At 41.1% G+C, this 144,179-nt stretch overlaps 1 protein-coding gene across 7 annotated transcripts; it reads left to right on the forward strand.

Annotated features, from left to right (window-relative positions):
* The first annotated feature begins 205 nt into the window (after positions 1 to 205).
* Positions 206 to 99,416, forward strand: sox6 (SRY-box transcription factor 6). 7 transcript variants are annotated; one of them, XM_079555676.1, is made up of 18 exons: positions 206 to 507; positions 4,231 to 4,341; positions 15,482 to 15,552; positions 21,006 to 21,056; positions 33,444 to 33,684; positions 35,606 to 35,816; positions 48,588 to 48,677; positions 58,085 to 58,257; positions 60,243 to 60,311; positions 69,374 to 69,497; positions 72,445 to 72,524; positions 78,178 to 78,327; positions 79,320 to 79,497; positions 79,622 to 79,806; positions 87,548 to 87,653; positions 92,875 to 93,108; positions 93,611 to 93,827; positions 94,622 to 99,416. In XM_079555676.1, the coding sequence occupies exons 4-18, from the start codon at positions 21,022 to 21,024 to the stop codon at positions 94,932 to 94,934; spliced, it is 2,406 nt and encodes an 801-aa protein (XP_079411802.1). In that variant the 5' UTR covers positions 206 to 507; positions 4,231 to 4,341; positions 15,482 to 15,552; positions 21,006 to 21,021; the 3' UTR covers positions 94,935 to 99,416. The 7 variants fall into 7 exon arrangements, with proteins under 7 accessions (XP_079411802.1, XP_079411801.1, XP_079411804.1 ...); XM_079555675.1 differs by lacking the exon at positions 206 to 507 and adding an exon at positions 1,808 to 2,156; XM_079555678.1 differs by lacking the exon at positions 206 to 507 and adding an exon at positions 1,808 to 2,156 and having other exon boundaries at positions 69,377 to 69,497.
* The last annotated feature ends 44,763 nt before the right edge of the window (positions 99,417 to 144,179 follow it).

A 144,179-nucleotide genomic window follows, 5' to 3' on the forward strand; every position in this document is an offset into this window, starting at 1 on the left:
TACGACATGCCGACAGAAGAGAAAAAAAAGTATCATTAGCGGAGAGAGATCCAACATGAATCATTACTGCATATGTAGGACGATATAAAGACTGGCCGAGTAAAGAGTTCAGGTAAAGTTTAATTTCTGTTCTATCTTTCTCCATTTTTGTTTCACTTCAGAATGCTTTATCTTTTTTCTTTTTCTTTTACAACAGAAGCACGAGAAGTTGAAGAGGACCAACATTAAGCGATTGGCACTCTCCCTGAATATTTTTTGATGCTCGCTTGTGCGCTGTGGCCCACTTCACCTTGAGTAGAGAGAGAAAAGCCAAAAGAGCGGGGCGCACGGGAAAGCGTGTTGTATGGGCATATTGTAGGTGCTCTCTCTCCCTGTCCCTCCACCCTTTCTCCCCATCTCTCTCCACCCTTCCTCTCTGCCTCTTTCTCCTTGCTTCTCCTCCCTCTTTTAGCTTTATGTGTATCTGCAGTTAACAATCACAATTCCCTTCAGCTGTCTCCTCTTTTTGTAAGTAACTTTCTTCTCTTTATTATCTGATGTGAAAGTTTGTTGAGTGTTGACTTGTTTATCTCCCTGCCTGGTTACCTCTCTGTTACTGAAGGCTCCAGATTTATTGGTGACAACTTTCCCTTCTGTTGTGTGGCTTGTGTCTGTATCTGCTCAGGACACCAGGCACGCGGCTCAATGTACTTATTGTTGGTTAGACGCGCGCCGGGCCTCTTCCAGGTTTCAGCTGTTAATTTAAAGCACATGTTCATTCAGCGCACAGAATTGTTTCATTGTGAAGCCTTCTGTTTTGGCAAGTGCTCTCCACCGGTGGCTCGTCTGGGTCAACCGTTGGACCTTTGATTTAATATCAGATACAGGCGCTTTTCTAATATAAGGGCAAATATTGAAATAGTATCGAATTACTTTGAACATTGTATGAATAAATCTTCACGAGGGAGATTCATATCACCCTGCAAAGCCGTGCGTAAAACTGTATTTTTCTTTCTTTTTAAAAAAAAGACATCCAAAAACTAAAAAAAAAAAAAAAAAAAGTTGGACATAGCCTAAAAATGTTGTTTAGGGAGAACAATGTGAAACACTTGCTTTGATATATTAACACATTTAAACAAAAAGAATTATAACGCATAATTAAATGAATGTGTTCTGCATTATCCATATCTTAACGAATTTGCATCTCTCGCGTTTCATCAAAAATATGTGGGCTATTTAACATGAAAAATTTCTTAGGTAAGTCAATGTAAAAATAAACTAGCCTACTTATTATTATTATTATTTTTTACAAGTCTTTAAATTTATTGACTCAAAAAAGTTCTTCATTTTAGGTTGTAAAAAATATGTGGATCAATCGGTTGTGTTAAAAAGTCACATAACCCGCGCGCACTTTTATAATCTCGCACCCTGGTTTGGTTTAATTGATGCGCATCCAGAGTTCACAGTCGCACAAGTTCATACAGGTTTCAAACTCTTTAGGCTCTTGCTGCGCGTCTCTCACCTGCTCTTATTATCTCCTCGAGCAGCAGCAGCAGCTGAGTATTTACTGTTTGAAACACTTTCATTGAAGTTTGAGCAGGTCAGTAACGGGAGATCGTCGTCGTCGAGAGATTATTGCAATTGTCACCTTATATAGAAGAAGTCTTCTCCTGAACTTTCGCGATGAGTAAGTGGCATTTCTAAAGTAAAGAGACGTATCTTTTCTCTATCCTCTCGCTCTCTTGTCTTGGGGGTGAGGAGAGGGTGGGCAGAGGGGGAGGAGGAGGGGAGTCCTGCCTCTTTGCCTTCCTCAGATCAATGCTCTCTGGCCACTCACTTTCTGATGTTGCACGACGGGAAATGCTTTGAATACTTGCGACATGGCTGCGCGCATTGATTGTCAAGATTGACAGCGGCTCTACGCACCATCTTTTAGTTGTCTAGTGAGATAGCGAGAGGCGATACAACAAAAGGTAGTTGTAGTTTGGACAGTTCTCATGCACGCAGTTTACATAGGCAAGTCAGTCAGTGAGCCAACGGGATCCCCTCTTATGGCCCCGTAAGTTTTTTTTTTCCTTTTTCGCTCAATAGAAACAATCAAGTGATTGCTTTTACAAAGTCTTCGTAGTCTTTACGCGCGGAGGGAAGGACGCACACCCACGACTGAGACCAACAAGGTAAACAACCACGTTTTCCCCAATACTTTACGCTGATAGCCTACTTCTCCACCTCTTTACACTGATTAACCCGCTGTCAATGGGAGTTCCGAGCATTACGCGCTTTCGCTCATGACGGCAAAAGTCAACGGCATGCAAACTTTTCCACGTCCAGTTTATTCAAAAGTAACATTTGCAACTTTCATTTCTGACTTTCTGTCCGCGCGCGCTTCAAACATATAACAGGCTCGCACGAGAAGCGAGAGTGGTGCGAGCTGTCCCCGAAGCGGACTCTCTGAAAAACATCACTCGCGCTAAATTTAGACCAAAGCTCGCGGATGCGGAGATAATAGGTTTAGTATTCGCTTTACAAACTGTTTCCAATGATTTTATTTTTATTTTAAAACGTTTATCCAGCATTGCGTCGCTAAACAGTTCAGGTAACGGACACCGGACAAGGATAGCGTAAACTTTTGTTGTCGGTCCGAACAGCTGTCAGTGGGGTTCACTCCGCAGCGCGTGTTAAAATAGACTCTCTTATATAGCGTCGTTAATTGCAGTTTCAACTTGTACTGTGCGATAAGTGAAAATGTTTACTCGTCCGGTTATGTTGTGGTAGCAGTTTCACTCGTGTCCACAAAGGGGTACCATTCATTGACAGTGACGCACGCGGATCTGTTATTGGGCTTCTATCGCTGCCTATGAAGTGGGCAACTTTATCTCCTCGTCTCATCACTCTTTTTTTTCTCCTTCCACATAACAACAACAACTTCTTTTCTAGTCTTCCTCCAAAACGAGAGAAGCAGTTGGCCCCTGCGCAGCCTGGGAATTTTCTCTTCCCTTAACTTTCTCCCGGGGGTCAGGGGAATTGACCTTTAAAGAATGCATAAGCCATAAATTAAATTCAACAATCGCAACAAAAAGCTTGTCCATTTAGAGGAGAAGATGCACTTGAACAGTTTCCCCGTTTAAGCCCGTTGCAGTGCGCTCTGCTCGGCTTGCCACAAGTTTCCCTCTGTGTGCCAAGTGCAAATGAGCTCAATACGGGCTCATTATTTTACTGCCTTTGCGCATTGTTTTTGGGCAATTACCTAAAAATAATAATTGCCCTTCAAATAGTACAATTAATACTTTTTAATTATGTTTACGCAGTAGCCTATATAGGCGACAAATAAATGTAAGGTCGGTTTCAATCAAAATGGCTAAAACAAATTCCCCCCCTTCATATTAATTTATTACAATTGCGTAATTGCGTAAAAGAAAGTTTTTTTCTCCCACATTTTTGAGCAAACCACATTATACTAAACAACGCTAAAGCCTAATTATCGCGAGAGTTAATATACAGGTAGACTAACGTTTTAACAGTTTTTTTTGGACGTTTGTCACGCTGATCTCAAGCCATTGTGAAGGAATTTAGCCTGTGATTAATTAAATAGGGCAATTTCACATTCGTCCCTTTCCGTGATCCAGATATTGCCATCCCCAAAAAAAGGGAGGGGGGGTATGTTTTGCACTCTAACTTGTCCAAACATTGAAATGAAAAAGCAGCGGTGGAGTGTCGTGCCGCGTCGGGGCGTTTATTTCATGTGGTATGTAGTTGAGTAGTACAGTTGCTCTTTGCTGAAGCCGTGAACGCAGGTCTCCTGATAAGGTAAGACCAAATGTACCCATGACTAAATAGCACACTTATAATTAGACTGCCCATTCAGCACATTGTCCGGGGCAGCTACACACGGCTCTGTCTCTCACTGGAGTTTGTCTCTGACCTGACGCTGTGTGTTTGTTGCTCAACCAGAAATAAAGAGGAAAGCAGAGAGCAGAAAGTGAAAAGCGGCATTACCCCAGTGCCCTCTGATTCTGAGTTTAACCTAAATTCAACATATTATTCTGCGCGGTCTCTCAATCAACTTCTTATTGTTGTTCTATTGTCCTCATCCTTTTACTTGATAAGGTCTTGTTTTCCATTTTCCCTTCACATTTGACAAAGTGTGTTTTATAGACAGTAACACAATGTGAAGGTAGGCCTCTTATTCCACACAATGGCACAATAAACAAAATAAATAATGCACATTTTCTTATTCTCTGTGTCTTCAAGGACTGGATCTGTGGAAGTGGCTTGAACATTTTTCTCGCAAGATTTGAGAAAGACAGCATTTCCCACCTGGTCCCCAGTACAAGATACCGACTCTGTGACGCTCATGAACCAGTAAGTTCAAAAAGATTTGAGCACTTTTTTATTTCATTTTGGCATGTGTGGAGAAGCCACCTGGCTCGCTTGTCTAAACACATCCTGCTTCTGTCCAAGAACACTGTTTACTGCGCTGTAAAAAAGCAACTCTGCTACTCAGTGTGTATACATTAAGGCTTGAATTATAATTATTATTTGTTAAAAAGCTATCTATTCAGTGGAAGAAAAATGTGCATGATAGAGGCACTTTAAATTGTTTAGACTAGGTGTCACACAGTAAATTTACTTCTGTGCAACCTTTAACTGTCCTCATCTCTGCAGGTAGGATTTGTTTAAACTAAGCTCATGTGCCAGCAATTAGTGGGATCAAAGCGGCTGTAGGGGAAAAGAAAGAGGGGGATAAGAGCAATGAGAGGAAGGCATAAAAAGCGTGTGCGCCACAAAATGATGAACAAATACTTTGAAAACTTTTGTCTTTGTTTATCCATAAAGTTGTATTGGTATAGCAAAAACACCGTCTTAATAACTCATTACGCCTCATCTGTCTCATGACAGCCCCAGTGGTCCATTATCTAATATCTCATCTTTGCATAGAGTGTGCTTGTCAGCCACATCCAAACACAACCTGTTTTAATCTTTAATCTTTATTAAGGCAATGCGTCAACACAAAGTCCAGAGCACAGTCAAGGATTTCAATAATGTAAAGCAATGTCAGAAACAGTCTAACTAAAACACTTAAAACGTGTATAATAGGCAAAGATGAGTGAAAGAGTATCTGTGTGTGGGACAACAATAAGTTCATTGTGTGTTTTAGTCTTTTCCAGAAGCATTGAGTATAGCTGCACACAGTGGTTCACATACAGCCGGTGACCAAAAGACGGTCTTAAAAATGTACTGTCGAGTGTTTTCATAAGACATCATCGCATTCATACGTGCAATGGGGAACAGATATTGATTTCGCGAAGTGTAAAAAATCCTCCTAACATTTCAAAGAGGTATGCTTTTAATTGTTTTATTGTAAGATCGTTTTCTTGATATGCTGTGTTACGATCACAGGGTGTTCATTTTAGCCCAGAAGCAAGAGATTTCTGTATTTCTATGTGTCTTGTTTGGTTGAAGTGGCGTCGCTGTAGGCTGAAGCAGAATCAGAACCAGGGTACTACTAGTGAGCTGCTCTTCATGTTGTTGAGGAGTGTCTAAGACCTGATGATAAACAAGATGTGAGGAGTAAACAACAGCCGGCCGTATAAAGGTAGAGGAGGGGGGCGGCAGACGGGCAACATAATCAATGTGGCGGCACATGTTGTGACATCTGTCTGTCTAAGTGTTATCTAATTTGCTGTGGAATATTTCAACAATGATCGAAACTGATGGACACATGCCAACATACATTTCTCTGTCATACCAAAAGAGTTGGTGGTGACACAGTTTGTGACATATCGCTTAGTGCTCATCAGTTATGATTTGATGTAAATGACAACATGTGCGGGACATGTAATGCTGGTGTGTGAGAGAAACATCTGGTTATATTGTTTTGTTGGGTCAGCATTGAATCTGACAAAACGTTACCTTTTGAAATGCACTTCTGTCATAATTGTGGTCAGTTTTTCTCGGTGAAATGTATTTGCGATTGTAACAGTGATCGCTTTTGACAGTGATTAGGAGAGAACAGCCTTGTTTTTTATTTTTAGCATTTTAGTTTCTCTGCCCCTAACGTCACTGACTAAACTTGAACTGAGTACAGATTGCCAGTAACAAATAGCACCACTGTGTGTGAACACTTCCTGAGCAGCGACAGGGCAGGGCCTGATTGCTGTTGGTGAAACAGTATAGCTTTAAGGGCTCGCTAATGAAAAAAAGAAAATATAGATATATAAATTCATGTCTTCACAGAGAGTCAGTAATTGCCCAAGTAACCTTAGTGGCTCATTTATCTGTATCAGTCAGTCTAATACCACATTTTTTTTTTTTTTTTTTAGAAAATAATTGGACATTTTCTATACTGCATTGAATAGTGCATAATTAACACTGACTTCAAAATGCAACAGTGTCGGTGTGGTAAGCAGTAACCTCTGTTGATTTTTAAAGCCTCATTTTAATATGTCAAAATAATTGGGAGTGCCTTGGTGGCCATGTGCTTCTGACACAGGTCCCGGAGTGTAATCAGGTGCGGGAATTAGTCTGCCTCATTGTTTTTTATGAATCTTATGAATGAAGATTTGTACAGTGGCTGTGTGAAGATGGTTGGCATTATTACCATATCAAAGGCACACAGAGCGCTGTCGGGCAGTAATTAATATGTGTTGGATTGTGGAGTCCCCACACGCGCACACACACACACACACACACACACACACACACACACACATAGGCTCACACACACACAGGCACACTAACACGCTGCACATGGACTAAGATTGAGGAAAGAGGGCAGGTGTCACAGACCGGATTTAAAGGAAATAAATATGTATATCGGTATTTGGTCATTAGACTCTAAACTATTTAAAAATCAATCAGTATTTTCCCTTTTTTTCAAATCATTATTACTACTTACTATCACTTTTAACAAAAGTACAAATTAGGTCAGAGAGAAGTAGATTACCACGTACTTATGAGTAAAAATCGACCCTGCCCTCTTTGGTGCTATTGTTGGACACTTGAGTTTTCCCGAAGCTCGCTCTGTTCATTGACAGTGTGTCTTGTGAATGAACAAGGGAGAAGAGATTAGTGCTTCGCTCTGGGCTTTTCACTGCTCATCCACAATCATCGTAACTATTCTCTTGTGATCTGTCCATTGTGTCTAGATCAGGCCTCCCTATGGACCTGCTACTGCCATGGTGTAAGCCTATCATTGGTTTAAAAAAAAAAAAAAAATCCCTTGAACCAATATAAAGTTAAATAGACTTGAACAGTGGTGTGTGTGTCCAGTGTAGAACTAGATATATTTAGCTGTTAATGCTTAAATTTACATCAGAAATCTCACAGCCTTAGATGGTGCTCCCGACCCACGTCTTTATTCATTTAATAAAAGATGGATTACTGTGGATGAGATTAATTAAAGACTGATGCCTATATTTTATTTCTCTTCGAACTGGTTATGCTGAGAAATACAGTATGTCCCATCTGATCACTTGTATTTTATTGCATTTCTCGAGTTCTGGATACTAGTACAGCTTTCCCAAAACATCTATTTCAATAAATTATTGTTATTTTGCAATAAAAATGATAAAAGAAGAACCAATTGTTGAATGAAGTGGAGAACACTTTGCCGTCTAAAATTACACTTTGTAACTTGCACAGCTGCACTTTTAAGTGGCGCAGTATTGAGGGAAGCCCATAGCGCCCGACCCAGAGCTTGAAGCATAAAAGCAAAAAGTGAAGTGACTGTGATAATCACTTTCTTGAATGGAATAAAAAAGAGAAATCTACTGAAATGATAGAGAACGCCTTGTGGGTTTGGCCCGTGCTGTGAATTTCCCATGAGCCTCCAATGACAATCTGGGGGGGGATATTGCTGGCACACGCCGCATGCCCACATACAATAAACACACGCGCACTCCCACTTCCACAGGCAGGACACTGAGCGTGGTGCAGTTTAGAGCCTGGCACTTTGATTGACAGGAGGCACCAGAGGAGGAGGGGCTATCCTGCCACTACTCATCTCTCGAGACAGTGGAAAGAAATAGTAATAGTAATAGTATTATTTTATATTAAAAAAAGAAAAAAACGACAATCTGTCAAAGAAGATGTTTTCACGAGAGCCTTTTAGAGAATCTGGGTAATGTCTTCTTTTATGTTTATGAGGTTTATGCTCCTCTTTTTTCACCATTGTGTTTGTGATTTTCATCCTTAGCTATAGTTTGACCACCCAAGCCATATCATTCTTATGTGGCCATCCTGTTACTAAATCAAGTTCAGATAATTATTCTTTGCACCCAGAGATATAAACTAAAACACAACATCCGTAGCCTTTTTTTTTCTTTCCTCAGAAGTGTAGTTGTTTCTTTAAAACACATGTTTCTGTGTGGGGTTGTTGGTGGAGGCTCCATGATGTATATAAACGTAGGCTGTGGTGCTGCAGCCTATGTTTTGTTAGAGAGCAGAGAAAAGCTCTCCGTCCTTGGTTTGGGGAGTAGGACTGAGGGTAAACTGGGAGGTACAGTGTTCCTCCTCATACTCAGCAAAGCTAAATTTATTGGTTACCATCTGCAGGGTGGAGGAGTTTGGGCTGTGGCCAGGCCAAAGAAAGGCTTCTAATTAAACAGTCATCATTATCAACTTGTGGTCAGTGATCACCATACCACCGTGGTTCTCCAAGATGAACATGGAATCATTGAGGCTTTTGTGAAGCTCATGTTGGACTGAATTAGAATGGAAGAAACAGAGGAGAAAAGTGCGAGTGCGAGTGTTTTTTTCTCTCCGTCTTGGCAGAGCAGGCAGCATGAGGCCCAGTGCCATATCCACTCAGGTTTAAACAATTACCCAACATCAGAGAAAACCAGTAGAGCCTCAGCCCTGGCGCAGCCCCTGTGCTTTTGACTGCTGTTCTTCTGGCCATGCTTTAGACATGGCCAAGTGTCACATGTAAGCGAGGCTTTCGATAATTTCAATTAGTGTAAGAGGGTGTGCCTGCAGTATCTGTATCAGCGCTGATGGAGGAGCTTTTCTTTGAGCTTGACAGGCCCTTAATATAGTATTTCATGGTTTGATGTCTGAGTGACACAGTGGCGCTCCAAGAGGATGGCAAAATAGTTTATTAGAACCTAATTAGAAGCCAGTGATTAAACGGGAAGTGTGTGTGATTAGGAGACCTGTAGATGATGTGGAAATATGGATGAATATTCAGATAGAGAAGCGAGAAAGTGTTGGGACTGTTTGTGATCTCTAAGCATCATTTTACAACACTCTCAGTCAATTGATCATGAAATCTGGAGGAATGTTGTGCAAAGTTAGGTCTGCTTTAGCGGCTTATGGCCGGAGTGAAGAATCACACATTTTTGTGAGGCAAGTCGCTGTATGATCACAGAGAAAAATGGACTTGCTATTATTACTCTCCTTCAATGGAGAGATTAGCATTAGATTTTCTTTTTTGCCTCTCAAACTTTTAAACTTTCTTTGATACAGCTTTGAGATAGCCGCTGCCATTAGAAATCATTTATGGGAGTGTTCTGAAGGCAGGAGATTGTCAGCAGAGCCTTGTGATTTTACAATTTCACAACTGACTTCCTCCTTAAAATGACACTGGCTTACCTGCCTATTACCCTCTTTGATTTCTACAGTACATGCCTCCGCGCTCGGAGAGGTATTCATAATAAGCTTAAACTCCACTGGCTTCATTGCTATGGGGTGCTTATCTCCTGGCCATTCAACAGAAAGAAGGCCAATATTTTTTCCAATTTCAACATTTTACTGTTGGGCTGGTGTCTGCCCAAACCATGTTTAAGGTGCTGTTGTGGAGCCAGGCCTGCACATGCACTGCACACATGTTCACACAAAATACTATTTCTCTTTTTTAGAATTGAACAGCTGCAGCATTTTTGTAGTGCACTAAATGTCACATCATTTTTGTCTATGCTTCTTCTTTGTGTATCTTATCTTAGATTTTTAAATATCTGAACCGTCTTCTAGAGCTTGTTTATGTAAGAGTTTTCATTTCTTTACTTGATCAATGTTACATTCCAGTCATCATTTTTTAATGTGTTTATATTCAGTTTGTCCCAATGAAGTGCTAAAAGTTCCTTTGTATATTTTAAAGCAATCCAACATATACCTATGTGCTTTGTGTTGATTAGTGTTCATGAATGGAGCGCTCTTTTTCTTGGTTCAAGTCTTTGTTTACTTGATCAGAATCATAGAAGAACGTTTTTTCAAACAACTAATAACACATGTCTTACAAGCTTGCACACAGGAGGAGCTAAATAATCACTGTCATGCTATAATCTGGCCTAATGCTAAAGTCAGAAATGTGTCTTTGTGTGGTGCCTCAAACTTTAGTGCTCCTTGTGCCATGCTGTAATGGGCTCCCATGGCATGATGGGAACAGAGAATAACGATGTTTTTCTTACCCCCCTTATCCTTAGCTTAATGTAAAAATTAGGCTGAAACCCGGGATATAGTGTAGTTCAGGTTGTGATGTCACTTGTTATTGCTGGATATCCATAGCAGTAAATTTTAGACTATTTTCCACGATTTGTGGCGCAGTGAGCATTATGTCACAAAGGGCACATTGTAGGAGCCCGGCTTTACGGCACTGTTGTCTTATACTTTGCTCAGTCACCTTCTTCTGTTCCAGTCCAGACCAAGGCCCATTTCCTCTTCTTGTACTGCCCCCAGTTCACAACTTCACAATGGCTCTATGGATACACTACATAATGGAAAAACTCGACGATTCAATACACCTGTCCAGACTAATTGCTTGTGAACACTAGGTCTGAAACTTTGAGACAAATGCTTGTTTAACTGCCTTGTATTTATATAAAAGAAGTAATTAAATGTATGTGTTAAACATATGAATGCATAAAAGGTATCAATACGTGGAAACTGAATAGCTTCTATGGATCTTTGTCGTTGAGAATCCCACACTGCTTTGTAAAGATCAGGAGAGTGTCTTATAAAGAGCCTTCTGTTTCCCTACTAATTAAATTTGCCACTAACATATGCTTGGCAGGAACCTCTTACCTTGTTTGACTTACTGTATTTATTGCCTGACGGTAGAGGTAATTTGACCTTTCATTTCAAAGGCTCTTTTTTAATCCAGATAAGGAGTGTTAAACTCAATTAGAGCAGTGATCAGTGGCTCAAACACTACATTTGTTTCCTGTGAGGGTCCAGGCGGACTGAAGTCAGGCTCTGTGTTCAGTCTGAGCGCTCCACGGCCGGTCAAAGCGAGGGGAGAGGTGAACGAGGCGCTGAAGGAGGAGGGGGCAGTGAGATGAGAGAGGGAGGGGCCAGAGACGCAAACGGTGCAGAGTTCCTGCCATGTCACTGGAGATTTGTGTCCTCCGTTTAAATCATTTCCCTCTTTAGAAAATTAAGAAGGCAGAAATATTCTCAAACTGATCATTTTCCCTCCCTCTAAATGGACTCATTTGCATTTGCAAAAGCTACTGTTAATTGTAGGTTTCAAAAAAGACAAATGACCTGCACAACAGTAAATAAAAGGAAAATCAGAGGTTAGAATGTTAATTGTTACAATGGCTCAACACTCGTGTGGTTCGTAGGTACGGCAGGTGGTGACATCACATTTGCACCTGAGACAACAGCATGGCCCTTGTCTGCTACTCATCAGTTATCAGTTATCTGGCTAAAATTAATAATATGTTTATCTTGTAATTAGTAGATCCATCAACTGTTAAATATTCTTCATTGGCAGCTTTGTGTTGTATCAAACTAGAATAGTCTTTTGCTGAGCCAATGCTGCCATGCTCTGCCTCCTCACAAACAGGAAAAACACAGAATAATTTGTGGGCACCAATGCCTTGTTGTAACCTGATCATTTATGGATCAGTTATTTTCTTTCTCGTTTAATTCACCATGTGATTGATTTGCAGAGCAGTGCTGTAGGAATATACCCACCGTAAACTGGTCTGAAATAGGCAGTGATTTGAATACAGATGCTCACAGCTCTGGCCTTGTCATTGAAGCACTTGGAGTCTGGAGACAATTGCAGGTTGATTATGTTGCCTCTGTCAGAAGTTGCATGTTCTTTGTACAAGGCTATATTTGCATCTAAATGCTTATTGTAGACATCTAAACAGCATAAAGGCTGATTGTAAATGCCAGCTGTTTGGCTGTCCTCAGAAATAAAACAAGAATTTCAATGAGGAAAATTGGGATGGAAATGAGGAAATTATTTTCAAACAGTGGAAGTGAAATCAATAACAAGGAAACGGTTGTATTTGTCTTGTCTATCCAGGCTGCGTTACTCTCATATGAATCTATTTACAGTGGGCTACTGCATGCTGTATTTAACTGTGGAAATGCACACTTTATATTCAAATGGCTTCTTATTTGTTTTTTATTATGGTTTGTTTTATATGGGCTGTTGTTGCAGACAACTTTATTTTTCATCTTTAGCTGCTGTGTTGCGCAAAAAGAGATGAAACAAATGAGAAGTCAAGTTAGCTTGTTTATTCTATTATTAAAGACCCAACAATATCCTTTGATGGTTTGACAGACATATGTTGCAGGTCTAACCTGAGTACTGTTGTTGTGTTGCATGTGCAGCTATAGGTGTCTGTGGATGAGAGTGAGAGAGAGTGATGCCCCTGCTGATTCGCTCCTCCAGCTCTTTGTCCGGCTGCACTCAGTGTGTCTGGCTCCTTGGGAGACTGCAGCCTGTGCTAGTGTGGCTCCACAATGGCCCAGCTCCTTTGAGGTGTTAAAAACTTCCATTTATGCATCTCCCTGGACAAAAAGCACCAAGCCCATTTGAGTCCAGTGGCAACACAGCAGACATTGTGGCCATGCTTCTCTAGCACTCATTTCACAGATTCTAAAACCAGTATGTGGTGAACAGGATTTGAGGGGCTAAAGTGCCCCACGAGGACCAGGCGATAAGAGGGAGAAACGCCACCGCACAGTAAACTAGAAGATGGACCGGCCAATATAAACACATTACCTTGTTTTCAAACTCTTTTCTCAATGCATACACTCACTGACACGGAAAAGGAAACGGACTGAAAGAATGATGGTAAAAACTGGTGAATGATGACTGGTAAAAACTGGTCTTGTCATCTTATGCTGTCTATTCAGTCTATTTAGGGATGATTTATTTTATGATTCGTTTTTGCAAATGAATTTTCGAAAAGTACAAAAGTAGAAAAATAATATCTTGAAGCAACAATGTGTAGTTATATATTTTTTGAAGCAGTTTATGTGACTATTGATATGAGCTGTCACGCACTTTATTTTGGCTTGGAGCTTGGGGCAGACCATGGAAGATTTTTGTGTTGACTGTACTGCAGTTGAAAGCATTCATATTTTGTTGGAGCTGAGATTTATATAAAACGTCTAACGCCATAATTTATATGTCTTTAATATGAAAATAAATAAATAAATAGAATCAAAAATTCAATGGAGATCATCAATATTTTTTGGCACATTGCCCAGCCCTAGTTTCATATTTCATACGAGCTGCCTTCAGCATTACCTTCAGATCAAAAGGCATTTAACATACAATCACAAGTGATGAGTGACTTCCCCAAGTTTTTCCGCGGTTCACACGTCAGACCAAATCAGCCCTCAGCCCATTTCTCCTATTTCCTGTGGGACTGCTCTGACAGTCTGCCTGCTGCATCCCGGACAGCTCAGACCAGGCTGCTGCTGCAGAGATAACCACTCAGCATCCAGGTACAAGCGGCGGCTGATGGCATAGATTACTTCTATTGTCCAAATAACCAACTCTGCAGAATTCCTACTTTAGCATGTTTGATCGCAAAGGGAGAGAGGATTTGGGACAGAATAGAGGAATGGAAGGAGATTTTTTACATGTTGCAGATCTGGACAAATTCCAAACTGAAGTGCAAGTTTGGACTTGCATCGCGTCTTTCGGGCTCTACACAAGCGCTTCTGACTAGAGCCATGATTCACGTCGCTCCCAGTATGAATGTTGCATTGAAATAATAGAGAGTATGTAAGTGTCTGTGTGCTGATTTATTTGATTGCATGATACAGAATGGCTGCCACATGTTTCCTGAAAGACAACTCTCTCAGAAATAGAGGGAAACTGAAACAGGAAATAAAGCAGCGCTCCCATCATATTGTAGACCATTCTCGGAAATGAGGCTGGTTTCAAAATAGCCTTCATGGTGCGGGAGACCTGGACCAGTAAATATTTTTCAACTGACTAAATAACAACATCTAAAGCTTTTGTCACGAGCCTATTTTGTGCATACTTTACATCACGTGCATGCGTTTGTGTGTGTGTGCGTGTGTGATTGTGTAGTGGGATGATCCTCAAATAAGGGCTCTCTTTGACAGAGCTGCCACAGGTGGTCATGACCTCTCTGACCTCGCTCTTTGATTGCACTCTCTCTGGATTCTTGTGTCTATAAGATACAACATCTCCAGTTATGCTGCCACTGAAATGGTGTTTTTGTGTTCTATGTTCCCTTGATATTTTGCATAATTTTTGTTCAATTGTTTTTAATGTTCTCCTATGTGTGATGGGAATAAGCTTTTGCCAGTCATTTAGTCATTGCCTCATTGTCTCTTTCATTTTTGTCAAACTTAAACTGCACAAATATGCTTGATGTTTACAAGCTCCACAAATAGTATCAGGCAAAGATTCAACCTTTTGGAAAATATATGTGTTGAGCCAGAAGAAATACAAAGAAATATTTAGTTTGTATCATTGAATATTGTAGTAGTACTAGTCAGTAATGTATAGGCGTTTTGGGGAATAATTGTGCATTCAGTGTAAGAGCCTTCCTTTGCCTTGAGTCTCTGGGGTCCTATTTGCCCATTGTCACCCCCCCCCCCTCCAGACGACCACGAACCCCACTGGCCTTTCCATGACTTGTTCACTCAGTCCTCTCCACTCTGGTGTCTGGACTACAATACAGTTGTGCATGTCTTTGTAGCTTGGTGGTGGCACTTTGGCTTTACACAGACGGAGGCGCTGCAAATTAGTTACAGATCAGTTAAGCGTGACCCTAAAAAACCCCTGGCCCTGTTTAATTGACAGTGCTGAGGTGGACTAATTGCATAAATCATCTTGTAATGAGATCCAAGCGTATTGTGGAAAAACAATGTGCGAAAATGAGCGTGGATGAAGCCCACCGTATATTTAGTCACTGTGTTGTTTCATTATATTGAATGCAATGCCAGTTTCCACATTGTGCATTATAATGACATTTTGAGTGTACATTCCATTCCATAATAAGCCAAAAGAAAGCCTGCTGGGTGATAATCGATGGCACATAGTAATGGTAATGCGATTTTAAACATTTCTATTGGGGACAGCTGTGTGGACTTTGCTGTGAGTTGGTTTACTATAACCCTTGATCATCAGTCACTGTCAGACCTGCTTTGCTTTTATATTTTCAGTCTGGTAATTTTGCCCAATTGCCTTTAACAGTGTGAACGGCTCCTGAATATATTTTGCATCAATAAACTGGCTCTTATTACTCTTTTTTGTGTGTGTGTCTGTGCTTAGGTCACTTTCATGAATTCACACTCGACCGACCAGTGATCGCTGGAAGCTGGGGATTGAGTCTTTCAGTTTTTGTAAGTATCAATTTGCTCCTTCAGCTGTTTCTGTCTTGCCACATGTGTTGCACACCCCTGCTGTCCTCACCCACTCTGAACACCTGCACCAATTCAAGTGGACAAATGCTTAGGCTCACATTGTATGCACAATTAGACCATTACATAGGCTTAGAGTTAGACGCACCTTTTCAACACCGCACTTTAAAATGCCATTTTGTTGCTGTGATTTGCATTTATGAATATGATAGTCATACACGTTTTTTCTTAAAGTATAGGGGGAGAAGTAAAACATATAAGAAGTGTATTATAAAAGGTATAAAATGTGTGTTGCTTAATCAATCAGGTGCAACTTCAACAATCTTAGCTCTGCCTTTTAAAGTTGTGTGATATTTGACAAATAGAGAAAAATATCAGGGTATATACTTTATTTTTGTAAATGTCAGTGGAACTATCTTCAGAGATACAGTATATTAATGTGGTTAAAAAGAGATGAATATTGTGTGTACCCAAAGTTGATGGCCGTTTGCCATTGTGTAATTATGACCTTTCATATAAAACTGCTCATCAGGCACCTGTCCACAGCATGCAGCCTCACAGGTCACAGCCAGGCAACTCCTCATGAATCCTCCAGACACACATAAAGTAAAATAATCAGGATGATAATAGATTTGTTACAATTTGAGCTTTTCTTGAGCTGATGCTGGAAGCTGTCCATGAGTTGTTTTTGCCAACATTGAATTTACTGTTGTCTGACAATAATGAATTTACTGTTGTCTGACAATAATGAACAACCACAAGGTTTAATATAAATATATAATTTAAAACCATGCAGTGATGATGATTTAAAAAACATTACGCTGTTGATTTCAAAATATAAAGAAGAAGAAGAACTTTATTTACATAGTTCACAGACATAGTCACAAAGCGCTTTACATGAGACAATTTGTACATTCACTCCATACTCGGTGGTGTTCAGTTTCCCCTGGGGGAGACTGACAGAAACGCCGTCGCGACTGCACACATCTCCCTCTGACGACCACCATGCATTCACACACACACATCATTCATCCTGGCCTATTGTACATGTTTTTAGTGGTAGGGGAAACCGGAGTTCCCGGAGGAATCCTACACAGACACGAGGAGAACATGCAAACTCCGCACAGAAAGACCCTGTCCAGGTGGGAATCCAACCCGGACCTTTTGGCTGTGAAGCACGAGCACTAACTGCTGCGCTACTATAAATACAATATATTTTTTTTTAGATTTGATTTCATTTATGCATTCTTCTTGAAGAAAAAAGATATGTGTTCAACATTAACAGTGATGTTTAAAGTGTTTGATTGATTGATTTTATAATCTAATAACTAATACAGATAACTAATATAGATACGGCTTGTGTTAAAGGGCAGCGTTTCACCAAATTGCTTAAAAGACTGAAAACAGGACTGAAGAACATGCCATTAATTTCCCTGCTACCCCAGCTGTATAAAGTAATGCATAACTAAAGTCCAGCAAAATGAATTAATGATTTCAACCATGAACTTTTCTCCCAAAACGCCATGAATCGTCTCACACGGATAATGCACCACGACCCTGGAGTGTGAAATCCCTGTTGCGTTGAGAGTAGCCAGTTAATTGATTCGCAAATTATTTAAAGTTTGTAGTGCCCAGGGGAGTGCTAGCTCTAATGACAGCCCATTTTGAAAGGGTTTAAAAACTCTTAACAGCAAGCCCTTATTAAACTGTAACAGTAAGGTAACAAGTCTAAATTGGTGAAGCGGAGCAATGGTGGCCATTTTGTACTTCAGCTAAGATTGTTTTACGTGTTATTATTGCTCAGATGAAGACTAAAAGTGTCCAATACAACTGTGCTCTTCACATGCAATAATTCAATTTCATCTTCAACTTCAGCACCATTCTGTATTTGTTAATGCCATATGCACACTAAATGTTTGACTGGCTTCGACTCCGAGTCAGTGGGTCTCTGTGTTAATCTTGACCCATTAGCAACTGCTGTCATTCAGACACACGGCGTCGGCCCGATTTAAATAAAACGAAATGAAAAGGATAGTTGTTTCTGGTCCCTTGGCTTCACTCATTGCCGTAAACATATGCTCTGTGCCTTGCTTCCTTCCATCTTATTTATGACTTTAATTTGTTGTGTGGGCTGCGCAAGAAATCAAATTTAATCCAATCCTCCCAGGGACCCTGTCATATAATAACATGGTAATTTCTGTGTATCCTTTTGAAAAATGAGGAAATTAATTCTTCCTGACATGTTCTAATTATTCCAGTGTGAGCGGCGGATGGGCTCCCCACCCCCAGCCTCTAAGTGTCAGCTGCTGACGGGTGGCGAGGTGCTAATGCTGACCAGCAGCGCGTTTAATTTGAAACATGAGCAGACACCTTTCAACACACCTTCCTAATGTTGGAGTGGCTCACACAAATTAATTCACTACTCCTCTGGCAGCTTTGACGTGAGCACGCCGTGTGCGCATCCACTATGTGTGTTTTTATGCTTTGAAGATAAGAGGCGGGGTCAGTAGGGCACTAAGGTAACTCAGGGAGAACCATCTCTGTGCAGTTATACCGCACAGGACCAGGTGGGATCGAATGTGGACATAATGTGTCATTGGCATTACAGAATATTAAAGCAACATGACATTTTCACACACACGGCTGTCGTGGAAAACACGCTGTCATTAGGCACTCATCATAACTTATTATAACTATCTGTAGAGGATCACCATGTCAAAACTTGTATGAAGTTTGCATTGCACTGGGGATCAAAATGAAGGGGAAAAATGTGTTAAGTATGTACTTTGAAAAATCAACAATATAAAAAAGAAAATTAGTTATTGAAAGACCACAAAGAGAGCCGTTTGCTCTGTATATTTGAATGGATAAATAGCTGAGAAAAAAATCAGCATCTAGGAAATGAAGTTTGTTTATTTGTTTTGTGCGTCTGTTGTCTCTGAGTTTTACTACGGAAAGCACATAGTTGTGGTTCCATGGTTGAGGAGATGAGAACATAGTTTTGTGAGCGGTGGGTGGGTCCCCATGACTCAGAGAAAGGAGAGGCGTCAACATGGCCGCGGTGCTCACAGGGATTAAAGTGTCCCCCATCACACCCTGCAGGGTTAATCACTGCCATTTTGGATCCACACAGAGGAGAAAACTAACTCTCCATCACTCTGGAAGAACTGAGACTGACTTTGGCAAACCCAGCTTCATAAACCTCGTTTCCATTCTGGCTGAAGAATTTGTCGTCTTGGTTTTCTTTTACATTAGTGTTTTTCATTGGCTCTGTACAAACCAGCTTTCTTACTTCCGCCTTTCTTACTATGAATTTGTGGGAATAATTAAAGATTGGTCAGAGCGTCTGTCTGTGCATTGTGGCGTTCTCCTACCTAGAGCATGTAAATGACTGAAGGCCGAGAGTGCTGTCCTGTGCCAAGACCCACACGGCTGCTGGCGGTGCATTAAATCAGCAGTCAATTTGACTGTAAGTTTGAAATCTGGGCTAGGTTAAGGGGATGTGCTGAAGCCGTGTTAATAGCTAGCTTGTTGTCCATATGGTACTGCTTTAATAGAGCACATTTGTTGCAGATGGTGGGAGACTTGGTTAGGCAGAGGCACATTTTGGCAGAGACTCATTCTTCGAAAGGGCTGCTGTGCTGCTCACCCTGGATCAGGCCAAACTGATGTGATGTCTGTCCTCTGCCTTTCCTTCATCACTGCCCTTGAATATAATTTAAACCTGATCATGCTTTTTGTCTCTGTGCACAAAGGATATAGCTTAGTCACTTTTTCCAAAATGTAGCTACCAGCTTTCCAAACCGCACCTTTGCTTCGATGGACTAAGTTGAGTTTTTCTAACCACAATGGGATTGTAGACAGCAGGCACAGCTGAGGAAACACAAGCAGAGCGAAGGAGAGGGAACAAGGGTTTGGAGTCAAACCAAAGATAAAGATAGGGCTGAGTGCTGCCGTATCCCATAAACAATTGGCTTTGAAAGCCCATGAGGTCATGCACGTATTTACCTCGCATTTCATCTATTCACTATTATTTTCTTTTGTAATACTTTTTCTCACTTTCTATTTTTTTATTTTAATTGAATTGTAAAACTATTGTGCACTTAAATGCATTCACACCTGTTTGTGTAGTCTTTGTGCGCTGACTTGAATGATATGTGCTTTTTGCACTCACAGAAGTGAGGAGACACGCTTGATGTGCTCTGCTCTGTTTGACGGTTGTTTTCTCACGTTGTCACTGGCCTAGTGTGTCCTGGTTTGTGATGGTATTATGTGTGCTGGCCCAGCTGAGTGGAGAAAAGAGCAGAGCAGTGCCCCTGGCTATGCCACTCCTGCCTCCCCAGACACCTTATTGTGAGAAAAGTCTCGCTGAGCCCTCTGGGCCTGTGGATCCACTGCAGCGCTAAGTGCACGACCAACTGAAAGGCACAGTGTCCTTGGCTTCACTCATTCTTTCCATTCTCTCAGAGGCTTTGTCTTAGGAGCCAAGAGAGCAGGACGAGAAATGCCAAATTATACTCAAATGCCTAAAACCTTAGGTGCTCAGGACTGGCATGCTTTTTTATAAATAATACCACAAAATACTATTTTTTTTTATAAAATTGTTGTTAACACACTCAAACAATTTATTTTATTATTCTATAATTATTTAAGTGGCTGTAACTGCCCATAACAGATGTCTCGGAGGTGTTGACAGCCAGATTAGAGGCTTGAAACATAAGCTATCTTTAAGAGTTTAAGATTTAGGACAAAAATACCAGCTCAAAAGTCTGTAAATTTATATTTTATTACACACAGAAGCTCTAATAATCAATACTGAACCAATACCAGAACAGTGAAAGTTTTTGACGGCCCAATAGCAGGAGAAAACTGAAAGCTGTAGTGCAGTAAGTAATGATTATCCATGTGTGTCCATTATTTTGTGGGCTCGGCTTCTGAGCGACCCCTGCGAGTGCTGACATCATGACCACATCCTCCTGCATCACTGGTGCTGTGCAGCGCACTCCGCAAAGCCACACATGTGCAGCAGCTGGACCACCGCTGCCTACTCTGAAGTGACTGGGCCCGCTGCGGTCAGCCCGCTGCATGTACATGTATACATCTGCACACAGCCGTGGAAAAGGCCTGTATAGACATCAGTAGGCAAGGTTTATTTGATGCAAACATATCATCAGGCTCTCGGTGCACACCAATGTTGTATGCAAATCCACTCCCACCATGGAAAGAGGTATAATTAATGATGTCAGTTCATAAAAGAGAGGATGGGTTTGTAGCCATACTTGTGTGCCTTAATTAAAGACATGCCTTATTATAGGAGTAAGATATATGCACTATGTGTTTTCCCTCTTTCTTTTTTCTTTCCCTTTTCTACTTGTGCTTCCTGATTATTACTCGTTTCATAGTGAAAATGGTTCTCTGTGATTTCTTCCTGCCAGAACCCCACACGCTGACATGGAGGGCTATCTACGTAGCAGCTTTTTACTGAGGTTAGTTTCCTTTACCTTGTTGCCATTCAGGAGGTGGAGCATGGGCGGTCTTGGGTCACGCGGGCTAAAGCGTCTGACACATCTATTATTTTTATTTAGACTTTGTCCTGTGTCCGGGGTAAACCTATTTGTGTATGCACATGTGTCTGTATCTCTGAGCTCGGTCAACATGGATTTGAGCTTATTTACTTAAACTATAATGACCATGTAGTGTCTGACCAACCGCCACGTTCGCCCAAGCCAAAAACACAAACTAAAAATCACAAACTAGCTGGACGGATATAGACACCATGACTATTAAAAAGCTGGGCATTGTGTATTAGACTTTTTTGCATGCTTTTGTTTGGCCTGCATCCAGAGCTGCCCTAATCAGGGGTACGGCTGGGACTGGCCTCTCATTTCTTGTGATGTTCTGTTGTTTCTTGTTGTGTTGTGTGTTTGTACCCAACCTACCATAAAGATTTACATTTTTGTCTTTACCCTCCCTATGATTGTAATTAAAAATGGGCGCTGCTGTCATCACACACAGAGGAAGTAAATAGGAGCGAGTGTATTTACCATTGGCTCCTCTCCGAGTCAACCACCTTCTCTGGGCTCTTGTGTTGCTCCCTAATTAGGGCTGGCTCATTAGAAGCCACAGCAGCAGCATCTGCCTTTCAAAGCTTCTGTCAGCCAAACTTTACTAAAGCTAATGAATCCGCTTTGATTTCAGTTTCAAAAGGTCACTTATTTGATTAAATTAACTGCGTTTTTTTCTTTTCTTCCACATACTAACTGTTGGGGGCATTTTTTAAAAGAAGAGACAATTTGGTACGATTACGGTGACTTGTCTAAATGCCCTTCAGGAATTCACTAGGAAATTCCCTTACGCCGTAAAATGGATTTTCATTTCGTCTCAGGATTCCATTAGAACACAAAATGATCAAGTTCAACGCTTACGTAAAGCTTTCGGTCTTTTAGCTTTTGATGTTTTTATTTTGCAGTAAATAGAAATGCTTAATTGAAGGTAGATTAATAGTGTGCATAATTAACACCACTTTTTCAACACCATATTGGGTAACAATTGTCTTGAATATTATGATAACGTCGCGATTCAATTATTTTACTGAACTGTACGCTTCATCATATTATAACAAGATTGTAGATGGATGGATCAAATTGTGTCAAAACAAGCCATGAAAAATCAGTATAATCACGGAAAAAAACACAACTTTTGCACATTTAAGTTACCATGAAATTTGTCACGATAACACATTTAAGTTCGATATATTGAGGCAGGAAAGTATCGCAATGAACGATTTTATTGACTCTAACGATACTGTCAACTCTCAGGCATAAAAATGACAGTAAACCTTTTTTCTAAAAGTGCATCATCATATCCTAAAATACCACACCCAAGCTGCAAAAAACATCAAATATATTGAAACTCAATTTGCGTCCGTGAAAAATCTACAAAGAAAGAATGAGAGGAAATGCTAATAAATGTACAGCCGATAAATATCGAGCCCAAGCATGTATCATTAATCTGTTTTTTTATTGAACGATAAGTCGATATAGTATTTATCGTGACAGCCCTTGTGTGACCATATAATTTCTAAATCTGCCAGATGTAAGTCCTTAGACATATGGTTATTGCGTCTGGATATACATTTTGTCCAGCCAGCCCTAAGATGAGCTCTTCCCGGATAATCCCACACTCCGAAAGAAAAGGAAAAAGAGGGAAAATGACCTTTGACCATGGCCTTCTTTGAACTCTTTCTTTTTTGTTCCGGACACAGTGAGGAAACAGTGCGATTATTCTAAGTAAACACATTAGTGCGGCCCTAATCCACATCCTTCTGTTCAGTGTGTGTTTTAATTAAAGAAGAAGCCCCGGCAGAGGCATATCACGCACACTGGCTAAAGATTGGAGTCCGCAACAATCAGACTTAAGATTAAAGGCAGGCTCGTTCCAGGGTTAGCCATTTTGCTTGGAAGAGTCCCGCGGTCGTGGTCTCTGTTGGAGGGGTCGTGAGGAAAGAGGAGAGAAAGGACAGAAACAGGATGGATGTGACAGTCCAGCATTCCTGCAGTGAAGAATCCCAGTATCTTCTCTCGAGTAAGTCGTTTAGGTCAAAGAGGCTTCATGCACACTGAGATAAGGAGGGGATTCAGTGCAGTTGACATTATTGATTTTTTTTTATTCTAAACACTACGTCCCACATGTTGTACGATGAGCAAGCCGTGTAATCATTGTTGTCTTTTTGATCATTGTTCCTGTTTTTAATTTTGCTTTGGCCAATGCAAAGGGAGCAGAGTCGCCACAGACATTACAGCAGACTGGGAGGGGAGCGAGTGTGTGATAAACAGAGAGATGTCTTGAGTGTGCGTTAGCTCCCAGTGGACAGGACCTTCCCCCTACATTTCTGCCATTATTTGATGTAATGAAAGGAGAAAGTGTGTAGCATTGAGATTGTTAATTAATTTAGTCTAACAAGATGAAGATAAATGAAACCCACTGAAGGTTGACTAGGCTAAGGGGCCCACTTAGCATTCCTCTTGCCCTCCAGCTCTGTCTCTCTCACTGCTCACAATGGAGCGCTGCTAATAGGTGCTGTACCGTGTTTGTATAGCAGCACCAAGCTCTCGCCCTGCAAGTTTTACACGGATAACTTTTTGGCACAAGATTTTATTTCTGTGTTGAAATCATGGGACCATGTCTTTCTCTACAATTTTCTATTGTGCAATTAAAATAATCCAAGTTATTATGAAGTTATAAGTAATTATGCAATTTTGTTGTGTGGTACAGTGTAAGATTTGCTTTGTATTTTGTATCCAGTTATGTCACATATTCTCAACAAAACCAGCAAAGATTTGATGATTTTGAGGCTGGTTATTTTTGAATTGCAGGGGGGCTAGCATAAAAGGGCATTCTTTCTTCTGACGATGTGGCCCCCTCACATGAGCCTGTGTGACTCCCAGTCTTTCACCATATGAATGCTGCTGCTTTAATACAGCCTGGGGGCTATTTGTGTGTCAAGACAGACAAAAAGCAAAGGGACAGTTTTCTACAAAGGCACACAGTTGTCTTCATGGCCAAGCAAATCAGTAGTCTATGAAGGTTCGTCCTCAGTGGACACTCTTTAGTAGATGTTACAACAGCACAAACCAATCATTATGGCACCCATTCTTTGCTCCCTCAGTTCTCAAGTCATCAACAATGGGTTGTTGATTATATGGAAAACACCAAAACAATTATGTCCTGTGTTTTGGTGGTAGGGCAGCGTTTTAAAGTGCAGTCCTCTATAATGGCCTCATTATTGTTATTCTTGGAGCAGGCCTCGGGAGAAGGAAGTGGTTGCTTCTTCTATGGCATTATTTCGTGCATTTTTTCGATCAGCTCATCATGCTGTCTACTGGCAAACGGAAACATTGCTAATTAAAGTGAGTGAGTTCTTTCACTTTGATTTAAAATGTATAGCACTCTATAGGCTGTTAATATAAAATGAGGACAAAAAAGCAGGATTAGAGCCGTTACCCTGGTAACTCCAACTTCCATCTGCGAGGGAACAATGAACTTGTGTTTCTCCTTCACCTATGCTTGAAAAAACCCAAAGCAAGGAAGCGAGTGTTGTGAAAGGACAAGACCCTTTTTAACAACAAAGTGGGATCCAGGCCTAATAGGCTCTTTGGTGCGAGTTGTTAGGCGAGATCACTGGGGGATAGAAACGCAGAAAGGTTCCATGTAATCCTAGGACAGCGAAGGTCGTCCCAGGTTTTTACAATAGCAGTTTGTTTGGCCGAGACCAAGTTTTTAGTCACATATTGGTTACCTAAAGAAAACGAATTTGGATTTAAGAATGTTTTATACAGTATATATATATATATATATATATATATATATATATATATATATATATATATATATATATATATATATATTTGGTTATAGAATGACTTTCAGTGAAATTATATACACTGGGTGAGCAACAGAACTTGATTGGCTGCTCAAAAAGTGCTCCTGGTGTAAAACACCGCTGAGTTCTAATGATCTAGGAGGAACAGTGTGTGTTTCACTTTGAGTTTTATGTCCCTTATTACAGCTGCAATACGTCGGCTCACATTAAGCTAATTTATGGTTGAGGCCAGGGTAACAGCAGTACAGGTTAATGAATTTGGCATTACTAATTAAATGTTATTGAGGGATGAATATGAATCCTGTAGTCGGAAGAGACAGCTGAGAAGAGAGGAGCAAAGCAGAATGGCACTGAAGACTTTTCTGGGCCATCCTTCTTTCTTTGGCTTACATCGTCAGTGACTAAAGTGTGAGTTTTGAATGTGAGGTGAAATAGAGGACAGCTGTATTTAAGTGCATTGCCCTCACACAATACCTTTGATTACAGGATATGAATTCTTATATGATGATGGAGAATATGCCCACATAAACCGTAGGTGAACTTGACAGCTCCACCATGTCGCTTAAACACAATTTATTTTCTGCACGAGCCTCTCCAGTGTCTGTTCGCTCCATGTCTGACATACTCTTCCTGAGAGCTAAGCCTTTCAATTTAGATTTCAATTATCATGTTAGTTTTGTGATTAGACTTTAGTCCTCCAGGAATCAGGCCTCTTTGCTCCTCTCTAACCCACTCTATTGCACTTCCCCTGCAATCACATCCCATCTGATGAATTGCGCATATAATTACGGAAGTTATTGAATATGCAGATCACTGCTGACTCTTGGTGTGTGCTTCATAATGCTTCAACACTAACTGTATCAAATAAGGTTCTTATATAAAAACCCACTCTTCTAATATAAGAGGGTCAATGCATACTATTAGTCCCAAACAGCAGGCGGCATCATGTCTTTAAACAAGTTCACTCCGTGGAGTAGTACTTATTAAGTTTATCGTAGGACTTGAACAACTCTTAGGAGCATTTTAGCAGGCTGTCTGTCAGTGCTGAAGGTGCTAAAGAATGAACCAAAAGGAGGTATTTCCCCATGTTACAGTGTGCATTGCCTGCACTCTTCCATGATGCAACTCCACAGAGCTTTTCCAGGGAGTGCAACACTTCACAGTCACACCCATGTGGGAAAGTTTGATTTTAGAAATAGTTTATAAATGCAAATGTAGTAACATATCGGGCGTTCATTCTTTCCATGTATATGATCGTATTTTATACATATCACGCTAAAGAAAATTATGAAAAAATGCTTAAGTAAAATAAATGCTTTATTCAAATGGACCTCCGTGATACAATATATTTAATGCTTAGATTGTACAGTGGTAGCATGAGGCCAGTATAAGGCTGGATAGTGTGGGCTCTTATTCATTGTCATGGCTGTCTTCTGTAATTAGGGCTATGAGTGGGTGTGTGCAAATGGCACATTAACTGGCAACATGTACATTACTGAGTTAATAGGATTGCGCGTGTTTACACCAACAGTTAGCTTTACACAAGGGCAAAGGGTGACATAAATTAATAGCTCCATGAGTAGCAACATTGCTGTTTATTATAATGTAACTCCAGACTCAAACTTACAAACAGTGAAACAATTGATAGGGTTGAGAGTCAAGTCAAATTCAAGATAGTCACTTTGATGCCAAGAATACAATACTGCGCTTTGATGCAGTTGAAGTGCAATGACTATTGTTTACAAATGTATTAGGCCATGCTGGCTGTGAAAGAGACATCTGCTGCTCAGTAGAGTCCAGATAGTGTGTCTGAACAACAGCAGCAAAGTTGTGTGTGTTTGAATCCACACGGAGTCCGTTCAGAATCTCTATCTTTTTATCAAATATTTGTCTGGCCTTCACTCTATTTACCCACATTTCAGGTTTGCTGGCCTTGCAGAAATTTACCTTGTAGTTTTGTAGAGTAAAATTGCAGTTTCTTTGTCATTTATACTTTGTTATGGAGTATATTGTTCTGGGACTCATATGATAAAGTCTGTGCAGGATTTTGACATCAGCTATGAAACCATATTTGTTTTTGATTGATCTAGTGATTGAAAAGCGAAGGTTGGACACACATGTCCCTGGACAAAGAGTGTCTTTGTGTGCAGGGGCCCCAGTTGAAATGGAGGAGTAGTTTGAGATTACCAGATTATTTCCTCGCGGCCCAGTGAGTGAAGCGAGGCGAGCCGCAGCTCTGCGCCTTGCTGAGCTGAGGCTGAGCATAATGAGTGTGGTGGCAGAGAACCACAACAGAGCCAGGCCAGAGGCGGCCTGGGAACCAGAGGCCCATGGCCCGCCGCCAAGCACACACACAAGTCCTTCCACACACTTGTGGCTTTTTAAGAAAGCAATTTAGTTAATGATTTCATTTTGAAGCACTGTCATGGTGTGTGTGTCTTCTGAGTGAACTGGTAAGCAGACTAAGGCAGGAGGTCTCATCGTAAATGATGTTTGTAAACATCTCCCACTCAACAGGCATAAGAAACTATAACAGGCAACTATGCAAAGTATAGCAATTGTTGTTAGCAGAAGTGTATTTAATATGTAGTGGTGGGTCTATCACTCACAGCTTTAGGTGGTGTAGGACCCGTCTGGATGACTGCAGAGCCAAAGCCCAGTTAAGTGGTCAGACACAGCTCCAGCAGACGCAGCGTCTAATTCACTACAGTGACCGCTTCCCCCGAGTGAAAATACAGCACATTTTTTGTTCAACCATGTCTGTCAGTCCTCTGATTTTATTAGGACTATGTTTCACATTCATTTACCCGGCTTCTCTCAGTGTGGGCCTGTGAATGAAACCATCTTAGCATTGCTAAAACAGCAGCTTGTACATGTCCGCTCTGAACCAAATTTTGGGGCAATTACTCAGATCAGTGGCCTGGGCTCAGGGCCTGCTCCTTAGATCTCATTTTTCTTCAGGCTCCCTCTTTTTTGTATCAGCTGTCAATCACTTTTGGTAACTTTTAACCACCTCCAAACACACTCATTTGGGCTTTCACTTTTGCTCCTCTCATTCCTGTCTAACCTGTCAGAACGACACACACTGTTGACCATGCTTTCTATTCACCACTGGTAAATTAATTGGTTTCACTGCTTTAAATCAGCAATCAATGTCAGTTTCCCACTATAATAAGCCTTAATCATAAATCTTTGAGGTGTGGCTTGCCTGACCCCTATTTATCATGGCTCGGGGAGATGGCCTCGTCTGGGTGGAGCAAATGAACTACCCCTGTTTTGATTTTCCGATTGACATGTCACATGAAACGTGGCTATTGAACCGCTCTCCACTCCGTCACATCCCAGTCCTTCTCATAGCCCACAACAACACATGAGGCCAAGATGAAATCCAGTAGTCACAATGGGGAGACAGATTTGTGTCCATTCACTGTAATTAATTTATTCAGAAGGGCTCCATAAGAATAGTGCATAGAAACACTATAGAATAGGTGCCTTTGCCTATAGTTAATGAGATGTTGTTCTCCCAGACTCTGGAACAGAAAAGGGCTGCTTAATTATAAGAGCGTTGAAGGTAATTTCCTCATTTTTCCCTCTGCCACATAAATCCATTTAGAAGGCCATAATGAAAGGGAACAAAGCTGCTATTCTTTTTAGTAGACTTTACAAATGTGTCATTTTGGGGAGCAGGTCATGTGAAGCTTTGCAGCTGAGTGAGAAAAAAAGCAGGTAGTGGTGGTGTAGTAAGTGGGCCGGTGTGTGTTGTGTCCAAACCAGCAGCGGTTCTACCAGCACCAGTCCTATGGGTTTCAGTGCCAGGTATGACCTCATCATGGCAAGACTCGAGACGCCTTTGGAGTCTTTACCACAATGTACAGCACAGTCATTCTCTGCTTACACACGGCTTACACTTCTCAGCCACTGCATTCAACATATAGTTATAACATATACATATACCTAAGCATGAATAAAAAGCTTATATGACCCAACACCATAATCACAAAAATAACTTCTTTGCTCACTTTTATGACGACTTAGTTAAGAAGTGGATTTTGCTTTCTTGTCATTATATGGGGGAAGAAAAACCTCAGTTTCATTGATCTTAATGAATGGCAAAACGTGTGAAAAGCGCTTTGTTTACTTTTTGACGAAAGGGGCCCCTCTATATTTCATCTGTCACCGTAGCCTTTCTTGCCTTTAACAATGCCGGATTGTTTCTCCGAAAACTCCAGGTTCCATGAACAGGAGTTTTCTGGTTTATTACGTTCATGCCAAATTCCAATCTCTGTTTTCCTTCTGGTGCTCACAAAGGGCTCATAACTTACTGTCAACTGTGAGGCTCGCCACAAAGCTCCACTGTAGCTCGGCAAATAGACTTGCGTTAGATGATGACTTGACTTGCTGTGAGTTTCATCTAAGTATGGCAACAGCAGTGGTACAAAGTTCTTTGGGCCAAAAAAACAAAACGGATAAGCGAAAACCAAAGCTAAAACAACACATTTTCCATGTAAATGATCGGAACACTGCTCAATGCGGACTTCTGTTGAAAACAGTCCTTTCCCAAGCTCTACCGACATGAGAAACCATCTGCACCACTATGCTGTCATTTGCATTTTATTGCATTTTTCATTTTGCATTTTTTCTGAGTTTCACACCAGAGCCACTGATTCACATCCCTTTACATTTCTCCAGGCTTGGGACTGGACTAGTTCCTTTGAGGCTGGATAAATTATATGTCGTTGACTATTGAGGATTTCCCAGAGGGCTTTAAAATGTGTGAAAATCTGCACCTGACTGATGTTGTCTGGTTTGTGAAGCTCTCAACATGTGCTTGAAGATCAGACACAGGTACATAAGTCGGCAGAAGGAGAGTCCTCCGTGGGACCCCCCTGAGCAGCCGCCTGGGACACTTCCACCTGCAGGCATCGTGCTGTGCTGAGCGTGGGTAACAGACACCGACTCTGTCGTGGCATCTGCACAAGTGTTTAAAGTGACACACTAGACAGTTCCTTCAGTAGCATATTATTGCAAATAATTTACCCGCCAAAGTAATTATGACTGCTCTGCTCAGTATGTAAAGTGTACACTTCAGGTGGGTTGCTTAATTTGCTCTGGGTGGCTAGCGTTCGAGTGTGGGCTTTAGCTGCGGTAACTGTGGCACTTTCTAATAGAAAAGGCATCGGGAGAGTTTGTGAAGTGACGATGGAGTGCTCATGTAATTGAGTTGACTTTTTGCAGTGGAAGGTCAACAATAATGGAGGAACAATTTAAACAAATTCATTTCGACAAGTCTCCTGTGACTGTGCTGTGGCCTGGCTAGTTGAGTCAGTATTTTCGCAAACATTCATGATATTTTAGCTTGATTATCTGCAATTATATTCTGTCAGCTGAGGTCTTTTTTTTTTACTTGGCCTAATTTAAATTGACATGTATTTTTTGTATTCTATTTAGCATTTGTGGGCATCCATCAGAGCGGAAAAAGTGCTGCTGTTATTGCGAGCTGATCACGTACCCAGAAAGCTGGATGCTGCACAGCGTGGCACAATAGAGGGTGATAATTTAATTGTGCTAAACGGTGGATTCGTGTCAGTGCTGCTCCAGCTGGGAGCTGTCAGGTCGTAATATCTCATTATGGCAGGTGAGGAACCCAGAGGAAGCCTGCCCAGGCACCTGTTAGAACAGGACCGGCCCCGGAGGACTTTCTCACACGGCTGTACATTACCACCCCCACCGGCTCTCACTTTCATTTAGACATGTTCAAAACTACTTTTATCTCTTTGGTTTTACGACTGTTGTAAACCTGCAAAGCAACAAAAACATCAAACCTTTAAAAAAAATAAAATGTTTTATCATCATTATTTCATTTATAGTAAAACTAATTATTTTTTGACCCTCATAAATATATTAAATCCACAAATATACGATTATTGGCATGTTTTATGTTCTTGACATGTGTGCTGAAACATTATTGCGAAGTGTGTTTGAAAGCTTCTGCAGCAGTATTCTGATGAAAGAGAACAGGTGCCAGATCCTTTGAGTGCTTTTAATAGTGACAATTACCGCAGACACCCCTCAAGTGCAGCCACATACAGACTGCTCATTGGCTGTCACACAGCGGACGTAAACAGAGCATCTAGATATTTTCTCAAAGAAGTCGCAAAGGGTGTTTGTGAATCTGTTTTATGTGGGCCTGTGATTAAACGAATCATTGCTAATACAGGTATAATGCATGGTAACCGGGTGGGCTGGAGTGGGGTCAGCGGTGTGAGGTTACCCATCACCATTGTCTATAAAAGGTAAACAGCTTAACAGAGCAGATAGTGTGGGTGACAGGCAGTTGGACCCTTTTATGATGAAAGAGGAAACAGGATAGCTGAGGACACATGGCTGAGCGTCATAAGACCCCGAGATGAGCAGCACACAACACCCCTCTAATGCCCAGCCAATTAAACAGTGGTTGTTTTGCACCATGATGAAACATAATCGCCGGGAACAATTCATGACTCCAAGCATTCCTGGCCATATGAGTCGATGACTAGAGAACTTAAGGCGACGTATGTCTGTAATATTGTGAGATATATATAGCAGAGCTCTCATTTTGATGTGAACCGTATATCTACAATTTGTCTTTGGCTGAGAGCAGACAGGAGAGCAGTGATTCATGTCCTTATTGATTACTTTGGTTTGTTTGCTGTCTATTGTTATTGTGTAATCAGGCATGAGGAAGGCAGTTCACCGGGGATTTATAAGCTACCATTTTGACAGTGCACCTTTGCTTTTATTTTGGGGCTGTTTTATTTTATTTTTTCCCCTCCGTGGCTTAATCATTTGTAATGCAATTTTAGTTGTTATTTTCTACATAATTATACAACATTAATATACAGGCATTTGGGGCTGTGAAAAAAACACATTTGTTTATCCTGTTTTGTTCTTTCATTTGGTTGCCTCTATGCAAAAACATTGACCTCTGGTTGTAAATGCTTTATAGAGATTTACTGCCACATTGCTCCTTTCCCTTTCACATGTCATGAATAGCATTGTATGGGTCTGGTCAGAGGTGGGGGTGGGTGAAGGGGCTTCTCTGCTCTCTTTAGCTGCCTGAGCGTAGACCTCCTAGCACTACTAATAAATTATTAACTCCTGCTGACAAATACTGTTATGGAGACTGCTGCAGATCTGTTGCATTCTTTAACAAGATTGCTGTAGACACATGTTACAAGAGGATCGGGCTCTCTCCTATTCTCTCACTCACGCCTCAGCAGTTTGACTGATGGCTGGAGACCAAAGTAAAAGTGCCTGAGAGACTGAATATTTAAGGCGTAAAATAATACCACTTGACTTACTGTGTAATACAAAAGCAGCGCTTTGTTTCACTCTCACACTCCATTGAGAGCAAGGTGCTTGCTGCACTTTGGGCTGAAGCATTTTAGAGGCATTAATAAAAGAATGATATTCTGTTACACATCAGACATCTCAGATATCTCTAAAGCTTATTTTACACGACTTTGTAACTTTGCACTTGGCTTTTAAATAAGTAATTGTATTCAAATTGATTGTTATTGCATACATTATATCATTATGTGGAAAACATGTTCTTCACACAAATGCTAGTATTTGCTCCCTGACAAGGTCTGTTTGTACAGCTGTTGACACACAAGTGATTAACATGGACCATTGTCCCGGTCATACTTTACTTGCTGTGCACCAGTGTCTGTTCATTCCACTTGTACATACTGTACAATAAGCGGCATTTCTGAGTGAACTGAACACCGTTATACATGTTGTGGTCTTTTGTCTAGACCGCCTTTCAAAGTGTGATTCATTAAGATTTGAAAGAACAAGTTGTTTTTCTGCATGACATAAATATCAAGAACACACAACATGACCTGAACCTAAAGCAGAGGAACCTACGCGTTCTCACAATGACCCCTGTGGATCGATTGAGTGAATAGAGCTCGAGTGGCACAGTGATTACATTTAGACAATATTTAACAAACTTTCTAATACTCTATATAGGTCACACCTATAGCAGAGCTCAGTTTAATTCTAGTGTTAATTAAACTGATGAGGTAAAGTATAACAGTGCCGTCTGTGGGGTGTCCATATAATCCCATTTTTAATTCAATACCAAAGTCATACGTAATTAGATGTTTCCTCATAACTAATTATTTAATTCATTCCAGCGTACTGTAAGAGAGGTCTCATTAATTGTGAGAAAAGCTGTGTTCGTCGCACAAATTCCTTGCTAAAATTGTTGGTTTGTCAAAGAAAACACCATGAGCTCCTGATATGTCAAGTACACTCTTCACTGTAATATTCATGGAAGTCTGAAATGTGTGACAGATTTGCAAATGTTGGATTCGTGTTGATTTCAAACTGCATAAATCTGACTTTTGGTCCAACAGTCCACTGCCATTATAGACAATCAAAATGAACATCAAGTTTGAATTTTGCATACATGGCTGATTGTAAATACGTCTTTTTTTCTTTGCAGCCGAGTCATGTCTTCCAAAGCAGCCACATCTCCCTTTGCTTCGGTGGTGGATGGAGAAGACCCCATGAGCCAGGAGCACTTGTCCTGGGAGAAAGATGATAGCGCTGAGGCTCACTGCACTCCACAGCTGCCTCTGCACAATCTCCTTCATGGAAAAGGCCACCCTGAAGAGGTGCAGCCGCTCAGCAGCGTCCCACCAGAGAGTGACTGGGATAGCCTGCTGTCCGCACAGCAGCGAATGGTAGGAACATGTTTACATTATCCAACTGCACATTTAGTTATAAGATATCCGAAAGTATCAGACATATTCCTGTTTCAATTAGTTGAAAAAGTAAAAAATGCTCTCAATATTTCAAAACTATGCAAAAGCAGACAAGTACGAAAGAAGCAAAAGAAACTCCGTAAAGATGTGTCCTGTGGGTATTCAGTCCCCTCACAGCAAGGGTTCATTGTTACTTCCTTGTCCAAAATGAGTTTATCACAGCCTCCAGCTTCACAGTCCCTTAATACTATGAAGCCTCAAGGATTCGGGGGTCTGCCCATTTGCTGCTCTGCCAAAAACTAAGCCATTAGCTATTATTAGGTTAAACTGAGGACCTCTAACTGTTCCCCAAATGTTTAAATCCCCTTTCTCTGCTCTGAGCATAGCCTTGATGCTACTAAAATGTCATGTCCAAAAGACAGGCTTTGTTTATTTCCTGGCATGTAGCAGTAACATTGAACATGGTAAGTGACGAGCCTCTTTGATATAAGCCTATAGTCAGGAAGAGCTTAGGCACTTGTGGGCTGTAGACAGAGGTGGCAGGTGGTTGTCTGTGACAGACGGCTCTATGGAAAAGAGACCCCGAGGGCCTCAGAAGTAGCTCTGCAGTTGGCTTCTGCGATCCTCCACATCTGAACATAGCAGCACAATCTCACACATATCCACATCATTAGGCCCACGACAAAAGCCCTCCCAAAAGGACGAGGGAAGAGGCTCCTGTATTGCACTCTTTTCTTCAGTATAATAATGCCCTATTATGCATCAGATGTCCATACACTTAGATATAGTCTGATAATCAATAGCAGGTTATTGTTACTCTGGGAAACAAGCGACTAGTATTAAATATGACGAAGTGTATCTTACAAAGGGCACAAGCCAAGGCACCGTTGATGACCTGACATCTCTGCCGGCTGTGCGTCTGTGGGGGTTGTGTCCTGACCCTGTGCCAGCTGATTAACCCAGTGTCGCTGCAGCCCTTGAGCACCCTCCACTTTGTCTGCCGCGTACTGTAATCACTAACCCTGGCCCGGGAGGGCGAGGGCAGCGGGCAGCTCTGGCACTGGTACTAGACCCACCACCACGGCTCAACATGCCACACCAGGCTGAGAAATGGGTACTGGCAATTCCTTCCCGTTTAGTGTAATCTTTATGTTTACTTATCTGTGGCTCCTATTACAGGAACAATGAGCAGATTTTGACCATGTCGTTTCTATTGAATGGATGTGTGTGTCCTGCTTATTCGCTTTAGGCCTGATGCAAAAGAGGTGACTGTGCTGTGTGCAGAGTATCCTTCAAACTCTGCACCTCTCTTGTCCTCTTTTCCTTCATATCTTTGTTTGGGCAGAGAGAGCACTTAGTCAGTCCGTCAGACGTAGGGCCTTTAGTTAAATACTTAACCATACACAGGTGGGACTGAAAAACAACAACAGCCACAGGGACAGGACACAGATTTATGACGGCTGAAGGCACTCAGCTGAGAACTGCTCTCTAGTAGAATATGAACAAATTACACAGCAGTCACCCGAACACAAATGCACACTCAAAAGCAATTTGAGAAATTACAGTTGGGAGGTTTCTCTGTGTAGTCCCGGCGCATGAAAAGTAAAGCACATTATGGATGTGCCCTATGAAAATGTACCTCATCATTTCATCTCAATTTTTCACTTGTCATAGCTCATTTGCCAGTGGAGCCAGCTCTGTTGAAGACACTGTTTGAAAGCCGGAGAGAAGTCAAATCACTCTGAGCTGCAAAAACCTAGCAATCACTGCGTTTGAATAGGCAACTGTCAAAAAGCTCAATGGCGCTTTGATGGAGCACAGGAACACACTTCATCATTTAATAAAAAGCTCATCTCTTGTTGCCATCAGCCCTTCTCCCAACATTTGTTTGTCTTTACAGGAATCTGACAGCAATAAGGTCTGTTCCCTGTACTCCTTCCGGAACAATTCCACTTCCCCGCACAAGCCGGAGGAGGGGGCCCGGGAGCGAGGCGACCTGCTGAGTGGATCGGCCTTTGGCACTCCGGAGCGGCGCAAAGGAAGCCTGGCCGATGTGGTAGACACGCTGAAGCAGAAGAAACTGGAGGAGATGACAAAGACAGAGCAAGACGGTATGCTTCTGCTGTTCGTGTTTGTGTGTGCGTGCGCGTGTGTGTACGTGTGTGTGTACGTGTGTGTGCGCTGGAGGTTTGTCAATGCAGCAGAGCTCTGGAAAAAATAAGACCATTGCAAAATACTTAATACTTTTACGTGCAATATGAACGGAACACTTTAGGTGCTCTGCAGACAATTATTCTCCTGATTTACCATTTATATCAAATTGAGTCATAACACATTAATGATGCAGCATTTGCCGAGTAGGAACAATTCTATTTAAATAAACATGTTTTATTACAGACCTTTTGAAATTTGTTTTCACACAGAAGCTTTTTACAGTGTGTGGGTGTTGTGTGATTTTGTACTCTGCATTCAGTTTTTTGTTGTGTGCCTAAAAAAGCGGACAAAATGGGAAAGAATATAGCACATGATTGAGAATAGTTGCTGAATTTAGGAATAAATAACTGCGACCTCTTGTGTTTTCCACCGTTGCATAATAATACACATTTTCTTAATATCGCCTCTAGTCGCGTGTCTATTGTTTTTCTATGGAGCTGACAAAAGCATAGGGTTTTCTGACGTCACTGTGTTTCCAGTGTTTGTTCTGACCCCTTTCCAACGTGACAAAGCCTATGGAGCCGAACGCAGCAGCAGAAATGTGGTGCGCCCGCCTCGTGCCAAGGCAAACTCTATGACTGTAAAACTTATAAGGCTAAGTTAGCGCCAGGAAAATTACCCCTTTATTATACCACTGAATACTTATCACAGCTAAACCGCCTGTGGCCCGAAAACAATCAAATCCACTTTTCAGATTCATTACATCTGTGATTCTCAACTGTTGTAGCTTCTGGATCCACATTCAGCCCAAATAAAGATATTATTTCAACAGTTTGACCCTGTTATAGTATTCCATCACTGTGTTTAGCATAAAGACAAGGATCAAAAACTATAAAAACAATCTATCAATTTGGCAAAGGACTCTAAAGTCTAATCCACTTTCATGTCCCGACCCACCAGTTGAGAACCAGTGCATTACACGATCATTAGAAGTCGCCAGCATATTTCATTTTTTTATTACTTTTTTCCCCCCCCTCCGATATCGCCATATTCATAGTTTACCCTGGTTGGCTCTCCCTCCCACAGCCTGCAGTCTATCAAGAGTATGGCAGAAAAACAAATATTTGAAAGCGCTGCTGAAACACATCTCCCTTCTTAATTAGGGCTGGAGTAATGTAACTATCCAATCAAATGTTAAAGCCTCTTGGGAATGCATGTGTCTCATTTAGTGTCTGGGGAGCTCTTTGCTAAAGCACTTCATCAGAGGAATAAATTAGACCTCTGTTAGCCTAAAAATAATTTGCCACTTCTTTTGTAAATGTTCGTTTGGTGATCTTTGTATCAGCCTCTAACCACACAGTCATTTAGCCAGACACTAAGATCATCAAGGTGCTGAAACACACTATGGGATTTTCGCAAAAAAAGAAAAGAAAAAAAGAAAACAGTAGTAAATATTTAAAAGGAATACCTTGAAAATGACCAATACAACTTTCCCTGGTAAAATAGACTGCTCATATATTATTATACAACTGGCCATTTGTTACTTGTGTTTGTACTAAACATGTTGGAAGAATTCTTTTTTCGTATTTTTCCGTAGAAATATCATGCTTATAAAAATCAATCACAAACATATAATATGTTTTAAAAACAATGTTACACTTTCAGCCCAACATATTTTCTGTTGTAGCAGAAAACATACTGTAGGTTATGTTGGTATTGTTGATCCGTCTCAAACTTCACAGAGGCATTATATTGTGGTTGAATTGCTTTCCTGCGTCTCCACATTTATCCACACACACGCACCCGCGTTGTGTTTCTGATGTGCTGAATTTTCAGACAGAATTGTCGGAGCTGTGTGTAGTGATAGCGGCTGTTATGGTAATGAGCCCCAGCTGGTGAAGGCTGGTTGTTGCAGTAATTTAAATGGTCAAGTGCAGCTTGTAATCCAGGGCCGTATGTTAGCACAGTGAGGAGAGGGTGCTTTGGAGTGCCATACAGCTGTTTTAATCTCCTGTTAATAATAGAGACTGGGGCTGTCTCATGTACAGCGCATCATCACCACCAAAATAAACTCCCTTGTTGGAGGAAATTAGTTTCTGAGCAGGGAGCACGACAAGACAAGAGGCTCACAAAGTTCAGCAGGCTGTCCCTAAAGCCTCAAACTGAGAGATGCTCTATGTGTGAGGGCACTTCAGGAGGCCTCAGTTGTGACGATCAATGGTCGCTCTAAAAAGAATTGGCAAGGGCCAAGATGTCTAAGGAGGCTCGCAAAAATCTCTAGAAGTTACAATAGTGTGGGATTGTTCATGTAATCGCCTGTGCTTGGAAATTGAAAAAAGGGTGGGATTAACTTGTTAAAGATCATAGAAGAAGGAGGTGGAGCAAAAGAAGCCATTTGTTGTCTTAATGATGTTGTTAATGTAGCACAAGCAACAGATGAGCTAAATATATCGCTTATCTGAGCATGACAACTGTTGTGTCTAATTCTGCTGCCTAGTCGGGATCACTGAGGTCCTCAGAGACTCTTCACCATCTGCTGCCTTTCTTTTCTGGGTTTTCTTGTCTGGTCAAGAAAGTTCATTGTCCCCGCTAACTCGAAATGAAAGCATTGACCCTAAGAGAAGAGTGGGGGCAAATGGTGCATGTTACACTTTCACGTGGTACATTGCTCTTATATGAACAGCTACTTAAGTATGTTTGTGTAAGCTCGCAGTCGTACAGGAGTTTTTGAATCATAGACAAAGGTTCTTAAGCCATCATCTGTACTCTCTTGTTTACAGTACAGGTGAGTAATGATGACGGCATAAGAGTCTTTGTCCATGGTGGTCCATTTAATAAAACAAACCATGTTGAAGTTGCCTAATAAAGCGGAACTAGCATTCAAACGTAGAGATAGAATAAAGATAAGTAGATGAGAATTTAATAATTAATTATGTTAGTTATTAGGCTTTGTCCTATTTCATCTTATAACCATTTAGCATAACACAGCTTAAGAATAGGTGATCATTTAAATGTTTTAATTTGTGTTATCCACCTACGGTGTGTCTTCGTAACCTCAAACCCCCGCTCTTTCTATCCACCTTCCTCTCTATTTCTGGTCCTTAAAGTGCTTGAAGTGCTTGTGACTGTGCTAATGAATGAAAATGTCCTCCCAGCAGTGAGCAAATGCATTTAGCTGAATAGTCACCTTTGCTGTAAAAGGTCTATTAGGCCCAGTTGCCAGCAGGGCTAACGATTGTGCCCCATGTTTATTTACTAGGTATTGTAAATGCATTATTTATGGATAAGTCTCCCGACAGCCGTTGTCATGATTTAAAAATGTCAGTATAAAGTATTAGAGGGAAAAAGAAATATACCCACCATTATAAAACCCCAAGGTGACCTTGATTTAAATCACATGCAATTAGAACAATTTTATATAATGCACTCAAGTATTAATCAATACCATGCAAGTCAACAGCAGTGGTAGTTTAGCCTTTATGGTCGTCCCCAAGACAAGGACGGGACTTGGCTTCTCTCCGTCTATTGTAAAACTATTGTAAAGAAAAATCTATTTAGTTATATTAGATGTTTTTCTTAATTAGGTAAAAGGCTGTGGATGAGCAACATAAAAGGTAACCACAGCAGTCTGTTTAGAGCTGAGCCCAAAGCACTTGGCTGCACATGTATTTACTGTTGCCTGTGGCTTTATTACCTCTATCTATTTGTGAGTGTAATCCGCTGCTGGAGGTGTGCATTATCACTGGGTAATGACTGAGCGGTAGGTTGAGTATGGCGCACTGATCAGCATTGTGTTTGTAGCCCTGGGTCATTATCCCCCATTACAACGGGCCGTGTAATGAGATTCAGGGCCGGCCCAGGGCTTTGGGAGAGGTAAAGATCAGCTCTAAGCCTGAGCTTCGACTGGCTGCGGTGAACTCTTGACTCTGTGTCACTGCTCATGCTGACTCCACACAGAGCCTCGCACACAGGCTCCACTCCTACAAAAGAACATTTTACATTACTTTCCAAGTACTGTATATAAGATCAGTGTTTTGTCTATTATGTACATGATTACTGTTTTATTATAAAGAAAATAATCCTGTCTCTCAGCTTTACCCGCTTTTCTTTGGTGCACTCTTTTCACTGCCTCCCTTCATCCCAGCCGCCATGTCATCCGCTTCAGCCTTATCGCACCTAATTAATGGGATTCTTTGTCCCAATGATCTGAACACTGGCCTCTAAGTGAATGCATTTGCAACAAGGCTGAGAAATTTCAAGCATTTATTTAGGCTAATCTACCGACTTTACTTGTGTGCATTTGTGTTAGTGCGCATATTTATGTTTAAACCGCACTGAAGGAATCACTGGGGGTCTTCCACTGTTTGCGCGGGATCTTGGCCTGTGGTGTGCTGGCCCAGCAGAGCAGCGCGATGGTCTGTCACTTTTGTTTGAATAGGTAATGTAGATCTGTTCAGGCTGAGGAGACATGAGCTGGAATGGCTTGTTAGGACACATGATCAAAAGCTCCTCGTTGCTCTTTGCCAATCAACCCTCTTGTCACCCCGTGAAGCAGACGTTAAGATTTTTGGACTGTATGCAGTGGGCAGTCTTCCAGCCCACATGTGAACTTCCACAAAAGATGGACTGGCTTTTACATTTGCCTTCTTTAGGGGTTTCAGACCTTTTGTTTTGTTATTTCCTTTTCGTTACACGCATGCACACACACACACACTCACACACTCACACTCACACACACACACACACACACACACACACACACACACGCACACACACGCACGCACGCACGCACGCACCTACCTACACATTCTGTATGTATATATAAACATGTAGATATAATTTTTTTGGGCCAATTGGCTCCTCTCTTACCCTATCTCTTGTCGAGACAAAGTTGCCCCTGTGCCAGCTTGGGCTCACTGGTGGAGCCTGAAGAGGGTGTTAGTTTTAAAGGGTGTATGAGTGCCCAGTGCGCTGCTAAATTATGCATTTACTATGCAATCCCAAATGGAGCCTCAAATAAAATCGGCACATCTCCAGAGATATGGCAGCACAGGTTTCCTCTTACACTATCTGAGATATAGATTTTGTAGCCTTCTTTCTGCTGTGTTCGTCATTCAGATGACAAAACAAACAGCTGCTTCTTCAATGTGCCATTCTTTGCATTCAAGATCACCTTCCCCACTTCTCATATTCCGATTAGTCAACAGTAGCAACTGCTGTGGAGCATTCCAGGGGCCATCTTCCTGGGTTTCAGCTGTTGAGTTGGTCCCCCTGCACCCATGCAGCACAAAACCCCCATTGTGATCCTGACTTACTGGCTGCACAGGAACCCCTTGATAGGAGGAAACGGGTGTCTCTGAGAGACAAATCACAGCCAGAGTTGCACAGAGGCTTGTTTGTGCATACACTTGCAGACCCACCAACACACACCGACATACACACAAAAGATCTAATCTTCTATTGTTGATATTGACAACACCTTTCAAACTTTGTCCAGGTGCAATATGTATTTCCTGTATCTGGAGTATACTGTACAGTAATCATTCAGTTGTATTGACATTCACAGTTGTCAGCAGTGTGTCGCACACTTGGACAATACACATTCACAACAGCTGAAAACGTACACAATGGCTTAATGTAGTCAAGTATTAGAAGTGCTTCGGTCTTATCTACGTGACGTTCTGATACTGTCCTGATGTGTATATGTCTGCGGGAGAATGCCTGAATTAGATTTACATGACAGACTTGTGTGCCAGCTCAGTATCACTGTCCTCTCTATGGCATTCAGCGCAGAGCATTCTCCACACATATCTTGACAAAAGAGCTGGTGTCATCTGACCGAGGATCAAAATAGTGCAAATGTAACTCACACCCGTCGCACACACAGCCCCTGTGGCCTGCTAATGATTTCAGTGCACATTGCGGGCTTGTTCTGTAAGTCAGAGGTACGTCAGCCATCCCGCGCCCATATCCGCAGCGAAACAAGCAAACAAGACAAATGGCAGATGAGACACTTAATCATATTTGCATTGTTTTCTTAACAGCAAGCATGAATGTGGTACACAAACTGTGATGAGCTGCCTCTTGAACAAAGAGACTATTTAATCAGGACGATTAAACAGATGTTCCACCCTCGCGGCGCACCGTCTTTCTCCTTGTTCAATAACATTACATGTGCCAGAGAATGGGATGGGAATGTCAGATGAAATGAACAGAGATTTGTTTTATTGCTCTGTGGAGCCTTATTGCCAATGATTATAATTATTTGATGAATGCCATCTCCCTTTGGTTGTACCCTCTTTGTCATTTTGTAGACTGTTCAGGTCAGGGTTTAATATGTCTGAAAATCTGCTATTGAAACGGTCTCCCGGCTGTTAGTGTTGCAGTGTTTTTAACAATATTTTTGATTATCAAGGTCACAGAACTTTTTAGAATAAAATCTTATGTCAAGGTAAATCTGCTTCAAGTACATTTATTTTGAATGTAAAACATCTCACATATTCACTTTGAATGCAGTAGTGCAGTTTTTTTTTGTACAAATTCACTTTAAAAAGTAAAGAGAAAAACACAACTTCACTGAAGCAAAACTATGTTATGAATATTAATAACTGTAACTTTTCTGTGATGGTTACAGTTTCGTCAAAAGTTCACTGCAAATTATAATGCATTAATCTGGATCGTATTAGTCTTTTTGTCCTTGTGGAGTCAGACACCCATTAATTTACTAAATCACACTGAACAGCCATGCTCACAGTGCATTTCTTCACACATTTATTAATTTTACATAGTTGAATAAATGTGAATGTTTTCTGCGTTGATTAGCAGCAGCCACATTTAAATCTGACAGTTAAATAACAGGGTACCCCCCAAAAAAATCCCCCAATGCAAGGTACCCAGTAATTTAATTTTTGTCAGACATTATTATAATGTATTACTGTATGTGAACTCTAATCATTACCAGCATCAAATTAAAATGAAAGTTTTTAGTTGTGCAGTTTATATGTTGTCAGATGATTCTTACATGAATAATTAGATAGATTTTTTAGATAGATTTTTAAGTATTGTGGTAAATAGAATATATAGATCCACACATCCATGCACGAATCCTTTGTTTTGATAATATGTGAGACCCTTTGGTGCAGTAACGACTTTAAGAAAGACACACGGCGAGGGGATGAAAAGTTCATATTGCTATCCAGGCATTTAATGGTCCTAGTTCTTAAGAGTGACCTTGTGGAGAGAGGAGCAGCACAGCAGCTCCTTCCAGCTGCACACATGGCATCCATCGGGGGCACAATCACGCACAGTCCCAACACCTCGGGCTCGGACATATGTTGAGTTTTATTTCATTCTTCTGACATTAATCCTATTCACCAGCTGTTCTGCCAGCTGCCACTCTCCGGCTTAAGGGGAGATTGCAGTTTTGGGGGCTCGGGGTGCTGTTTTATCTTGGCTCCTCATCTTCTCACCAAGTTTGGATGGGTTTTTTGGCTTCTCTACTTATATTTTCAAATTGCTTTACCTGTTATTTGTAATTCTTTAAGATAAGTATCTGAATTTAATTAGGTATTTTTTGCTGCATTTTTTTTTACATATTGAAAAATACATTACAGTTTTAAAAACGTGTTACTATTCTTTTTATTATTACAAAGTGCATGTCCTACGTTGTTGCTCCTCCACTGCCGACCTGTCTCTTGTGCCCCTCAACTTTTCCTCCTCTCTTAAGCGAGCATTTGTTAAGAATCACATCACTGGAAGCTGCTTAACCCTTAGTCATTTAATAGCATTTCTGTAGGATTAGCCTGGACATGGCCCCGGCCTGTACAGTTATGATTATTGACATATTGGGTCTGACATATTTCACATTTATGTGCATTGTCTGGAAGCATACTCAAGTGTTCTCAATGTCATTCCTTCTGAAGTACGACCAGGCGCTGTGCGATCCGGGGCCACAATGAATTGATCATTGCTCACTGCTCACTTTAATAATTCAAGCCTGATTGCCACAGAGTGCCGCAGTAAAATGGATTGGGAGAGGTCACATGCTGCTCAGCTCAAGAGGTGAAGCCTCTTGGGGATGGTTAATTCATATATGCTTGATAGACACGTGTCCTATTTAGAGAGGTCAGGCTGCTGTGTGCGACTGTGGCTTCTGTGAGCGGCCAGGTCACCACTGTAGGATTAACAGGCTGATCAAAAAAGTGAAAGCAAAAAGAGTTTTTAGAGTTAAAGTGTTTTTGATACTTTAAAGCTGAGGCCCATTTTTTATTTTGACCTTTTGAACACTATACTGTACCTGTAAATCCTTTCTCTTCTTATAGCCAGAGTAATAATAGCAGCTGTTTACGTGACCAATCAGGATGGTCTGAAGGTGTCTAAGTGCGATGTTCAGCAGGTGGAATAATGAATGGGTGTCAGTTAAGGAAAGCCCACCTCCACCTGCAGGTGCTCCTTCTCTCTACAGCGGCATGTCTTAAGGAGATGGACCTTTTTATTTATGCATGCCAGCACTACTGATTACTCCTCAAAAGGCTGGGGTTATTTAACGGCTCCAAAAGTCTCCCAGAAATGGTAAAGGTTATTAAAATTGTTGACAACGAGGAAAGGTAATTGCCTGAAAATGACGCACTGTTGTAGCGAGTGTTTTTTTCCCCTCAGCTCCCTCTTTAGCGTTTGCATTGTGCGGCATCACCCGGGTGTGTAACCTATTGCGTTCCGATTGCTCCCTTGCAATTAGTGCCCTTTTTGTCCTCACTTCAATAACACCATGATTATGGAGACTTCAGGAGTATTTGCAGCATCCAACAGCTGTTGTCTCAGGAACTACCGGCTGAATGACAAAAACATGTTTTCTTTCTGTATTTCACTTCCCTGACTGCCTCTTGTAATTATTATGTTTTATTTGGTGTGATGATGGGGTCTTGTTTTTAGTGTGTCTGTGATTAAGATATTCAAAGGACTCCTTGGAGTGTGCCACAGTCATTTTCTTTTTTTATCGTTCTCGACTTTTGATTTGTTTCCCGTGTAGTGCAGAGTGGATGGGAAATTAGACGCCAGCCTATCATTGTCTGAGTTTTGTCAGTGAGTTTTAAAGATGTATGACTAAATTATACAAATGCACCAAATCTCTCTGAGTGAAGAGACTTTAGAGGCAATTTTGTTCACAATTTGAGCCAATGAAATGCTGAAAAAAAAATTCAGCTAGCACCATTAAGTTGAAGGCAATTGACAATGCCCTGTCTCATTATATTGAATCCTGTTTTTTTTTTTATCTCTCTTTTTGAAGAATACATTTTGATGCTATTTTTGTAAAAAGCTTATAGGAATATTTGATCAAGGCTTAGTCAAAGCTGTTTCATGTTGCATACGGTATGATACATTTAATCAAATGTTTATGCTCTTTGTCATCTCATTTTTGATATCCTAACTACACACTTTTCCCTTGAGCCTGGCGCACTGATGTACAAGGCCCTGCTAGAGAGGAAGACTCCTGGTGTGTTTCGCCATGACTTATAGCTAATTTGACTCCCTGCGATAGCCCTCTTTTCTCTGCCAATGACTTTTCAACACAACAAACACTCAAACATGAGGATCATCTTTCTCCCCGGAGAATAGAGTGCACACAGAAAGTCTGAATGTGGCCGCAGACAGTTGAAACGTTTTCATTGCTGACAACACAGGGTAATCTAACACCCACTGCTGCGTGTTGTAACAAACCATTTTTGTACGGGCTCTCTTTTGAAACACGATGACATGTTTGGATCTGTCAACGCATTTAGTAAATTTGGTAAGATGACAGATGTAAAATGTGCAGATTGTATTTCTCCAGATCCCATTTATAAATTGTATGAAATTGTAACTTCTTTGTAGTTGATTTAAAAAGCTTTTATGTCACGTTGAATATTAGACATATTTTTGATGGAGTTTCCATAATAGTTAATTCAGCTATTGATTTATTCAGATATTATAAGATATTTATCAGCCATTTACTCATTGTGTAAAGCAAATGTATATTACCCACACTCTCTCAGGCCTTACTAAAGGAAAAAGAGGAGCGCGTCATTATCAGTGCAGCTTGTTGAGTGTATCCTGCCTCAGCTGTGGTTTACACAGAACATGATCCTCTGGCAGTGCTCACAACCAGGTGCTGAAACAGTGTTTATGTCACACTCAGATCTGGAGACATTCCTTTGTACAGATTTATGAGCATCATTAGCTTTGTTTTTAATACAGACAAAAAGGTGTGCTCTAATCTGAAGCTGATCTTGGCTTGAGGTGTCTCCCTTCATCCTCCTTCAGCCACATCAATCGCACAGTCCCTGCACAGGAAGACTGTACACCTGATTACAGAGCCGATTGCAGATAAACACTTTCATTTTGGCAGTAATAACTTGGAGTGCTCACATTTCACTGTCTTTTGATGACTCAAATAAAAAGAACTTGTTTGAGGGCACTTATCCAGCTTTGTGCCCCATCCGGAAAATATCACAATAAGACGCGCTTGGGCTTAGCCATCCACACTCCATTCCCTTCTCAATGGGAGCATATCTTGGACACGCTCTCCTCCAGTAGTTTTGTCTTGTATGTTGCTATCTGCACTGGCTGCAGAGCAGCAGGGCCGTGCCAGGCGAGGGTCCATAGGGACCGTTGGAATCACTAGGGCTGGAGGAAGTTGGTCCTGGTCCAGTGGGGCGATCTACACTTGGTGACAAGCCAAGCTGTCTACTGCAGGGACGCTGGGAAAATGTAAATAAGAGTCTGATAAGGGCTATTGTTTTCATTCCATTCTCATCCCAGCTGAATGGCCTACTCCCAGCAACAGAGCATTTTATCTCCAGAGGGGAGGCAAAGAAATGAACAAGGAGGCCAGAGGAGATTTAAGAGCCCCTCATGAGAAATTAAAAATAAGCAAAAATAGTAAGGAATCAATTTGTTACTTTACTTACTTCTTCAAAGGCATCTGTTTATGAAAAAAGAACAGAAGCCTAATTTTGATAGAAGTGACACTTAAGAAATTCTTCATTAGTTCATTCAGATGAAATGGTGTATCTGTCTATTTGATTTTAATGTTGATGTTGTTGTTAAGTTGTTGTTGAGTGGACTGGGATGATTGAGTTGAGGATGTCTCACCTCTTTCTTCAGAGATAAAGTGAGTCCAGCCCTGGTCAAAGATTTTTGAACATCTCTACTACCATGGAAACAGCTTGGATGACTAAGAGTCGACCCAAACATATTCTCATATTTTCAGACTTTTTATACATGCAGCAGCAGTTTTATAAGCCACTTGTGTATTCTACAGAACGTACATTTATTTTGGTCTTTTGTGTTTCCCAAATCCATTTTTGGTTTGCTTTATTCACCCAGCTCTAACAGTGGAAGGTGCAAGTTATTTCATGGAGTAATCCAAGTCATTATTCACCTCTCCCAGGTGGAAGGCAGGGAGGACAGCGCTGCATTCCAGCTGTAGTGTGCGGCGGTGAGGACTTGGCAGATTGAGTCTGGCCCGTGCAGGGCTGCTGTAGTGAGGGGGCTGCTCTCTTCAGAGGGAGCTGGAGCACAGGGGGAGGACTGGAGGAGAATGGAAGCTGGCACCACATTATCTACAACAGTTGGTGCATTCCTTAATGATCAAGTGCTGGTGGAGCATCTGTGATGAAACTGTGTGTGAGACGGAGCATATGTGTCCATATTAACATATGCTGCCTGTGTTTGTTTAATTCCCCTTTATGCCACAGTAAATAGGCCTTTTCTATGTTTGAGGGCAAAACAAGTATGACTGCTTGTGCTTGCATTATGATTCAAAGGGATGTGGCTGTCCTGGGAGAGGATGTGGTCCCACTCAGGGATGAAGAGAAGCTAAGCTGTGCTGCTCTCCCTTGGACATAACCCTTTTTAAGATCCTTGTGCCACGTAGGGAGTTAACACACACAAACAACGCGCAGCCTTTTCTCTCCCCTCTTAGGGTCAAGGGGACAAACTGTGAGATGGGAATTGGAAAGTCAATAAAGCAGAAGTAATGTTATAATGACCCTGGGCTCAAGATGTCCTGTCGACCCCCATCACTTTGGAGGAAGAGGACAATCAAACAAAATGCTCACTCTGTTTGATCTAAAAGCCACCCTTAAAGCAGGCCACACAAACTCCCAACCACTTTTACAACCAGTTCATCACTAGCAGAGAGTTTTCCTCCTCTTGGCGTGCATGTTAAATTAGAAACATACAGTATACGTATAGCGGAAGCGGAACAATCCTCCAAATAAACATTGTGGGATCTAAATACATTCAAAAACATGAGTGCTGTCTTTTCAGAGATTGCTATTCATTTCCTAGAGGCAGTTTCTTGAAGAGGGTGTTGATGTCTTGATTGGAACGGGCTGACCCTTCAGCAGCACTGGGATGCTGTCGGCCTGGGTCAGCGAGCCCACTACGTTCTTTATCAGCTGCCCAGGCGACAGCATGGCAGATTACAGCCATTCCTCCCCTGATTCTTTGTCTGCAGAACAAATGTTAATTTCATTATTGGCATCCTTTTCTTAATCTCTGCCCCTCACTCTCATTTAATGTTTGTTGTGCAACGTCCTGTCATGACAAATATTTTGTTGTTTGTGACCGAGGATCCCTGTTATTCTTCATTAATATGAGTAGATTATTAAGTATAAGAATTGTGAAGACTGTGAGCTCTTAATGAAGGGAATTTTAAACATTTTGTTTGCTGCTTTGTTTTTTAGAATCCTCATGCATGGAGAAGCTTCTTTCTAAAGACTGGAAGGAGAAAATGGAACGGCTCAACACTAGTGAGCTTCTGGCAGAAGTCAAAGGTAGGAACATTAAATGTACAGTATGGATCTGTAGGTTTTTTACTGGGTGTTAACCGTGCTTATTCCTGTAAGAAATGCATAATCTTTTTGCTGTATAGAGTCAAACACAGTTTTGCCATTTAAATCAAACAAAGCCTTTGGCAGCCTTCCTCTGTTAATTTCTCTGTACCCTTATCTTTTTTTGGAATGTCTGAATCGTTCCAGAGTGCTGTCTTCGAAACTCTATTCTATTTACTCGTACTTTGGAGCACTTTTGTCTGTCAGGGGTGTTTCGGTGTCTCTTAAGGCAGTAGTGGGCCTCGACTCTCCACTCAGTAACAGTGTGTTGTTGAGGTAATTCTTGATTCTAAACTGATTGATCTGAACACAGTTGAGCAGAAGGAGAGAGTGGCACAGCGTCTTCTTCTCAGTGAAACAGCATGAATCAAACTCTTTGACAGAAATGGCTGTGTATCCAGTGCACAGTCCAACACCACTCCCTCAGTGTGCTTCAGCCAGACCGAAGGTGGGCTGAGGATGGGCAGGGCTCTTCAGACCTTAGCACAGACTGTTACTGAGAACATCCATGTTTATACAGCAAAGCACAATACCAGCTGGCTGATAACACTGGCACTCATGCCGTCTCCCCGTTGTACTGTTCATCAGATAACACCAGTCTGTTTTTATATCTCAGTATTATAAATATTCTCTGAGATAAACATTTTAATTTCAGGTCAGTGGTGACTTTGAGGAGAAGCATAAAACAGCAAAACATATTTTAGCATTGATTTACACTTTTTTGTCATTCTGGGATAGTACGCTTTCCTGAAAATATATAAACAGAACAATTTAGAAATTCTTAATGACTAAATAAATAAATAATCAAAGCAAGAATGTAGTTTGGTTTGGTAAACTACATCCATTGTACCTGCCTTAGAACAGTGTGTGCCAGGGCAGATCAAAGTGCAATGGGTGAAATGTTTAAAATGGCTTGGCCCTTTGAAAGCCTCACTGTTAAATTAGAGGCCGGGGCATTTTGATGAATAGGGATGGGAAGGTTACTTGGTGGTCTGTACGCAGGGTGGATGTCTGATAATGCACACTATCGCCTGTGTGTTTTATGTAGACAGTCCGGAGTAACCAATATAAATGTTTCTCCTATCACAGTGGCACCCTTAGATTTTTAATTAGCGTGGCATTTCATATGACTGTAGATATTTCAAAGGGCTGCTTTGTGCTCCCCCTTTACAAATGTCTCTCTCTCTGCGTTTGATGTCTGCCTGATGTAAATGTGGGCAATTAAAAAGAAGCCCAGGGTTGGAGATGCACAAGGTCTGCCTAATTAAAACACAAACAAAGGTACGAAGCAGAAAGCACCTTATGATTAAGATCTAAAGTGTTATGATGAATCAGAGGCTCCATTAATTGTTAGGTTAAAACTGGCACAAAAGGCTAACATTCCACTATCTCCAAAAGAAAGAAAGTAGACAAGCTGTCATAGAGATACAAGCTGCTGTACAGTGCACGTTGGCCTTGTGTGCTCCCTGCTAATCCCGCTCAGTCAAAATCTTGGTCATGTATGTGTGACTTTAAAGGTGATGGGATTTAGTTGGCACAAAGTGAATTATATGTAATAATAATATTTTATGGTTCTTAAAACACAATAAGTCCTGAACAATAGAAATGACAGGTTGGACCTGAGGCTTTAACCATAAAGAGAAAAACATTCTTTTGCTTCAGTTGTGTTGGAACCTGCCCTGAACGCTGCAGCGGTGAACAGGTTCAAAGAATAAACAAACAAAGCAATACAATACTATCATCGACATCGGACATTTGTTTTCAACTTTTCCTACCTTCAAAAATGTTACACTTATTTACAGAAAAATGTTATCTTCATATATTTTAGGTGTAAAGCAAGAACGATCTGTAATCATGCTTGTTTACAATTAATGACACACATGAGAAAGGGCTTAGCAGCAGAAGGGGGAGCTGAGTTTGAGAAGGGGCATTAGTGGCGGATTTCTTTCCACCGGTCGATTCAAAGGTAACTGTTTGTTTTCATACCTGATCTTAGCTGTCAATCTGCCGGCATGATGTGGGGCAGATGAAATCTCCTGAACAAAACCACAGCGCGGTGAGGCAGGCCTTTGGAAGGGCTCCAAACCACAGAGACTTTGAGATAATAGGAGGAAGGAGGAGCGCGGCAGACGGCTAAAAGAGAGCTGCAGAGAAATATTAGAAGTGTGTATTTAGGCTGGCCATTTATAATAATACACCCTAACAGTTTTCCAAAGCTGCAGCCGACATTTATACAGTTTAGCACACTTGTAGGCATATATCATCTTACTGTGAATGCCTTGAGTGTATGTAAACACGCATTGTGTCACATACTGTATACTGGCCACAGAAAGATAAGGTTTGTTTTCGCTGCATTCAGGATCTAAGTCTCATACCCTCCAGATCTGTTCGAGTTTCCCCGCTGAGTGCCAGTTCCCCGGGCCCGCTGTTTGGGGGCCAGTGGGTGAAAGCGTCCAAGCATTTACTTAAACTGAAGGAAAATATGTTGTTTCTAAATCACAGCTCGAGCTGAACTCATTATAATGGGGGGAAAAAGGAGAGAAATAGCTTAACATTGTACATTGGTATTGAAATGGCAGTTTGAATTCTGAAGCGCAGAAATCAGGGCTGTTGCAGTGTCAACAATCGATTTGAGGATGGAGACTACATGACAGTGTTGGGGGGTCACACACACAGTCCTGTCGCCGCCAGATAAGTGCAAGCTCTTTAGAAGTACCGTACAGCAGAGGGCAGCGGCTCAGGCCTGATTTGATGGTAGCTCTACCTGTGCTGGCTTAATCTTCCGCATAAATGACTTCTCTCAAGACACAATAGTTCATATGAAAAAATAAATAAATACCCAACAACAACAACAGCCCCTTTCTCAAGTGGGACATCACACTAAATAAACGAAACAATGTTCGCACGAAAGCGGCATCCCAACACCGTGAAATAAGCCTGTATTTTTCCACCTCTACATCTGAATATTATTCTGTATAATATTTACCAAACGCACACAAAGCATGTACTCACAAAACGGCACAAAACGGTATCTGTCCGGTTGCTGCCGTCCCGAAATGCTACGGTTTGCATTTTCTCCATAACACTTCAGTCAACTGTTTGCCCTGTGCACTCAAGTGAAATATGAGCCACACTAAATCATTATTCCTCAGGCCACATTTGCCAGATGAATGTATGAGAGTGTTGGACTGTGTGTTTTTCTCCTCTAATGAATTGAGGAATTTAGCTTGTGGCAATAGAGGTAAAAAAAGGAAGTGCTGTTCTCCCGTGTGCGCGCCCAAGTGTAAGGGTAAGGATTGGCATTTTATGTGTCTTTGAATTTACATAATTGGCTTGCTCCGGTGACGATTAGCAAATTTAATGGATTATAGTTGGGCTGCACAATCTATCAGGGTTTAATGTTATTGCAGGATTCGGGGATATTACAACAAGCTGCAATCTCGCGCAAAATCACAGAGCTCTTTCAGCTGACAAAGATTTACCTCTTTCTATTTTCTATTCATTTCCCTCATTTAGTTAAAGTTTAGCTTCATTTGAGTCCTGATTTATTCTTGTTTAGACAAATAATGAATTGGTTATTGAATATTGCATGTTTTTCCCCTCATATCGGGCAGCCCTGTTTTTTTCATCTGGCAAGATCCTTAAATGTGATCATTTGAGTGTCTTAATTTGTTGTTTTATTTCTCTTGTGTCAATGTAAGTTGAGGTATTGTTTGACAAACATCATGAAAATAAAAACACAGTCGATCTTCGCTCAGATCTCACGAGTATATCCTTGTAAACATCTTAAGTCATTGTTGAAGACTTGCGCTTGGCCTCATAGGTCTAGCTCTAAGCAGCTTTCTTTCCTTGTGCAACACAGACAAAAGACAGGGCTTTTCGATAATAGTGTTAATTCAAAGACGTTGGTTTATAAAGCCTTCAAGACGTCTCTTCGAGACACAGGCCAAGGCAAAAGAACTCCCAGCTTTAATTATTAGCTTAATGGGTGAAACAAAAGAAAAGCGCTGTGAAAAGAATAGACAGGAATCTGATAAAAACTCTAAGTGCAATTGTATGCTTTCCAGGATGTGTGTGTGTGTGTGTGTTTTTTTTTTTAATTTTAATTATTTTCTGTTTCAGAAGCTTTTCAGCACTTTGTGAGTGTTCACCTTGAAAACGCTATATGCTTTTCTGTTTTGAGGGCACATGGGTGAGACTACTCATTATGAAAACTGAACAAGTCATGAATCATTCCTTAAAAATATTCTTTGCATAAAGAGTGTGCACACAAGGCAATTAAGGCAAGCTAAGATGTCTGTGTTTTTTTTTTTTTTTTGCTGTACTTTATAAAATCACCGATATTCGTGGCGATGTTAGATCTTTTTTCTCCCCTTATGTTTTATGGAGGCGATACATTTTTTCTTTATCTCAACTAAAGTACCTGCCCAGTGTCATGGATAGCGTTAAAGCGTGGCACCTCTCACATTATCATAATTAAAGTGAAGTGTGAATCTTCCACCATCATCAAATTATTAGACCCTATCACCATTTGGCATGAACAGCACAACTACACGAGATGAAGGGTTCTTTTATTAAGAGCCTCTCCATCTGCCAATCTTAAAAACTCTAAAACCCATTAAAAACAAAAAGTATTTCCTACAAGTGTCTTCATGCATTAAAGTGCCTATATCTTTTAATGTCACACTTTCAACCGAGTTCTAACTTTATATATACCTATACCTGTTTTCATTCATTTAGGCATATGTCTCCCTCTTCTGCTCTCAAAACACCTCCCAACAGTTGTTTACCTTAATAAATCCTTTTTGTGGTTCCTCTGGGGGTAATACAAGTGTTAATGGATTGATTGGGGGGGTCTTTCATCTCCCCCGGTGCAACTTTCCTGCCTCCGGGTCGGAGGCCCCAATACACACTAATGGAATCACGAAGAAGAAGCTAACAGGCTAACGGGACAGCTAACTGCTGGCTAGTGGCACTTAAACAGTTTAATTGAAAAAAATGTATCTCCATTATGTAATTGGATGTGCAATATCCGTCTCTCCCTTTGTCTTTTCTGTCAGCGTAGTATTTACTCTCACGGACAATTAATGAGTAAAAAAAACACTACATGCTACGATGCCTGCAGTGGCGCTTATGGCCTCTAGTGGCTAGTGAGTTACTTAGTTCTGCTTTAAAGCTCCTGAGTCTGACACATTCCCTAAACTTGCTTCGATACAGTTTGTATCTCAATAGCATTTTTGCACTGCTGCCTTCGTCCACAGTCATCTTGAACGCTCTCCTGGTATTCTGTGTATGTATTTATCATAACAAAAAAAAAATGCCAAAGCTATAAGATGAAGATGAAAGCCTGAACAAAGCACACAACACCGCCTCTTTAATGCATTTTGATAAATGCATATCAATAAGAAAGTTTTACTTATAACATCATGCAAGCGGGACAGCAGTGTGAGGTTCCTTAAAGTAAATTAAATGCAGGGCTATTCTCGCGCCCTGACAGGTATTCCATAACAAGGTAATAGGTTTCAGGGCATGAATTGGCTTATAGTCCGCTGCCATGTTGAATTGGAAGGGTAAGGGATTAGGGGGGCGCAGCTGCCAGTGGATGACAAGCACTTGTGAGGCACTGCTCATTGCTTACTGCTGGAGTTTTATTGGAAAGATTAACAGCTTTTTATATCGGGGCAGAGGCAGTCGGCCAGGTAAAACAGCTGTTGCTCATATTGTCTAGGTTGTAGGACAAGGAGACATGTTAACAGTGTATTATTGGACACGCATATGGCGGAGTGATAGTTGTATAGTGGTTAAAAGCAGTAGATAGTGCTGTTTGCAGCTTGATGTCCTGCCAACGCATTGACTTTGGTGGCTTTCCGTGACCCGAGAACAACATCTGTTTCTATTAGATTTTTATAAATACATCTGTAGCACAAACACCTCCTTGTACTTTATGTTTTCCTGGAGAAAGGTTTAAGGGAAAAAAAAGGTCTTTGGGTTAAAAGTTGTTGAAGACTCACAAAGGTGTCAATAGATGCCATTAGCGTTCATTCAGTTTGCTTTGTGCTTGGTCGAAAATGGGCATAGGGTCAAATGAATGGAGAGTTCACACATGTGCATTTACTCAGAACGTGTATTCTATCGATCTGAAGCAGCGTGTTACAAGCTACATCTGTGCAAAAAAATCCCGTCTAAGTACATTTTTTGAAGGGAGTAGCAAGTGCCTCAGCATCTCAGGCATTTAAGATATGTGTGCGCTGTGTAAGGATACCGCTTGGTACAATCGCAGCTTTTAGACAAGCCTTCATTTACTCGGGATGGGCGAAAGAATATATATGGAAGTGTCCACAAAAGCTGGCTGATCGAGAGACAAAGAAATTCCAGTCCTGGGGCGCTAAAATACTCAATTCAGTTCTGGTCATAATGGCTCAGCTGTCCCAACCAAAAGAACGGAAGAGAATAGGGTGCCTTGTGATTTTGCCCCTTTTTTTTCTCCTTTTTTTTTTTTTTTTTACCCCACCCTCCCTCACTTTTCTTGGTCTTTTTTGTGCCTGAATCTTTTATCTGTGTTATTCACTCGGGACTCTTCAAAGTAACAAGCCTCCTTCTTTTCCCTGGTACTGGACTTGGAACCCAAATTAGAGACTGCTTGATTAGAGCGGAGAGGAGGGAGCCAAGAGAGAGGGCGATGTGGGTATTGGACAGAACAAATCGCGCCCCTACAAAGTGCCTTTTATCCAAAGACCCGAGGCTCAAATGCCCCCGTCTCTCCCCAAGCAACCGTGGGTCTGCTTGTTTTCCTCTTATCATTTATTTAGTCGCCCGGTGATGTTTGCTGTCCCACTTTATGATGTTTGAAAGAAGTATTGAAATCTCTTGAAGGTAGATGCTGAATAAGCTGAATGAACTGTACAACTTCCTGTCTGTCTAAGGCCACGTCTGTTGCTGCTCTTGTGTCGCGCGCTGATGCTGTCAGTACTGTACGCATCCACATCTGTACTGGCTGCTGGGGTTTGTGTCGCGCCGGTTCGCACTTCCGACCTGTCAGTCTGCCGCGGAGAGTCCAATGTGAGGAGACGTGTTAACAGGCGACCCCCAGCCCCACCACTGTTAAAAGCCATGCAATATGCAGGAAACGGCCTCTTTTGTCAGCACGCCGGTCAGACACAGACCACGATTCCCCTCTCTGCCACCACCCAATGAAACTTTTATCCGCATTTTAAAACCGATCTATAATTCAGAACAGGAAGAAAGAGATTTTTTACACTTGCGCTCTGAAAACGTTTGTATTTGATTTTTGACGGGCTTATCTATAATTGAATTCTTGGTTTACGTTTCAAAGGAAATTCTGGAAAAAAAGTTGTCAGTAGCATTTTTTTTTTTTTTTCTTTCTTTTTTTTTTTTGCAGAGAATAATAAACACAACTGACAAAAAGCCTAAAGAAAAAGGGCAGCTGGGACTTCCCACAGTTCAAAATCAAGACAATGGCCCCTCTGTTAGCATTCTCTTGGTGTCCGAGCTGAGCCCCCAGCACTTAGACTGACTCGCCAGATTCTGCACTGAAATGTTAAATAACGCCATGTTAACTAAACGCACACTAAATTAAACAGTTACATTACATTTTACTGTTATCATTTCAATGAGCGAACACACATTTTGGCTCATAATTAGAACTGTAATAGGACTCCAGGGTGAGAAAGTGTCACTGATTCTGGATGCCGTCTTTGTTTTGCCTGCTTGTTCCGGTCTTCAGATTATTTTCGTGGTTATTTTTCATATCGTGCCATCTGTCTATTGTTAAACCCTCTTATCTCGCCACTACACTGATCGCAATTTAGTGTTGCTGTTGACTAGATATGACCTGGAAAACAACCTGGACACAAGCAAAGGTTAATAACATTTGTACTGATTGCATCAATTTTACAGATACGCTATTCACAACAAGTGTAGTTGGCAGAATAAAAAGTCAATTCAGGCCTTGGAATCCACACGCAGGCCCAATGAATAGCTGCTTTTAGGCGCTCTTTTCGTTGAGAGCATAAATGGAGAATTGCAGCGAGCAGAGGAGGCCGAGCCGAGGTTCATACCAGCCTGCAGCCAGTAAATTGCTCTGAATGGGTTCTAGAGGTTGACAGGTCCTATTAAGACAAACGGCTTTCCTCATCAGAGAGATAAAATAAATCAGGTGTTTAGTCAAATTAAAATAGTTTGAGTGGAGCGGGCCCCTGGGAGCTCTCGGGAGAAACTCAAGACAGATGTGTCCAGAGAGCGGGGTAAGACACCCAGGAAAGACTTGGCCTCTGGTTGGCCCCAAGCCAGCGTTCTGCTCTACTGTTATCGGGACTACCAAGCTTTTATCCTTTTCCCTCTGACTCTGTCCCATTGCCGTTGTTCTCCCCGATCAGCTTGTCACGCTGGAGTGGAGTGGGAGGAGAGTGAGTTACTGTCTAGCCTCTCACGGGCAATTATGTTGGCTGTGTAAGTCAATGGTAGGATCACTTAGCATTGATTAGACAGAGGGAGAGAGCGGTGAAGCAGAGTGGCGCTCTTGATAACACACACACGCACAGTGCAGACATGTGACGAGCCCTGGTTAGGCATGTGTGCTGCAATACAGATCTCTAGTGAAAAAAGTTAAGATATTCTGACAAAGTGGACCTTAACTCCGTCTATTTTGGAGGATAAAGTAGGTAGTAGTGCAGTATTTAACCAGAATTAGACCAGGGCTTTATAAAGGCAAAACTGAACCACTTAAGAGACAGGACTCAACTTGTACGTCTGATACTAAGTGAGAAAGATAACTGTAAAAAATAAATAAAACAAAAACAAAGTCCTATGCAGTGCCTCCTCCAGATGTCTGTGTAACAGCAGTTGTACAGTACCATGCACGCTTTTCTGCTGTAGCTGATATCACACGAAGTTAGAACCAGAGGACGCTCATTCAGACAAAGCCTCCTGCTATAGTACTTTGATATAAGCTGCCAGCTCAGTTTGACTGCACCCTGCAGCTCTTTGTCCACAAACTGGGAACAATTCCTTGCCTTTCTCTCCCTGAAAGCTGTGAGCACCAGCTACAGCGAAATAGACAACTTCAGGCTGTGTGACCTTAACACTCAAAGTGAAATCACTGCAGTCGGCTGCAGCCCAAGTGGTTCTCTTTATGCTTTACATTGTGACCTGCACAATAACACAATGTGATGATTGTTGTGAGCTCCATGCTCACTTTCTATATTTAGTCGTACACAATTGCCAAGTCTCACCATAGACTCCCTCTTGTTGCTTCTTTGGTCATAGCTTTAAATGTAGGTTTCCTGAAGTAGTATATGTCTTGCTCATGTCCGTTCATTCTGCTTACTCAGGTACTCCAGAAAGCCTTGCGGAGAAGGAGCACCAACTCTCCACGATGATCACGCAGCTCATCAGCCTAAGGGAGCAGCTCCTGGCGGCCCACGATGAGCAGAAGAAACTGGCTGCTTCACAGATGGAGAAACAGAGACAGCAAATGGAGCTGGCCAGACAACAACAGGAACAGGTAACAATGCTTATTGTCTTATTTTCAAAGAGGAACTTATATGTTTTTGTTTTGAAAAGTTATGTATATTATATTGTTTTGAAGAACATTGGACATGTAAAAAGATGATGCTCATTTCTATGTCTATCTTGTTATGTTATGTAGCCATGGTCTTATGCGGTCACTACCTCAAATTCGACTGTTTGTTGTCATTCCCCATATCTCAGTAAATCTGTAATAGATCCTCCCAAAGTGGCGTCTCTTAAATTCTGCGGCGTGTCTCAGTTTGACAACCCACTGCCAATAAAATCTCGCTCTGCACAAGTTATAAGAAATAATATTAGATTTAAGAGTTTCCGTATTACCTCTGATTCTCCTGTCATGCTCTCGCGCCCACGTTTATGCTGTGTGGCTGGAAAAGCGTTATTATGACTGTGCTAACAAATGCAAGGGAATGCGAGAATTAAACGTTATATTAAACACGGAAGTCCTCTATATCTTGTAAATCGGCTCCTATTAGAACAAGGCTGGCATTAGATTTGCGGCACAAATCAGGCCAATGAGCCATATTGTACAAATCAGCAAATTAGCGGGGGCCATGGAGTGTGTTAATGTCTGGGAAGAAATAAGGACACAAACTATCCACACGGGCGACACTTTTATTATCAGCAGCCGCGCTAATGGCTACGAGTCAATTATCAGCAAGGAGTTCACTCAGAGTTTTCCCTGCACGCTCACACCTTCCCCAACAGAATGAAGAGAGATATCCCATCTACCTTGAAGTGATGTATTTGGTCATAGTACACTAATAATACATTAACACTATTGATTTCTTTTTCAATCAATGGTGTACATTTGCAAACCGCCACCGCAACACTGTACGGCCGTGCTACAGAGACGTGACGATGGGAAACGTTTCATTATTGTTGAGCCCCCTTTTTTTTCTTTCTTTTTTTTCCCTTCCTCTTTTTCTTTTAAGGGACGAATATTAATAAAAAACGAGGCGAGAGTGCTAGCCCGCTGGGATTCAGGGTTTCATCAAGCCATCACGATACAACGCCGTAATTAACTGTTGACACTCCTGAGAAAGGCGGCACAAATTAATCTTGACACATTTGCAGACGACTGGTATCTTACAGTGAACACTTTGTAATTATATTTAAAAATGAAAATTAAATGACACTTAGAACCGGGGTTGTCACGCTCAATGAAGTGGGCATGTAGCGGGAGAGACGGCCGGGATGAGCTGGAGCTATAGAGGTATAAGTCGCATGCATATCTCTCGACGCTTCTTCTTATGGACCACTAGCGTTGCCATTGAGACTATGGAATAAAATGAAAACACGCACGTGCTGGAGAAAGTTTTCTACGTGTTATTTTGATTTTACAGATCGCCAGCCTCCTAGCGTAATTGCTTGTATCACCTAAGTCTTTATTCCATTAAATTGAGATTTTTGTTTTATTCTCCTTTCGAAACACAGCGTAAACTTTCTGTGTCCTCAACCAAGACTTGTTGCAATATAAGGCGCTCATCCTGTCTCGGTCATCTTAGGAATTGTTTTTATTTTCCATTTATGTAATTTATAATAGGATGCTAACAATATTTAGATTTTTATTGTTAGAATTTGTTTGTAAGATTTCAAGCTCGGACATATAATAAAGGGTTAATGGCAGAAAAGGGCGAGAGCATAATTGTTATTTATTTATTGTTATTTCACACTTTAAGTACATTACAATAAGAGCTGCGTGATATGGCACAGATAAATATGTAAATTATTATTTTTTACGTTTTTCATATCAAGGAAATAACAGACAAGATGCACCTTTTAAACAAACCTCGGATTAAAGATTAAAATAAAGCTTTTCATTGTATTTAGCAATAAATAATATAGTTTCCTCAAGACTTGACAATTAAAAAGCCCCAGATCATAATTGTGATTGACCAAATTACAGATTACGATTTTGATTACATATCCCACCCCCCCCACCCTCTTCTCTTTTAACAGATTGCAAGACAACAGCAGCAGCTTTTGCAGCAGCAGCACAAAATCAACCTCCTCCAACAGCAGATCCAGGTCAGTGACTGTGTTTCTGTAGACTGGTAACATTTCCCCCCTTTTCCTGTTCAGCGCGCACTTTTCCTCTGTAGTGTAATTAGTGTACATCTACTGTTGCTAAGATCAATACAATTAAACTTTAAAGCACTCGCCGTTTAACCAACTTCTGTTCGGGACTGTTCTTCTAATCTTTTTCTTTAATTTCACGTCAATCTACCGTTCAACACTCATCAAATGTTAATTACCTGTTGGGGGTTTAAAATATGGAGGGGAATAATTAGCACGTCTTAATGAACAAAAAAAGGGGGAAAAGTAACAACAGCTAATGAGTGGTGTTAATGAGGAGGAGCTTGTAGGTGGGGGACATGAAAGAGGCTGGTAAATGCCTCTGAAACTGAACAGTCCCATAAGGCCTGCATCAGCCTCACACTGTACCCTGACATGCTTTTGATAATGCAGCCAGCATTGTTGCTCTCTTAAGTTTTGTTATTGGTTGGCTTGATGATGCTACACAGAGCCAAAATGGGACCACCCGGGCAGAAGATAGCTGGACATGGTCAGATTGTACACAGTAATGCTGGAGCGGTCGCTGGTCAAGGCTAAGGGCTGGATGCCTGAGTGAAGCCTACGTTATCCTGTGTCAGGCACATCCTTCTCCACTGCCTCCTCTCGTTGTTCTCACTTACAACTCCCTTTCCAGTGGGATTATTTTAGTCTTTCTCTACACTGCCCAACAATATTTCAGTTTAATTTGAGTTGTATGACCCTTAATCTGCGTATTCACACTATGGGCACACTAGTAAATCTTTTTTTTCTAAACTTACAATTAAATGCACTGTAGAAAATATCAGTGTATTATTTAAGTATGGGTCCTTAATCTAAAACAGATTGATTTGGCTGTGTGTTTGTGTCTGTTAGAGAGGGAACACTAATCCTTATTTAGGGTCCTTCTGATCATCAAAGTCTGTCTGTTTTGGCTGGAGGGAGAAAAGCCTTGTTTAAGAGCCTGTGGCCTCATGCGAGGGGAACTAGTCGGTGATGTTACTGTGGACACCAGTAGTCACTGTCCACCGTCCAAACCATAAAAGTGAACAAATCTGTTGGGGGTGTAACCTGAGACTGTTGTTGCCCAGTTATAATGGCTTATAAGGTGTTCAAAAGAGAGGCTTCAAAAGAAAGCCAACAGTTGAAATGTTTGTAAAAAGAGGAAATTTCAGTTTAATAGGTCCCTCTATTGAGAACCAGCTGTCATTTATCCTTCTCCATCGTTCTCACAAGAAAGAGAGATTTACTCTTTGTCCACTGGGATTACAATGTCACTTGTCTTAAGATAGCAGATGTTTTGATTGCAGTGGTAGGCGCTTATCAAAGCCTAAGGCTGTGTGTGTTTTTGCTCAATGTGTTTTTATTTATTTCTTCCATCCTGTTCTTTGAAAAAGTGTTGGCACTTATTCAATCCCAGGATGAGATTAAGTTAGAGTTAATTTCGGGGGAAATTTTGAAAGGCCATTCGGAGGTTGTCACGGTTAAAGCATGTTATTTGTGTATGGGCTGCACTTTCTATATTTAAACATATACGTTTGGATCATAGCTTTGGAAACCCACAGCATCTTCATAACCTCACGGAGACACACATCAAGAGTTTAAATATTGGCTGAAAGGTCATGGTGAACTTTATCTTCACAAACAGCTGTAGAACACAGAGCTGCCGAGATGAAACAGAGGAGCATTGGATTAGATTTTTTTTTATTATTACAATATCATAAAACAGTCCTTTATCAAGAGCTGCGGCATTGATGTGTCACCCCTGAGTGCATTCAGAACCAAGGGCTGACAGATAGCAACTTTCAGTGGAGGCCATTGTTGAGCACCGTTTTCTCACTTGTTTGCACAGCCTTGACAATTTTTTTTTTTTAGTTTGCAATGCTTTTTGACCTTCACAATACTTAATTTATTCTGGTTTTAAAGTCAAACTAAAATAACCGCTCTTTGTACAATAATCTTCATAACCGCAATGGTAAAGAATTGTGATTTTCGTCTTCATCTGCCATAAACCTTCGGAAGCCTTGCATTTTTTTCATTGTGTCATGAAACAAGTCCCTGCCATATGATGCTGTTTATTTATGCAAAAAAAATAATAATAATAGTAATTGCAACAGCATGGGTAATATTTAAAGGCAGTGTTCTGCATTTAAACCCACACACATGCAGTATGGTAATTGCGCAAGATAACCGGGCTAATTTGTGTGTTCTCTGAAGCTTTTGTTGTTTCCCCGGCACAAATGATGTTCACAGTATGAGCCTCTTATTAACGCACTGGCAAAAAAAAAAGAAAAGAAAAAAATCTGAAATAGTAGATATTGTTAAAGAGAATGCGTAAGTCCCCTAATTAGCGCAGCTTGATTGGAACTGTTAGCAAGATAACAAGAGAATAATAGAGAAGGGATATCATAGTGTGTGTATGTGCGTATGGAGGGGAGGGGGGGTTGGTGTTAGAGGGTGTGTGATTCGCCGCCAGCGCTTCCCCTTGTGTCGCAGCCCGCTGTAGTAGGATTATGTGGGGTATTAACAGCCCAGTCAGACGAGGTTTGGCTCCCACCCAGGCAGGCTCGGTCCATTTGAGGGGACTGTTAGCTGATGAAGATGTGCACATGCAAGACTGAAGATAAAAGAAAGTCATGACCTGACTCATTAGCCCCCGTGATTTAATATATTGACACACTTGGATCCAAATAATTCAGTTTAGTGGACCCGATTGGTGCGGGCGACAGAGAAGGGGGGGGGAGGGATCAATTTAATTAGTTATGAAATGTGACCGCTTGTCAAAGAAGCGCCGGGATAAATGCTGACGTTTCATAAAGTCGTGCGTTTTAAACAATAAAGACGGCGCGGTCCATTCAAAGTTAATGTTGCACAAAGGGCTGTAATGGCCTTAGCTCCAGTGATCATCTGCAAATGAAACCTAAGTGAATGAGGTTTTGTATGCAAATATTGACCAGGTTATACTCGTCCTTGCAGTGTAATTGTCTTTGTTGGTTTAGCCTGGCCATATCATGCATTTTTCTCACAAGTCGGCTTAAAGATTATAACGTCTTGTACTTGTCTTGCTTTAACTGCTACAATGTGGCATCCCAAACCCTGAAGGCCTTCTTTTTACGAGTTACCTGAAGGCTTCATAAAGCAGTCTAACGAAAGGATATATTATGAGGTCAACTTTGAGCTTTCTGTCACCTGTGAAGAATAACAAGAAAGGTATTATTGCACGTAAACTCTACCACGGCGTCTTACAATTCAAGCGCTAATGTCACACACGCAAAACAGCTCATTTCATCTGTTCAGCCGTTGCCTTTATAAATATAAAGTCGGAAAATACTAGGAATTAATCGTGAATTCAGTCCACATTCCTCTTCCTCTGGTTGGCAAATGCATAACACTGACAGGAGAACAGTATTATGAATCTGAACTTGCCCTGTGGTCAGTTGTTGCTTTCGTTTAGTCCCTCCCTCCAGTGTGTGTTTTCTTTGCTAATGTTTTCTGTAAACTGTTTTGTCCTTGTTTGCCGTGGTGCGGTCGTCCTCCTCCTCCTCAGCTGTAGGCACATTCGGAGGGATACGCAGCCACATTAACTGGATCGACTGTGTACGGGCAGCAGGCGCGGAGAAAGGGGCGCATGTTTTCTTAGGCCACGACTGGCAAAGCACTGCATTCAGCTCAGGGCCGACGCAATAAGAAAGAGCGTTCTGTTATTGCTGTGAAGGGGAGTCCAAGCATTTCCCAGAGGAACAAAGTCAATGAGCATCTTGTCTAATCACTGTATATCCATTCAAACGTTAATAATAACAAATTAACCTTGCATTTTTTTTGTCTTAGTTGTTTGATCCGTGTGGTGAAATTTTGGGAGGCAATGTCTTGAAGATAGAGAAAACAGAACAGACTAAACAAGACTTAAGATAAGAAAGAAACAAACAAATTAAGCCACATGAACTTTAAAACTTAAAACTGTATATATTAACACACAGATCTTAATCGTTGAAACCACAGCTGAACAATGACCGAAATGCAATTTGTCCAGCATCAGCTCCAAACTGAACAGTGCTGCAATTTCAACCTATACAACCATATTATTTGTTAAGCCCAACCTGCCACAGCCCCCTCTTCACATTGACAGCACACAGCCGGTCGTGCTTATCGGACTCACCCGTGTCCAATGTTCTTTTGAATCTCACTCACCCCCCGCCACGAGGGTCTCAGGCCTTTCGCTTATTCCTATTTCTTTCCGGCAGGCATATGTATGTGTGGGATAATGGATGTATCCCAATAGGTTTTTTTATGTCTACCCTTTTCTCTTGGTAGTGTTCACTGCATTTTGTATTCTTTTAAGAAATTAAGAAAATAAACTGCAGAAATGCTCTAAATACCAAGCAGTGTTTTTGAGCAAACACTACTTTTACCCAGATTTCCAAAGGAGCTGGTGATGACGGACGATTGGTCCGTGCAGATTTTCAGTAGGCGGGTTAGAGGGCTACACTGGCCCTGCTTTCAAGCTCCCGACTTAATATAGACATATTGGAATGGCTCTTTTCCAAAGAGGCTTGTTTTACTGTGTAAGGAATTAGTGGAACAAGAAGTCATCTATTGGTTGGTCCCTAAGGAATAACCCGACTCTTGTGTCTACATTTACTGCTGTTTCTATAAAGTCCTTTGTCCAGGGCAACGCTCAAAGCAGCCGTACCAAACCGTTCCTGCTATCACTATTAATCTACTAATTGTTTTAGTTTGTTTTGACGCTTGCAATAGATAAATAAAACCTTCAAGATGTTTGTCCTATATTTCTTTGTGAAAAACACACTAGCTTTATGTTTGGGACATAGGAAGCTGTAAATCATGTGGATGGATCGGCTGGTTGCTCTAGAACAAGGGGTTTACTTACTTATTTCATGAATATGAATCAGTCTACACTACCTTTTGAAAATATTATACTCATCACAGCCTTACATATAAAAGAAATGATTATGTTCTTTGACCCCCTCACTCATGAAGATATTAATCTTGTAACGCCTTTATATGTCGAACTAAGAAATGTTGAAGTTCATCGGCAGAGAGAAAGCAGGGAGGTTAGGAACTGTTGATACAAAGGTATCTTTGTTGTTGACCTGCACCTCTCCATTGTATGTGTCCTCCACGTTTAAGCACGCTTATGTCCACTGCTACAGTCAGGAATAATGTGGCTGGATGCTTCAGTCTAGTGGGTGGTAATATAAAGACCTTCATTTAGAGCCACAAGTCTGGAGCATCAAAGTCTGCTTTAAATCTATTGATCTACTGGTCTGATTACCATTAGCTACAGACAAATCCATACGGCATCACACTCCTGTCGGATCAAAGTGTTAGTGTGCCATATGATGTTTTGCTGTCTGGCTGAAGCTTACTGTAACTACTGATGCTGATAATAAGGTATTTGTTTTTGTGAAATGTATTGTCTGTTGGTGCAATTGCCTTTCCACTGCAGTGCAAATATATTGAAGTGTTTAGAGGTACCCAGAGCTTGCCTGAGTTTTTTAGTTAAAATAAAGAAAGAAAGAAAGAAAGAAAGAAAGAAAGAAAGAAAGAAAGAAAGAAAGAAAGAAAGAAAGAAAGAAAGAAAGAAAGAAAGAAAGAAAGAAAGAAAGAAAGAAAGAAAGAAAGAAGTGTAGTTATTTAATTTAGTAAATGTAACTTATCACTACCCATTTAGTCTAATTTTTAGTTAGGAAATGTGTGTGAACTGTCAGGTCGTAGAATAACAGCTGTATCCTACTCACACCGATGTTTAAAAAAAAAAGAAAGGAAAATGTGTGGAAAAAGTGTGCATGCAATTTAGTGTTAAGTTTTTTTTTGTACATTTTGTGTTAATAGACAATAATAACTTTTACTTGCGCTTTAAAAAGTGTATTGTATACCGTTGGTTTACAATTGCTTCATGAATGCAGATTTACAATTACAGAATATTAAAATGATTTTTGAAAAGGGAAATGACTACGGATTGTATCAGAGACATGCAGCTGTGAGAGGTGAGAGAAAAGGTGTCAAGTAGCAATTAATGAGGATATTAGACAAAATCTCTGTGGATGAGATGAATAAGACTCGTGTGTAAAAGAGGCAGCTGTTCATCTTTGTTCTTCGTGCTGCTGTTTTGTGCCTGTTTTGTGGCTGCAGGTTCAGAGTTTTCAGTAGCGTGGGTCTAAAGAACAGTCATTGGGGTTCCTTTGGCCTCCTGGGAGCTCTAGAGGCTCTAAAATAAGGTGATGAGCACAGTGTTGACAGAGGCCCTGCTGAGAGCTATATCTTAACATGATGCTGTATGTCTTCATGTCTCTTCTTAAGTGACCTTCTCGCAGGTTAGGAAACTGTTCAAAATAGTTGAGTTTGACTTATCTCCATTTTATAAATATCTTGTCTTCGTCCTCATCTTGTAACAGTATGTTTAATGTATTAAGTACAGGCAGTGTTTGCGAGTCAAACAGATTGCTGGCTGGCCCACTCTAGGCTTCATCAGGCCATATGAATTGATGATACATGTAGTAAGGATGCCGAGTTCCCCGGAAACCTCTGTTGGTGCGTGTGCTGTGGTGCAGGGGCCACGGCCAAGTCTGTCTGACTGATCACTACAGATGCTCCTCTTCAAGTATTCTGAGTCAGATTCTCAGCGCTGGGTCTTGAGGGACAAACAATAGCACCTGTTCCTCATAAGATAGCCCATTCATGTATCTTTAATGAAGCCTGGGGGCAGATGGTGTGAAATGACATTATCCAGTACTTAGCAATGCTAAGACAAAAGCAGAGCCGTGCCAGCTCCACAATGCTGCTGCATTTATGAGAGGAGGACTCTGCCCGAGCGCCCGCTCACATCTGCTCCACTTCACTCTGCGACTCCTCAAGACCAGCCCTGCAATAGAAACATCTTTGGCACTCAGCCTGTGTACAGCCAACTTAACTTTTCACTGTTTTGACGTGCTGCTACTACAGGGATTTGTTCATGTGCTTCAATGTTTTCACTTACTTAAATTTCATGTTCATAATCTTGTATGAACATTACATTTTCTAAATTGATTTGATTTTATCAATCTTATTATCATAAATGTAAGCACCTTGTCTGTGCCCTTAGGTAAAATGATAAGCAATAATAAACCTGGAATAACAATTTTCCCTGTAAATTGTGTCCTGATTAAAATGTTGTAATTCATTTTACCACTATAAAAAAATTAAAAGCCTCTTAATCAAGATTTTAATACATAATTACAGAATGACATTATTATTTGGACAATTTTATGTATTTTATTTATGTGTGTATGGATTTACAGGACCAGCAAACAACCATTTTTCAACAAAGGAGAAATAAGTAGGTTGCTGACAGAAAGGTTGTAAAACCCGGACAAATATTTGTAGTGGCAGTTTGCTGCTAAATAATGACTATTCTTTAAAGGCATATTTCTCTAACCGTATTATTTACCGCTGGTGTGCGGTACTTAAGATTAGCCGCACACTGCTAACACAGTGCTCTGCCCCGTGACTGCCACACATTCAGCTGCAGACTCCATCTGGTTTTACAGTCCAAATACACAGACAGAGAAACGCTGTGTTCCTCTGTGTCCCCCGCCTGTCACTGGCCCTACCTCATGTTGTGACATTAATTATTGTGCTTTTCCATATGTTCCATACATGCAAGGCCAAGAGCCATCTTTCATCCACTCAGCCTGGAAACTTGGAGTCTAAATCCCTGTAAAGCAATGTTTTATTTAAAGTCATTCGTCGCAGTTTCTTTGTTGTTGAGAGCACATTTTACAGAATTTCGAAAAATTACACACTTTTTTCTATTCTTCTACAATACACTTTCAGCACTTCTATAAAAGCACAGTAGGCATAAATGATCGCATTTACTTTTTTTAGTTGAGCTTTGCACCTCTTGACAGATCGATAAAGTAGTTTTGAGTAGCGTTCTTGCTGTCGTAGAAACTGGTTGCACCTGGTGTGGTTGGAGTCTATTGGGGGGTGGGAGGCTGGAGCAGACCTGAGCCCGAGTGTCGGGGGGGGGGAGCAGCTCAGCGCAGGTTGATTTCATGCCCCAATGCAGCAGCCGTAATTGCACCCAGACCTTTTTATTGCAAGTTGATTTTAAAGAGGGATGAATGAGGAGACATTCTGTAAAGTGTTTATTTTGGGGGATGACCTTTATTAACCCATTTTCCAGACTGGTTCCCTTGAGGTGGCCTGGCCGGGTGCTAGATTAACCCTTACAGGCTCTGCTCCTCATCACTGACTTTCAGGAAGCAGGCAATGACAGTATGATTGGCCTTTGCAACATGTGTGCGAAATGCCCACATGGTACTTTTAAAAACATGAACTACTCGGCCACCTTTGACACTCACAGTAGAGGCTTTGCACTGATATTCCCCATAGACCGCTAGTCAGCAACAGGCAGTATGCTGAAGGTTAATCTGTGAGTGGAAGAGACAGAAAATGACATCAAAATGAAATACAGCAGGCAATGCGCTCCTGCTTGCTCCACTCCAGCTGAAAAAAACTGCAGTAAATTACTCCATTGTCTTTAGGCTTTATCACCAGCATAAATGATCTGTGTCATTATCTGAGCTGGTGAACTCACCCTGAGGTGACTGTGCATGCATGTACATGATAATCAGCTCTGTACTGCACCTGTAAAAGCATTCAACAATTCTCAGCTGACATGCTGTATTGACTTCAACACCCGGGCCAAATGCTTTTTATGTAAAGTACTTCTCAATAGGAGTCACAGAGCCTCATAGCTCCTCTGTCCCCTCTCCTGCATGTCATTTCATTTAACCTAACTGTAACAATATGTCCATGCTGAGGCTTTGATGTGTCCAGGTAAAATTGTGGTTGGGATTAAGCAGGCATGGCTTGGCCAGGTATTGTGTGAGCACACGAGAGCCGTCAGTGGCACAGAGCTCCTGTCAACACGCGTTAGGGAGAGCTGTGATCTGGCCTCCCCCTGAGATGCCTCTGTTTCAGTGTATGGTGCCGATGCTAAGGCCTCTCTCTGATCTCTGCTCCTATCTGTTCAGCAGGTCCAGGGTCACATGCCTCCGCTCATGATCCCCATTTTTCCACACGACCAACGCACTCTGGCAGCGGCAGCCGCTGCCCAGCAAGGCTTTCTCTTCCCACCAGGAATGTCTTACAAGCCAGGTATGTTTGCTACAACATCTACAACTTTAGCTACTATGTTCCAAGTGCACTGTAGTTTGCTGCAGACATTTTATTAATGCCTATCAGTGGCATGCCACGTTCAATCTGAACGTGATTCTGAAGCAAAAGCATGACAGTTTTCGCATTCATTTGCAACAATAGATGTGGGCATGGCTGAACAGGAATGTAAACAATTCTTCTACATAAAGGTATCTTTCAAGAGACTTGATGTTCCCACAATTTTACAAGTACCTGGATGTGCAGAATCATGACACGCAATACAATTTAAAGAAATTATGTAATTAAAGGATAATAAAATTGAATGTTTTTACTGCTTGTGTGAACATGCAACACTTTTGTCTTTTCAATTTATAATGCCTCTGTCAAATGTCTCCCCTTTCATTATCATGCATTCCTTTTCTGTTCACAAAAAGCTCAACAAACCTCACAAATGTATTTTAATTTGCAATTATTATTAGATATGTCTGTAAATATGTTTTTGGACATTGAGATTATTTTTAGATTATTTTCCTACTATAGTTTTACCCGTGAAAGTGTGAAAAATGGCAAGTTCTTGGTCAAGACAAAAACACAAAGAAGTCAACACGCTCACAGCAAAATATAAAAAGGTGTGGTTGAGCAGTTAATGAATTAAGTATAAAACCACACAGTGAAAAAAAAAGAGAAAGTCAGCTCTTTTGGAATTGTGGAGGCATGACAGCTTAAACAAAGTGCCTGAGGGGGAGTCTTTTGCCAGTGCGCTTTATGAAATAGGATTGACACGAAAAATGTTTTAGTTCAAATAACACAAGCTATTATGGAACCATGGTCCGGGGTCGCCCCGTGTATAGCTCATGCATTATTCACGAGCCTGAAGAAATAACAGGAGGGGTCTGAAAATGACTCTTCACACAAGGTATTTGCGAGACCTCAGCCATTCGACACAATAAACAGACGACAATGTTATCGCCACCTGCAGAGTGAACAATAAGCTGTTGCGTATTTCTTCATGAAGCGAGTGGCCAACCATTCACTCCCAAGACTAATACGCTCTAATCTGATGTTATCATTATGACACAGCTCCCAGGGACCACTGCTTAAGGCAGCGGCCCCGTGGCGTTCACATGGAAACACAGTCATTCCTGCACCATAGTGTTAAGTCATCAGCCCGTCCACCGTCTGTGCTCAATGGCCTGGTGTTGCATGGTAGACAAGCACAGCCATAGAAACAGCAACTCATCTTTTAAACAAATAGATATGCAATGGACTTCTCAGTCTGTTTACTCAGACTGCAGCCAAATGGAAGCATTAAAACTGATGGACCTCTAACCTCTAATGTGTGAAGTAGACATCTTGGTACTTATCACTTATTTTTGTTTTTCTATGTGGGCACAGAATGATTTGTTTGTTATTGTAAGTCAGTTTATTTAAAAAGATATACACTGGTAAATTCAAATCCAGGCATCTGACCGGATCAAGTGTGGCAATTGTAGTCAGTGAGGACATGCATCATCACTTGATCTGCTGTAGGAAAGGTCACTGGTGTCTGTCAACTCTCAGCAAATATATGATTTATATTTCACACATGAGTGGAGAGATGTAGCCTGTCGCGACCTGGCTGAAGTCACAAGTGTTCCCTCTCAATCTCAAACCTACTTCTGGGCAAAGAAAACAATGGTGCGCACAGAAAACATAGAAAATCACAATTCCCTCAAGCAATAGAATTCAACCGGTACTCTGCCTGTTCTCCTGTAGTTGCAGTCCAGACGTAGATCTTGAGGTGCAGGTCCCCCCAGCACTGTGGGTGCGCTCACTTAACACATGACCCTTCATGGTTTCACATAACATCCAGACACCCAGCCATTTATTACCATTCTACATCACGGACAGAGACAGAAGGAAAGTGATACCAAAAAGAGGAGGTGTAGAAATAACCACAGTGCATACAGGCCAGCACTATTTGAAACCAGCACTCCTGTGTGATTTTATTTGCTACTAAATGGGGATTGAATTTCCATGGCCTGTATCACATTGTGCTGTGCTGTACAAGATTGTAAAGTGAGGCAAGCAGGCGATGGCAAAGTGAAAGAGAGGGTATATACATTTACCCTGTCTTTGGGTTTAATGGCTCCATATGTTTGTGAAGAGAAGTGACAGGCAAAAGTGGGGTGTGAGCACGGGCCAAGTTCCCCTCCCCCCCTTCCATGCGCCCACCTCCCTCACAGACACATGCACCCGTCTGGGGCTGCTCTGTCCGTCCCAACACACTGGCCGAGTGTGCGAAAGCTTCTGGTAGTCAGTTAAACACCCCTGTGAATATCACTCACACAGCAGCCATTTTTATACCCCTGTCTGACAAATGTGCTGATGGCAGGCCAAGAGTAGTGAATTGTAATGAATAGTGCTGCTATTTGAAGACCTTTTTTTTTCCTTTTTTTTCTTCCCCACTTGCTTGATCATAGTGATATGCGAGCTGATAAGGCATACAGCTTCACTCCTTTCGCTCTTGTTATTGTGAGAGCACACTTGTTGTAACTAGTTCTATCCACAAGTGTTTTTCAATCTGCTGCCAAAATCTCACTCGGGAACAATGTGAGGTTGAACAATAGCCAGGAGAGTCAAGGTTTACGAGAGAACACAGCGCTCACTCCACGTAATGACATTTTGAATACAACGGACTTGTCACAACCACTGAGCTGTTATAAAAATCCCATGTTTATTGTTCTGTCTGCAGGTAAAGACCAAATAGTGCTAATAGTTCCTGGTAATCCTGCTCCGGTGAGACCAGCTTTAGTCTTTTGTTCCTGCAGATGTTTGAGGTCTCGTTGTGACAGGGAACATTGCTGCACTTTGGACAGCCGGAGATTCGTGCTGGCACTTGTCGGGTGGCTGTGGGCTGGCGCATTGTCTGAACCTGTAAGCATTGTTGTTCCACTCTTTTTGACAGGTGATAACTACCCCGTGCAGTTCATTCCATCCACAATGGCAGCTGCAGCAGCGTCAGGACTCAGCCCCCTCCAGCTTCAGGTATGTACAGTACGATGACAAAGAATGCAAGGGACGCCCGCCAAGCCCAGGGCAGGGGAGAGAGCTAAGCAGCTGTACGCTAAGTAATGAGCCACACACTAAATAATCCTGCGCCCCCCCCAGCTCACACACGCTTATCACCTTACATATGTAATTTATCCCATTTTATAGAGGATTTATCCCTACTTGCAGCACCAGACAGAGCCGAGAAGATAATAGTTATTAGAGGTAATGGGAATCACTGTGGTTGCCTTAATCATTTGCCAGAACATTTATCAGAGCACACTCGGCTATGTAAGCCATGAGACTCAGCATCATTGTTTTTTTAAGATCGATATTGTGATCGTTGTTGGGTTTTTTCCCCCATTATTGTTATTCTACTGTTGAAGCTCTGAAGTAGGGTTAAGTAGTTGTGGGTGTTGTTAAAAACGTGTGTCTTAATGCAGGTTGAAATATGCTTTAGGCCCTGCAGGCTCCTCCTCCAGGACTATTCTCACATGGAATTGAGAAGCTGAACTTAGGTCAGGGCATAACCTGAGGCCATGCTCTTTAATAAAGATATTTATCAGATTTTTTTGATCAGCTATTATTCACAATTTGCTGCCATTGCCAAGACCTTCCTCAACATGTCCTTAAATAAACCATGGCAATTTCCAGTGATTTACATACAAGAAAAACACAAATGGAATCCGCATAATGTAGACATATGATTGTAGTTGACAATTATTTTATTTCTGAATACAAAACATTTCCAGATGTATGGTTGGTGTTCACCGCTGCTTTGTCAACAAACAGAAAGTTTGTGAACATTTGAACAAGAACAATAACAGTACTTGAGAGAGAAAAACAGCGCTCAGTGATGTATGTGGCATTTGTCCTTCCCACTGGCAGTGTTAACAAGTTTTAGCAAGTTGGAACAATGCTCGCAGCTGGCTCTAAGTTGCTATGCATGACATGAGAGGAGCGATTAAGAAGCGTGCGAGGTGCTAAATGAGTTTTCTCCAATTTCGTTGTGACTTGATCTTTCAGGTTTTTATTGTTAAGTATCTTTGAATTGAGCGGTAGTTCAAGACAGGCGCACCGAATGTATTTTTAGCGGCACATGAGGTCAGATAAGACAGTTATATAGTATCTGAAGGTTGGAGTGAGGAGGGGAGAGACAGATCCGAATGATAAATTTTGATAATGTATCTAACCCTGGGAATGGGCAAAAACAGTGCATCCAGGACCATGACTTGGCCGACCTTTCGAAAGAACACAGTAAACAAAAAGGAGGCACATTTCCACATTAATTGAAGTCTGTCATCTTGTCACATATTCTGCCCGCTGGCTGCTATTTACCCTGCGTAGAGAGTCCCCTTAAAAACAGCAAGGCAAGTCAAACATGCCCTTTTCTACACAGCCGGGATCAACAAACCATGTGACTGCCACCACTTCCTCTACAAAGCACAGGGAGACCGTCGTGATTAAAAACAGCGTATCAGGCTAGACGTGGAATTAAAGTTAGACTAGTCTCCTCCCTCAAAGAGCAATAATAGCACCAGAACCTTTCATTAGCATAAAATTTATTGAAAGGTGTATAGCTTTGAAGGAAGAGGATTCATTTTAAACCTGACATTATAAACTGTGCTCACAAAGATATATAAAAGGGAATTAAAATGCAGACATCGTTGGTGGTATTGTTTCTTTACACAAAATGGCATAATAACTATCTTCTGTAATGTCATTAAATCTGAGAATGTTTATATTCAGCATTTGAAGTGTGTTGCTCGACGCATCATCACACAAAATGCTGCCCTAACCTTTTAAACTTTTCTAGTTTTAGTGTTAAGTGATATCTTCTTGTCTCCCTCGCACACACATTTTTTTTCATGCATATGACCAACCCCTCTAATTAAAATATCTCCTGTCAGTCTGATGGCAAGGTATAATTTCCACCGATTTACTCAGTGTAGATTGTGCAATATATGAACCTTAAAATAACCTAGTTGGAAGAACTAATTCCCACAATGCAGCCGAGGTAATGTGATCAGCCATCCAGTCAGAGAGGCTAGCGGCTCTGTCAGTCCTAATGTCGACCACATAGCCCCTCCACAATTTCTCTGTCTAAGGCCCTCCCCTCTTTTTCTTCACGAGAAGAAAAACCAACAAGGTAACAAAGGCCTAAAGCTGATGGATGTAAATGAATTCTCGCGGATGCGTTTCAGTGCGGGAGACTGTAATTTGCTTGTCAATACAGGGTGGTAGCATCACTCCACTGGTTGGCAGTCGGCAAGTGGCTGTCACCAGGCATTGCTGTACCACAGGGCAATTTCACTCAATGTTTTCCTGACAGATTGGCTCTCATTCTCAACTCACAGGAGAGGAGGCGCGTAAACTATCCCAGCGCGACATGCCCCTCTTCATTAGTGCCCACACTGAGCTGGGATGAGGCCAGGGCCAGCAGGAAACAATGGCCCCGTCCTGGCCTGTCCTTCCCTGATTACAAGTGACACCTCTCACCTAACACAGGAAATTGTGCTCAGATTGTTCCTCCAATTGTCTGGACACCTACAAAATGCTATTGGCTGATCACACAGGAGAACACCCTAAATTTTACAAATGAAGTTTTTTTAATATCTCTTGCTCACAGGTTCTTCATCCCAGTCAAAATAGATACATAAATGGAATAACCATTGAAACATTTCACTACATTGTGAGGGACAACTGAACTTCACACCAAGCAAACACATCGAAAGGACCCACTTGTATTTCCCTTTACTGTTCATATGTATAGTAACCCCTGTGTAGTACAGATGTTAATCACATCATTAATATGTGAATAAGTTGTGACTTTGAAAGAGAAAGACAGAGCGACAGGGGGAGAGAAGAAAGGGTAGAACAGACGTACTGTAGCGAGCAGCTGTTTCTGTGTTTACGAGCAGAGGAGTCCGGTCTTTGAAGGTAACCCTGCGCAGAGCAGCCACACTCGCAGTGCGTGGAAGCCCGGCTAATAGGACGGCTAGGTGAGCAGCTGTGAGGAGGCAGTGGTGAACAGAGGGACAGATGGACAGATAGAGTGGATAATGCAGTAAGCAGCATTGAATGGGAGTGCCGGCTCCCGAGTCCCAGGGCCCCGAGATCCCAGACACTCTCACACATCAAGGCCTGCGTTTGTGTGAGTAAATGAGAGAGAGCAGACAGAAAGTGCAAGAGAAGGACGTAACTATTTAAAAGAGGGAAAACATTGTGGAGCCCCAGGACCGGGGGAGGGGCCTGAGCAGAGCAGGTTGGTTGCCAGCAGATGAGACAGATGTTGGGCCATACTGGAAAGCTTCGGCAGAGTGCACCAGGACGCCTTCCTCCAATCCTGACATCTGGGCCTCGCCTGGGTCAGCCTGCCTGGTCGCCCTGGGCAATGAGCCTGTACAAGCCTTGTGGCAAACGGGGCTGGCGCAGGGCTGCTTCTTAAATGGTGTGGTGCAGTGAAGCACAATTAATGCCCTCATATTCAAGTGCTCGATGCTCAGGCCAAAGGAAGGTGAATGAGACTCTGACTGACAAAACAGTGATCTGCTATAATTGATATTCGAATACAGTGGCAAGTGCTTCTATTGTAAACCAAATTATATTAATACATATTTAAATTTTTTCCATTACATCCCTAATCATCATGATCGACTGAGTATGCGCAGACTTTATTTGAATGTCCCTGTTAGAAAGGTGGACCTCCTGGTTTAACCTCAGCTGCCTCTGGGGGGCTTGTTTTTAATTACCAGAGGCTAACAGACTGACCTTGGGCGTACTGCTCTCACTCAGATCCATGCTTCCTGAGAACGGCTCTGCTCATCGGGGACACAGGCAACGGTTAGGGCCAGACAGACGGCCTAAAATACACACAGTGAATATGGCCCAGTTCAAAATAATCAAAGAGAAACACTTCCAAAAAGAAGAAGTGATTTATTCATATGTTGAAATAACTACATTTGAATTAAGATTATGACACCACGCAATTTTTATGATCAATTAGTTAATTAACAGATAAAATATGTTTTTTTTTTTAAATTATATATATATATATGTTTACATTTAGTTTTCTGTCACACATTTGCCGACATCAACTTTTTTTCTGCCCCCACCTGGCAAAAAAAATCCTTTTCAAGGACTTTTAAATGAGAGCCAAGAGCAGCTGTCTTCTTAAGGAGACCATATTATCCTCAGCCTTTGGCTATGTAATCCCAGTTATATTTATACTTCCTGTGTTGTTTTGTGATCTTGTACACCAGTGTTGGTATACAGTTCAACTCCTATGTCATTTATGCAACTTCGTTTGAATTGCAGACCACATTAAAAGTTTAAGTTCACGCACACACAGGCTTTTGTGTGTCCTTGGGCAATGTGTTACAGGTTAAGACACCTTTCATCAGTCTTCCCTCTGATTATATTTATTGTTCTTTAGCTCTGGAGGCAGTCTGTTCCTTGTTACAAGGGTAACCATTCCTTCTCACCCCATGGCACTGACCTGCTAATCAGTGGTGAAAAGGGGCATCCTGACTGCCTCTAATTTGAGGTAAAGTCTAATTATGCTCTTTTTCCGGAACAATAAAGTTCTTCCCACTCAAGGTCAGGGCCATGCTTGTCGACAGTGTGTTAGCAAACATCTGTACAACAGACTAGGGCTAGACAGTGACAAACAGGTCTGCAGACTTCCTCTGTCTTTGTCAGTGGTCTCTGTAAAACACGCTCAGAGTTAACTGCTCACATTAACTAACTGAGATTAGAGGAAAATAAAGTTGGTCTGCTCCTGTGTGGAGCCTGTCACAGACAAAAGGGTGTTTGTGAGGGAGGTGGGGGCGGCGATGTCATTTGGGAACATAATCAGTCTGTCATTTCCTCTGCCGCTGTACCGTTGTTATCCCCACGTCGTCTGGAAGAATAGCGCTTTTGTATCGCCCCTCATGTGGCATTGATACTGTTTCATGCAGGACCACATCACATACATGTGCAATAAGTAGTTTTAAATGTCTCGAGAAATCTTGTGGAAATAGTCAAAAGATGCTGTACTCGTTAAACATGAACGTTTTTTGTTGTAGACACAATGGTTACTGTGTGTTTTGGCCGTCATTTCATATAACCACTAGTCTGTACACTTCTGAAGAGATGTCACTGATTTAATGTCAATGAAAACATCAATGATTACACCCGTGTGCTGTGTTCAGGTTTCTTAGCCTTAATAATGCTTGTTTAACATGTTCTCTGAAACATGTCCAACTGAGATTGGGTTCGTGGACTGGGACTCTCTCCTATGACTGTGTGGAGGCAAATCACAGGCCAGATCCTTCAATGGGAGGCTGTGCCGATGTGGAGAAATGAGAGATCTTTGCTAACACACTTGCATCCAGTCGGCAAACTTTTTCTCTGTGATGAGTGGAAAATAGGGGCTCCAAGTATTTTGAGTGAATGCCATTTCTGTGTGGTTTTTAAGACTGGTGTCTCTCTCTGGGTTCAGTCTTTGAAATACAGTTAAGACCTTTGATGGAGGTTCTCTGCCAGCCTCATGGAAAGAGAGGAACGACGTAAAAGAGAGAACAGCAGATGAAGGCAGACACTCAGTTCTAGAGAGGGGAAAAACTTTGGACGTTAACGCCTTGTGGGTTTCTCTACCTCCCTACAGCAACTGTATGCCGCCCAGCTTGCCAGCATGCAGGTCTCTCCTGGAGCCAAGATGCCTCCACTCCCCCAGCCTCTCAATGCGAGTGGGCCCATTTCTCCCTCCTCTCTAAAGAACGACAAGAGCTCCTCCAGCCCCATCACTCAAGTCAAGGTATTATGATTCCCTTCAACTTTCCTCAGCAGGCCTTGAGCCGTGCATGAACAGTGCCTTAAACTGATTAACAACTGATAAATGGTCTTTCGCTTTTTATTAGGCCTTTGTGTGAACATTTATACACAACAAAATATATTTACCAGAATACAAAGTTAAAATATCATCTATTTATCGAGCCTGTGTGTTAGTGCCCCATCTGTCAATCTGCAATAGTCTGTTTGACATACTGTTATTAATGCAGGAAGAAAACAAGGCCTTAAGGGAGACAGTTTGAGCCATATGTTTTGTAAAGAAGAGTAATGATCCAATTTTATGTTTTCTACAATGGCTACATTACAATTATATTTGAAAGCTTGAAAAAAAAATGCTGCTACTTTGTTTTGCCTTCTATGGATTTTAGTTTTTTCCGAAATCGTGTAAAATCGCACTTCCATGACAGGTAAAGGTACACAATACACCCAAGTAAAATAAATGCGTGTACAAGCTAATGAAGTAGATAATGTCACTCAGTGTCTGACAGATTGAAACAGCTGTCTTTGATCACTGGCGCCCGCGTTATCCGGTCATTAGTTATTCTTGGAGGCAGAGTGCAGACACTGGGAGCAGGCTGAGGAGAGAGGGAGCAGATGAAGATGTACAGAAACACGGAATCAGCTTTAATTAGTGTGAACAAAGGAGCTGGGCAACTGCGAGGAAGATCACAGTGGTGCAGCCGCTGTCAAAAGATGGATGGTACGGAGGGAAAGAGCAGGCCTTGCGTCCATCAAGGAAAGGGTATAGATTTGAATGAAAAAAAGTTGAAAAGAAGAATTGTTTTGTTTTTTATAATTATAATGAATATGCCAAATAAACATGAGAATTACCAGGGACGCAGAGGATTTGTGGTGTTTGGGGAAAGCCAGACTCTTTAAGAAACGTGGGAGGGTGTGAGCACCTTTTTTTTTTCTCTCTTCTGCCTTCTCTCATTCATATCTCTGCTGCTGCCACAGGAGGAAGGAACACAGCCGCTCAACCTGTCTGCCCGGCCAAAAAACACAGACCTGGTCAAATCCCCCACATCCCCAACACAAAACCTGTTTCCGGGCAGCAAACCCAGCCCAAACCACCTCATGGGCAAAGGAGGGATCCCTAGTCCGCTCGGGGGCCTGGGCCGAGCCTCGTCTCTAGGTAAGTCAGATGTTTTGTTTAGCATGTGTTATTATGTTCATCTAGAGAGTTTCAAGATTCACCAGGATGTATTTAAGTGGTGACTTGTGGAATAAATGTGCATCTTTTGCTCCTTCCTGTGCAGATATACTGTCCAGTCTAAACTCAACAGCATTGTTTGGGGACCAGGACACAGTGATGAAGGCCATCCAGGAAGCCCGCAAGATGAGGGAGCAGATCCAGAGAGAGCAGCTGCAGCATCACCAGCAGGGAATGGAAGCAAAGCTGTCCGTCCTGACGTCAGTGGGCCTTAATAACTGCAGAGACAAGGTTAGCACTTCCTTTCAGTGTGGCATAAGAATACACACTAACGTAAACTGAAAGACCTCGAATCATGTGCAGCGCTCATCAAAAGTAGTCAGTGGCGTTTCAAGAACTGGAACAGAGAGGTGTAGACGGTTCTTAAGACTAATATATTTTCTTTAATCGCTGTCCAGGGTGGTCAGATTGATACGCACTGGCATTGAAGGGCATAAATGTGTGTTTATTTAAATGAGCCGTGTTTAAGTGTGTGGAGGGGCCTCGGCGTTGGTGATTCTGGTGTGAGGGTCAGGACGGGCCAGGGCAGTGCCCGGTGTGGCCCAAGAACTCTCTGAAGTCTCTGCCCAATTAAGGCAGATTCACAGCCCCATCCAGTCCCCTGACACGGGACGGGCTGCTTTGTACCAGGAGCACACACTCCCAGGGATTCCCTTTAAAAATATCTTCAATCGATGAGTCAATCAAGGAGAGAAAAAAGCTGTCCTCCGCGCTTCAGCTTGATGCCATGTTGCCAGTTGGCTGTGAGGAACAGGCAGGAACTGGGAGCGATGCTCATTAATATTTGAGAAACTGACACTTTCAACCAACAGCTTCAACTAGGTCAATGTATATGTAAAAAAGTGAATCAACATCTATTTTGATTTTCTTTAATTTGGTGCTTGGATGAGATCACAGTCTGCGCAGGTGGCAATCGGCAGTGCAAACACGCTCATACTTTCAACAAAAGAAGCTTTCCTATATATGTTTTGAATTAGTCACTTTAAGGATATATTTTACGTATTAATAATAAATAATCAAATGTGGAAAAACAATCTTAGAAAATGTAGGTATTCCAAAATATAATTTGATCATAAATGTGCGAAATTGTTTTAATGTGTACTTGTCAACCTCTTGATATATTATATGAATTTATTAATGTATGCATATATGTCAGGCTCAAATAATTGAAAGCCTCCCAAAAGGTAATAGAGTGGTGTTTTATTGCGATAGTAATTTGTATGTCCTGTTGAATGACACCTTAAGGAAGCCTTACACCTTGTGACGCCTGACTCGGAGACCCGTGCAAATCACAGTGAGATATTGTCACCTTTTCATTTCAGTGACATTGGTTCTATTAGGACAGTGTGAAATTAGAGGCGCGCTTTATCAAGTCAGCTAAAAGAATTGCCCCATCATCTTCATCCTCTCGGCTGCAATAAAGAACAGTGGGTTGTAATTCAGCGGTGGAAGGAGGGGAGGAGAGAGAGCCTTTTGCTGATACAAGCCAAGGGACTAGAAAGGTTTGAACGCCCCGGATAAAAGCTTTCACTTTGGTCAGTTTCAGAATATTAATGTTTCACGAAAGCGCCTCACCTGACATAAATATGGTGTGGTCTCTAATAGCTCCCCTCCCAGTCTCTTGTTTGGAAGTTTATCACAGTGAGAGCTTATATGAAGAAGATTCTGGAAAGGTAACATAAATGGGATTAAGGAGAGGTTAAGATCATCCAGTGTGGCTGTTAGAAGGGATATTAAATATTGATTTATCCCTGTGTAATGACCGGCCTGAGGAGTGGGTCTAAGTGCTGCTTACAGATGGATCAATTCATCTTTTTGTACAAAGTGTATTTGAGCACTACAATGCTTTCATTACTGGCCTTTATCAGTAGGTTGTCTGCTTCCCCTCTGGAGCTGCTGAGCCCATGGCTGAGAGGAACAGCACACAGATCAGACTTGAACCCGGGAGATTGTCAAATATTTATACGTTACAGATATTTTCTCTTGTTTGTCTGTTTTTACTATATCCCATCTGTACAATAAAACCTCTTACAAGCCCTCTACAATTTACTTTTTTTGAAATATTAATATAAAGGTATTATTGTCTGCAGAGGGCAATTACTTTGTTCCATTATTTACAATGCGCTCTTTACCCTGTGGAGGCTTTTACCTAGAATACGCTGCATCTCTATCCATTTATAACCATTTGAATTGTTTCCTTTTATTATGCTCACACTGGAGAGGGTTTTTTTTTAGGTTCAAGGGTATAGCAAGTGTATTTGTACTTTACACTGCCTTTTTATTTCCCTTGCTGTTGTTTTAGTCAATAACCAACCACAATAATTGACTGTAAGCTGTAAATTGTAAATGGCCCATGAAAGCTCAGTTGTATTGTTTTTAACCTTAACAAAATGTTTGAATTACTTCTAAATTCACCCTCAAAATGTCTTTCTTGAACTTAAAAGTCACTCGATTCAAAGCAGCTCTTTGCTGTCTGTCCCTGGCCCAGTGCACGCCTTCTCACAATCTCAGCCCTGGTTTAGACTCTGCACGCCCTTGTGCCTCTCAGATAAAATATATCCTTGTGCTGACATGTCCCTAACTGGAATCAAAAGGTGAAAGGCCAGTGTATTAACCTATTGAACTGCCCCTTTCTGCCCTACAACATCTCCTCTTCTCAGTATTGACCACCACAATTGTCCGTTTCCCATAGCCCACAGCTCAGCCTGTAAATATTCAAATAGAGCTTAGACTGGTGCAGCCTTCTAACCTATTGGTTCTAGTGGTTGTACTGCTCACTTATATGTGTGTGCTTAGTGTGTGTGTGCTGCCAGGGTCCCATTCAAGTAAAGCCCTCACAAAGACTTTGAATATAATCTTGTCTGGTCTGCAGCCCTGGAAGCAATTTTCTGCGCCTTTTCGACTGCTGTCTTGGAAATTGCAAACCAAGGCGTTTTGGCTGCAATGTAAATCCTTGGCATACATGGGTTTGCCCATCCAAATTAGATTATGCTCAGACCCAGACACTGGATGTAGCCAGCAGGAGCTATTGTGAAGATTGCTTCCATTAACGTATTGTCCATTTGTCCGCATTCATTCATAAATAAAAACAAAAGATTGCTGCATGATGTGTTTACCAGTTTGCAGTGCCCATCTTTGGTCAAGTCATTGGCTCCGTTCACAAATTTCCAAAGAAGAAGGGCTCCATCTCGCCTGGTCATTTGGCTGTGTCTGCTCCATTATTTTCTGCTGTTGTCTGTTAACACAGAGAGTTTCTGGGCCGCTGCTGTGGCCCAGAATATCGCTGGCCAGGATTCTTCGAACCTGTGATGCCATGCTGACCACAAAGCTCACAGAACAAAAGGAAAGGAAAGAATTGGCCTCAAAGGAGCAGTTATTTCCACTGTACAGTTGTAGTCAGCCTGTAATGGCCTGGGGTTTGACGGGAGGAGCCTTTGTCCAAATGCAAAAGAGCTTGTGGTAATGTTGCAGTTTCTGATCCCGCTGTTTGCATCCTGGAGGGATTGATAAGCCATGAGATTTAACTGCACTTAAAATTTCTTTAGGGCCTAGTGAACAGTTCTGGATCATTGAGGATTGGAAAGTACATGATCCCAATGCAAATGGCCCCTATATGACAGAAGAGGACATCAGAGCAGAAGAAATATACTTTTATTTGACCAACAATCTAATTTATATAAAGGTTGAGTCCAGGAAGGACATAACTACTAAGGGTTACGATAAATACTATTTTAGTAGATTTCACTTGTTGTTCCTATTATGTTTTTTCCTGTTGAATTATTTGATGAAAACAAACAATAAACTGCTGTTTGGCACAAAGCCCAGACCAGGGTTAGCTCACCAGTCTCGCCATAGTTTAATTGAATTAAAGATCTTTCTTCTCTATGTTTTAAACAAATGAGGTGATGCCCTGGCAGTACAAATGGTTCCACAATATCCAACCATCTTTGCTCTGTGTGATATTGGGAATGACTGCCACAGAAGCAGAGCCAGGCTTTTGTGGCTGCTACTGTTGATTCTGCTCCATGCATTAGTCTTTGCAAGGCAAGAGAATTGAAAAAAAAAAAGAAACTAAAAAAAAAGAAAATCTGCATTAAAGGAACTGTGGGTTCACCGCATGGCTGGATATACTTAACATTTAAATGGCTCAAAACTAAAACTAAAACTCCAGGAACACCATAGACTTATACGTAACATTGAAACTAGTTATAACAGAAATACAAAACAGATGAGGTGTTGAGTTGCTTAAGTGTGCTCTTTGTGCGCGACGAGGGGGTGGGGAGGGGCTCTGGCTGAGGACTTCAGTCTGAGAGAGTCTTGAGGGACACAGACCACAGTGATGACTGACACTCCATTCACAACGGACTGTACTGTGGTCCTGCCTCTGACTTCTCTTTCCACATATCAGGTGTGTGACACAGCACGCCGGGGCAGGACATCACATATATTTGGGTCAGTTTGTGTTCACTACATGACAGTAGCACATAACGTATACTAAAAATAAAGGCGTAATAGTAGTAGAAGTACAAAAGGGTGTCCTGTTACTCTTTTTTGCATTGTGAACATGTTTTATTGTTGCTTTGTTGAATTTTGTTACATTTTTTAATTTTCTTTGCTGGTTCAGAAATTACTAAGAAAATACTAAGCCCACCTTCTGCACTCTCCCTCGAAGCCGAACCAACAGACAAGTCTATTATCCCTACAGTTATTTCCATAACAAACTGTAGAGATTTTCTTTCACTTAAGCTGGACACTGTTTTTGTTCCTATTTTGTTCTCATGTTTTTTGTTCTTTTAACACCAGAACTGAATCTAGTCAAATCTAAAATCATTTTATTTTAAGCACGTCATTCTGGGCATGTGTTGAAATCTATCATCATAAAAACAAACAAAAAATGACTGTAAAAGTTACGGAGAGTGAAGGATTGACGGTATAGACTATAGACCGTTTTAATATAGGGCAAGACTAGGCACAATGCATCGAGCCATCCGCCACCCGCCTTTAGCTCAGAATACACCCTGTGGGCACCGCAGCAGGCCTCCGGCACATGTTCTGTGGCCGGCAGATTAAAGCTCTCTTTACTGAACTGACAGGGGGACGCTTTGGGACTCCATCACACAAGAAGATCCACACTGTCTTCTCCCCCCCCTTTACTGACTTAACTGTACAGCCATGTGCAACGAGACTCAAGTCCATCCATTACCCAAAACTTGAAAGACAAAAGACCGCACAGGCAGGGCGGATGAAATTATTGTGGGTGGCAGTTTTCCACTACAGCTCGGAGTGTGCTGCTATAATTTTAGTTGTGGCGTAGGGAGCTGCATGCTGAAGTCATTTGAGGGAGGTACCAGTCTGTTGCCAGCAGTCGTGGTTAAAGTAGGAGGGGAGTAATGTCCACATCTTTTGTTTCCTATGTCTTTATCTGATTACTCCGGGCTTTTCTCTCTGCCCTCTTCATGCATTAGAACCATTATGTGCTTTACTAGCTTTCAGCATTTAACAGTGTTCAATTTCAGCTATATTTATGCTTAAAGTATCCATTCATTTTCTTGGACCGTGTTGCACTTAAAACTCTTGTGTGTGCTTCCCTCTTCGCCTGGCAGGACAGCCAATTTCCCTAGATACGGCGTGTCCTTTGCTACCCCTGTGTGTGTCCGAGTGATCAGTAAAAATTTAATGACACTATAAAATAATAAAAGTGCCATTAATTTATCACAGCACTTGATGCGTGGGCAGGAGGGAAGCATTAGTTCTCTGAATATTTTCACGTCTTAAAACAAAAACCCCGATGCTGGGCAAATAATTTATTGCCTTAATTTCAGCTATAATTGTAATTCCTGGATATAAATTACCAAACATATAACCAATAAGTATATTAGGCTTAGTATATAAAATTTTATTAAAATATGTGTGGCCATATTGCTAAGCACATGATGAGATTAAGCAAGAGCTGTATTAATTAGCATAGCCAAGAAGGTAAAAGGATGAACTGCGTGCCCATGCTATGTTGTATAAAAACTTGGATGAGAGCCTTAGTTTTTGTTTTCTTTACTACGCAGTTGAAGCTTAAGCTGGATATTAATGAAACTCAGTGATGGATGGCCCCGGTTCCTCTTCCTTCTCAGCCCAACGTGATTCTTAATGATCATGAGTTTATAAAAGGACTTGATTGATCAGTGGGGACCGACCAAGCACAGAAGAGGGATGACATGACTACTTTATTACAGATATACAGTGCGCCCTGAATGCCTGCGTCTTCCTCCCACTGCACTGTCCAAGGAGCATCTGAAACAGCCCCATTGCCCAAGCAGCTAATCACACATCAGTCACTTTGTCATCATGCTGCTGGCTTCTTTCATTAAGAGCAATAATGTGGCGCGGTGATGAATACAGCGCTGTGTGCACATCCACTGTGTTGTGGTGTTGCACAAAATGTGACACACAGAGAGGCACCATACTGCATCTTCTCTTTACAAAGTGTCGTCTTGCCCAGCGGGGACCACTACATATATCATAATTAGAAAACACTTAAGTAAGCAAAGGGCCGTCAGATAGACAGGCTCTAATCACAGGCCACAAGCAGGTAGTGGTTAATTGTATATCAAAATCACTCAGCTGGCCATAAATAATGACTGCTCCTTCAAGTATGATGGAAAATTGCAGTGCTTTTTTTTTCTTTTGGTGTCGCTGTCTTTTCTTTTTAAAGAACAGTTCTTAATAAAAGCATGAAATTGAATAATGTGACAGGTCTTAAATGGACTTCAACAATCTTGTCTTGTCATTTTTGAGACAAAACACAAGGATGTGATGGGAAGAAAAAAAAGAGAGATAGACATTTTTCACATATTTTGGCAGCATTGCTAATATAGTGTAAGAAATAAAAGTGAAAATAAAATAATTCGCTATTTTGTTAAATAATAACGCCGCTTGGGGAGGTGGTAAAACCATATAAACGCCATTTTAGAAAAAACATTGGTCTGAAAGATGAATGTGTTTGGTTGCTGTGTCCCAGGGTAGTTGTGTTAGCCGTACCTGTAGATGTGCTCAGCCTGTGTGTGGATGTCCTGTTTACAATACAAAGTGCCATAGGTCAGCCCAGACACTGCATCTTTGGGAGAAATCGAGTGCTCACCCTGGGAGTAAAATAAATGTGTTTTTGAATACCGGTAACAGGCCTGCTTTTACTGCCACCCCAGCAGAACTAAGGGTCCAGAGATTATTTGTATCATACGGAGTCATTCTCTATCTTAGAGGGGAAGACAGCCCTTTGCTAATGCCCTGTGTATTCACGGAGGAAGTAGGTCATTCAACAATGGAGGCTCCAGCAGTCGGCACTCTCCCCTTGCATAATACATTAAGTGTAATGTGCAGCAACTATTCAGTGCCCTCGAAAGCTGTTATTTTATTCTGTAAATGCACACTGACATGACATTTAATATTGTCACGGAGCGCTGAATGACAGGGTTTCATTGTGTGTCAAGTACAACATGATGCCAAGTTTAATCTGAGCACAAAAACGACATGACAAACGGGAAAACACGGTGTGTTCTCCAAAGCATGAAGTCTGAATAAATGATGGCCGCTGAGCTGTGGGCTCTGTACACTTGAAGGGAGGATGTAAGGAGAAGATTACAGAGGAAAATCTGAGCACTGCAAAGAGGGCCACGGCTCCATTGTGTGCTCAGGATCACAAAGTATCCTTCTGTAAATCTATTTACAGCACCCCTGGCCCTCACTGTCTCTCTGCTCCTGTCATCCATTATAGCAGTGGCTGAATAGAGAAATGAGAGAGGGAAAAAGCTACATCTAGCTCATGTCAAAAGAGCAGCTCTTCAAAAGAACCTCCATCTATCAAATACACTTTTTTTCTTTTCAAAATTTCTGATTCCTGATGGGGTTGTTTTTTACAATTCTGCAACAGTAAAACTGTGTACCTTTGTTCCTGTATCTGATTCCTTGTATCTCTCTGCAGGAAAGGGCGCCGTTTGAGAGCATTGGGCATCACCTCAGCAAACTGAGTGAAGAAGGAAGAATTGGCCACAGAGTTATTGACCTCACCAGACCAGAGGATCTTGACGGTAAATATATTATTGCATTGCATGATTCCTGTGTTTTTAACTTCAAATATTCTCCACTTAAATCTGATATCACATGTCCAAAACCCTCCACTGTGCATGTGAAACATAGTATGTATTGTGTTGGCTGCTGAAGCAGTGGCCCCGAGGTTTTCACAGGCTGGTGAGTGAAAGACAAGAGTGCTCCGGGAAAAAGCCGACTTTTAAAAAAAATTCACCTCCATTGCCTCCGTCTTGTTTGAGGTCCTGCACATACCAGTGTAAATTTGAGTTGCGCCTATGTGACGATGTCATTTCCTTTTGTAACCCAGGATCCTATACAGAAACAAGACTTAGTTTTGTGCTTGACTGTTTGTCAGTCATCAATATTTGTGTCAGTGTCCATGGCACTGGAAAAAAAAATCTTTGTTGCCTAGAGGAATCAGACAGAAATATACTTTTTTGTAAATTTAACTTCACTTCTTTGTGGCACAGAATTTCTTGATTTAGTTAATATTACTCAAATTTAAGATATTACAGTTCTGACAAAAAGTGTCTTACTCCACACATTTTTGGCTGGAACAGTAAGAAATGCAGGGATGTTTCACTTTACTGTGAGCTTCATAGTCACATCCAGCCCTTCTGCCTGATCTGCACATGTCTCCAGTGGTGTCCCAGTGGGAGCTCCACTCTGTGCCTACTGAGGAGCAGCTCTGAAACTGGGCACACACATGGCTGGATGTGTCCTTTTAAGTGCATTACTGTTGTGGGCAGAGCCTGGCTCCAGACGCCTCCCGTCAATGTTCCCAGTGGGCAATGTATCAGGGCACGCGGAGGTCAGAGGACAGGAGAGGTCCTCTTCCCAGGGGAAGTGGCTGGGATCCCGCACAGCAATCACGACTCAAAACAGTTTGCAGTTAGCCTCTCTTTTCTTTCGCCACAAATGTAGCTGTGCCTCTGTGAGCTGCAGCACTAGGAAGTTTTATGATGTGAACCACAAAGTGTTTACTCTGCTGAGAACATGTTTACTCTTCAATCCTCCGCTCAACAAAAGGCTGTTTGCCAGAATACCTTTACATAAAGAGTCTCACACTTTTTTCTGGTTTATACAATTTAATTATTGTTTTTGTAAGGCTGCAAATCACACCATAAACATTACTGGGCAAATGTTTGTAAATTATAATATTTTTGTTTTTATAGATTTAAATCGGAAACTTAACTTAAGACCACCAGATTAATAGAGAGTATAATAAAACCATTTCATATGATAAGTTCAAACGCAAAATTGCAGAGTTCATCTGTAATTCAGCACTAGTTTCATAAGAAAAATACTTTGGCAATTCCAAAAAAGGAAAATTACTGGGTGTACCTCCCCGGCCCTTATGTTGGGTGTGAAAGCCCCATGGTTAGTCGCAGCTCTCCCTCCAGAACAGAGCAGCCACACTGCGCAGGCCGCTGCACAGTGAACTTCTGTAATCACTGCCCTTCACATAAGCTTTAAGGGGCTTAGGCTAATATTTACAGAGCATGCAGTAATCAAATGATGCAGGTTGGCAAAACGCTTCAAAGAAATGGGAATGGTTGAAATATGAGCTGCGCCACATTAGAAGATATACAGTAGAAATACTATGTAGTATATTTATTACTGTAGATATGCTTTACAAAGATAAGGATTTTCACATATTGCAGGAGTTCCAGAGAGCACTTCATAGTACCGCAAGAATAATGTTCACAATGGGATTTTTGCAGCCATTTATATGTTACAGAATACCTCAGCCAAACCTGATGTCCATTCATATAGGGCAGTGGTATAGATGTGTCGCTGACTTGTGTTTGCTTAAACCACCCCCTGTTGGTCCACGGAGAACAAAAGCTTATTGAGAGATGTGTGGAGACTGGAAACAGAGTTCAACTACAGTAAAAGAATGAGCGATAGAGAAGGTGTCTTCAAAGCTGTGGTCCTGATGGGATAGAAGTAGAAAACGATATAACCATTCCATTGCTATGCTGTACACATTTTTAATGACTTGAAACAAGTGAAGTTTTGAAGTTTCTCTTGTTGTTTTGAACTTGGGGCATGGGAATCACAAGGCCGTTTCCCACCAAGATGCAACAACAACAACAACACAGAGATGAGGGGGCAATGATTTGTTTCCAGCAGTTGAACAGGTCAATACAATCAAATAAAAATCCTTTTTTTGAAGTTGTAAAATACAGGTCACAAATCCCTATCTGACATTGTAATGCTTGCTTGGGAGTTGTAAAGGATTAAGGTCTACTTTAAGTTAAATGCACACACAAGAGAGGATCAAGTTGAAACAGGTCTGGTGTTTGTTCCCCAGTTCCCATGTGCCTGTGGCAGCGTGCTAAAGTATACACGCTTCAAATGAAAAAAGGGGATTGACTTGTAATAATAGGGCTTATATCGCTTGTAATTTGTAATGGTTTGATTAGCGTGCTTAAAAAGCTGAGCAGAGGTTCCAGGGCGCTGCTCTCTGGCCTGTCAATTCAAATACATTAGTCTAGCCCGATCCTGCTCTGGGAGCGGCTCTATTGTCAGCTAAATGCCTGCAGTTGGAGGTGTTAGATGTGATCCTGACACAGAGGGCTTGGCAAGTTTGCGTGATTGTCTCCTCCTCACTGCTCTTCCTCTCCAGCAGATTCCTGGGTGACATCCTGTGTCTGCCATGAACAAAGATGAGTAAAGAGGAAAAGGGGGAGAAGGGCCGACTGGGGCTGTGCTCCCTCTGGCTCGTTCACATCGAGTCTGAGCCTGTAGCTCACAGGTGTGGAGCCTTTCGGGCCCTGCTATGTACTCTCTTTATTCCTTTGCTTTTGTGCTGTGTACCTCTTACCACAGTGACTCCCATTTTACCCTCTAAATCTCACACACAATCAGTCTTTCTCACATAATTCATGCCGCTCATCAGCAGTGTTTCCAGGAGAGACAAATTAAAAGGGGATTCTCATATCGCTCTGTCACACTTGAGCTGCAGGCCTCATGAATCACAATAAATTCTATTAAACAGCGCTTCCCGTGTCAGCGCCTCCCAGAGCTGCCGTCAGGGGCCTGCCCTGTCACTGCTAAACATCTGTGTTTATTTACACAATCACATAGCTAACTAACTGATTCCTAAACGTCCTATCTCTCTTGGAAAAATGTAAATGTTCATTTGCAAAATGTCAGAGCACCGTTGTAATTTTTAATGAAAAGCCTGAAACAATGTTGGCGTAAATTGCATGCTGCCCTGCACAGGAGTCTTTTGATTAACCACATGCAGGCTGGAACACAGGTGTCAAGACGACAAAATTATCTTTCAACCAGACAAATGTCAAATAAAATTTGCCCCTTAAAAAAAACACTCTCACACAAAGACATTGACAGTTGTTTTTAAAGTCAACCCTAAACTCAGATGGAGACATGTGGTTTCCTTGCATTAGACGAACATCTCCTTGTTAAGGCGCCCTGTTTGTGCCGTTACACACGGCTCATCTGGTTTCTCTCCAGTGAACAGTCACGTGGATACTTTCCTGGCTAACTATGAATGTGGCACTTGCTGATGGCAGTGGCTTGTTGTGTCCCCCTCCCTGTTTAAAGCTCACCTCTGCCTGTATGCATGCACACAGTATATAAATTGCTGAATCAGTGTCAGTGATAGAGTAATGGCACGGGAGCATCGTAAATTACAACGAGCGATCCCAGGGCGCAGACACTGGCTGTCGTGTCTGAGTGAGCGCAGCGCTCCTGAGCTAATGAATACCTTCATCTGGCCCCAGCAGTCAGCAGATTGGCCCGTGTTGATGGATACTGTCAGCCCTTCGCCACACCACATTTCATTGCACAATAAACATGGTTGTCAAATCCAAACAAAGTAAAATCAATTCATACAGTGAGTGCATGCTAAATGAAATTAACGTACTGTGGCCTCGATAACAGCAAACGCACTGTTTTATTTTTGGATTCATGGACACTGTTGGCCCTGGTTTGGAATACCACGTCTAATTTTAAAAGAAACGTCATATTCACACAGGTTGAGCATGTATTTTAGTAGAGCAACTTCTTCTTATGTAGATGTTGCTAGCCTTGGTATATTGTCCCAATAATCCTAATCGTTTTGAGTCGAGTCCCCCGTTGTCGCAGTCATAAATACATTTACTGGAAGAGAATCCTAATTCTGAGGAGCACCTTAAACTGAACCTTTTCTGTTGTGACATCTCCTCTCTCAGTACATCATAGAGTCAAGATCATTGTGTGCACATTATTATTTCAAGTGTTAGAAACAGAATGCACTTTATATTGAGACAGGGATGAAAACAGTGGCTCATTTGACCATATTTTCAAAATGACTATGCACACTGCTCTGTTACTCATTAAGAGTTTGAATTTGTTTATCAGCTGAAATAATAATAGAAATCAAACCCCAGGTACCATGTGCCAAGGCTGCAAATGGAATGGTCTAATGAGAAGACTTCACATGTGGATGATGAAATATGCATGAGTCATCCCAAGCTTTCTTTTCCAGATTTGAGATCATTAAAGATGTATCGTGGCATATGGAAGGCTTTTTTGTCTTATTTTTCAAGCCTTGTTTATCAACATGTTTTTGTTTGTTGAAATATTCATATTGCTTTTATTTAATTCTTTCACATCTTACGTTATAAAAGGAAGCAAATGCACATGCAAACAGAAATCATTATCAGCCTGATGTACAGTTTAATATGGAGGGAAACTCTCTCCTCATGCTGATTGTGAGTGGCCTGATTGAAAAGCAGCCGTATGCAGAATCGGCATACTCTTTTTATTCCGAATATGTGCATGTTTGTTTGTCTTTACTCTTGAGAACATAAAATATACAGAGAAAAAGAGAGGGATGGCGTGGCTGAATCAATGCGTGTTGAAAAATTTAGAGTGTCAGTTTAGTATTGGTATTCTCTTACTATATGGAAGAAAACATGCAATTTTCAGTAGGAGAATAAACCAATGTGGGAAGTCTTTGGTAAACTTTTCACGGTTATTGCACAATAAAAGCAGGCTACTTTTTTTTTTTTTCTTCCACTTGATGAAAAGTGCAGCTCTCTGGGGGATCAGTAGCCAGTGCTTGTCGAAAACAATGATCACATTTGCGCTGATAATGGCAGTGACAGCAGATGACAGCGAGATTGAACAGAGTGATTGAACATGGCTGGTCATTTAATCAATGCCTTGCCTTGCCCTCTCCTCTTGTTCCTGCTCTGGCCGTTCCAGGGTCCACGGAAGTCAATGGCTCTTCAGATAAATCCCAATCCTATTATTGTTGGCCAACAGGAGGAGCCGGACCCACAGAGGCTCGAGTCTTCAGGGAAGCCAGAGGGAGAAACAACAACGAGCCTCACATTAAGAGGCCAATGAACGCCTTCATGGTGTGGGCGAAAGATGAACGGAGGAAGATTCTGCAGGCCTTCCCCGACATGCACAACTCCAACATTAGCAAGATTTTAGGTAAGAGTCAACACGAACAAAACTATGTTATCTTTGAATATTAATTATGCACATTGTTTTGTTTTTTTGCCATTATAAATATTCATATTTGTATTTTGTCTTGATAAATGCATGTCCTGTAATGATATACAACTGCTCCTGTGTGTGAAAAGGGCACTATTATCAGACAGAGCAGCTCTGCATACAGATAGATTTATAACCTATCACTACCATAAGTGTTTGTCATGAAAAATGACAGAGGCTAAATGGGTCTTGTCCCCTCTGCGTTGGAGTCCATACATCAGAGCTGTTAAAAGTGCTGTCATGCACTACCTCACGGGACTCTTCACAAAGCTGCACTATTTAGCATACAGTTTGACATAAGTTCCTACAAATAAACAACCTATACCATTTTAACATGCTTGCCATTTCACGAGATCACCTGCAGTCATTCGCGAGTCAAATGTGAGTTGTTTTTTTTTGTGTGCATTCCGATATTTAAATGGCGCTCTCTGTCTTGCAGGTTCTCGGTGGAAATCTATGTCTAATCAAGACAAGCAGCCATACTACGAAGAGCAGGCCCGTCTGAGCAAGCTGCACCTAGAGAAGTACCCAAATTACAAGTACAAGCCCAGGCCTAAGAGGACCTGCATTATTGACGGGAAGAAATTGCGCATCGGGGAGTACAAGCAGTTGATGCGTTCACGCCGACAAGAGATGAGGCAGTTCTTCACAGTGGGGTAAGCCCTGCCGTCACAAATGCCACATACTAACCACATTATGCACTCAAAACTTTTAGACATCTTTTGAATTTAGGCTGATGCAACATGACTTCTTTTTTTAATACATTTTTTTTTTTGTAAGAAAACGTAAAAGGCCTTGTAAATAATTAGTAGGCCTAAATGGTGCCTAGGAAAAACTTTCTAGTCAACGCTATCTTTAATTATTTTCCCTTTGTGGTAATTGTTTTTAGACAATTGTATTTCGCAAATGGGGCATAAGTCGAGCCATTATTACAGGATATAAGCAGTAAGTATAGGCTTTCAGAGGCCCGGAGGCCAGCAGTCTGCAGTTTAACACTTGGATTTACTGTGTGCGGTTAGCAGGATAGTCCCTCTCCAGGTGTTACCATGTCAGTCATAAGCAGCACTGACTGGTGTATCAATCACTGCGCGCCGGAGCACACTAGCCACGCACTGGGTTTTATGTCACCAATAAACTGGCTAGTGTTTCTGAACAACTCAAAACGGGAGCTGTCATGGATTTTTTTCCCCCTCTTAAACCCTTTCACAGAGACGCTGGCACAAGGCACCGTCGTCGAACAGTCCTCCTTCACGTGCTTTTTCAGCAAAAAAAGAAAATTGTTTTTGACAGACTTACTGAAGTTAAACAATTCATTTCATTTGCTCCAACAGCTTTTGACATTCAAGGCTTGCGCGTTGACACTCTTACTCTCCTATCTGTGGTTTGAAAATGACAGCTAAGCTAATGTTTTTTTTCTTCTTCTTCTTCTTTTTTTTTAAATTCCCACCAGACAACCGCCGCAAATCCCCATCAGCACCACCGCCAGCATGGTCTACGGTCCTGGGGCGGTTACCATGGCGACCACCACACCCTCACCTCAGATGACATCGGAGTGCTCAAGCGCCTCCGCGAGTCCCGAGCCCACCATCCCGGTCATCCAGAGCACCTACAACATGAAGCTAGAGCCCAACCCGATGGCGGTGAACAACAGCGAGGCGGTCAACGGTGAGGATGAAATGGACATGTACGAGGACTTCGATGACGATCCCAAATCGGACTATAGTAGTGAAAATGAAACGCAGGAGCCCGTAAACGCCAACTGAAGAGGGCAAACAGTTGGACAGGACAGGGAGACACGTGACGGGACGGAGGGGAGAAAACTCAAGTGTTTTTAACTATGAACACAGATTCATAACATGGGTTTGAAGCCAGCATGCAGTTGTGGCTTCCCAAACAAAAAGCTATTTGGTCTTAAGTGTGTGAAGCAGTTTTGGTTGTGGTAATTTAAGATTCTTTTTTTAATCTCATTGTTTTAATTTGCCATAATGTTTTCATAGAGATTTGTATTATTATTATTATTACTATTATTATTAGGTTGTTGCCTAAAAATGACAGAGCTTGAAATCAAACGTAATCATTTTCCTCTTAATTAGGTGATAAATGACAGAACTGTTCAAGATGAGAAATAATATTGTCACTCAGGTATTGTGTGCCAGCAGCTTTTGAATGTTTTAATCAGTAGACAACCAGAAGTAAATTATAATAACACAATTCCGACAAACCAGAAACTATTATTTTTATCATTATTATTATTATTATTATTATTATTATTATTATTATTATTATTATTATTATTATTATTATTATTATTATTATTATTATTATTATTATTATTATTACTATTATTTTTATTACAAAATCAAACTGTAGGATTTTGTGCAGAAGTGCCAAACCTTTCGAGTTGTTCCTAAAATCTATTTGGTCTTTTGGGGTAGACTTAGTGAGTCTTAGACAATCTCTTGATCTCTTAATGCAGCTTCATTATCCAGTCTTTCTTTAATTTACCCTAACAGAATAAACAAATACAACTCAGGACATCCGCATGGGAGGAGCTGTGGAGCTCCACTGAGTCCAATGCAGTGATCATCAATGAAACGGCCAGCTCTTTCATTTCCTGGTCCACAAGAGGCAGCGGAGCATCCCTGACTCTTCCCAGTGTGCAAGTCTGACTCACCAAGTTCTTAATCAGAGTGATTGTAATCAGGCCAGCATGCTAAAAGGCCAAAGGCCTTCAATCTGTGGGATTGGAACAGCAGCGAAAGGCAGCTTTGGGGCATTACATTCTCAAATTGATGTTGTACAATGTAGAGCTACAGTACATTCTGTTAAACACTTAAGCCCCATTTGGATGGCAATTTTAAAGCCTTAGGTCTTAAAGCTTCATTTTCAAATGTTAATTCTTTTGAGACATTGTAAATCTTTCATTGAAACTAAGAAGTCTTAAAGCAGAGTGCGGTCATTGGGTTGAAGTAATGACCTGATTACTGCAGAAGTCTTAAGAGGAGGGACAGTTTATGAGGATGTTTCTCAACAGAAAAGCCTTAATGTTTGTTTCTTAAATGACCTTGTCATGTTGACATGATGTTGGTAAATGCTGACTTGCATTAGTGCACTTAGACAAATTCTCATGCTCTCATATATAGCTCTAATCTAATTAGCTCCTGAATGCACTTACGTATCTCTTGCATTGAAAGAGAACAATATGTAGTTATGCCGAAGCGAGGGGCACAAATCTCTGATTTGGGCTTAAAAAGCTGACGAGTGGTGACCTTATGAAGGCGGCAGCTTGATAAAGCTCCTAGAGCAGTTGAGGCCTTGATGTTGCTTCTAAGATCCTCTTTAGGGCAGTAGGTCTAAGTGGCGCCCTCTTAGCCATGCCCTGCTTTGACCCCTGCCCAGTGTAACCTCAGCACCCAGGGGGCGCCATCTGGCCCGGGGCAAAAGAACACACCGGGGAGGGCAGAGGAACAATAAAGCTGTGTGTGTGTCCCTCATTGTGCTCTCCATCAAAGTGCTGGAAGTGCGGCCTCCACAGGGCTCACACCCCGCTCCAATCACCAGGCGCTGGTGAGCAGATGGAACAAGTACATCAAGCTGTGGGGGATTATTGAAATGACTGACGACTGGATATCATCTGAAATACACCATTATTAATGTATGAGTCCAGCTAGTCCCCCTCGTGCCCTTGAACCTGTCCATTTAAAAAATGCTGCCTTTATAAGGATCGGGATGGTTGGTCACTAGCTGTAGTTGCCCAATGCTGGTCACTGCATTTCAAAGCTCTCACTGATTCAGATTCAGATTTAGATTTAGCTTCATCTTCACTGCTTTTGCAATCTACTACAGTCTCATGATACAGTAATCTGTAATTCCTACTTTTTTGTTATCATTGCATCTGTTCTTTATTTAATTGGTTGTAGAGGTACAAGACATTTCAGGACACGCTGTCTAAAGCCCTCTAAGTGGACACCTCTCCGAGTAAACCTGTTCAATATGTGTACGCTGTTTGCTCCTGTTTGCTGGTGGATAGATGGCTTTGTATGTGATTGTAAATATGCTCTTGACCATGCCCTACTGATCTAGTGTGGCTGGCTGTAAAATGAACTCTTCACAGAACTGAAACTTGACTGTGCTTATACAGCGAAAAAGACAAAAAAATATTTCAAGAGGAGACAATGTTTCATCGTGATATAAGCACTGGATATACAGTTAAATTGTATTTTTAACAATGCTGATAAATGTGAAGCTGTTTGAGAAAAAAAAAAATCTAAATCCCCCAGTCGGACATTTTGCTTTCACAGTTGCCAGAGTCGGTTTTGTCAAACTTATTTTGTTTATTTATACAAGACATGTGATGAATGAACACTTTGTTTAAGCTTCAGGGCTGCCTAGGGTAGAGCACAAGAAAGTGAGCAGAAAATGTAACAGCAAAGCTCAGTTTACCATGAAACGCCAGACTTCATTGCATTGTATATTGTATTTGTATCAACATAGTATTTATTAGCCACAGCTGGCTCTAAAACTGTCGGTCAAACAACAAATGGACAATCAGAAATAACCCATTGGAGTAATTTGCGCTTAAAGATATTCAATCCAACATCTCATGTTATTGTAAATATCACATAGGGAGTATATTTTTGTTCATGAGTGTTTAGTGAAGTATAAGTTATGTATTTGGCTAATCTATTTTATTTTCTGTATGTTTTTATTCTTTTTAGTGGGTTCATGTTTTTTTTGTTTTTTTTCAAATTTGACAAGTCACTGTACCTCATGGCGATGCTGAAACGTTCTGCAGGTTTGGACCGGAGACTAGGACAAACACCTCAATTGTTTTGATAATCTTCCGTCGAGTAGAAAATAGACAAGTTAAATGAAAATATTAACAAATAAGGTACTATTTAAAACGACAGGCACTTGACACAACGTTTATAGATAATACGTCAAATCATAAAATCAGATGCTGAATATTTGTGTCAAACCTTAAAGCGCAAATATGTGATAAATTTGTCAAAATAAACCGAAACAATCGCATGCATTTGGCTTGCATTTTCCACAACGTGTTTTAAGAATGATTGTTTTTAGTGATGCTTTTAGATGTTTTTAAACGTGGGAGTGTGCAAATATTTATTTGTTTTTCGATGAGTCAAATGCACAGGTTTTGTGCGTCTTTATTAGTCTTAGTTTCTCTTTTTTTTTTCATTCTTTTGTTTGTTGTTTCATGACTATCCAGCCATCCACAACAGTTTTCTTTGATTCGCTTGTTGGATGTGAAAATGGTCTTAATGCACCATTGATGACAACTCGACTTACTGTATTTGATTTCTATGTAATGTCTTTGGTGGGAATGTTCTCTGTGTTAATTTATCAGCACAATTCACTGACATGCTGGACTGATGCTAGCTGCTGTTCAGAACTGTATTATTTGTTGTTCAGGGCGACATTGACCGTTGCCTTTGGTACTTTGCTTTTTAGAGTCTCTGGAGCAACACTGTGTGGCTCTGTGCTCACTGGAGCCGGAGTTTGAAATAGCTGGCAGCCTGATACAATTTTCTGCGTAGATTTTTTTTTTTTTCCTGGCAGGTACCTTGGCCCATGGCAAGTATTCTTTGGGTGTTATTAGAGAAAATGAAATACATAGTGTCTGTTGCTGCTTTTAAAGAAGTTTATGTCTGAATATGTAAATAGTTTATCATAATATCTTGTACAGTCCAATGTAAAGTTTTTAATTCAACCTAAAATGTTGCCATCACATTTATGTTCACATTCTTCATACAGTTAAAAAAAAACAATCATTTGCTGGGGTATTATTGCTAAACTGAAAAGAAAAAAGAAAATGTTAAAATCTTTTTATGTTTATTTTGTTTTGCTTGGCTTCGAAGTGTAAACAAGCAAGTCTTTGGTTTCCTTGTGCAGTATTGACGTAAGGTGAATAATTTTACAGTGATGTGTGGAGAGGACTCTCCCAGCCTCAGATTGAAGTCTAAAGAACAAACCAATGAGACACAGACTCTTGTCTGTACTTGATGAAACGACCCAGAGAAACGTCAGGCAGAACATAATTAACAGCATTTGTCACATCTCCATTGTAAACGTGCAGTGGTATAGGCTCAACAACTGCCTGGTCAACTCATTTACCTCAACAACCTCCTCCTTTTCTGTAAGACACACAGAAAGATTCTCACATCACTCCATCTTTTGTACTGCTGTTGACACTTACAAATTAAAGAAACATTTTGTTTTAAAAACTCTTGTGATTTCATGTGTTTTTGTCGACATTTACAATTGCGTGTTAGCATCTTTGGTCAGATAGATATCACAGTGTAAATTATATATTCTCACATTTATCAGATAAGAAATATTCAAACATCTGCACCACAGTGTTTACACAATTTTAAGTTGTCGTTTGTAGTTGTACAATATAATTTTTTTTAAATGAAAACACTCTAAAAATAAAGTATACCCGAAGTCCAGATTTTATTTGATTTTAGTCCAAATTTGTTAATGTGTGATAAAATGTGTATCAATATAAGTAGTGCAACAATATATGAACAACAATCCGCCAAAAATGATGCATTTTAATGTTCTAAAATGCAAGTATAATTGTGTATGATGATACAGTATGTTCAGATCTGGATTGTTCCTGGTAGATTTGTGCATGTTTCCTTGTTCGACACAGTGCCTATAGGCTCTCCTCTGGTTCCTGTGTGCTGTGCTTGTGCCAGAGGTCATCCGCTGGCCCAGACCACGTCCATCACTCCTCTCTGGACTTCTGCCATACTCTCCTCATTATCACCATAATTATAATGAGAGCTTCCGCCTGCATGCCTTTTAAATAATGTCTCTGTAGATGCACCATTACAACTTGCTAAATTAATTGTTATGATGCGTTAGCATAACATGCTAATTCATAAATCCCTGTACACTGTAAAACTAAACAAAGCTCTTTCTACATAGTTCTTTTATTCTGACATTGGCAATGCTTTAATTAATTCCTCCACCATGATTTGACTTTGTGTTACCGTTTTTAGTTTAGTTTATTTAACAGTTTGCATTATTAACTTTTTACGACTTCACATTATACAGTTATGGAAGCTCAAAAGAAGTATGCGGAAGCACGAAAGCTTACAAACACGTACCCCGTAATCAATGATATGTACATTTTACATTTCCCAGTGATAGAGCACGATACAGCATGAGGTCTGTATCCATAGACAAGAATTCAGAATAACATCTCATCAACAAAAATGACATATGGAGTACAATTAATATCACTGTTAGACATTAGATAAAAATCAGGAGTATCACATTATTCCTTCCTTAGTTTCCCAATTACAAAATGCCGTTGAAAAACTCTGTATTATCTTAAATGATTGTGTCATCCCCAGACAAAAAACATAAGAGTGATCACATCCCATATCCATAAGCAGGTGCACACACAGCCTCTGCATCATGCCTGTGTTTAGTAATCAGAGGATAATAAGTAACTCAACTTTTTGGCTTTTTTATCTAATCTGTAATTTATTTGTGATTAAATTTACATGAAATCTCATTTAAAAACAAAACATAACACATTGAACTAGCAGACTAGCATAATTCGGGATTGGCAAAGAACATTATGGTCAAAAAAGAATCGAACACTACAGCGATGTAGTAAAAGCAAACATTCTAACCAGGTTCTGTAATTTAACAGCCCTATACCTGATTTTATTTTCATTTGACATTTTTACAAACAATGAACGAAGGAGTGCATATACATTTTAAATTGTCAGTCAAACTCACTCCTAACTTTCCTCACACATTAAACATCCCGATTCCTCACAGGCATGAGTTTAAAAGCACGATTCCCTTCACAACTTTCAGGGAGAAATGCTGTAAGCCACAACAATCAGGCTGGTCAAAAGGCTTTTTAAGTACAGATGCACAGCCCACCAAGGTTTTTTTTCACACATACTGAAGTGCTGAATTAGAGCAGGTATGGGGCCTTTAAGTGATGCATATATGCAGGGAGAGAATCTCAGTCTGGCATAATAATCAGACCCTGTATGGCCCAAGCAGTAATATTTGATTTGAAATAGACATGTTTTACAGTGTAGCACGTATTCTGAAAACGAAAAATGAAGTTGTTTTACCATTTTAATTTCACAGTTTCATCAATCACGTCTTCTTTTACTATTGTGCTGCTTGGTGCCATCCCAGGAGCGTATGAAAGCCCTGGTTTAACAGCACAGTCAGTAATAGATGTCTACAATCCTTCCACCGGCAGCTGGAGATGGAAAACTAGACACACACCTCGCCACATAAATCCCACAGTCATTTTCCAAGCGAGCATGACAACTAATGGTGGAGAGAATAGTTTTGTGCTTTGTCTATTTGCAAGCACATTATGGTATGGCGTATATGCTGAGCAGGGCGGTTTTAATTCCCAACACATTTACTCATTTGTTTGTCTGATAAGCGGCGCTGCTAAGTAATGGGTGGTCATCCTGCTGTTCCTAAGTGGCCTGTGTGAATGAACTGTCAAAGCTCTATAGAGATGTGTGTGTTACAAACAGCAAATAATAATGAATACGAGGGTTGCACAGTCGGAGCTGCTATTGCACAGTTTCGATGACTAAATATCGCCAAGAAGCTGAGGTGGAACAATATTTTTTACTCACATGCCCGGAGCCCCAGTGGATGCGTTTCCACCAGAGCAGCTGCGATTTATCTGATTTTCTCATTATAATTGACTCATGGCTTTATTGTGGCGGGTTTGGCAAATGCTGCTCAGATGTAGGTCTCTCACATTTCCCCCTGTGTTACAGCATGTACAACATGTTACACCTGCACATGTTGGGATTCGTATCTCCCGTAGTGGAACACAAAGAGGATCATTCAGCATGCCATTAGCCTTAATGAATTATGTCAACAATGGAATCTGTAAAACGGTTGGCAGCTTTGTAGAACAGATGATGGAATCAAATAGTTTGACAAGGAAAATATTTACACTGTAACAAAGCAACAAAGCATCTGAGAAATCCTCACTGAGAATTGTGTTCAGGTGTTTTTTTTCTTTTAAAACTCATAACACATTTTGTTATAAGATATAAACTATTCAAAAATGTAGGTATACCAATTTTTTCTCATTGTATAACATACAAATATACAATATACAATAATTTTGGCATCGCTTTTTAATAATTAATAAGTATTAGTAATCATTTTAGGGTTAGGTTAAAGGTGCACTATGTAACTTTTTATGTGAAAAAAAAAAAAATCGTAATATTTGTGTATATTTGACCTTTAAGTGGCTGTACGGGTGCAGCATAGCACATTTGCTTTTCCTCACAGCGGCCTCAATGATGCTCCAGAATCAATTGTTTTGGGGTTTCTGGCCAGTTTCTGGTAGGAACCCTGAAAAACATTTGATCTTGGAGCGTCATAAATGCCACTGTGAGGAAAAGCAAATGTGCTATGTTGCACCCAGCCACTGAGTCACTTAAAGGTCAAATATGCACAAATATTAAGATTTTTTTTTTTTCACTTAAAAAAGTTGCATAGTGCACCTTTAAGGTTAGGATTAGGTTAAGGGTTAGCTATGAATAAGCGTATCATTAATGGCCTATTAGTATGTTAACAGACAAAGGTATAATAAGCAGTGTGTTAAAACTTCGCAAGCATATTATTAATGCTTGTTAATACCTTATTAATACTTAACGAGCACACCTTAATATAAAGCGTTACCATAATAACACTATTCAGTATTGTCATCTTTTAATGACTAGACACTGGCCATTGTACTCAATAGATCAGTGGGGAAAAGGGTGAGAAAGTTTCTTGATCTTTACAGCCAGCCGACGTATACATGCAAACTCTCCTCTCCGTGCTTTAATCCTTAGAGGTGAAGGACTTAGGAAATCTTGCTAATTTCACAGATGGTTTAAAATAGATTAGTGTGGAGGAGCAGCTCCTGAGAAGGCCTGACCCACCAGGCTCCCTGTGCAGCTGCCAAAAGCCTGCGCCTCATGCACACAAGTGCCTTCCAAAAGTCCTGCAAGGTTAAACTCAAACTTAAGCATCCTCAGACACATCCTCGACTGCTGCACCATCATCAATATGCTTCAATTACACACGCGCTCTTCTCTTGTAGGAGGCTGTCGATGAGATAGTTTCACTTTCACGACATTCAGCTCAAAGAATCACTATGTCGCTTGAACCTTGAAAATAGCTTTAATGCTTGTTCATCTGAAGATAACCCAAATAAGCAGGTTGGCCACACTACACTCTGCTTGTTAGAGCGAAATATCATCATTGTGTGGCCTGATGGTTAAAGTTTCTGGGAACCACTTTTCTTCCTTGTGTTTTTCTCTATAGACAATGAGTGATTTTCTTAGAAATCACTGTGTCCACTTGGCCGCGCTGACCGCTCTTGTTGCTGTGAATTAGACATTTCGTACAATGCCTCCAGCAGCACTCTTTGTCTTTGGGGCATAAAGGAGAAGAGCAGACTGTGCGTGCTATTCTGACCAGGCCAAAGCTGCTGCCCGGGCTGGCTGTGTCCGGGCTCCCTGACACTGCTCTGGCCTGCCTCTAAAGGCCCAGCTGGGAGTTTGAATGTTCAAAGACAATAGTGGCGGGTGAAAAACTCGACATGCTTTTGTTTCACTTGTCATTCTTCAGGGCATAGCAGTGAGGAGAGGCTAGGAACCATCTGAATGCTATTTGTGCTTTTTTGACCCATATTTGGGACAGCCCATACAAAAACACTGTGAGAAGGGTCAGACAATGCAGAGACAGGATTTGGCCAGGCATCCTGGACTTTCAGCTTCGTTTGAATGGTTTGTCTTCAAGAGATTATCACGGTGTGGTTGGTGCATTGCTCACATGAAAGTATCAAAGCCAATAGAGATAAAGTATTCATTCCATTTTTGAAGTGACTGATCTGCGTTAATGAATAAAAATTTCTAGTTTCAAAACAATATTTTTTTCACCTTATCCTCCTAGCGCTGCAGCTTTCCCCACTGTTATCATCAAACTAAACACTGAGTCAGCTTTTGCTGCCAGCTTGGTATTAATGATTAGCAGCTCTTGACCTGTGACCCCCCAGTTTACCACTGTTCCTTAGATCAGGTTTGATGGTGGCCACTAGAAGCTGGAAACAGTCCACAAGAAAAGCTATGTGCGCCTTTAAGCTACAACGTGCACAAGCCCCCATTTCATCCTCAGTATGAGAATAGCCATTTTTATCATTTAAAAACATGTCAGGCATATTTTATTAATGCAGGTTGTGATAACAGTCAAAACACATTAGTATCTGTGTAAAGCAATCAGTCCTGTGAAGCAGTTGTTAGGAACACTGGGCTGCTAAATGAACTTTTGCAGATCCACGCGGGACAATCTTTCAGAAAATGTAATTTTGCATACTGTTTCACATGGCTGCCTCTCCTTGGTGCATTTGTCTCCCAAAGCGTTTGACTGAATTTCTGTGGGGAAGAATAAATGCTTAACGTTTTTTAAAAGCGTCCCGGTCCCTGCACATTTTGAAGAATTAAACAAAATAAAGGTCCCTTTCTTGGAGATGTGTTCTTGTGGCGGAGCTATCACTCAGCTCCCTCATGCATATGTGAATCACACACCTTTATGAATATGGAAATGTTTCAGAATGCCTCATTAATTAGTAATTCATGCATTTTTCACCAGCTCAATACTAGTGCAGCCGTACGAATTCTCAGCACAAGTGGAAGAAAGGATTCCTCACATTTCACTGGATTTCAGCTACATCTGTAATTTGTGTAATTCAATGAATATGATTTGCTATTGCTGCAGCTGTCTCCTAATAAGATCTATGGAAGTGAAATGTGCTATTGCACTTACAATGTTAACAGGCATATTTCATCACTTGAATGTTTGCTCATATTATTATATTTGGGTTGAAATCTCCAAAATGTGTCCAAATGAGTTTTCTCTGTGGCGTGTTTGATGAAATAATCCTATAGTTTTGCTGCTGGTAACATACTTTACTCAAAGTCAGAGGAGATGAAGGGAAAATCACTGTCTGACTCTGAGCGTCTCCATTACTCACAGCAAAACACTTAAACGTCATTAGGAGAAGGATTGGACTTATTTAACACTTCTGTGAGTGAAACACAACAGATAGCATTATTCATCTCACGTTCTTCTGCTCTTTTCAGGAGCAAGGCCTCAGTTGAAGTACATCCAGAATAATGGACAGTTAGTCAATACAAACAAGTCTTGTTTGTGAGTAAGAGTAGGCCAAAATATTTCATGACACTAGAAGACTTACAGACAAATACTGAAATGTTACCTGAACAACCATTTAATTTAAGGTGTCAACTGTAAAATCAGCTCGTCACTGAGTAACATCAATATAAAAGATGATGTGAAAATTCTTAGACAACTGGACATCACACACAGGAGCAGCTCTTGATATTTGACATGAATACCTGTGCTGTCTTGGGACCTTCCGAACATGTGGCTTTCAAATGATGGGCGCTTGTTAAACTGTTTTGTACCCTGCTACATACTGTACAAACACAGTTCACTGCATGAACCCAACCATGGATTTAACATAAACCGTACACAATCCTCCGCCTTCTATTGGGAATAGAGTCCACCACTACCTTCAGAGGGCATCCCTTTTGTCTGGAGCCCCCCATTGGTGCATATGTATGCTAATGTACGACAGGCCTTCATTGTAAACATTGTGAGCTGTGAGGAACAGGCGCCCAGGGACCCACTGCAGTAAATAGTGTGTGTGATGGCGGGGGTTAACAGAAACAAACACATGTGTCATCATAATAACATATAGCACTTTAGCAATCACAAACGCAACATTAAATCATTCCCTGGGATTGTTTGAATAAAACTGTGTTCGCTCTAAATAATCACATCAGGTTTAGAGGTGGGGGAAGGTCCACGTCAGCTGGCAAACTATAAATGAAATAAAATACAGGTTATGGCATTTTGAGGTTGACTAAATGCTACATGAGCGGATTATATTACAGTAGCAAGAATCAGTGGTGTTGTCGTTCACGTGGACAGGTGATGGAAAATGCACTTCGATTAGTAACACTGTCAAACCTAAAAGGCTATAGCAGGAGGAAAGGGAATATTGAATAATACAGAATTAATTGCATGAGGTCTGTAGTGAAGAGGAATCTCAAGCAGCGTCTTTCTTGTTCTCTCTGGGCACATGACACTGATGGAAAACCAGCACCAAATGGATGTGCTGCTGTCTGAGGAATAATATTGTTTCCCCTACACATTTGACCACAGTGGAATAACTGCTTGTGATCATATAGATGAGATTTATTAAATATTCAGCGCTAGATTCCTTATGGGATTATTGGTGATTGGTTTATTCTTGTAAATTATAATCTGTTTTCATTCAAGACTAGAGAGTCCAAAAAAAGTGATGGCAGGGTTGAACTAAGTCAATGCACGTAAAAGATGGTAAAGTGGTATTTGATCAATGTGAGCTCCTCATTTGTACATCTGTGAGCCACCTCTCATTGGTGCAGTTGGAGATTGACATTGGACCAAAGTGATGTTAATTAGCTGCACTTTGAATTCCTCTGTTCTGCTGTGGTGCTGCTGCACATGCCCAGCTCGAGCTGGTGGCTTATTAAACCATTTGCTGCTCTTGGGTGATCTGTATTTGAATCACTGCCTGACCCTCAGGGCACAATTTATTTTTTATTAAAGAAATAAAAGAAAAATCCAACAAATTCTATATCAGTTCAAGATAATTATAAATTATTATGGCAAAGGCCAGCACTTCAAACATTTTGTTCCAGCGATTTTCAATGATCTTGAGAAGATTTTGTTCAAAGACATTGACATTGTTAAAACTGGCATATTTAGTATTGTTCAATGGAATTCAGAGAGTAAGTCTGTAAGAATCCCTCACATTATTGAATCTCAGGGACTACGATTGATTGGAAACTAGCTTACATACATACAACTTCTTAATTATACCTTGATTTATTTCAAGTGCAGTGGCCCTGCAAAGTGCCTTGCTCTGGTCATAAATGTGCACAATAAGCTCATGTTAGTTTAATCCCCAGGACAGGGTCTATGATCTCTATTATTCTAATCTAATTATGTTGAGCCGCGCCAGTGTGATTGGACTGGGAAAGGGATGTGAATAATACCACAGTAAAGACCAGGGCAATGCCGCTGGCACTGCAGCTAAAGACCTTATATCAATTATAGAAGCATGAGCTTTTGTCTGTGGGTCCCACAGTGCACCCGCTCCTGCAGATACCTCAATTATCTCCACCCAGAGGTGGCACAGCTTTTGATTCAGCTCGACCTTCTAAATGCCCACTGTAATTCTAATGTCTCATTAATGTTGCACTGTCTCTGACACAAAATCTTAAAGCTAACAAAGATCACAGGAGCATCCAAAGCGCTTAACTCGAATGTGAAAACACAGTACAGCTCTCACACATCATTCTGCAGCTAATTAGTGACTGTACAAAGCATGGAGACCAGGGCATAACTCCCATCATTATTTTTCTCAAAATAATACAATGAAGCATTGGAGGACTTTGCACATACTGTACATAATGGAACATGGTCTGGTCTGGGTGGAAAAGAACCCAGAGGAATTCAAAATACAGAAAGAAACTGCCCACAAAAGGCAGAGAATGATCTTTAAAGTCTGCTTATCAAACCTGATCAGGAAAACTTTACAACTGATGTTTCACCACCGACTTCTCCACCTACAGTAGGATTAAGTGTGAGGAGAAATGGAGGGAGCTGAGATCATCTAGTGAAAACATGCAAGTTCCATTCATTGGTTTTACAGTTGAATTCACATTAACTGCACATTAACAATATCTTTGTTGTGTTTTTTTTTTTTTTACAGAAAAATATGAAAGCTCTAACTTTAATACAGTCACTTTCTGGAAGCAAGCCCCAAATAAACTATTGCAACCCATTTATGTTGATAGTTTGGGGAATCAGTCAAGCTGGTGCCTTGATATTTGATTTGTCATATTTTTGGCACCTTGTACAGACACATGTTTGCTGCTGCAGTGGAACCTTCTCCGTCTGCTTCACATTAAGACTTGAGTTTTAAAAGCTTTGTAACCGGTCTACTAAAATGTAATGCAATTTTTCCAGAGTTCCCAAGTTAAGGATCTAATGGTGTGTGGTTAGGAATAAAACACTGGCCACACTAAACTGTTGATGTTCTTGTGATTTGCTTAAAGGCCTCCCTCCGTCATGATCACCATTATACGAGACGTGGGGACAGCAGGGGGGACGATTCAATTCAATTCAATTCAATTCAATTCAATTCAATTCAATTCAATTCAATTCAATTCAATTCAATTCAATTCAATTCTTTATTCGACCCCCAAGCAAGCAGAAACACAATCATACAGATTGGGAACAATAAAAAAAAACAAAGGTTAATAAATAAAACCCCACAAAAAAAAACGTAAACAAGTGTGGAGATCACATTTTATTGTCTACATTCACCATATTTATTATTATTATTATTTTACTTTTAAACTGTGTTTTACTGTTAACTCTTCAGTAATTCTGCTTGTTCACTCTTTCTCATCCTCTCGGGTTCAGACCCCTGCTCCTCACTTACAGATGTCATGAGCTGATGCCTCTCTTTCTATCAAAGTCTGGATACCTTCACCTGGCTCATCATTTCAGCTGCTCTTTTTCTTAAAGGTCTTCTTAGATGAAAATTCTGACCCCAGATGTGGAGCCACCTATTGTACATGTTTTTAGTGGGGAAACCGGAGTTCCTGGAGGAAACCTACGCACACACGGGGAGAACATGCAAACTCCACACAGAAAGGCCCTGTGCTGGTGGGAATTGAACCTGGGACCTTCTAGCTGTGAAGCACTGACTGGTGATAATAATAGTCTTGGGGCCAGATCTTCCGCCTGGCACAAGGACAGCACAACCCAAAATGCGACATAAGACACATAGAACTTGACGTGAGGTTGTTTTCTCTTTTCACAAGTCCAAGCGCTGCTTTAGCAATAACCCCGGGGTTGTGTTCCTACAGCGCCAATATTAAGATAAATAAATATGAAGGCCCAGACGCAACAATACGTGATCGTACAAAGTAAACAAAGCGGCTTATGACAAAAAGTTTAGCAAAAGAAGGTGTGTGTGTGTGTGGGGGGGGGTGATCTACTGTGCCCACATACTTCAGCTGTAATTGCGTGACCATGACCCAAACAAAAGCACATGTTCACCCCCACCCCCCCGCCACCCCTCTCCCTTGCCCTCGGAGTCTGGTTGGAGGAGAAATGTTGTCTACATAACATCGCCATTGGCCACGGGAGTTTGCCTTGTCTTGATCTGGAAGTGTGCTCCTACTAAGCACAAAAAGTAGCTCTATAGTCTGCGTTTAGAAACACAAGATCAGGCCCAAGAGCTTTAATGATCAAGTTTTGTACAATTTCATATACAATATACAACGGATTCAACCAGTTTTTTCTCTCTCTCTCCTGCCTGTGAGCTCATAGACCAGTGAAATGAAATAAACTCTTTTACAAATAATTTGATTTGATTTGCGCCGCAGTGGAAAGTGTGTGTCTCCGAACCACACATGGGCACACACACGGCCCCACTGGCTTGATGACTACCAGGGCCAGGGATTAGAACTGAACGAGCCCTGTAGTTAAACAAGGGGACGCCGAAACCAAAGAGCTTGTGTTCCACTCAACCGCGGGATTTATTCTGACAAAGTCGCCCAAGAAAAGACATAAAATGACGTGAGCGCCGAGCGGAAAAGAGCAGCTGGGAGAGGAGGGAATCAAGTTTAAAGATGAATGTTTCCTGAAATAACCTAAAACCTACTGTCATATTTGCCAGGCAACACCAGCAATTACAAGCAGCTTGTAAACACAGGTCCCCAATGTGCAGTTAGTTAGACTGTGGTGGGGCCAAGGAACTGGTTTGGATAAAGACAACACAAAAGAGATTTGAAAAGTGCAACAGAAAAATAAACAGTTAGTGAGTTTCATTTTTTTTTTCTATTATTAATTTTTAACAGGGGAAAGTTTGAGCATAAAGTGAATAGGCCAACATGTTATTTATATGTGCATTTAAGGGAGGCACAATTTGAAGACAGAGAATGCTGTGAGTTTGATTCTTGAGTTAAGTTTGTTTGCTCTCGTTCTCTGGTTCTCAAGATTCCTCAGTGAAAGCAGTGATAATAACAGCCCCCACTGCCATCACCACCATGGACACCTTCTGCTTCCTGGGCTGTCACCTCTCATGGTGGCCGACCATCAGCTCCCTAATCAAAAGGGCCCTGCTGTTGTGGGCGCGGATGTTCTTCTTGCGGCAGTTGTGGAAATTTAGGCAACCAATTCTCCCCCTTCCATCACTGTGTGGTACACTGGGGCCACTGCCTGAGACTGAATACAGTGTATTGTACATCCTGCTGAGAAGGCGAGCTCAAATCTGTCTAGGACTTTGGGCCATGCAGGTCAGATCTCAGCTGACTCTTCTCACCCTGAACACAGCCGAGTGTTTGCTCCTCTCTCCACAGGCATAATGCTGCGGTCCATTTGAACCTGAAAGACCCGCCACCAACACCACTTTTCGCCCTTTTTTCACCATCAGACTCATAAACAGTAGGTACCTCCGCTCTGCACATTCAGCACATCCATGTTATTATAACCCTTGTAATCCCTGACAAAGACTGCAATGGTCTAAACGCTTATAGAATAAAGGCTTGGACTACCCATCTTCAAGTATTTTTTCATCAGGGCATAATTTTATAATTGATTTAATCTTTTGATTGTCCTGAAACAGCACCTGTCTGCACAGTGGTCACATCTGACCCGGTGAAGCACTCTCGCTCTGTTGTATTTTCTGCTCTTTCACATCCACCTTATTATTGCACCTGTTACTTGCACTGTTGCATTTGCGTCACCTGGAAATTTTATATTTGCACATACTGTTTTCAACTCACAATTGCAAATCCACTAACTCATCACTGTTTTGTCAGTGCATGTATATTTTGTTATTCTAGTTTAGCGTTTATTTACTTAATATATTTTGTAGATCCTCTCTTTGAATTCAGTGGTCCATTTATCAAGACAGGTGCTAAATAGTAGGTGCAAGCTGAAAAACAAAATATGCAATTTTGTTGGTATGTTGCACTTATTTTATCATTTGATGTTACCTGTATTGCAACATTAGAGCACCAAATATGATCTGTAAATAAGACAATGCTGTGTGAGTAAAAAATCCATAAATTACTCTTTTTTGCATGTCCTACTCGCTTTGCACATGAGCAAATGGTTAATAAATGACCCCCTCGGTGTAATGTGAATTACACCAGAGTGAAATGTCAATCACAAATAAAAAAATATTCCAATTCTGATTCTATCCATATACAGCTGCAAGTAAAGCTGGGTAGTGAAAGAATTGTAGAACTTACTAAGCAGGAAAGACGATAGAAGAGTGCGTGGACTTGATATGCATCACTCAACTTGAGAAAGTGTATAGTACGGCCTTCTACTCTTTCACAGAAACTTTGGATGGATAAACATTTGTGTTCAGGCTAATGCACTCAGCCTTGAAGCCTTGAAGCCTTGAAGCCTTGAAGCCTTGAAAAAGATCTGAAAAACATGAACAATAATAATATGAAAGTAATGATGTCTATTTGAATTAAAACAGATAAAAATGTGTTTATGCCTTAAAGAATCCCTTCATTTTCCTATTCATTTGAAACTGTGTATTTGCAGCTGGGTCCTGCTGGCACACATAGAACAGGGAACACTCTGGTCATCAACAAACCGGGAAGAGCTGTCCACAGTTTACAAATACAGACATGGAGAGGGGGAAAAGTTTACATTCGAAGGTAAATGCTGCTTAACTTGTCCACAAATAAAAACAAAAAGGAAAAGATACCACCCAGAATAAACCAACAGAAACAATCGCAAAGCAGTTATGTCTGGATTCTAAGCATTCATTAAAGAAAAGTTTACAGAGCAGTTAAAGCCGTCCCCCAAATCCTAATAAGAACCTGCAAAAGGTTGTGGATGACTGACTGAACTGGGACATTACTGGGAGCGGGACGTCTCCAGCTCGTCGTCATGGAGATGGTGACTAAAGGCAGCCAAATATGAGATTTAGGCCCTCATCTGTGATTGCCCACTGCAAAAATAAGACTTTTCTGTGTCATGTGTTTTCTTTTGGCAACAGGAGAATCCTCAATGTTCCCGCAATGCGCTTTTACAAAATACATGGTCAAAGAACATGTCCCTGCTAACTGTGAGGTGATAAGATGGACTTGAACTTGGACGTTCCACTTCTCTTTACATTAGAGTGTACAATATCAGAGACAGGGGGAGAGTCAGAGGGAGAGCAGATTTCAGCAGTGCCGCTCAGGCCTGGAGCGACGGATCATTTACCTCAGGAAATCAAAGTCCGCAGCAGCACATCTGATCTGGAGTGGGCCCAGCGGTACAGAAAGGAAAGTGTGAAACCTGGAGAAAGAGAGCGCTCAGTGAGGAAATCCATTACCAGCGGAGAAGCCAACAAGCATGAAAGAAGCTGTCTTGTTAAATTGGCTGCCTGATAAAGCAGGTCTTGGCTGGGGAGCCACTCAGAGCCACCACCAGTGTCACCAGGCTGAAGAAGAGAGGCCTTATTGATGCAGTCAAATGTTGAGTCACTGCTGCACCATCTCCAACATCCAGTGGCACAGTGCATCTTACACGAGGGGTCAGACATTTTTCCAAATGATTTGCTGAGAGCTTGTGATTTGCTACTACAATTTGTATGACTTTTCAATGTCATTTTCAATGTATTTAGGCCTCCTTGAGTAGGAGGAGGTGTAACAAGCCCACAAGCTCAGTGCCGGAATAAACAGATAAGGCATGAGCAAAACACAATTTATTATTGTTTTGGAAGCATTATTTAATAGATGGCTGATCACTCTTTCCTTTTAAAGCCACATTATATAACATTTCACCCTATAAATAGAATAAAAAACATTGCTTAAACATTTTCAGTTCAGACGGCATCACGGGCCGTGGGACATCACCAGCTGATCACTTAGATGGTACTGCTTTGATCTGACAACAGGTCAGATAAGCTTTAAATGCATTAGTTTCTGTTCCAAATGCTGTATTTTCGTAACACAAGTTTGCTTTTGTATTATATAGATGCTATATGTATTGATCGGTGTTTTATATAGACATTGCAGCATGTAACCTGGGATTTTTCTCAGTGTGACTTAACCATTCATTTTTGAAATGCGTGAACTAATATTCCTCATAGTTCAAAATAACAACTGTCTGCAGTCAAATAGTGCAAAAGAGCAGCGTGCCCATTATGTACCGTAAGTTTGCATTGACCTTGACTCGTCTCCAGTGTATGTTTTGGAGTTTGAAAGATTGCTCTTGGCAGCGTCTCTGGTGGACGGAGGTGAGTGGCATCAGGTACGTTCAGCCTGCCGTCTCTGACCACTGACCCTTTAATCGTCTTGGCTCTCTTAAGCTGCTGGTGAACCCCCACTAGATTTGTTTTTAATGCGCTGTGATTTTTTTTTTCCCTCCCTCACACCAGCCCCCCTTTTCATCTCCATCCTGCTGCGGCCCCAAACCCCAGCAAAGTAAAGTCTCATATTCCTCTCATCACCGACAGAGTGAAGGTTTTACAATTAACAAACGCGTGAAGGAAAAAAAAAAAGAGTATAGCCATCATGGTATACAGTACATGCCTGAAAAGAAAACAAAATCCATATTGGCTTTCCATTTACAACTGCAATATAACTTTGTACTTTGTAATTATAATGCAAAGCCTTGACGATAACTTCTCTTACTCCCAAGCTCTTTAATAGCATTTCTGGCAAATTTCTAACAGGAACCTATAGCAGCAAGATTTACAAAGCAGAAGATCGTCCAAAAAATGTATTCCCGTGTAATGTTATGTATGTAATACCTGCCAACTCGATTATTTTAAAGGAAATCAAACATAACAAACTTAGCCCCCCCCCCCCCACACACACACTTACACACTTCATTCACTAATTCACTCCTTCAGATGACAATTTGCCCTCCTATTTTTACTCAAAAGCATTTTCTGTCATCAACTAACTTTCTAAAATATTTGACAATTTAAAGTAATAGGCCACCGTTTTTACATACTGAGATATGTTCTTACCTTAGCTTTGACGAGTTCTTTAGGACCTGTCTGATCTTCCCCCGTGCCTCTCCCTCTCTCCACTATAGCTCCAAAACAGGTCAAGCTAGAAGCTACCGAGCTCTTCCACATTTTCCCTATTTAAATATGGTTACGTGAAGTGTTCCACTACAAAGTATAATTACACAAAATTAAACAATGTGGATTTTCTAAGCGGATAAAAGGGGGAACTATAATGTAAGGCGTAGTAATACCAGGAGTAGTTTGGCATCCGCACAGTAAAGTGAAGATTACTGCGCAGTAAAGTGAAGATTACTGCGCAGTAAAGTGAAGATTACTGCGCGGATTTCGAACTACTCCTGGTATTATTACGCCTTACAATATAGTTCCCCCTTTTATCCGCTTAGAAAAATCCACATTGTTTAATTTTGTGTAATTATACTTTGTAGTGTAACACTTCACATAACCATATTTAAATAGGGAAAACGTGGAAGAGCTTGGTAGCTTCTATCTTGACCTGTTTTGGAGCTATAGTGGAGAGAGGGAGAGGCTAAATGCTAACGCCGTCTGCGCTGTGTTTACGTGATTGAAGGCAAGGGGGAAGACCAGACAGGTCCTAAAGAACTCGTCAAAGCTAAGGTAAGAACATATCTCAGTATGTAAAAACGGTGGCCTATTCCTTTAAAAGATCTAATAATTTGATACTGAAGTGAAAGAGCACACATAATACACAGATTAACTGCGAAGCTCTTCCCAGAAGATGGTGAAAGACTGTTGTGGTGTGGAGGGAGCTGCGCAGGAGGAAGAGGAGCGAGCTGACCAGTGCAGGACACCATGCTCTGAAACAGGGACAAACCCAGGAGGAGGTGCACTGTTTCAGAGGAGCACTAAAGGCAGGTCTGGGTACTACGGTTTCCCCTGCTCCAAAAATATGCTGGTCAGGTTGGCCCACAGTGGCTCAGTTGCAGCTGCTCAGGACTAACACCTGAACACTATTTCGTTGTACGCTTGTACAATGACAAACAAAGCACTTACTTACTTACTTACTAAAATGGGATGGTTATAATATGTCAAGGTGCATCTAGTCTGAAGCCTTGGCAACTTCAGGCACAGTTAGTTAAAAACGTATGTGCAGAATGAATGCACATACATACTTTGTAAAGATTGTGGTCTGCATAAATGTGATTGTCTTGCATACACCGTACAGTCAATTCACACAGGCTGCAGCGCCGCAACACTGGATACAGGGTGTGTAAGCATTTGGTGTTCCCAGTGTTATTACATGAGACTTTCCATCATAACATTATTTCACTTTTATTGGGTCAACAATGAAATTTTCTTTCGATCAGCTTACCCTAAAACTGGCACGCTTGGCGGCATGGTCTTCTTGTAAAAGTCTACATAGAAGGAATTGTGTCATAGCTTGGAGTGAGCTGATTTATACTTTAGGATTTGACTTCATTTAATTAGGGTCTTGAATAAGCCTGCATATACTTGGGTAGAACCACACCTGCGTTTTAGTGGGAGAGGAGAAGTGGCAGAACAAAAGGAGCTATTGTTGGTAGCTGTGGGTCTGAAGCGCGCCACTGCTGCCTCTAGAACATTCCATGGTGTCACATAATACTGTCAGTTTCCTGTTGGAAGTGCCAGCCCAGAAACAACGAGTGTGTGAGCAAATTCTCTGGCCTTTGTCTGCCTTCATGTTACATTCAAACTTACATAGGTCTCTCACAGGAAGCCTTTTGCTTCAATTTATCAACTGAATCGTAGACATAAAGGTTATTATGCTGATGCTCTGATGACACGTCTTAGGCCACCACATTAGTCTTGTAAGACAGCTTTAAAGTCCCCCCAAAAAAGGCCTAATCTGGCTCTGCTTATTGTTTTCTGCTAGTTCTATGTCTTTTCATATTTATTCACCAGAATTTCCATCCATATGCTCTAACGGTGATTCATGAGCTTTGGAATCCATTCACTACAGGGTATTTTCCTCAGCTGTAAATTTTCAAAAATGTGTGTTTATGTGTCAAGTCTCTTGGAAATAAAGTGTTATGAATCTCCAGTGTATGAGAAAGGTTGGTGCTCAATGTTTATTTTCTATTTTTTATTATAGGTTTCTCAATAATATGCTTAACACCATAATGTAAAAAAACAGCCACGGAAACCACTTCCCTTGCTAGACATTAGTTTTCCAGTATCTGGAAAGCTACACCTTAAGGCAGGGGTGTCAAACTCAAATACACAGTGGGCCAAAATGTAAAACTTGAACAAAGTCGCGGGCCACCATTAAAAAAATGAACCTTTTAATATGGACCCAAACAAGATTTGCTTTAACATTGAATATGGAACAAGCAACACTTATTACTATACAATATATAACTTAATAGTCCAGATATGCAAAATCTGAAAAAAATATGTATATGTATAATACTGGTGGGCCAGCTCGAGTAGTCATTTGGTATAGCCTCGCGGGCCAAATATAATTACATTGCGGGCCAAATTTGGCCCGCGAGCCAGGGTTTGACACCTATGCCGGCTTAAGGTATCTTTTATCACCTAAAATTAACTAACTGACTGACTGACTGACTGACTGACTGACTGACTGACTGACCAACTAACTGACTGATTGGCTAACTAACTAATCATCTAACTAACTAACCAACCAACCAACCAACCAACCAACTAACTAATTAACTAACAACATATTTTGAGCAAACGCAAAACTCGCATGTGAGTATTTCACTCAACTTTCCCACTTTTTCTTCTGCTCATCAACGCACCACTGCCACACACTGCAGAGTCAACAGCAAGGTCACGATCAGTGGTTGTTGATAACGCGCATTAACAACTGCCATGTGAGTAGTATATCTTCATTCATTGTTTTATCAGGGTACATTTATAAAAAGAGTTTAAAATATTGATGCTAAAACATACAGTAAGTTATCTAGAAACTCCATGCTGCTAGTGTGTTAGATGAATTTACCAGCAGTAACTCAGCAGCTAACGGAGTCGTTTCACCGCTTTTTTCTCCACTTATTATACTGTTTTTAGCTAATGTGAGTCAATGAAAATGTATGCTAACAGCTGCAAAGATGGCGGATCTCCATGGTAACTGTGGAATTTACCGAACTCTTAGTAGCGGTACCTAGCTAGTACAGTAATAGATAAATAGTCATAAATATACAATGCACAGCTTAAAACAAGTTAAGTGTTTTGTCATTGACAACATGAAACATGATCAAAAAAACAAAACAATATAAACTACTCCTAATGATTCAAATGAACAAATAACAATACATCACAATTTGAGAGTTTATTATTATATGCCTACAGTTTGGTGCTACACAAAATAGGTTGAAATTGATCAAAAAAATCCTCACCAACCAGTTTCCTTTTTGTCATTTTTTGCTCAAGTTGAGGAACAGTAGCCGGGCTCTATAACCCCAGAAAATCAATATGTTTGGAGTTGAGTGTCATACAGCGCCCCAGTAACACTTCTCTCTTTATACACACAGAGTGAATGGAGGCAGTGAGGGGAAAAACAGCCTTAAACATTCGTCTGGTGAAAATGTGCAAATGAGACTTGGCCTTGTGCAGCTCGGAGCTCCGGCGCAGCGGCAGCAGACGTTAACGAGGAAGGGGGAGACGAGAAGCAGCCCCGCGCCACACCACCAAAATAAACCCAAATAATAGACCTCAAGGATGTAATTAGGAGAATTGTGATTCAACAATGAGGTAACTATCAAGTCGTCGAGCCACAATGGGCGGCTCAGAGTAATGTTTAAACGTGTTATGACATCATTTATGTTCAATTGAATTTTCCCCTGGCTGGCACCAAGTCTCATGGCTCTGAAACCAACCTGCTATCAAACAGGAGCTCACACACGTACACACACACACACATACACACACATGCACATTAGTCTTTTGCGAGGGGCTGTTAGAATTAATAAGAATAAAGACTGCCGCTAATAGAGTCAAGCCCTTTATTAGCAAGCTCTTTATTATATTTTCAGCTGTTTCACAAAAGAAGGCTCTTAAATCCCTTGAAATATAATATTGCTAAATGCACTGTACTTTTTTTTGACTCTCAAGGTCGCTGGAGGCCTTACATTTAAAAATGAGTGATCACTGCCAATTTGGGCTGCACATTTAATTGCAATCGGTTAGTTTAATTCTGTAGTTTAGACCTAATACATGTGATTCTTGTATTTGTTCAGCAGTTCATACTTCAGTCTTCTCTTACTAAGACTTGTTGCAAAATATGCAAAGTGAACGAAATCTTGATTTTATAACATCACAAATCTAATCACCATCGCAAAACTATCCAGCCCCCGGATATTGTTTTATTGTGCTTTTCACATGCAAAATTATACGTGAGGAATAATTGAAACAACTGAAAATAATTTCCATTCATTGTGTTCATTGTCTTGTCTTCATGCCTTTCTGAAGTCACTGAGGGGCCAGAGTATGTAGAGTCATATAGGCTGAGAGGGTTGTGAGCCAAATCAGTTTGTCAGTCATTACAACGTTCAGGACAAGAGTTTTTGCTGTCGCAGTGGTGAAAGCTTATGTTTCTTTACTTAAAATTTCAATTGTTTTCACATTTTTTGTCTGGTGTTTGTCCTGGTTTAGACAAAAGCTGATGGTATGAAGAATGGCCAAAAAGCTTGAGTGTATGTAGCGTATACCGCCATGTTAAAAACTTGCAATGCATCTTGAGGCGACCAGGGGACTGCTGCCGCTACTACGCCATCTGATTGTGTGCGCCTGCATCTGGAAATTAAACTTTTTGTGAATTATTCTGTCCTCGTGTAAACCATGGGAGGAGGAGATAGATACTCCGTATATGGCTGTAATAATGACCATAGACACAAGTGACCCTAAAATATGACCAATATTATAGAAAAAAACAAATGTAATGACTGAAAACAGACAAATTTCCCCCTTGGAGACATTAATAAAGTTCTATATTCTATATTCTATTCTATTCTATTCTATTCTATTCTATTCTATTCTATTCTATTCAAGCATTCTTATAACATTACTTTTTTTCCAGGATACTACTACCCGCATGTAGCCAAAAATATAAAAAATCCCGACTTTAAGTTGAATTATGAGCGGTGAACTTTTAAATATATCAATATGTTTACAAAAAAATTCTAGTTAAATCCGTGTTCCTATATATGTTCTATAGTGGGGGCTCTTAACCCTTTTGACCTCAGGGCCTAAGATTTCAAGTGAAAAGTAGTCAGGGACAGACCCCATCAAATATATTACCATTGTTCTGATGATATAAATAAAGTGAAGGAACTGTGCTTAAAAATAAAGCTTTTTTTTGTGCATTTTTCTTTGCTGTTTCCATGCTGTTTTACCAAAGAGACTCTGGGTAAGTCAAGGAAATAAGCAAAAAGGCCCTTTTTTAATTTATTTTTTACATTTTTTGATTTTATTATTTCACAAAGATCACTTTTCTGCACTGAATTGAAGTCAAAACACTTGAAATCTGCTGGCTTAGTGGACTGCTGCTCTAATGCAGTAAAGTGGTGAGATAGCTGACTATGATCTTGCCAGACTATTGTAGTAGTGAGTGGTGCCAATCACTGTAATGGTCAAGGACATGTTGATTTTACGACAGACATATCATCTCGGTGGTCTCTGGTTTGTATGAAACAGCCAGGCTGACACGAGTTCTCTGCTCAGCTGTGGACAGTCAGTGTGGGCGCAGCAGACAGTGACACGATGGATGCTTTTCAATCATTGCGCTTCGGGCCACTTCTTCATCAGAACTCCTTAAGAAAATGGCGGTATCCACGAAACAGCCGATGGGACTTGAGTCTACTTTGTTTACTTTCTGTGATTCATTTGTTCTGTGGATTATTTTGAAATGGGACCCCATAATAGTTAGAACCAGCTCTGTTTATTGGTTTCTCTCATTCCTTTGTCTCCTTATTAGCACATTCTTAGTCCAAAAAAAAAGAAGTAAATACTGGCAGTCCAGCTAATATAGAGTCAAGCCCTTTATGCGTGAGACATGTTTTATCATGTGTTTCACAAAAGAGCAGGGCACTCGGTAAAAAGCCCTCATTTTGCATGATTAATTGCAAATCATAACATTGTCCCCAAACGTGCCACTGGTAAATAAGATGAAGCGACAACTAACAAACATTTATTTTGGTGCGCGTCTGCTCATGAATTTAATTAGCCTTTTTTTTTGTGTAACCCGTGAACCCCGAGCCTCACCCCTGCTGTAAGAAGCCGAATTCATTAAGCTGTTTTCTGCCCTCAGATTTTCACACCACGGCTTTGAACATCTGCACCCTGTCATGTATCATCCCATTCATTTCTACTTAATTTGATCCTAATAAGTGCCTACACGAGGAGCCAGATGTGCTGCTTCCACTGTGGCACCCAAGTTTTGTTTGAGGGGAGTTGTGCCGCGTGTGTGTCTGGCGGGCTAGGGAGGTGCACTTTGCGATCTTATTAATATGGAGATAACTTTAGTGAGTTTTTGTTCCCTCTTTCAGATTTGACGTTTTGGTAGTTCGCGCGCACAGGAGTCAGTCAACATTTCACCAAAGTCCCTGAGGGTATGCCCGAGATCTTTTCATTTAGATTAATTCCAAAGGATCTGTTTACAAGAAAATCATCAAACACATTTGTATCAAGTCAGTCATGAAGCCAAAGTTGATAATAATAGATCGTGATTGACTTTTGGGGGTCATGTAGGTGGTCTGAGAGGATGGAAAGTGTTGAGATATGCACTGGGCCGGATGCTTGACTATTTTCTGATTATGTTTTCTGGATGGAGCAGCGTGTAAACTTGACTGCTAATCAGGACCATATGTTGTTCTCTGGCCCTCCGTCTCATCAGGCCGTTTTGAGTGGCTCCTCGACGTGGCTCCTGACATGCCCTGGATTGAGGCTCGGCAACTAGTGCCCTGGCTTGTGCTAATGAAACGAGAGCTGGGTGCCCCAAACCCTCTGTCCCGCGAGGTCTCCAAGAGCCAAGAGATGGACCATGTGATCTGCTGGACTGGGGGGCTTTTTACCTGGTGAGAAGACATGCTCCTTCTGCATTACAGGTTTTGGGAGTAAAAAAAAAAAAAAGGTTTAAACTGTATACTGTACTTCTTGACAAAATGCCTGAACTCTGTTAACAAACTGCAATTGTCTTGGTAGATATTACAAGGCCAACCCAGCTGACACAGAGCAGTGGAGAATGTGCATTTATCTGGAACTTAAGGTGAGTCTCCACATCTCCCCTGATTATAATTTCAGAACGCGTCAGGGTCACCGGGTCAACAGTGTCATGTTGCCGGGGACCCTTATTACTCAGAAGGGGGAAAATGAACTGACTTCACTGGAGGTAAACCCTCTCGTCTCAACGGAGAAAGGCATCTGCTTCCGTTTAACCCCGGGCCACAGTGGCATTCTGGGTAATCAGAGTGGCCACTGTGTAGCATATAAAGCAGCGCATAAAAGTGACAGGAGCGGTTAGGGGAGTCCCTGCAGCGAGAGAAATATTGTACTGTCAACATGGTGATAAACAACAATAGAGCCGTGCGATGTGTTGACTGATAGCAGCTGCGCGTACAGCTGTTTGTTCTGGGTCCCACACTGGCTGCCTCTCGCGCCTCTTGTCATTCAGAGTAACTGCTGCTTAGCGTATCTGTCAGCTGACTGGTTCCTCATTGTCTCCCTGCTCTGTGTGCGCCGCGCAGGGCCCTCGGGCAAACAGCTTTGTTCTACAGGATGTCAGGGCTCCCTGCACTGCCTCTCGCGCTGCTCCTCTGTTAACCGGGGAAGTGGAGGAGATTAAATGGAACACCCTGAATCACATACTTCCTAATGCTTTGTGACATGCACACTCTGTGGAGACTGTAGGCGCGCTGACACAAAGGAGCAGTGACAAAACAAATAGTGGATCTTCCAGAGATGCCACAAGACATGTGTACATCACTTACACTGATGTGGGCTGACGTGAGTGGGAATGTTCACAATGCTACATTCAATAAATTATGGAGAGTGTTTTGAGTGGCGTTTTCAGATTGCATCTTAAACAAAGAAAGTCAATACATTTGAGTGGGACAACCAGTATATTAGTATGTTAAATATGATGCTGTGTTTTTAGATGAGGCTGTTTTGAAAGCACGGCCTGTAATAGTATATTAATGAAGCATTTGATACTGTTGAATGAATTATTGACGACAAGACGGTGGTCCCAAGTCAGTCTGTCAGTCAGTCCAGTCTGGCCAGGATGAGGACTTCTGGGAATAGGTCCCGGGAGGAGAAGTCCTCCAAAGCCGTGCTTTGTTAAAGACTGTGGTTGTAGCTTTTACTTTAGTTGTAATTAAGCAGAAAGATGGAAAGAATGAAAATGCTTTTAGTTAAAGCTTTGTCAGTCAGCCATGCATGCCATCGTATGTGTGCCAAGGCAAACATTAAAAGCCTTGAACATAATTCTTTAAGTGAGAGGAGCAGAGTTGCATAGGTCTGGGATATTGTGGTGGACGCAGAGAGAAAAGAAAAGACGTGATGACAGTCAGATACAGGAAAAATAAAACGTCTGAAACAGTCATTATTATTTCATACAAATGCCTTTTCTTTGCTTGAAAAATTTAAGCCGCAATGGCAGCACCAACGCTGCACATGTCAAAAGAAAGCCCAGGGACCGCAGATGATTTAAGTGGGAGAGCAGAGCATATGCAAAAACCACATGTGTAACAGCCATCAGTAAACAGTGAATATGTGGTAAACTTGGCAGGACACAGACGCTTTTTTAAAAGCTCTGCCAGTGTGTTAAATAAAGAGAGGGCCCTACTGCTTGACATACGTGAGTGTGTGTGTGCGGCTCCAAATATGATTAGCCACAACAAGACGTCATAGCAACAGAACGACGCTGGCTCCTCAACTTTGGGTGCTTACTTTATTGTATTTAAAATGTTATTGCAATATACTGTATTATGTAGGCTCTGAGAGAATATTGCTTGTATGCATTTTTACTGGGCCACAGTGAAGAACATTTAATTTGGTGTCAGAGAACACTGCAAAAACAGTTGAGGTGAATATATTTGGGATATTATTTTTGACCTACAAAATTACCCAGCATTATTTTTCATATGACTTTAGATTGCTTTGCTTCTCACTAACTTATCCTTTAGTCATTTTTTATTTATTTTTGTCGTTGTTTTTGTCATGAAATAATTATTTCATTGCATCACAACTTTTGAGGTTGTAGTAATTCCATAAAAGATAAATGAAATTATAGACTTTTAATATGTGCCTAGCTCACTTCTTCACATTTGTTAGTTTCTATGTGTACATCGATCATACACAGCCAATTATAACATACTGTTGTAGACTTGTTCAATTTTAAGCATATATTATGCTAATGTTCTGGCAAAATGAACTTTTCCACTGAAGCTAACCTTTAATTTGGTGTCACAGGACAATAATGCCCCAGTCTCTTTGTTTATATTTCTGTACATTCATTTGCTCGAGGGTGTAAACCACAAAATCAATCCTGGTTTCTTTTCGAATATTGATCTTATTTAGCCAATTACAAACAGTGTTTTAATTCCCACATTTAAAATCTCACATTATGCTAACGCTTCATTTCAGATGTCCAGCAACAACATTAAAATTGTGCTTTTGGAGAGATCCCCCTTTTCTACTCCTCCGCAGTCTAATTATTCATCTTAGTGGACGGCACACATTCAGTCAACAGCCAATAAACAAATTTGCGTATATTGCTGTATTCTTTAGTCATTAGTTCATAAGGCATCTGTACATAAAAACAAGCAACCTTCTTCTTGTGGTCGCCTGTGTGGGATTCTAACAGTAGCGATGCCTTTGATGTGTGCTCCTTGATCTGTTGGGCCCATGGTGTCATATCCCCCTGTGATGTGCCAGATTAATTAGGTGGAACGGCTATTTATCCCTTAAAATCATAATACTAATTTACCCAATGCAATGGGCTGCCTCTGCGGGTGGCGGTTGTGGCTTTAACTTCTAATATACAAAAAAAAACAAAAACGCTTAGACCTTCACAACATCTGATGAGACCCCCTTTCTGAATGGATCGCAAATCAGCACAGGCATGGACAAGAAGGGGTGCCAATTATTAACAAGAATCAATTATGTAAATATCAACATTCTGTGACCCCGGTTTTGCAACAAATTATAGCAGCTCAAATGAGCAGTCAGAAATGTTTCCGTGTCTTTTACTTTTTCAAATAAAAGAGTTTTCCCAGGCAACAAACGGAGAAAGTAATTGCACATACTTGAGTATACTTATATAGTTCAAATATATATGCTACATTTTACGAGAATGTTTTTGGGGCCTATATAGAGCCATCGTTATTAGCAGTTTGTGTCCTGTTAAGCTGTAGTTATTGCATTATGAGCAGTGCTATACGACCTTTAACATTTTACGATACTTTGTGAGCTGGAATATGAAAAAATAAATTAAAAATACACCTTGGTCATTCAGTACTATTAGAAAATATCAAAAAGATTTTGAAATTCGGCATCAACAAACTGGACCCTGAGTGTAAACTTTTTTCCACGGAAGGCAGGGAATAGGAACAAGTCTGGAGAGGAGACAGAGACAGACAGCAGACCTGCCAAAGCTTACAATAAAGTCTTTTGCTTTCCTTCTTTGTGTCCTGTCCACAGATAGTCCACATTGTCCATCTGTGTGTACCATTCTGCCATGTAGGGCCCCTGGTTCCCTTGAGCTTGAATGCAGCGCGTTCTTGTGAATGCTATCTCAGAGCTCCAGCGCCCAGAATGCTGCCTATTCCCACACCCAGCGAACGCCACAGGAGGATAAGGAAAACACAATTGATAGAAAGTGTATTCTTTTCCATATAGGTTCCCACCAGCATGTCGCTAACTGTTTCCGCTACCTTATCAAAGAACAAATGGCTTTGAAAGAGCCCAAACAAAGCAGCGGGCTCCATTGTTGACCACGTTTTTGACAAGGCCTAATCTGGCGTTTCCATCGGGCACTAAAGTAACCTCCACCTAACAGTTCCTCTGTGGGGCAGGTCGAGGTGCACCACGTGCCATCTGCTGTTGTTACGCACTATACAGGACACAAAGCTATTACACAAAAAAAAGGTGTGCTATCTTTTCAACTAGTGGGACTTTACAAATACCATAATAAGGCCCTTAATCACACCAATCGTAATGACCCTGTGTGGCCGGTACCTCAGTGAGCCCTGCACTTTTCCCTCTTGAAGCTGTGTGTGCACTGTGCTTGTTTTACTGCTTAGTAGAATGCCATCTACTGGCTGCTGCCGGAACTGGCTGCACAACTGGCCTGGCATAGTAGGACCTCAGCTGCTTCCCAAGGTCTTAAGACTACAGAGAGAAAATTGAGCTTTTGTGAGCTTTCAAAGGCAAAACTGCCAAGAGAGAATTTGATATGTAAACAAGTAGCTTGCTAATGAGAAAATAAATAAATAAATGAACTGTCCTACTGTCCCTAATTATTGCCATAAAAAGCTGAGTGTAAGTGAAAGCCCGTTCACACGTGTGGTGATTTTGCTGAATGTGGATCGCGCCGCTGTCATCGCACCAGTGCCGTGTGTCTGAGGGACAGAGGAGGTGACAGGATCCTGGTGTGTGTGGGACCACGTTACTGGCGCTAAAAGATAAATAGATCACGCAACTGTCACTATCCTTCCTAGATTATGACACGGAGGGCCTGGATAATTATTCACAACATGACAGACAGTGCTGTGGGATGGGAGTATCCCATATATGAGTATTTCTGACCAAAATTAATCACAATCTAAAGAAAATCAAGACTTTGGATGCATGTTAGGAAAAGAAATATAGAATAAAATTGATTATGGAACTTTAAACATGCCATTGCTGTAAACTCAAACTGAAACATCTACAAATGCAAAGTCATATATAGAGCCATAAGATAAGATAAAGTGGAACACTGTCTCTATACTATTTACTTTTGTTGATTTGTTTTCAAGGGCTCTGTTCAACTCTCTCTGCAATGCCATTGTGCTGCTGTACTGTTGTTGATACCCAGTGAGGCTCTCCGTGCACTGCTCTGCATCCTCTGTGCCCGTAGGCTGTTTTCCTAATCATATTAATGAGGCGGCCATGCACCGACCTGTGCTGCACATCCAGCGTCTGCAGTCCTATTTACACTGTACCTATACTAATCTGACAGCCTTGATCAAGGAACAGAAAATAAAACCCCTAAGGCCTCTATTGATCAGCCTTGAGTCTTACTCTGCACTGTTGTGAGGAACTGGTTAGCCATTACAAATGTTAGTGTGTTCGATGAATTATTTCATCAGAAAAAGCATGCTGCATTAAGTATTAATTTTGAAGTAAACTATTTCAAAGGAGCACCCATCGAATATCATGAGGCGCTGACAGGGAATATGCTGCTCTTTGTCTGATTCTGTATGGGGCAATAGGTCCAGTCCTGGGTCAATAACAGAATGCATTATACAAGCACACCGTCATAATCAAAACAAAGTGTTGACATTCAGAAAACTATCTGACATATTGTGAGTAAAGCAGACGCACTTTTATTTACGATGCACTGGCTCATTAATCCAATCAGTGTGCCTGCTGGTGGAAGTGCGCACAGCGCAGAAACAATCAGGAGAAAAGGAGAAAGGAGCAGCACAATAAAGAGGCGAGTGTATTTGCTGTAAATAATCAGTAATATAATTACCCATGGAGACCTTTCTTCTCACTGATTTTCTAAATGATTACTAACAGACTGCGGGCCGTAGCCATTCTATTACAGAGAATTGTTGAGTGTTGCCCTGGAGGCTTATATCTCTCCCAGGGCCATGGATCTGCCTAATGGATGACCCACTTGTTAGCTAATTGCTGCTGTGCCCCTGAACACAAAGGAAATGTTAAATTATGTTATGTGGCTGTTAGATAATGAGCTTGAACAGGAATAGCACTTTAAGCCAAGCATTCTGTTGTGTCTGCATACTGTATACTGTACTCATGGCTATTAAACACCTCGAAAGTTTAATACATTTTGCTCATTCCTTTTTTTTTGCAGAGCATATAATGCGCCAAAAAAATAACTGCAGACTAGTATCTGTTGGTCACTTTTCAGCAATGTCAAAGGCCGCTCACAGCTCCTCTTTATCCAGTGCGTAAACAGGTAAATTGTGATCCTTTGTATCAGATTAAGCCCTTTGATCCAAACCAATTATTAAGTTTGACCATTAAACATTTCATTTTTTTTCGTATTGAAGAAAAACGTGTAAACTGTAATGTTTGCGTGAGCCTGAAAAGTATAAATGCTATTATAATTCCATGTTGGCTAATTGCTTTGGCACAGAGCAGGCTGTAGTTAATAGCAGACCTGTGTGGGAGCGGTATGCCCCCTCAGCCCCCTCACCTCTCGGCCCGAGGAGTGGGGCTTGCGGCTGGCCAAAGACTCTCTTTCACCCTCCTCAGAGGATGTGTGCTCACTGGAGGACACGCTGGAACACAGAGCCATGTTTGAATTTGGACTGGCACTTTTTTCAAATAGTGTCCATGGCCAACTGGAAAGGCTTGGCTGATGATTTTATTCAATATTTAACATCCTAGGGCAGCATCTCTGGCAGTGTGGGGTAAACAAGCGCCACTGCTCTGGCGGGGAAATGAAATAAATATCTCAACTCCCTTTCTCTTAGATATCTTTCAATTGAGACTTGCTCAAATCCCACCGATTCCATTTTTTAGGCCTGTTTCATGCCCACGGTTTTGTTATGGCTTTATCGTGAGGATCAGCAGCCTGTGTTTATTCAACCCTCAATTACCAAAGGCTCAGCCGGCAGGCCTTTAATTGATTGCTTTAATTGATTGGTTGGGGGGTAACCATGGCTGAAAAGCAGTTTATCTTAATCAGTCGAGAGGAAATTTAGAGAGGGGTTTGATTTCCGCCAGCTGATCACCCCTGTGTTACATCAAAGTGCAGACTGGGAGGTGTGTGGAAATATGTTTGATACTAAAGAGGACAGTTACCTCATGTTCATCATGATGGATGGGCCCTGGCTTTGGCTCCTCTTCAGTCGGAAAAGTGACCACATTATCTCGGCCTTGTTTAGGCTCATTTGGAGAGACATTGTTTGCTAAGAACTGTGTTAACATCTAATCAGTCTGGACATTTACGCACACTTGTAATTAGTCCAGAAATAAAGCTAAATAAAGTCACATAAAATAGTTAAATACATTGCAATTTATATAATGAATTCATGTGTATGTATAAATACGTATTATATAATGGATTTCGGGATTCTACAATCTATTCTAATGTGCTGGTAATGCTCAAATTTGGTTCTGTTATACACAGTATATTCTCTTAGTTGTGTAAGTTTAAGCATTTTCTTTAAGTACCAACTAAGTGACAGTAGCAGTAGGAAATAAGCCCCACACTGTGAAAATGACTTGGCTCAGATTGGTTGCATTTTAGTTTAAGCTTCCTCTATAAAGTTTAATTTATCCTCCCCATAAAAGCTTGTTAAAAGTGCTTTGTTAAACAAAAGCACATGGCTAATTTACATAAAAACAAGTGCATGTCTAACACACTCCGGGTCTGTTTCCGGCCACAAAACCAAAACATTTGACAAATAATACTTTTCTGGAGCTTTTGTCTTTCGCAGAGTCACAATTCTCCCTCGCTTGTTTGGGCAAAAGAAACCATCAGTGTTTCAAATTCAGATGACAGATCAGATGTGCTTGCCAAATCCACACACAACTTTAGCAACAAACTTATTTAATGGTACATATACCATTTTTGTAGTGTAAATGAGCCTTCTTTGCTTTATGATTGTGTGCACTTGCTTTGCCTTTTGACCTAGTTCAAGGTCAAAAGATATAAACAAGGCTTGATAAAAAAGGCCTATTGCTTTATAAATATCAAATAATGCTTCTTCATAGCAGCAACAAGGCCTAATGGAGCACATTTGATGCACTTAGCAGTGATAACTGAACCTAATACAACCTCTGTCCATGCGGCTATTTACAACTTTAACTTGTTTCGAATGTTGACAACACTGACCTTTGCTACGTATGGCCACTCTGACCTGTACGGCTTCATTCATGTGCGTTTACAGTTTGGCCTTTGCCTGTGGGTAATTGGTCTCTGCCAGACTCTAATGGCTGTCTGTCAGAAAATGTCTCGGCCCTGTCTTCTTGGAGGATAATGACAAGAGGCCCGTCTGACCTTGGATGGGGTTTTTCTTCTGAGACAGGCCGGTGCAGCCGACTCCCACTAGACTCTGCCGCCTGTGGGTCCAGGGGCTCAAGCACCGGACGGGCCAGCCAAGCACAACCCGGAGAGGCTGGGAAGACGCATCACAGGCCACACCAGCAACGCTTTCCCATGATCCTTTGCCCACAGCCATATATCAGTCTGTGCTGGACCAATAGCAACAATAGCACCCCTATGATACAAATGATGTGTCCCAGAAACTGTTTTTGTTCGCTGATAAGGTTTGACTTAACAGATTATACTGATATTTATTAACAGGTATATTTGTCACATAAAGACCTGTTTCCACATTTATCCTTAAACTCTCTCTGTTCTTGCCATAAATCATAGCTTGAGCTATGTGTAAGTAAGAATGATCAGTCATGCAAGAACTTTTGTAAAGATGAACTGTGGTGCCCCAGAAATCAATTAACAATGTTCACTTGAAGACAAATTCTCGTGTCAGAGTTATTGAGGTGACAAGATAAACATTCTTTATCATTTGAGCTAGGTCGGGTACCGTTACATTCTTTTTCTGATACCTTTGTTAAATTATTTGTCATAGAGAACAATAAAACAGATTAATAATGTCAATGTATTCCTCCGCCTTCCATTACAATTCTTTTACATTTGTATCATTTATTTGAGGTGAAACAACCAAGAAACTTCCTTGCAGTACTAAGTAACTTGTTTACCTTATTAAATCATTTCCGTAGTCCTTCTGGGGGTAGTATAATGTTAATGGGATGATTGGCGGGTCTTCCTTCTTCTTCCGGTGTCTCTGGCCAGAAACCCCTACCACTAAAAACATGTGCAATAGGTGAATCCTCCAGCCAGGTGATTCTGACCATCAGCCTGGCTCCACATCATGGAGATGGGTCCCCGGGCGCGGCACGGCCGTCGACCACTGCTCCTTACGAGTTGCCCCAGTGCCATCGAAGGATGGGTTAAATGCAGAGGACAAATTTCCCTACGGGGACAATAAAGTATACAAACAAACAAACAAACAAACAAACCACAAATGCAACTTCGCTGCCTCCGGGTCGGAGGTCCCAATACACACTAATAGAATCACGAAGAAGAAGCTAACAGGCAAACGGGCAAAGCTAACTGCGGGCTAGCGCCACTTAAACAGTATTTACAGCCAAGTTTGAGTGAAAACAATTATTTCTATTGTGTAAGTGGATGTACAATCTCCCTCTCTCCCTTTGTCTTTTCTGTCGTTCGCGTAGTATTATTCTCACGGACTATTAATGAGTAAAAAACGTAACATGCTATGACAGCTACAGTGGTGCTTATGGCCTCTAGACTTTCCACGTTTTTCTTAATCTTCCCCAATCAAAAAAAAAAAATTCCACATTTTTTCCCCCCGAAAATTTTCTCCAAATGTTTCCACTTTTTTCTAATTTTTCCCAATTTTTCTCCCTCAATTTTTCCATAATTTTTTTCAACTTATGTTTCACATAATCTCCCCCCTCCCCCGTTTCTTCTAACAATTTCCTTTCGATACTATTATTTTTTCCATACCAGTAGTACCTAGACCTTTTTTTCAATACCATACTGATATCGTTTAACGGTACCCAGCCCTAATTTGGGCTCTTCTGATTTTTCATCAAAGCGCGTCAGTTCCACAGTGACACACTTTTATGTCAGATGCCCTGCCTATCACAACCAAATGACAACAAAGTCTGATGGTGCACTGTGGGGACTGCCACAGCGCTCTTGTTTAGTCATTACTAACCAGTCTTCAGTCAGTAAATCAGCAAAAGTCTTATTGAACTTGCTGTGCATCCAAGTTCTTCATAGAAAGAAAGTATACGCTCTTGTCTTTGAAACCAAATGTTTTGAGTTATCTGGTAGTACTTAACAGAATTAATGAACATAGCAACAACTATAATGTTCAAAATGCTTTTCAAAGCGGACTTGTCCATCCACTGATAATGAAGAGGTGATGGAGGAGCTCATGTCCAGTGCAGTGTGTCCGCTCAAACACTGCTGTGATTATAAGCTTTGTGTTTGCCTCAGGGCTTTTGTTCGGAATTATCACAGTCAAAGCCTTTCTGAGCTCCTGCTGCACGCCGACCACAGCCATGGGGGATATACCTCCTGCACACACAGGTTATATAGCCCCTCTTCACCTCCCCATGTAAATGAGGGCGTTGAAGTTGAAATGTGTGTGATTTTACAGTACATAGCGATATGGTTCAGTGACAAATAGGACTACATGCATGCAACCGGAGACGCACTTTACTTGTTGTTATCCTCCCCTCCCTACCTCATTCCATTCTGTCACTCCATCTCCGGGCCACTCTTCCCAGATAAATGTTTCATGAGACGATGGCCCCATGCTCTTCTGGAATAGCGTCCTTTAGATGTGTCCAACAGATTATATGACACATCACTCAGTCACTTCACAGCGCTCCTCTCCTGCCTGCACACAAACAAATACGATGTTAAAAAAGGAAGAAAAAAAAAAAAGTGGAGAGGCATATTTTATTAGTCAAAACCGACTGTCAGGAAGCTTCTGCAGTCAAAGAATTATCAAAGGGTTCATCCTTTTTCAGATGTGAAAGTCTAAAGTGGGTCACACGCTACATTCACAGTAATATCACAGTAAATATTCACAAGCTTATCATTATTTAATCATCCCCTAATGGAAAAGATCCCCACCCCAAATATAGACCCACCTCTGAACTTAATCATTTTCAAATGTGTTAACAGCTGTAACTGTAAACTTCACGCACTCACCGCGTCTGTCCTGGCTTTTAACTGCTCCGAGGCAAAGACTGAACGCTCATTTGCTGATTTATGCAGCTTAAGTAAGTTTAGAAAAGCTCGGGATGTGGGGATTATTTGGATAGTGACTTGAAAGCTTTATTTACAAAATAATGAAATATCTTGTAGGGCAAAGGCTTCCACTTCGGTGCCGAATGTTTTTTTTTTTTAGTATTTTTGTAGCAATTTTTGTCAGGAAGGGTCAAGGTCATGTTTTGCATAAATTGAAAACAACCATTGAAAGTGCTGTACACAGGCAATATAAAAATGCATTATGAAAAAAAAAAACATTCAGAAAGTTAAAATATGAATTAAAAAGCAACATACAACAACAAAACAAGACTCAGCTCGTATTAAAAGGCAATGCAAGTAAATGAGGCATAAGAGACTGAACTGTCCTAATGAGAAGACTGCCCAGCCTCTTCTGGTTTTCATCTCGGAGCAGCTAAACTCTTTTGGTGTGGCAAACTAATTGTTAAGCTCGAAGCATGAATTCACAAAGTCCCATAGAGGTGGGGCCTGCCTTAAAGGAACAGGCCACCGTTTTCCCGTACTGAGATACTGTATGTTCTTACCTGAGCTTAGACGAGTTGATGCGTACCTGTCTGGACTTTGTGCGTGCGCTCAGTCACGCAACAAGACCAGAGATGTTGTTAGCATTTAGCCTCTCCTCCTCTCCTCTATGGGACCAAACGGGGGTGAAGTTAGAAGCGACCAAGCTCTTCCATGTTTTCCCTGTTTAAATATGCTTACATGAGTAGTTAACATCTTCATTTTACTGCACGGATGTCGAAGGGCTCCTAAGTTGTTTTTACGCTTTACAATATAGTACCCATTTTTATCCACTTAGAAAATAGACATGTTTAATTTTGTGTAACTAGACTTTTTTTTAACTGTATTTAAATAGCGAAAACTTGGAAGAGTTTGGCCGCTTCTAACTTTACCCCAGTTTGGAGCCATAGGAATATGCTGGGAGAGGCTAAATGCTAAGAACGTTTTTGGTCTTTTTCCGTGACTGAGCGCACGCACAAAGACCAGACATTTACGCATCCACTCGCCTAAGCTCAAGTAAGAACATGTATGAAAAAACGGTGGCCTGTTCCTTTAAGGGCATCTGACTTGAACATCAGCTAAATCAGCTTGAGAAAATAAAGCTTAATTGAGAATGATCAGACAAGACTCATCATTGCCAGAACGCCTCCAAACACTTATACCAGCTGGATGAACGTATCTATATTTCAGTGCTTTTCACAGAATATTGTGCTGCCGTATGAAAAATGACTAAAAGGTGCGTTCTAATTTTCAGAGTGCATAATCCGATAAAGCGTCTCAGGCTGTTGTTTGAATCGCAGTGTCAGTATATCAACTAGATTACTCCTGTATTTGTTCTGTAATTATTTCCCTGCACGTTTTGTTTTTTTACCCCCCCCCCCCCCCCCTGACAGTTGATTTACTCTCCAGTTAAACAAACTGCCTGCGATCCATTGCTTCTTTATTTTCCCCCTGCATTACTGCATATTGTTATGTTCATTGGCCCTATATCCCACTGACAGGAAAAGCAGCCATATTTACTGGAGTATTGGGGCATGCCACTCTTGTAAGGTAATAATATATGCTTGCATAAAGATGAGTTGTGTTAACCATATGAACCTTGGCTCCCAGTTAAGAGCCCTGCTGTTTAATCAGTGGTAAATTATACTGTCCTGCTCCCACAGTCATTTGTCAGCACATATTGATGTGTGCTGCCAAAAGCTGACGTAGGAAACCTTTGTGGATTCAGTGTGGACCAATGCAGTCGATCTGCATATGGACTTGGACACGCATTCTTCAGATTGTTCTTTCATTTAGGGCACACATCTCATTAAATGTGAAATGTGAACATTTTGTTTAAGTCACAGTCCCAATGCAGTGTAATAGCTCATGTTTACTGTGGAGAATGAGATCCATTGAAAAATACAAGTTCTGTACAATTAAGTGCAAACTTACTATATTAACAAATGCGAGTACATTACTCTGAAGCTACCCACAAAGTCAAAGTACTTCAAAGTGTAGCCCACAGGTCTGCAAGACCCGTCTCCAAGCCTGGTTTTACTGAAGCTGGACTTTCCCCAAAGTACTACTCCACAATATTCTCCTCAGCATACAAGTCTCTCTCTACAGTATTCTATTTTCAAGTCCAGTTCTTAAATTTTAATGCTACCTAACTTCATTGCATTCAAAGTCAGATCAAAGTGTTCTGCTCCACTGTTTGATGTATCCTCTATTTGAAGTTTTTCCAAAGACAGAGAGTGTAAAACAAAAGTTTACATATTCTCCCCTTTGTGGGAGCAACCTCTGCTACTGCACAATGTATCGATTTCATTTTCTCCCAAGAAGAAACTAGAAAGTCCAGGTTTTTTGTTTGAATCATGTTGCTGTATTGTCAATAGCAGGTCGGCATCTTATTTCTTGTTTATGTGAGGCTGCGCAGGCAGCTAAAGTGAGGCAAATAAAGACTGAGGGGCCAGTCAGGTTGAGATGGTATCAATCTAAGGGAAATTGATAGGGCATGTGAGCGCGCTGACCTGCTCTGTCCTGATAGACAGCCACACCCCACTCCAGTATCACATGTGGCAGTGATTGACAGATAAAAGAAGAGGCTGGTGCCAGGCTCAATGGCTTGTTTCTGCGACACAAGAGGTGTGATTAGGAGCTGTCAAAGCAACTGCAGGCCTCTGACAATGACATCACTCACAGGCAGAGTGGCCACACGACTGCTGTATATTCATGGGCAGAGGGGAAGCGGCTGTTTACATGGCCGAGGCCGGTGTGCTGTTCTGTGTAAACACTGTCAGAGCTCACCACAGTTTTGCTCAGAGAATGTAAATCGTCAGTCAGTGCTCCACAGTAGCACCTGTTTCCACTTCCACACCAGTTAAACAGTTGTGCTCCCAGAGGGGATTGTTACAGCTGTAAGAAAGTGCTCCGTCTATGGTCTGCTGCAAATCATTGTCTCATTTTTATATACTAAATGTGTGAACAGACCGCTATTTCACATTTTACTACTGTCTGCTGAGAAAAAATAGTTACTCTCTAATTTACAAATTCATTGGTAGAACTGTATGGTGCCAGTGAAGAATCATACGCTCCTGCTTTTAAATAAGGAGTTTGTTAAAGTGATCAGTGTCAGGGTGTATAGTTTTCTTTAGGCCTCAGTGTGGAGTATAAGATGTATCCTATCATTTTGGTATTTTGGCAATAAGTCATTTTGCTATTTGGTTTTCCCACAGTAAAGTGAGAGCCAGAACTCAGAGTCAAGTCAAGTCAAGTCAAGTCAGAGACTTGAATGCACTGCTGTTGGACCAGTGGCCAGAAATACCAGGAAGACGCGGTTCATGAGGTAAAACATAACACTTGGGAGCAAGAGGGTGATACTGTATATTCAAGTCCATAAACAAAAAGGGTTAAAGGAAGTTTCAGCTTCCACTTAATTACATTTCCCCATATAACATCAATCAGATTCTGACAACAATGTGCTCGAGTTAACCCAAGCCATAATAAATGTGTTGAGGTGCACACTCCTATTGACAGAGTGTTCTTCTGATAAATGCTTGTTTTATAACATGAAATGGATCTGCTGTGTTAGCGCTGCCAAGCTAAACATGAAATGAGGCCAAGAGATGCAGGTTAAGTTTAAAATATTGAACCAATCTGGAGTTAAAGTAATGATGTAGATCTTTTTAAAGAATGTGCGTTTACTTTTGGGTTGTCTTTAAGAATGAGGCATTTTTCAGTATATTTGGTCTTTTTTATGTTTAGATTGAGACACTGCGGGTGAAAAGACCATTTTTTTAGAGGCATAAATTTGAAAGCTATCCTATACTCCCATAGATGAACTGTATCCCAGGCTTATTATTTCATTTTCAACTTTTTTTTAGAAAGAAGAAGAAATCAAAACATTTTATGCTCAAATTGATAATGTTGTTATTATGTTGACATTAAATACAAAGATTTTTTCTACTTGGAACTTTGGATTTCTTAATTAGTCTTTTGGGAAAACTAGTTAGAAAAAAGAGAAAATAAAGGCTTGTTTTATAGAGTTTAAAGCTCAACAAACCAGGCTAGAAATATGAATATTGAAAGACAAGACAAGACAACTGTGTGAAGGTCACAATATGTGACAAATGCATTTTGAGAACATGAACCTTGAAGTTACAGTTTCCCATATAAATATATGAACTCTGCATCAGTGCAGTTATTCATCCCCATATTGTGAAAGTTTGTCTGTTTCCATGTGAACGTTTATATGAGAGCCAATTGGCCCAAAACTTGAATTGAGAGGATTATTGCTTGCCGTGTTTTTGTGATCATTTATCCATATTGTCAATATTGATTTGTTTTGTTTACTTTTAGACTCACTCATATGTTTAAAAATAGTTTTACACTCACTTTTATAATCTTACAGTTCACCATAGACTTATTAGACATTTTTCCCTAACAAATATCGAACCTACTTTTTGGCCCCAACCACAGTAGTAGAGGAACATAGAGGCACATAACAGCCTGAGCCTTTGATAATGTGTAAAGTGTGTTCGCGGTGACACAGGGCAATGTGAAACGTCCTGTGTGCAGATAAATGCCTAGAATGGGTGAGCCTCTGTGTATTTAGGTCTGAACAGTCTGCACACTGTGCACTGTTGTGAATGTGTTCCATGACCTGCGTCCAGTACAAACAACCTCACATGCCTCCTCTGTGGGCCTTATTCAGAGCGCCCAGGGTGTTACCCCTGTCTCACTCCATACAATAACATTAGATCTGACTGCTACACTGTCCCTGGACTAATGCCTCTGAGTGCACTGCGGAGAATCAACACTACCATGCAAAGTAAATCCTCTTATTTACGACATGCAGATATGGAGCTAAAATACCTGGTGGATTCATGCGGATTTCTATTCATCACTTACATGAGTCACATTCACTTTCAAGTGTACTCCAATATGGCAAAAAAAATCTTAATACTCATGTTAATTGATTTGCTGACTGGTTTTATTTTATTTTTCTTATGATAAAAATCGTAATACAGCTAATGGTCAGAGAAGATACTTTTTGTTTTGATTTTTTTGTATTAAAGTTATAAGCCTCAAGTTACATAGTATTTATGGTTCACCCCATTTAATTTTACAAAAGAAACAAAAGTCATTTTTACTATGTTGTTCATCCCACAACTGACCGTAGCCTTGATTACACTTTGACTTTATTCAATTTCTTTGGGGCTTTATCCTTTTTGCGATATTATAACTGTATAAAATATGGCAAACCTTCATTATTTCATTTACTTCATTTGGTAAACATATTTTGATTGAAATGCTATGCATATACTTCCTATGACATTTCACACACTCCCACTCCCACCCTATCACATGGCAAGAATCACATATCTACAGAAATCTGTTGATGTTTTGTCCCCAACAATGCTCTCCAAGTTAATATCCTTACGAACATCTTCTATTCAGTCCGAACCTCCGCTCTCACAATCTGGCAGCTGTTTAGTCTGTCTTCCTCGCACAGTGCTAGAACAATTGCAATCTACAAAGACGAGTGCATTATTGTCTGCATTGTAGTTAGACTAGAGTCACTTCGTCGCCTGTGATGAGCCCCCTATTGACATTGAAATCTGTTTTTTTTTTGTCTTAAGCACTGCTTATTGTAACAAAATCGCACAATGACAAAGTTTTCATTGTGCTTCAAAACAAGTTGCTCACGGCCTGGCTTCACGCGCGCGAGAACGCCGCCGTAATGAAGAGATCCAGCATTTCCGCAGAGAAAGGCTTCAGGATGATAACGGCGTAATAATGAAGCTGATGGCCTATTATGTGGCACTGCAAATCAACTGCGGTGCGTGTTTGGCAGGAGCTGTTGCTGGCTTCCATCCAGTGCGTTCTCTCAGTCTCCCCCCCCCACCTCTTTTGCAGGGAGTGATGCAGGTGCGCAGCAACTTCTCCGGAAGAGAACTGAGTGGCAACAATGCAGGATGCTGAGTGGAGAGTGATTGTGCTGTGGGAGGATGGCTGTAGATGTGCTTTGTAATGCAGGTGTTCTTCATAGCCGCGACCTCATCATCAACCCAAGATAATCTCCTCCACTTTCACCTCCCGCTCTTATTTGACGATCCCCATTGAAAGTTGTTTATGACTAAGAAGAATGCATCGAGGCTTTGATGACACTGTCAACTTTTCGCAGCCACTGTTTACCATTACAGCCATGTTTGTTTGCCGCAGTTTTGTTTATCGCTCCGAATCCCGGAGCCCCTATTTTGCCCGGGTATTGGGATGTTGTTTGGTTGTCATCAAAAGGGAGCCCCCGTCCTATGAAAAGTTCTTGTGTTTTTGAAGGAGAACTGAATTTTGAGCATTAAAAATTTAAATGGTATATTGCAAAAACATCACTTCTTAGATTCGGGGCAAGTGTTGGAGCAGATGTTCCTCCAGTGATCTGTAAATAAGTGGGGATTGTAGATAAAGACACTGAGGAGGCTGTAAGATATTCAGGAAGCGGCCCAGCCCCGCTTCACATCCACTCTTAGAAAAATAGCGCAAAAGCAAGTCAAAATCAGTTAAACCACATTTGATTTTTTTTTTTATCCCCCCCCCCAGTTTTAGTTCCTCTCCCTTTCTCCTCAGACCCTCTCCGCTTGAACTGGGATGGGGAGGGGGGGGGGACCTTGAAAAGAGGGGCTGTGAGATGAAATTAATCATTGGTGGGAGGAAAAATATCACTAAAGTATGCATAAGTGCAAAAGAAACGAAAACAAACAAACATACAGTATATTAGGAGGATATCTCCGAGGGGCGGATGGGAGAGGGATGTTTGCGATCAGGCGTTGCGAGTCGTTTCTCGGTGTGAAAGCGGGAAGGAACTGGCCTCCGCGCGGCTCCTGCTCAAAAGAAAATATGTAACAATTGTTCCTCAATCAGAACGAGCGCTTGTTTAAAATGCAAATCAGCTCTTGTCTGTGACACACTGCAATTGAGACAGAACAATGACATATTATTTGTGTGATCTTTCTGGGCGCTCATCAAGGGCTTTGAGAATGGGACAATGATTGACCACCTGGTCCTGCTACTGTAGCTAAATTTATTAAGCACGCACTCTTTAGAAAATCAATGCGTGATTGTACGAGTGCTGCCGGGTCAGGATTATTTCTCATAAGAAGACGTAATTAGAATGACCTGTGACTCTCAAACGCATGGGATTGTTCGGTGCTGTCAGTCTTCAGAAAATAATGTTTTACACGTATAAAACCCTCCCACAAATGTTCATGGAATTCACAGTGGTTTTTAAAAAAGATAACAAAAATGAAATCAAATGATCTGTTTGTCTAGTGGTAAAGGCTCTTCTGTCCTCATCCTGTGAGCCACAGATTTTTTTAAATATAGTCTTGAATATTATATTAATCTCAATCTATAATAATCTTGATGCAGTAACAAATTTATAAAATGGCCAAATTTCGTCCAATGCTGAACACTTCAGGGTGATAGTCGTGTTTTCAAATGGTCTTGGCTTTTATGAGAAATACATTCATTTTGCCTGTCATTATTTATCAAAATTACTGTGGTATATCTGGAAGTGACACAGAATATATTGTCATATCTACAAAGTGCAAAATATAAATTGGCATCTACATGAAGACAGTTACCCCTTCTGATCACAACCAAAAACATCCGTCCTGTTTTGTCCCTATACTTTCCAATCACTCCTCATGGACCAAACCAGTTCATTTCTCGTGAAATGAGCAGAATGCTGCTGTGTAAGAACTCTCGCCTGTCTGGTCTCTGGAGGCAGTTTATAATTATTACATTGTGCCTTAATTGAATTTCATTTGCGTGTTCTCGATACATAACGCTCTATAAAGCCCGGGCTGATGGATCCGCTCATTCTGCTGCCTGGATAAATTAATTGGATTAAAGGTTTGATTACCAGTTCCTTTTGTGCAGTGGAGCTGAAATGTGCACAGTAAACACATCGGGAATAAACACCAACATATGTTAGCGACTCCCAATTATACACATGCTCACACCAGAGACTCAGAATAAGCAATATGAAGAGGACGCACCAGTAACTTTTTACACGGACGCGCTGAAGGTCTAATTCCCCGAATGCAGCCATTTTGTTTTGTATCATAACTTTAGATTAATTATGTTGTCTTATTTAACTAAGTGATGAGCTTGTTCTCATTTGGCGGTGGATTGAAGCCGTGCATGGTGCATAAACAAGTTAAAGCTGGATATATCTAAAGTGAACGTCTGTATTCGTGCAAAAAGGAAATCTGCAGGACATTAACTTTTCTTCTTCAAAGGCTTTCTCAGGTAGAATTAAAAGTAGAAATTGTAATCATGGTAAGTCAGTTCTGTACTGTGCGTGCCGTATGTCATGTGTCACATTTAACAAAACCTAAAGTTCAGAATTCATGACCTGCCGGCTACAAAGCAAAAGCTGTGATCATGTTTAATCTTTCTTGAACTCAAAGTATGTTAAACAAATTCAATATTTTTGAATTGATGTAACCTTAATCTTCAATCTTCATCTTCAGTCAATTTCATCAGTTCTTTGGACCTGTCGATCCAACTTCACCACTCAGGAATGACAGGGATTTCAAATTAAATATTTCAAAATTTCATGCAATATCTTGTTCCTGACATAACATAGTTTAACAGATGTTTCACACGACGTAAAGTCTCTTTATCCACACTTTTATAGACCCAGTTGCGAATGCCGCCTGTGGCTGCGGTGGGTGCGGGGTGTCAGGAGCACATGCAAATGAAGGAGGGAATCATGGGAACAGGAAGTGAGATGAGGAAGAGTAGTTCACAGCCCGGGCTACTTTCACACCTGCAGCCACTGAGCCACGCTGCATCCCCCCCCCCCAAAAAAAAAAATCCTGGGCTCGACGGAAAGACGCGCCATGCCACACCAGCGCCACAACACCGAACAGCACAGCACGCCACTCGGCAGGCCTCTCCATCACCGCGCGCTAATCACATGCTAATGAAGAACCCACTGTCCTCGGGCGCAGCAGTCACGTTCACAAAGTGCTTTCAAAATCCTTCACATGCAGCATCTTCCCATTTGAGCTGGAGTATTTGTCAAACCATCAGAGTGTTTTTTGGAGTCACTAAATCAGTTCAGTGCTGTGTCAAAAAGATGTTAAATATGCATGGCAGAAAAGTTTTTAGATTTATGCAGGACCTGATGTAATAGCGACCTGGACCACAGCTCATTCAGTTTAGATGTTTTCACACAATTGAATTCATGCTTTACTTTGGGAAAGCAAATGACGTCAGGAAGGGCATCCGTCCTAAAGGATTGCAGAATCCCTTCACTGATTTACGTTTGTGACCCTTGCGGGAAGCCAAAAAGACTCATTACAATAAATATTTCCCTCATATTTCATTTAACAGCAGTTTTAATAATATTTTTCAGTTTGTGTCCTTTGGAGCGTAAAACTTTTTAATGAGTGCAGATATAACTAAGCCATCTGCTTTTTCTATTTACTAAACATTCTTGCAAAATCCGCTCCTTACATTCTAAGATTGGATAATGTGGTCTTTTGATCTTAGTTTTGAACCTTACCTTTTGACTGATATTGATTATTATTCCTTTGTGTGGCACATCAAAAGTCCTGGTCTGGATCTGCAGTGTTCTATAGCTTCACAAACATGAAACTGACTTGCATCTCTCTCTCTTTGAGATTTAATTTCATTTGAATACATGCATAATCATTATCACCGGCCTGAAAGAAGCCTATTACAACCATTTGCTGAGACTTCAAAATGTTTTACAACAGGTCTTAAACATCAAATATGAGCATAGCTGAATAGTCTATAAATGCACTCATTAAGGCAATTGAATAATGTTGTGGTGCAGTGATCAGAAGGAAGTGCGTGTTCAACCACAGGTTAAACCAGGAGCTTGTTGAATACTGATTCTGTCAGTGTCGTCAGGCAGTTGTTTGGCAGGTGTAACTTATAGAACAGTGTTTTTCAAACTGTGGTACATGTACCACTAGTGGTTCTTGGACTTCTTCAGATATCCTTGGTACATTGGTGTATAAATGAGAGTGTGAAGTTGAGTCTATTAACCATTTACCATTTTACTGTACTTGAAAGTCGAATACTTTATGATGTGGTACTTGGAATGGCAAATATTTTCAGTCTGAGAACCCCTGTTAAAGAACATGCTTTAAAATGTAATGTTAAACAGTGTATAGTTAAAGGAATAGGCCACCGTTTTTACATACTAAAATATGTTCTTACCTCACTTTAGACGTGTTAATATATCCCCGTCTGGTCTTTGTCCGTGCGCTCTGTCACGCAAACGGAGCACATACGCAGCCTCTCCCACATGTCACATAGCTCCGAAAAAGCTCACGATAGAAGCTACCAAGCTCTTCCACGTGTTCCCTATTTAAATAAAGTTACGTGAAGTGTTTTCATGCGAAGTATATTTACACAGAAATGTAACATGTCGATTTTATAAGCAAATAAAAAGGGGGACTATATTGTGAGGCGTAATGATACGAGGAGCAAAACGTCCGCGCAGTAACTCCTAAAGGTTATTGACGGAAGTGAGCGGGGGAAGTCTTTAGGAGTTACTGCGCGGACATTTTACTCCTCGTATCATTACGCCTCACAATATAGTCCCCCTTTTTATTTGCTTATAAAATCGACATGTTACATTTCTGTGTAAATATACTTCGCATGAAAACACTTCACGTAACTTTATTTAAATAGGGAACACGTGGAAGAGCTTGGTAGCTTCTATCGTGAGCTTTTTCGGAGCTATGTGACATGTGGGAGAGGCTGCGTATGTGCTCCGTTTGCGTGACAGAGCGCACGGACAAAGACCAGACGGGGATATATTAACACGTCTAAAGTGAGGTAAGAACATATTTTAGTATGTAAAAACGGTGGCCTATTCCTTTAAGCTTTTAACTACATTTAAATGAGAAAATAATGTTTGCCCATTGTTTTATGTTTTTTAATTACCTTTGAATTGTAGTGAAGTGTAAATTGTCGACTGGTCAGTCCTGTCCTGTCCTGTCCTGTCGAGTCGACAATTTAAGCTTGAATGAATGAATGAATACTTCCTGGACAAGTGAGAGCCTTCACAAACATACCTTTTTATTACATTTTAAATGAATTAAAACCCTGCATTTTCAGTATTCAGTATTACAACCTTTAAACTTTGTTTTCACTTTCCTTAATAAAAGTTTGATAAACTGTCCCTCAGATGAACCTTTGTTGAACTTCTATAAAACTACACCTCATCATATACAGAGGTACATTTTTGCCATAACTTCAGCAGTAAATTGAAAGACTGGTCATTAGAACACAAGAAACATCTATTCATTAACCCGTTTCATACATACTGTATAGTAATTTTAGCCATTCAGTCCAGGGAAAAATCATATAGTTTTGGAGTTGTTCTGTGCTGTATGCTCTATATTGATATTCATCCGTGAATCGAATTCAATATGTCATTCCCAAACATTTCCACCAGAGAATCACTCCTTTCTCTATAATTTCCATAGAAATTTTGTGTGCAAATGCGGTAATAGACACATTTATAACATCAAAAGGATTCAATTTTCTTTTCAATCACATAACAGTATGAATAGCTTTTTCCATTGAATCTAACAACGAGAGGCCATTACCACATGCTAAAGGATGGGTTGCCGCCACTTGCTTTTATGAAAGTGTGTCAAACAATTTTTCATGTCTCGCATTTGTTCTAACACACGGGCCTGTCAAACAGGTTTATTTCTAATATGTCATCCGGAGGTCATTTTTATATTCAATTGGTGT

The sequence above is a fragment of the Gobius niger genome (genome assembly GCF_951799975.1).
Source record: "Gobius niger genome assembly, chromosome: 4".
NCBI lineage: Eukaryota > Metazoa > Chordata > Actinopteri > Gobiiformes > Gobiidae > Gobius > Gobius niger.

Excerpts from the sequence above, each read along its gene's own strand:
- sox6 (XM_079555676.1), top strand. The coding sequence starts at position 21,022 with ATGGAGGGCTATCTACGTAGCAGCTTTTTACTGAG. Across the intron at positions 79,807-87,547 it reads TTAATAACTGCAGAGACAAG|GAAAGGGCGCCGTTTGAGAG; the intron begins GTTAGCACTTCC and ends ATCTCTCTGCAG. Across the intron at positions 93,109-93,610 it reads CAACATTAGCAAGATTTTAG|GTTCTCGGTGGAAATCTATG; the intron begins GTAAGAGTCAAC and ends TCTGTCTTGCAG.